The sequence below is a fragment of the Cupressus sempervirens genome, chromosome 9, assembly GCF_028749045.1.
Source record: "Cupressus sempervirens isolate cs-2001-9-10 chromosome 9, ASM2874904v1, whole genome shotgun sequence".
Classification (NCBI taxonomy): Eukaryota; Viridiplantae; Streptophyta; class Pinopsida; order Cupressales; family Cupressaceae; genus Cupressus; species Cupressus sempervirens.
In genome coordinates, this window is record NC_143126.1 from 771,652,817 (window position 1) to 771,796,995 (window position 144,179).

Consider the following 144,179-nt stretch of genomic DNA (forward strand, 5'->3'; position numbering starts at 1 on the left):
ACCAAAGGCAGGTCTACCATCCTTGCACCACTCAGCTACATAGCCATATAGATCAGGGTCCCTTAACCACACAAGCTAGAATTTAAAAGGTGGCTTCTGAGGCAACCGATTGGAGGAGATAACTAACTTAATGGGCCAGTGATCTGGCCCTCTCCAATCTAATATCTCAGACCTGGATGACCATAATCCACCCACCCAAAAATAGGATACCATGAAATGATCTAGTCGTTCCACAATGCAATTATCTCCTATTCTTCTATTATTCCAAGTGAACTGGCCATTACTAGGCTTGATATCTATGAGATTGAGTGCTGAAATGTCATCCCGAAGAAGCATAGAGGAGGGCTCAAGTCTTGCAATACGCCCCCATTTTTCAGAGAGATCTAGAATAGCATTAAAGTCTCCAGCAATAATCCATGGCAAATAAGGAAATAATCCATGAACATAATGAATATTATTCCATGTAAGGATCTTACCTTGGAGCTCAACAGGGGCATAGATATTGGAGAGAAGAATAGAATCTCTTGACTCATAGCATAGAGAGACCAGGGAAACAGATGATCTAAAGCATATCCACCACATAGGCTGGATCTTTCGTGGGTTCCAAAGGCAAGCTACCCCCCCTGAAGATCCCAGAGCTCCAATGCACTGACATTGACCATTCTTCCACAATTTAGGAGCTATACTCATCATACTCTCAACAACAACTTTGGTCTCCTGAAGAAAAAGAACATCAGGAGAATGAATTCTAACCAATTCTCGAACAACTTTTTGTCTAGGGCCACTGTTCAAGCCCCTTGCATTCCATGAAATAATGATCATTTCTGAGGAGTCGGGAAATGAGAATCCAAGGTCTTGATAGCTCCTGACTCCACCAAATTCTCCCCAATCATCTTAATCTTCTCCATGTCCTTCTTACGCCCAATTTTACTACTTTTCTCAAAAATCCCCTTCTTGCCATCCTTCTGAAGAATACCCAAGTGAGGAAAAGACTTGCCACGCTTATCCATATCAAAAACTACACTCCTTGCAAGAAGGACCGCACCCCCTACTTCCTGACCCCGATCAACATTTAACCCCAGAGACACCTGAGCCCCTGCCTGCCCATCAGTGACCATAGGCATAACATGTTCAACCTGTGGAGCAGGAGGAGGGTCAGAAGAGACAATCTCCTGATCAGGCTCCACAACCAATTGAGCCAAGCTACTAGATCCTAGAAAAACTTCTTGCTGCCCCAGTTCATCTAGGACTTCAAATATATTAAAGGTATCCTCCTCCTATCTCTCCATCAAAGTCCTCTTTTGACCTCTATTACGATTGTGAGCCTTGACCTGTACAAAGCCCTCAGCATCCTTTTCCTCTCCTGAATTTGGCTTCTTCCCTTTATCAGCCCCAAGATTGTGATAAGGAGGGAGTGGAGGCCACTGATCAACTGGCTTGGCCTTCAGGCACCTATACAGCAAGTGGCCATATTCATGACAAAGTGGATACCAGAAGGGAAGGGTCTCATAATCGAGTTGCTGCACCCAAGAATGTGGTCCTGCGCATAATTCAACCTCATCTGGCAGTGGTGACCTCAAATCAAGCTCCACACAGATTTGAACAAAAGTCATAACCCTCTTCCTAAGGGTTTGGGTTGAGGACCCAACCGGTTCCCCCAACATCGAAGCGAGCATATGGAAAACATCCTCCCGACAACACTCTATTGGAAATTTGGGTAGTCGAACCCACACTGGGACTCGATTCGAAAGCTCCTCAGAGGGGTTAAATCCTACATGCCATGGCTTAACAAATAGCCCAACCTGGTTGTAAAAATAGGGCCTGCCCTCAAATACCCTATTACGATCTGCCATGTAGGCGAATATAACCATGAAAAAGTTGTTTGCAAACAACGTGACATCCATTTCACCCTCTAGCTCCGAGATTCTTTGAGCCTAGTTTTCTAGAAATTGAAGGGATACTCTTAAAGCTATAAATTTATAATACAACGAATGCTTTGAATAGTATTCCACATCCTTAGCAATCATCTTGTAAGGGATTACCAATTTAGGTCTTTCTTTGCATCGCTCCAGGCACCCATTTATCTTTGTGATCCGAGAACTGCTAGACGGATTTGAAGCTGTAACTCCTGAACTCTAAGAAAAAGGGGCATTATCAAACACCCTCACCCCTTGATTTGGTGGATGCATGTCCTCTACATCATGCAAAATAATGTCAGGTGAGACCCATGACGGCTCACCCCTCGTCATTGTTCCACCGGCCTGGAGTAATCACCGTAGGGGACCATGAACCAGGTGCCGCACGACCCACCATCCCCACTGCCCGCAGACCGACCCAAGAGTAGAGAACAGCCTGCAAAAATGGCGTTATAGACTAGACGCCAACCCTCACGCCGATTGAATCACCTTCCCCTATAGGTGTACGCACAAAAAGCTTAGAATGGAGCTAGGGCATGGCTGCCCTAGCTCCTCGACCTAGCACAGACACCCATCGCAGCGCACAACCCATGAAACCCTTTAGTTGTCCCTTAACCCACATTGTTGTTGTTATTATCAGACTATGATAGACTAGTTTTATGTTGATGGATTAGTGGTATTGTTTTGAGACTATCAGACATTATGTTATGGATTCAGTTAGTATATGATGAGATCATTTAGACTTTACATTTCATGTATGCATGATGATCACTACATTTCTTTCAGTTACTGTTGATGATTAGTTAGATGGTTTATTATTTCATGTGCTTTATTATGGATACTTACCCCATACTTGCATGTGTATGGTGTGCGTGTTTGTTCATATTGTATGGCGTTTTTGATATGGTTAAGGAAGGGAGTCGTAGTCGCCTGCTTAGTCGGGATCTACATGATGCACCACTTCGTGCTATTGCCTGTTTAGCTTAGCATTATATATATTGTATGTACATGCATGGTTTTTCTGCAGGTTGCAGGTACTGAGTATCGACTTCCCTGAATTGCCAAGATGAGCTTACCCTATTATACTATCTAAATGATAAGAGAAGGGAGATAAATTCTCAAGTCCAAATCCCAAACCCTTAAACCATTTGTCCTAGTGAGGTAGGACAAGTATCTGGATACTTTACCCACTGAATGTGTTGGATGACATATTTCATGATTTTTAACCCTTTAGACTGATTTTGTGTGAATTTCTCTATGATGGGTTTTTATATTTTATCTTGGAGGTCTATAGTGAATTTTCAATTAATTAAGTCTTAATAAATGGATTTAATTAATAAATTAATTATTTGAGAAGATTAATATAAAATATCATGGTCTTTGATATTTTGATTATAAATAATTAAATGTGAATTAATTGAGGAAAAAGGATTTAAAAAAATAAAATTAGAAATTAAAATTAATAATAATTATAAATAATAATAAAAGTAATAAATAAATAATAATAATAAAAGTTATAAAAATTAAAATGAAAGTTATAAAAATTTAAATAGAAATTATATAAAAAGTAAAATTGGAGTTATAAGCTTGGCTAGGAGTTAACGCACCTTTCTATTTCTCTTATGTCAACAACATGGAGGTTAGTGCATCAATTAAGCACATGGTGTCTACAACCTTATGATTCATCTAGAAGGTTGGAAAAGACACATGCTTAGTTGGTGACACCTTCTAGCTATTTCTAGAAGCATTTTAGGTGTTTCCTGAAAACTCTTTATATTCAGGCATTCCTAGAAGCTTAGAGATAGCGTTTGGAGAGCATTTGGAGCATTGGAGGACTCGAGAATTCTGAAGAAGGGAGGAGCTTGCTCTGCGGGTTTTCTAAGGAAGAGCGAATTAGCATCAGAGCCTAGGTAGATTCTTGTGATTTTACTTATGCTATTTCTACATCTTGCATTCCCTGTCTTCTTTGTGTCTTCCATATGTCTTCTGAGGATTTTCCTATCTTAATTGTATGCATTTTCAATATGAGTAGTTAAAATTTATTTCAAAATCTTTTATGCATAAATCAGAAAAGAACACAGGGCTAGGTTTAAATTCATAGCCAAATCCATTAGATTAATATTTGGATAAATTTTGAGATTTAAGTTTATAGGAAAATTCTGAAAATTAGAATTTTTAAATAAACTGTTTATATTTTCGAATTTGCACACACACACACACACACACACACACACAATATATATATATATATATATATATATATATATATATATATATATATATATATATATATATATATATATATATATATATATATATATATATACCTATGTATATATACATATATATTTATTTAATTGGAAAAATCGAATATGGAATCGCAACCGATAATGTTTATTAAAGATCTGAATTTCATTCACATCTGTGAAATACGATTTTGAATATGTGAAAAAATAATAATAAAAATTTACATATTGGGTGGGGCGGAATTGCACCCCCCCGTACCCATGCCTTTGAAATGGTTGCTGGGTACCTGCTACACAGCGTACCTGCGACAGTGCCATCAAGGCAACAGTCGCAGGGTACCCGCGGCGGATGTCACATTTGTGACAGTCGTTGATACGACGATGGGTGCTTTTATGATTTGGCTTTGTTTTTTAAAAAGAAAGAACGTAAGCTATGAAATTCAATTTATATTTCATTTTTTATATAAAATGTTATGTTAATATATATATATATATATATATATATATATATATATATATATATATAGATATATATATGTAAGTATGTAAGTATGTTATTAATGAATTTAAATTATTATATATTTGATAAATGATTTATAATAAAGGTTCATCTTTTATAAGGGTGAATTATTTTATAATATTGTAAGTTAACTATTAAGATTTAATCAATTGATTTAATAATATATATAATGAAATATAATTGATAGTTGGTGGGGGTCATTTTCAAAAAAATATTATAATTGGGAGATGGATTTTGGACTTATAAAGGAAAACTTTTATCCATCCAAAACAACACGTGTTAGAAAAACGTACAAAATGTTCCTCCATTCATTCCCCAAACTTGAAAACATAAACTGAGACCTCTACATTTAAATTCAAGTATGTAAATTTAGCAAAACCAAAACATGTGTTTGCATTGTGTATTCTTTATGCTATTGTTTTGGATTTTGAGTTGACTAGTGTTGACCAGTTATAGGACATCTACCAGAGGCTTGTGGGTGATGTGATTGTGATGTCATGATGATGTTTTAATCTCAATCTTTATAAACCCAACCATGGTTATGTGATGGAATGCTCTATGTAATGTTTGTAATTACTGATTGTTATAGTTGAGATTCTTACTTGACTTAACCATTTTTTGTTCATCGATCAGTTATCCTTGGTTTATTTTCTAGTCGCCATGATGGGACTGAAATGTGGATTTATTCTTGATGATGTCATGTTGTGACATGTTTTGACTCAACCATTTTGGAGTCTTCGATCAGTACGAATGAGATATATTTTGGTTATTGAGAACCAATTTATACTTTTGATTATCAGTGATACTTTAGTTGTCAATAGAGAGCTATTGTGATCATGATTTTCTATGGATGCTTGCTCATGGAGATTTGATGCTTTTATGCATATTTGATGATTTTATGGATTATCTTTTGTGATTTTGAGATTTATGATTCTATGAGCTTAGGGTAGGTTATCTGCATGTAGTGTCAGGAAGTGGCTTACAATGGGGGCCGGGGCTCTAAGAGGCTGCCAAGGTAACTCATTGTAAGTTGGATTAATAAGTGAAAACATTCACACCTAATACTAACTAAATGAACCTAAAAAGATAAGTGTTTTGTTCTCGCCCATGCCTTGAGTGTTTGTATAGACTAGGAAGGGAGTAGAGAGAACGCATGGTTGGTATGCCTCGTCAGTATGAGAGGATACTAGTGGCCTCATGAGATCAGTATGGACTCGTGGAGTTTAGCTAACTGCCAGGGTAACTTGTACGTGATAAATGCGATGACACTTTTCCGCTTGCATAGTAGGTTCCTACATGTCTTTTTGGGCCTCTGGGAATTAGATGTTGATTTTGTGTTTGGAACCTTTGAGTTAGTATACTTTTAGGATTCCTAAACTTATAGAGTTTTATGCTATGTGATTTTGGATAGCCTATGTGGGACTTGAGATTATCTCCTCAGCACGGTGGGAGTGGACCACTTAGGTACCACACAGTCAGGTGGTAGTGTTTCTCTACTCTTATCATTTGAGATTCATTGAGACATTGTGGTTGTTGCGTCCTTCATGATGGTGGATATGTATCCTTTCATTGATGATTAACATATGTTAGATGATGTTATCTTATGCTTTTATTTGCATGTTAGATTACTTTCTGCATATGATATAGTATATGTTAGGAGTGACATTCCTACTATGTTAATACCGATGACCTCTTCAGTGATTTTGGAATGTTATACACGGAGGGATACCTAGGGCCCACGATGGTCTAATGATGCTATTAACGGTTGGGAGGAACTGTGCACTTAGTTTATTATGTTTGATTTTTATGATCGATGTATATGTCTTCTATGATGATGTATCATGTGTATCATGTGATTATCTTTACTTTGATGTATCATGGATTAGAATAGGATGATGTATCTTATTTCACATATGTATATTCTTTTAGGCTTTTCATACCCTATGACATGTACAGTGGATGATTGAGCATTTGGAAATGTAATGTATGAACATTGGACTTATCAATATTATTTCATGTGGTTGTTATATTTGATGGAATTCAATAATGTTAGTTGATTTAGATGTAATTCAATGTTAAGGGATCTTTAAAGAATGTAACCAGTTGTGTATGTTATGTTTACTTTTAGATGGACATTGCTATTGCTTTCGTTAATGAGTATAAGTTATATGTGGTATTTATTTTCATATTTAAAAAAAAAAAATGCTACCAAACTTAGTGAAATTCTAGGTTAATTCTTTAGATCCCTTGACGGGGCATTACACAGTTGAATTACTGCAAATGGATTTCATAATCTATATATCTTTGTTTTTGTTTTGGTAGAAAAATCCGGTACTATTTTTTGTTTCGCTGTTTGTGAGAATTGACTGGACATTTTTGAAAGAGAATGAGCTATCCCCAAAACCATGAACTAAAACTATTGTTTCTGCATGACATATAGGTCCCTCATCTCTTACAAGCATTTGATGTACTTCTTCTCGTACCGCACCTTGTACAAGGGTTGTGACATTTGTTCTGATGAAATTAACTTGAGTTTTTTTACAATACATCTTCAGGTTGGAAGGTGCTCTAGCATTGCCATTGTGGAAGCTTGAAATGTGTATGTGACAGTGGCAAAAATGTGTGGACAAGTAGGGGGTTTGGCATTGTCACTTTGGTTGTTGGCTTTAATACACAGATAAATGCATTCTCCTTCTATGCGGGCAGTAAAGGGCTTTATGCTTCTTCATGTACATGCAATGGGAAATCATTCATCAACTATGTTTTCAAGGCTTTCAAACTTCACTTTTCAATTCGACAGTCATGTTTACTAGTTTAAAGAGTTTGGAATTTTATAGTTAAGAGGGAGGATTACCTCTCATTTAATTGAATTATAAATCCAAATCTATGAAGAGAAAAAATGACTTTCCATAACATGTTTGATGAGAATTATTTGGATTTGTCAACCTTTTTAAAATTATTTTGCATTTTGGCATCTTATTGGATGATATTCTTGGAATTGATGTTGAAATTGGTTGCTGCTGATGACTGTCTAGATCTGTTCTAAATTATGGAGATTCCCCTTTCATTAAACTTAAGAGACATCCTTTTCTTTGCGAGACTCATGCACAAAGAATTGATAATTCCCTAAAGCAACTTTCCAGTTTTACAAAGTAGTAAGGTTGTGGTTCCTCAAAATCTAGCATAGACTATCCATCATGATCACAAGGTTCTTAAGGTTCGGTATTCTCTTTTCAAACACGGGCTTGCAGTTAATTTAATAGCACTGCTGGTGGTTCACTAGTCTACAACAGTTTAATTATCCTGTCATCTGTTTATGAAAAGGAGCTGTGTGTTTTTTTTACTTCTCAAATGGTAATCCAAATTGCTGGTTTTTGTTTGGGGAGTATGGTGTTTTTCCCTGGGTTTGGTTGTTCAATTTATGATATTAATAGAAATTTCCATAATCTGCAAACGAATAAACACATAATTGAAAGCAGATCTGATAGTGATAAAGTTATTGACAGTTCAATTCAAGTAGCAAATCAATACGACTTTATAATCAATTGATTCATATGGTTCAATTGTACCACAAGTAGACGTAGTGCCACTTGCAGGTATTAGGTATCATCCATGCTTGCAGGTATGAGGTATCATCCACGACTAGCGAGTGTGGCTGTGAGTTCAGTGTTTGTTCCCTCCCTCCCCTACATTGATAGAATTGCACTGTCTTTAATGTGAGTTTCTTTGTTTAGCATACAGTCATTTATTTATCATATGGGGACTGAATTTTCAACTTTTTAAATCTCATTTCCTTACTTTATTTTTGAACCTACAGTCATTTATTTATTACATGAGGACTGAATTTTCAATTTTTAAAATCTTGTTTCCTTACTTTATTTGTGAACCAATCAAATATTAATTTGAGCAGCTACATATTTTTAATTTTATATAGATTCTAGATGGGAGGGTTTTTCTAATGGAATTTCCCTAATCCCATAACCAATGGAGATTCATTGTGAATTGGTAAATACATTTTCAATGTTGACTGTACTTTGTAGGCAAGATGTAGGTTTGCATTAACGCAAACATTTATTTGACAATAGTAGAGCCAAGCTTTTTTTGTTTGTACAATTAAAATATTATGCTGCATAATCAATTCCATACCAAGAAATCCAAGAGAGTGGTGAAAGGAAGGAATGCAATCAAAAATTTATTTGATTATGCAGTAATGCAATCGAGCATTTATTTCATTTGTTTTTAAGTAAATAAGTGAATTAGAGCTGAATTGGAATCTAAATGTTGGTATTCTATTAATTTTGTACTAATAAAATTAAGGTATACAAAATGCGAATGTCATTTATAAAATAAAAAATTCCATTATTTTCAAGAGTCAAGAAAATTGGTGAAGAAAATATTTGTGATAACTATTCTAAATGCCATCATCAAGTTCTAATCAATTTGTGTTTACTACATTCTTTCTATTTTTTCCATTCTCTTATAAAATGGAAAGAGTTGACATTAGAGCAATATATAATTAATTTTATTATAACATTGAGATATAAGAATATAACTGTCAATATCTATGTTTTACCATATTTATTATTAGTTATTTTATTTTATTATATAGACACAATCAATAAAGTAAAAGAAGCTAAAGCTAATGTAATAGTAATATAACCGTGGAAAATGAATTAGAGCATTCCTATGAAAAATGTTACAATACAATAATTTTTTTTTAGACTGCAAGAATCGAGTACAACACAGCCCCCTTATAACCTGCAGTGTAACCGATAGCGCTGGCACAACACGCCCACCAGTACCATGAGGAAGATTTAGCCAATCGAGCTAGGGCCCCCACCCATTACAATACAATATTTAACAATAAGAAAATTTTGAAATTTGTTACATATAATAAACAATAAACAACCGTGAAACGTCATCCATGAAACCAGTAAACAACTGTGAAACATTATCCATGAAACCAGTTTTGGAAGGACCGTCTTTGGAAGGAGAGTCTTTGGAATCAACAAATCCATACTACCTTGATTGATTGAAAATAAATGCTAAATAACTATGAAACCAGTCTTTGGAGTGACAGTCTTTGGAATCAACTGACCCATACCACCTTGATTGATTGAAAATCTTGCCCTTTCTAATCTGACATAACTCCTACCAAAATCAAATTCTACCATAGTTATGCACTTGGCAGGAACTATGCTGCCCTGCAGTGCTTGTTGAATTTAGTTACACCCCATAAATTGGGCATCCACCCATGATGGCCCATCTGTTAATGTCCACTTTGTGAACAAAAGAGGTTATTTATGCATTTTTTAGTTGTCAATTAATGATTGCTCTTGTCACGATTGTCAGCTCTCTTTCTGTGTAACCCAATACAATATATTGCCAATCCCACTAATGGATGATAAAAAAACCTTTCTTTTGTTCAATTCAATATAATACATTTGATTAAAAACTTTGAATACATCATTCACAATGCCCAAATAAACGATGGTAGTGTAATGCCAAATATAAAAGTTGCACATTGCACGCCCTAGAATTATGAGTTAGTTCAAAAAAACCTAATATGGTTGACAAAGCCATTTTCACTGTATATAATCTCCAAGACATTAGAATGCAGCTCTCAAGATTGAATCAGTTATTCTAAGGCTGATTAGGCTCTTCCAATTTGAAGATGAAAGGAGAAATCATATTTGATAAGCCAATTAGAGATATGTTTCTGATTATTTCTCTAACACTGGTTTATTGGTGTGTTTCTATCTAACTAAGGGAACTTATTGGCCTCTATCTACAGAAACTGAAGCCACACCTCCATATGTAAGTTTAATTCAGATTAACATATCTTTTGTAATAATCTATGGTTTGAATCACACTATTTTCTAACTCAATATTATTTTGGGTTTGTTTTCAGATAGAAGTTACAAGTGATTCAGATGAGTTGGAGATTGCTTTGGCAAAGGCTTCAATGCCAAACAAGACTCTGATCCTCACACCAGTGAATGGGGCATGGATTGACCCAAATAGTTTGATAGATCTTTTTCTTGAGAGTTTTAGGATTGGGGAAGGAACACATGACTTACTTAACCACCTCCTCATTGTGGCCATGGATGCAAAAGCTTTCAACTGCTGCATAGAAATTCATCCTCATTGCTATGAGCTCAGAACTGAAGGAGTTGATTTTACCGAGGAGAAGTCCTTTGGGACAAAGGATTATATAAAGATGATATAGACTAAAATTCTCTTCTTCAAGACTGTGGTTGAGCGAGGATATAATTTTGTGTTTACTGTAAGTTTCCTCACATACCCCACATTGTAGATGTTTACTGTAAAGATCATCAAAAAATTTGACATTGTTATTCTAATAGTTGTAGTTTCATTAGATTGACTCTAGGATATTTGGCTCCGTATTTAAAGAAAGTTTACTAGTCTATGTGGTTGTTTTGGTATATTTGGTGTTTAAGTAGAAGTGATCTTTTTAATTAGCTATTGAGTTAAAAGTTTTGATTAGTCTATAAATATTTCAATTAATGTTTTTTATCTTTAATTTTATTCTAGTTTTCTATATACAAAATTTATAACATTGAAAATCATTCAAAGTTCTACTATTTATCTTTGATGTGGTGAAGTGTGTATATTTCACCTTTAAATGTTCAAATTTTTAACAATAATAATAAATTTGATAAATTTTAAAATTTAAATTCTATTTTATCTAATAAATTAATTAGTATAGAAAATAAACTAATAAGAATATAATTTGAAATAGAATTCCACACAATCTTTCTCTTATTTATCAAAATAAAACAGTTAGAACTCTATATTGTTCATTATTCTAATAGATTAAAATTAAATGATATTTTTTTAGCCAAATCTAATTAGATAGTATTGAATAGTAGAAAATTTCACCAAATCTATTTTTTTTAATACTAAAAATCAAAACAAAAAAAGAAACAAAGCAAAAAGCTCAACAAGAAGCTTTGTCCAATACATGTAATCTCCTAATTTGTCTTTCTACCTTTCTCTGAGACATTTCATGTATTCATCTTCAAATTCGTTGTCTCATACTTTCACACTCTTATAGTTTATCTGTCTTAAAATATTTTACTACTTTTGTTCGAATATTATTTACAGGATGTAGATATAATGAATTTTACTAATTTTGCTTTACAGATGTAGATATAATATATTTTACTAATTTTGTTCGAATATTATTTACAGGATGTAGATATAATGTGGTTACGAAATTCATTGGAGAGGTTCTAGGTTGAGGCAGATTTCCAAGTATCTTGTGATTTATATAAACATAATTCACGCAGTATCTCAAATGATCCAAATACAAATTTTCATTTGTTAAAATGAATGAAAGAACTGCTAAACTCTATGAACTTTGGCATGCATATACTACTATAAATCCTAATAGGCATGATCAAGATGTCTTTAATATGATGAAATATTCCTCAAATTTTACTCAAATTCTCATAGATGTTTTATTCCTTGATACAATTTACTTTAGTGGATTTTGTGAATTGAAGGAAAAATTAGAAGAAGTCTATACTATGCACCCCAATTGTTGTGTAGGTTTAAAGAAGAAGATGACTTATTTGAGAGACACTCTTGATGATTGGATTTTATTCAAATCTTTCAATCTGAATAACACTTTTGAATTAAAAGGAAGGAGAGAGGTGGGTTGGAGAAGTAGAATAGAATGTGGCCCTTTGTAAGTACATTATTGAATATAAGAAAATGCTAGTATAACTAAATTTTAAAGGTGTTATTAATTGGTTGATAGAAATAAAAATTTGGAATTTAATGGTAATTTATTATTATTATATATTTCTTTAAGATTATTATATGTTTATATTCACAATTTTTAAGTTATATGACCTGAATTTAATGTTATGATTTTTTAGAAAGAGGGAGATGTTGTATAAAATTATATTTATAATTATTTAATATTATTATGAGATGTATTTATACTTGAAAGAATTGGATAAAAAAAATAGCAGTAGAAAAATAAAATTACCAAATAACTATATAAATGTTTTTATGTACAAATTTCAATAGATGAAATATTCAATTTTCATAAGTAACATAATTTTTTTTAAAATAAAAAATAAAATCTTATGTCCTACTTCACATGGTGTATTACATGGTTTACAATCACTCATATTGAATTTTTAAAGTACATCAAGAGCATACTTAGTTTGGGAAAGCATGATCCTTCTTTCTTCTTGCCATACTTGCATACCCAAAAAGTAGTGCATTAGTCCTAAATTAGTTATTTCAAAAACCTGTTTGAGTTGATCTTTAGTTTTCTCAATATCATGTGTGTGATCTCCTGTAATAATCAAGTCATTCACATACAATACAATGATAAAAAATTTATCATCACTATGTTTTACATACACGTCTGGATCAACTTTACTTCTTTTAAATCTGACATCTAGAAAGTACTTATTTATTTTTGAGCACCATGCCCTTGGTGCTTGTTTAAGACCATAGAGTGATTTTCTTAATCTACACACCAAATTTTCTTCACCATATTTAATAAATCCTAGTGGTTGTTGCATGTAAATTTCTTCCTTTAAATCACCATGCAAAAATGCACTTTTTACATCCATTTGAAAAACTTTCCAACCAAGCTTTGTAGCTAAAGCAACTATTGTATGAATGGAATTCATCTTAGCTACTCGAGCAGAGGTTTCAATATAGTCTATACCTTCTTCTTGTGAGAAACCTTTAACCACTAACCTTGCTTTATATTTTTCAATAGCTCCATCTGATGTGAACTTGGTTCTATAGGTCCACTTGCAACCAACCACATTTTTTCTTTTTGGAAGTGTTGTTAGTTCCCATGTTCCATTCTTTATCAAAGAATTGTATTCTTCTTGCATAGCTGCCTCCCATTCATCTTTTCCTTTTGCTTCTTTATACGTGCTTGGAGTGTCAACCTGCATCACCTTAGTCATAAGAGCATAGTTAGCAAATATATTTCTAGGACCTTCTTGGTAAATTCCTTGGATTTTCATTATCACTTTCACTTGATTCTTCAACTTGAGTCTCTTCCCATGTAGTAGTTTGTACACCTTGACTTTGACCATTGGTAGAAATAGAATTTTCTTCATCAATCAAAATTGGGAAGAAAGATAATGTTGGAGACTTATCATTCTTAATATCTTCATCAAACCATAAATTTCTTTTAATATAGATTTCATTAGTTCTAGGATTGTATAACCTATATCCTTTTGATTCCTCACTATATCCAACCATTATGCACTTCTTACTCTTCCTTTCAAGTTTGCTCCTTCTTTCATCAAGAATGTGAGCATATGCTTTACAGCCAAAATATTTATATGCTTAATTGCTAATATATATATATATATATATATATATATATATATATATATATATATATATATATATATATATATATATATATATATATATATATATATAAATTGCTAAAATATTTATAATTGGATGTGATTCAACGTTAAGGGATCTTTAAAGAATGTAATCTGTTATGTTATGTTATGTTTACTTTCATTTGAATTGTTGCTATTGCTTCCGCTATCATGTGAATGTTATGAATGGTTTTACTTTCATGTTTTAAACAAAAAATTGTTTGAAAAACTTAGTGATATTCTTTGGATCCCTTGGCGGGGCATTACATTTGGTATTAGAGCAAGGTATCTGCGGGTACCCCACATCGCAAAACGCTTGCGATAGGGGCAGATCCCAAAATTGCCAAATGCATACGTACCTCCGACAACGTCCACATACCCATGCAGGCGTGGTGTACCTACAGTGGGTAGTCAACAACACAGTTTATTAAGCCAGAGCAATCTCATACTGCTCAATAATATGATTCAAATTGCAACATATTTTTATATATTAAAGTCTTATTATTATAAAGTGTTGCTTGTTGGTTTATATATATATATATATATAAAATTTATAATTTAATAAGTGATTTTTAATATTGTAATAAATTATTGATGCGTTATTAATAATAATTTAGATTTAGATTTAAAAATTATTAAGTAATTTATTGTTGATTTATTTAATAAGATTATTATCATAACTTGTTAATATAACTTGTTCATTTACAAGTTATTATTAAATTATTAATTATGGTTGATTAATGTAGTCAAAAGTTAGTTGGCTAAACCAATGGTGAATCGGTGAGAATATTGATAATTTAAATCATTAGTGTTAAAATTATTAATAAGGTTGCTATTTGTTAATAATTGTTAGACTATTAATGGCTAATAGTATAAATTCTTTCTTATAGTTATTGCTTAATTCGATTTAAGTTAATAATATAAGTTATGGAAGGGAAGTGTAATTAAGTTCTGAATCTATTCAAGATATCGAAGTGCATATCTTTAATATTTTAAGCAAATGGGATTTATTTGAGAGCATGATAAGCAGGAAATAATGAAGGGAAGTTAATTCATTTTATCATGATGACGATTGGTAGTTGTTAATGAATGAGTGGTTTAGAATATTTATCTGAGGAGAATATTATAGGGGAAACATTTTATGGAAGGCGATAGGTATCATTCTCATAATTTGAACAATAGAAATCATTTCTTGGAATTAAGGGGGAGTATATTGCTCTTAGTAATGCAATGATTTTATTCGATATTAATGGGAAGTTAGTTATATTATCATGATGCTATCTGTAATAAAACTTGGACCTAAATAATTGAGAGATTATTAATCCTAATGTTAATGAAATGGCATAGAGTTGATTGATAATTAGTTGAATCAAATGATACGGGTATGTTAAGAAAAAAAGTTAGTATTCATTGATAGAGTGACGAGTATGGTCATTATAGATTTATGGATAAGATTTCCAAAATAACTTGCTATTATTATTAGTATTATTGAAATATTAATATTTGTATTGAAGTTGACTTTCTACGTACAACTATTGTAGGTCAATTGATATTCTTTAGGTTGTTGGTATGGTTGTGTAATTGTTAATTAAATCAATTAACTAGAGTTAATTGGATTTAATTAATAATTATGCAATTCTTTTAAACGAGATTGTAAAAAAATATTGATATCAAAGATGATAGGTCTTAATTTGATGACTTGAATAATGACCTTAGATGTTTTAATGGTGAGACGTAGTAATATTGAATTGAAAACTATTAGAATGACAAGAGTCGTGGAATTGTGTACCTATGTTAATTGGTAGATTAAATTGATCATTTTGATAAAGTTATATTCTTCTTATTCAAAGATTGATAATTGATTCTCTTATAAATGAATAATGATCCTTGATTATGTTGAAAAGTTGAAGTAACATTAAAGGAGAGTTAATCAATTAGAATATGGATCATAGTTAATTAAAGAGAACAAGTTAATTAAAGGTCAACGATGATCAGTTTAGTGAGTATTTATCCTTAAGTTATTCTTAGAATGTAATTCTTAATAATGGAAGGATGATGCTATCGGGGAACAATTGGGTTGACTTGTAGGTCAAATGATGAAACTTAAGACACTTGAAGTATACTTGAAATGAAAACTGAAACTCTACACTTAATTCAACTATGTAATATAGCAAAACCAAAACATGTGTTTGCATTGTGTATTCTATATGCTTCTTGTTTTGGGTTTTGGGTTGACTAGTGTTGACCAGTCTTAGGTTGTTACCAGAGGCTTAGGGGTTATGAGATGTGTTGGCATGTTGATCTTATTTGGTCTTGTTCTTTATAAACCCAACCATGGTTATGCGATTGTATGCTCTATGAAATGTTTGCATTTACTGATTGTAATTATTCATCAGTCTTCATGTGTGAAGCTGAGATATATGTATCTGAGACACTTGAGCTAATCATTTTTTATTCATCGATCAGTTATTCTTGGATTATTTTCTAGTTTCCATGATGGGACTAAAATGTTGATTTATTTATGGATGATGTCATGTTGTGACATGTTTGACTCAACCATTTTGGAGTCTTCGATCAGTATGATTTTGAGATATATTTTGGTTATTGAGAACCAATGGATACTTATGATTATAAGTGATGCCTTCAGTTGCCAATAGAGAACTGTTGTGGTCATGATTTTCTATGGATGTTTTTTAGATGCTCATGGAGATTTGATGATTCTTATCTTGGAGATTTGATGATTTTTATTATGGATATTTGATGCTTTTATCATGGATATTTGATGATTCTTTTTATAGATTATCTTTTGGATTTTCTTTACAGTCGGTTGTATAGGACTGTGGTGATTTTATAATTCCATGAGCTTAGGGTAGGTTATCTACTTGTAGTTTCGAGAAGTGGCTTGCAATGGGGGCCGGGGTCCTAAGTGGCTGCCACGGTAACTCATTATAAGTTTGGTTAATAAGTGATAACATTTACACACTAAATGGGGATTAAATGAACTTAAAAAGATAATTATTTTCATTCTTGTCCATGCCTTGAGTGCTTGTATAGGCTAGGATGGGAGTAGTGAGAACGCATGGTTGCAACCGTGCATTCCGTAGTATGCCTCATCAGTATGAGAGGATACTAGTGGCCGCATGAGATCAGTATGGACCTGTGGAGTTTAGCTAACTGCCAGGGTAACTTGTACGTGATAATTGCGATGACACTTTCCTGCTTGCATAGTAGGTTTCCTACGTGTCATTGTTTTGCCTCTAGGAATTAGATGTCAGTTTTGTGTGATGGAACCTTTGTGTTAGTATACTTTTAGGATTCTTGGACTCATAGAGATTTGTGCTATGTGATTTGGATAACCTGTATGGGACTTGAGATTATCTCCTCAGCACGGTGGGAGTGGACCACTTAGGTTCCACGCGGTCGGGTGGTAGTGTATTTCCACTCTTATCATTTGAGATCCGTCCGAAACATTGTGGCTGGAGCTTTCTTGGTTGGTATTTATCTTCATTCTATTCTTGGATCATTATGATAGATGATATACCCTATGATGGATGTATTTACTGGTATGTTTCTTACATTCATGATTTGCATATGTTAGTTGATGAGATATTATGCTTTGCTTTGCATGTTAGTAGGATGTCTTAGGAGTGACATTCCTACTATGTTTATAGCCGATGATCTCTTCGGTGCTTTGGGATTTTATGCACGGAGGGATGGCTAGGATCCACGATGGTCTAATGATGCTATTTATGGTTGGGAGGAATTGTGCACTTAGTTATTTATGTTTGTGATATATGATTATCTTTTATGATGGATGTTTATATCTTTATGATGATGATGTATCATGTATGATATGTGGTTTCATTTACTTTAATTTCATCATGGATTAGTATTGGATGATGATGTTCTTTGTTTACACGGATGTTTATTCTTTTAAGCTTTTCATACCATATGTCATGTACAGTGGATGATTGAGCAATTGAAAATGTAATTTATGAATGCTGAATGTATCATTGCTATTTAATAAGGATGTGATGTTAGATGAATAGTTAATATATATATCATACAACAATATTTATTAATATAAAATCTAATTACACAATCAATTTATTATTGCCAAAGCAAATATAACATAAACTTTCCATTGTCGTACCCTGCACGCTATCAAATTTGGCACTCAAACTTGGCACGGGTACTAGGGACTGTCCACCCTTGTGACCTTTGTACAAACCTATGACTGTGGTCACTATTTCATTAATCATGATGCAGCTTGTCTTGCCTATCACCAGTTGTGGGTACATGGTACTTGCGTCCTCAAATCTTAGGCCTTGGGGGGGTACAAAAATTCATCCCTCCCCAATAACCATATGTTATTTTATTTTTTTAACAAACATTTTCAAAAATGTTTTAGTTATATACGATTTCAATTATTATAAATATTTTAGCAATTAAGTTTTGGAAAATGAAATATAATGAAGATGATCCAACACCATTCTCATGGTGATAGAGATCAATGATTTTAAATTTTAGTACAATTTCCAAATCAGAACTTGTTATGAATTTTACTTACAAACTCCATGTCAATGATACGGCTGGCTGATCGAGCTAGTTCAGAAGTGTAGGGTTCAATGAAGATGCGGTGGCTAGAAACTTGACTCCTTAGGATTCAATTAGCCTTCCAAACTACTGTGCCTTGAACCCTAGCACATGGAATGGTATTGAATTGATGTAGATGATTGACACTCCAAATGTTGATTTTTATTGACTAGCATCTCTCTTTGTCATAAGGATGTTATTGAGAGAATAGCCATGGTTACATAGTGAATCAAAATCATCTAAGGATAGAACCTAAATCGATCATGCCTTTCAGATAATTTGTAACTGAAAAGAAGACAACTAACATTGGGGATATAGTCCATCGGAAACATCTTATCATATTTGCAGATATTAAAAGATGACAAGTAAACCACTAAAGGTGAGGAAACAACCGATCAAAATTACATAGATCATCTAGGTTTTATCAATCATTCTTCAAATGATGACAGTGTCCAATGTAAGAAGGTAAAATGACTTGATTCTGCATTTTGTATTGGGGCCTGACTAGCTACCAAGAATTATCCAAATTTTGATAGAGTTCCCACAGTCATGAAAATGCTCAATACTTTCTAAAACCACTCTCATACCCAAACATCATATAGATTTATAATAGTTGAAATCCACCTTATGGGTATATGTCGAGCTATTCTAAAACCAATTGCCAAGGGATCCGAAGAATTTCACTAAGTTTGCCAAACAAAATTTTTTTTTTAACATGAAAGTAAAACCATTCACAACACTTGCAGAAGCAATAGTAACATCCAACTAAAAGTAAACATAACATAACATAATATATTACATTCTTTAAAGATCCCTTAACGTTGAATTACATCTAACCATAACTATTCGTCTAACAAGTTTAACTATAAATTTGAAATCATCTTTTCTCAATTTGATTCTAATTCGAACCCAAACCCATTTCAGATCTAATTTCTTCCTTAATTGGATCTAGAGTTTTCTATTGTTTTCTTCTCAACCAAATAAAATTTCAAGATTTCAATTCCAAATTGTAGATTCAATCACAAAGAGTATTCAGACACATATAACAGACATGATGAAGAGAGGAAGAGAAATAGTGCAAAGAGAGTATGCGAATATCACAAGTGCACCTGGACACTGATGCTAAATTTACCATGCCTCAGACATCCATAGAAAATCCCTTCCTTCTCCATCATTCACAATTCCTCCAAGATCCAAGCCAATCGAATCCTCCAAGTGACTAGAAGTGCTAGAAGAAGCATAAGAGCATATTGAAGCATAAGAGCATGTAGAGACATATGAGCTTTTCAAATGAATGAAAACTTTGAAGCTTCCATTTTAGGTTGAAGCTTGTAGCTTCCATTAAGCTTTCCGAAACACACTAGGAGAGCCTCTATTTAAAGGCCTCTAAGATGCATCTAGAGTGTCTCTAGAAACAATTAGAAGATAAGCATGACAACCAAGCATGGGTCTTCTCCAACCTTCTAGACGAGTCTTATGGTTGTAGACACCATGTGATCAAATAAAATGCTAACTTCTAAGTGTAGACAACTTGTGCATACTTAGAGTGCAAACCCCTGTGTTGTCTACATGACAACTTTCAAGAATTTGCCAACTCCTATGTGAGCAAATATTAAAATAATGTACAATAATTAATATAATATTTACTTTACTCTTTCCAATTTAATTAATTTATTTATTAAATCTCATGCACTAACTTTAATATCTCCACTTTTCAATCTTAATATATTTATATTTTAATCACATGAAATCTAGAATCTTTTAATAATTTTAAATATATTTTTCACTTTTAAATTTCATTTTCCAAAACTTAATTGCTAAAATATTTATTAGCTTTAATAATAATATTATTTAGTCATTTATTAAAAAATGATCTCCAAATATATTATTATTAAAATAAATGTTGTCACATTCCAACTTTTAAACTTTTAACTTTTTATTTTCAAATTTAATTATTTTATTTAATTAATTTCCTATTTAATTAAATAAAATAAATATTAAAATACCATATTAATTTTCCATTAAATTAAACCATTAATTAAATCTTTTTAATTAGGCTTAATTAATAGAAAATACATCAAAGACTCACAAGGTAAAAATATGAAAACCCGTCATAGCCAAAATACATACAAAATCAAGCCAAGGGTTTATATCACGAATTACGTCATCCAACGTATTCGGAGGGTACTCAACTCAGATACTTGTCCTAATTTTCAATTAGGAAAAATGGCTTAAAGGGTTGGGATTTGGACTTGATAATTTATCTCCCTTCTCTTATCATTGAGATAGTGTGATAGGGTACACTCATCCTAGCAATTCAGGGAAGTCGATACTCGGTACCTGCAACTTGCATAAAATCCATGCATGTACAAGCACAATGTATACTAAACTAAATAGGCAATGGCAGGAAGTGGTGCATCGTGTAGATCTCGACTAGCAAGTGACTACAACTCCCTTCCTTAACCACATCAGACACGCCATACAAAGAAAATACACAAAGTTACATAGTTGGCACTACATAACCTAGCGACATCTCTTCCAAATCTGGCAACCACAACTTTTTTGTTTTTCGTTCGCTGGTTCATTGTATTAAAGAGTGCAAAGTTTTATGTCCACTGCATGTGGGATTAAACTCCCAACAATTGGCAATTGTATTCATGTTCTCGACAACGAATTTCATTTTTTGGGGTAGTTTTTAGTTTCTTTGGTGTTGCAGATTTACCGCCCCCTGCGCGATAGAGGATCTCAGCAGGCGACTGCCTTTTTCGGCACCTTGCAGACCTACCTTTCTGGTAGAGTTCTTCCCGCCCGCATTTTGTTTTGCAGTTTAAAAACTCATGCCCGAATTGAGTATTAAAAACTCCTGGCAATGAAGACTTTTCACCACACGGTGGTTTTTAGTTGCTCTTCCTTACACAAAACTACCACGTGTACACCAGCCAGCTATCACCCTGCCAGAATGACCGCCCTTGCCACGTGGAGCCAAGTAAGCAATAACAGGGACTGTCCCATCACTTGTGGAACCCTCTTTGACACGTCAGCGTACAAAAATTGACACGTGTTATTCCATACAGTACGAAAGGCATAGTCATTTGCCACATCATCCGAGGGTGCGTATTTTTTGCTAACATCAGTAGAACGCTATGTTAAAATTGATGGTCGTTTGATCATCAAAATTAGGCATTTTACAACTGTAATGATGGTTGTTTGACCATCAAATTTAGACTCACAATTTTCCTTCCAAACCCCTCTCCAGATTGCTTTTCAGTTTGGTAGCCTAACTTTGCGAGCCCTTATCTCGGACATTCGAACTCCACTTCAAGTGCAATTTTTTTGAAATCAGGTAGAATTTCTTGAATTTTCAAGTGGTGGTGTTTTTTTTCTAGTTTTGGTGCATAGATTTTGCAAAAATTGAATTTTTTGGTGACTGTACTTGCACAATCTTGCATTTTTGCAACTTCAGAAGCTCAGTACGGGCACATCTGGTCACTTTTTCAAGTTTCATTTTTTTTGAAAGTGTCTATTTTTTTATCTACTTTCTAGATCTGGAGTCAAATTATAGGGTTGTGTGGACCAATTTCTCACTTTCAGAATTAGGTGTTCTTTGGCATTGTAAAGCTTTGATTCTTTTTTCAGAATTGTTGTAAATCTGAGCTAAAGTGCTTAAGTGACAGATTTCAGCCTTATAAGGCAGTTGTAAAAGAAAAATCAGAAAGTCCACTTTGTTCATTTTTGATAAGTGGCCCATTGTAAATGCACTACTTATAAAGTGCCAACAACATCTCTTTTGGGGAGGTCTTTTGATTGAGTGAAAAGGGAGGGTGTGTACTGTGTTTTTGTATCTCTCTATTGTGCTCTTTTCATTTCTGCATCATGGGTTTTAAATGTCCTCCTCTAACTTCACACAACTATTCTACATGGAAAGATATTGCATGGAGTAGATTAATGAAAAAAGGATATCGTCTTTATGTTGATGGTACAATTACCAAACCTACTGATGCTAAAGAACTCATTGATTGGAAAAGACAAGATCGAGAAGCTTTAGGTGTAATTAGGAGTTGTGTCCATGGGGATCTTCTCTTTCACATTAAAAATTGTTCAAAATCTAAGGAAGCTGGGGATAAACTTGAATAGTTGTATGGTAAAGTGGATGAAGAAAAGAGATTTCAGATTGAGGATGATCTACTTCTCTTGGATCCTAAGAATTATGACACAATTCAGGATTATATCATTAAAGTCAATGAGTATAGGGCACTTCTAAAAGATTGTAGAAATCCTGTGAAGGATGACAGGTTGATTCATCACATCCTGAAGAAGCTACCTTCTGAGTACGCCAACTTTGTTTTGAGTTTCAATACTCATAGGTTGACCATGGGATCTTCTTACCAGAATCATTCCTTTGATGGATTCGTAGACATGTTGATTGTTGAACAATCTCACTTGGTGGATTTTGGACTTCTCAAATCATCTAAGACCAAAGCCTTGGTGGCTAGTGATGATCACAAATCTAGTCAAGGGGGGAAAAGCAACAACAAGAAGAAGTAGTGGAAGCAGAAAACACAATCTAAGACACAACAATCCTCCTCTCAACAAAGCGGTTCTTCTTCAAACAAGAAAGGAAGTAATGAAAAGAAGGAAAAACTCTTTTTTGCATATTGCAAAAAGACAAATCATGACGAGCATCATTGTAAGACAAAAAGAATCGATGAGTTAGAAAATCTACTCAAGAAGAACAAGATTCAAGTGCCAGGTACTTCCAAGGATTCTACTCCTACCTCTTCGAAGGGGAAAGGTCAAGCACTTATGTCAAACACAAATTCTTCTTTGGAATGGATACTTGACTCAGGTGCCTCCTACCACATGGGTTCTTCAAGGGAAGACTTTCCTTCATTGAAGCAGTCAAAGGTACCACACATCTTCGTGGGAGATGATACTAAGATGGAAGTTGAAGGGAAAGGACATGTAGAAATGGAAGATAGGGAATTCAAAGATGTTCTCTATGTTCCAAATCTAAGCTCCAATCTCCTATTAGTTTACCAAATCACTCACCTTGGAGATGGTCATAAGGTTGAGTTCCTTCTAGATTCAGTGATGGTGTGAAGTCTCAAAGATGATTCATTGGTAGCAGTTAGGAAAGTCAATGATGACAAGAGGCTTTATTCCTTCTCCCACTTTGTGCCTAAGAGTTCTTCTCAAGCCTTGTTAACTCACTCTACTTCACAAATCAACTTATGGCATGAGCAGTTTTCTCACGTTGACTTCCACTCTCTTCAGCAACTTTTCTCAAAATGCATGGTCAAAGGTGTACCTAATATCAACTTTTTAAAGGGAGAATGTTCATCTTGTTCAGTGGATATGAATCTCAAGGATAAGTATGATAAAGGGAAGTCTTCTGGAGCTTTGATTGTTCTTCAGCTAGTTCACATGGTATTAGCAGGACCCTTTGCAATGACTTCAATCAGCCAAGGCCGCTACATACTCACATTTGTTGATGAATTTTTGAGATTCACTTGGGTCTTCTTGCTTCATCATAAGAATAAAGTTGTTCATAAGCTTCAAGAATTCAAGACTCGTGCTGAACATAAGTCAAGGAAAGCCATCAAAGTACTAAGGGTGGACAATGAGAATAGATATGTTGATAGAAGACTTAAGAATTTTTGCAGAATTAAGGGGATTGATCTTTAGAACTCACCAACATTCAGTCCGGACAAGACAAATGTTGGAGCTATGAGGATTAGGACTCTCAAGACCATGGCAAGTTTCATGATAAAGACCAAGTCTCTCGATCCTACACTTGAAGTTAAAGCCATTAGTAGTGCTACTCACATACTTAATAGGTCTCCTCATCCAACCTTAAATGGAAAGACTCCTTTTGAGGCATGGTGCGGCAGAAAACTGGTTGTGAGTCACTTTAGAGTCTTCGGTTGTCCAGCATGAGCTAACCTTTCTGCCAGGAGTTGCAAGGCACCTACACCTAGGCCTTGTACCTTTATTGGTTATGAAGACAATGTGAAGGCTTATAGACTTATGGATCCAGAGACACATGAGGTTTTTGTGGAGAAGGATGTTCACTTTGAGGAAATTTATCCTAGCTTGTCCTCTACTCCTCTCCGCACTTCATACATAGTGGAAACTGATAGTGACACTAGCGATAGTGCTTCAACAAGTTCAGACATGTGGGGTTCTATCGATAGTTGCAGTGAGAGGTCACATTAGTCTAGTCCACGTGCTTACATTGCCACAATGAAAGGTCCATCACATCATGGTACATCTCGTCTTCTAGCTCCAACTTTAGTTGACTTGGGAGATAGACTTGAGGACTTACATCTTCTCATTGATGATGATTCTTCTACAGTTGTTGTGAGGGCTCACTCTGACCCTCATGTCCATTCTCTACATGATCAATCTTCACAGGTTGGCATGATTGTGGATCCTTATGAATAGAAATTAGTGGAAGTCTCTTTGTCAGTTGAGGAGACAGATGGTTTAGTGGAATAGGTTCAACAGACATCCTTGACAGATCTGCATTCGTTCTTTTCAGCACAGTTGGAAGGGGTGAACTTCAGCATTAGCATAGGGATACTTGAGCAAGTTTTAGGGCCACCATACATCTTTAGGAGTGTACCTTTTCCATTGTCTCTTCCTAAGGGGAGGAACACTATTCTACATTCATGGACCAACTTCTTCATCGGAGCAACTTTCACTTGCTGGCATTCTTCTTTTGGGGGGGCGGGGGGGGGGGGGAGCCTATTCTGTCTCTCTTCCTTCTTTCATTCTCTTATGTATATACTGGATGTATGTCATAATGGAGGGGTCTTGATTACTCCATCCATCGATGCATCCTTCTTTATCTCTCTTTTTGGGGGAGGGTTTTTCCCATGAGGTTTTCCCTCTTTCCCCGCTTTATGGGAGATTGCATTTTCATTATGTACATGGGTACCTAATATGGTCTAGTAGCTGGGACCCATTATGCATTGTCATCCTAGTTTTGTAAGCTTAAGGGCATTCCCCTAAGTTTCACTTAAGGGGGGGTGTTGGTGTAAATAAGTATTTACTTATTACACTTACTTAAGTTACTTAGGTTAATGCATTATTTTATTATTTTTATTTGTGAGACACTTAGTAGTTTGCGCACCTTTGTGAGTTTTCATGTAGACAAAATAGGAGTACACAACTCTATTTAAGCACATGGTGTCTACAACACTATTTTTCATGTCACACCCTTGTAGGCTTATCCTCTTATCACTGCACTTACTTCCATGCTTAATAGAGGATAACCCATATCTGGTGGACATGTGTTTAGTTGTATGACACATCATGGTGCTAATTACGAGACATTCTAGATGTATCTCAGAGGCCATTATATATAGGCACTCCTAGTGTACTCTAATGGACCAGTTATTGAATACATTGTTATTCTAATCATACTTTCTCTCTTTGGTCTACTGTGTGCTTGTGTTTGAGTTCTTAGTTCTTGGGTGAATTTTTCCCTTAGGAAAATTCTTATATGGTTATTATTATTATATAGTAATATTATGATTATTATGATTATTATTATTAAATATAATATAGTAATAAATATGATTATTATTACTAAATATAATATAATAAGATATGATAATAATTATTATTATTATTAAATATATATAGTAATATTATATGGTTATTATTATTTAAAATGATATAGTAATATATATGATTATTATTGTTATATAATATAATAATAATATATTATTATATTAAAATATATAGTATTATATTATTATTAAATATAATATTATCATGAAATGCGTCGAAAGGGTCATAGGTTATCTTATGATGCCTTTTGATGTATTCAAAGCAACCAAGTAGATCCCTAGGGGTCCTAGGACCCCTAGGGACATATGTTGTCTATTGATCTCAGATTGGTTTTGACAAATGAGTGTCTACACACTTAAGTTATTTACTTAGTTAATGTCAAACAAATAGTATATGCCAAGTACAACATGTATATTATAGAGCATGTCAAGTCAACAATGAGTGCCGAGCCACTCCTGTGTCGAGTCACTCAAGTGCCCAGTAGACAATGTATGTTGAGTGATTCAAGAGCCGAGAAGGTAGCACATGCCAAGTGATACAGATGCCAAGTCTCAGTGTAGAAATTAGTATATGTCGGGCATCATAAACTTCAGATGTTGAGTGAGATAGTTTTGTTATAGTTTTTTGTAATGGCACAAACAACCATGTAAGCCATTTTTGAGCTGACTTAAGGATGAATTACGATATTTTGGGGATAAAGATGAATCTTATGTTGAATTCCCAATAAAATTACATGCAACCAATTAGAAAAAAGGGAAGGATTTAAGTGAAAAATGGATGAATCATAGCCATTGATTCATACCTAACCCTATGTCACCTAAGTTTTCTTAAGGAGGACAAACCCTAAACTATCTAGACTATTGAAGGAGAGCATAGAGAAGTTTGCATGTGGAAATAGAGCATTCATGGTGACTAAGGAGTAATGAAGTGAGATTGCATTGTCGAATCAATTAGAGTAGAACTGAGGAAAGAGAAGAGCATACAACAAAGAGACTTTTGATCAAGAAGGATCAAGAATACAATAGTTTAGAAGTGATCTTTCATTAGGCAATCAAGTGCTAACCATAGGATCATCGCTGAATCATTCTAGCAGGTGAATCAGTCAAATCTCTTAACAGAGTAGTCCTAATAGGCTGTATTTAAATCTTTTAATAGGGTGCTTACTTAATTGTGAGTTAAAGTCCTTTACCAAGGCACACTTCTAACAAGGTGTTGAAATCCTTTAACAGGCTAGAACATGTCATGATCAAAACATTGTAACCTTCATTAGATACACTTTATTACTGCAGTAATGAAGATTTGTGGGTGTCATCCCACCCCAATTTTACCTTCTCACTTGGAGGGTTTTTCGGTAATTATATCTGGTGTCATATGTGTGTGAATGCTTTTATGTTTACATGATTTAGATGTATGTGCTTTACATGTTATTTCATTTTACTTAGTAAATGTATGAGATGGATGTGTGGTGAAAGTTTTCATGGGTCCAAGTTCAAACTACTAATTCACCCCTCCCCGTGCTCTAAGAAGTTTACCTTTCCTATTATAATTCCAAAAATTGGTATTAGAGCCTTGTTCTCTAAAAGAGAAGCTTTGCAACTTCGAGGAAAGATCTTGAAATAGGAGTCTACAAGTTGGGAAAGACTATTGAGAATTAGGAGATTGAAATACATCTCATTCTACATCAATTGAATGAAGCAAGAGAAGAACTAAAGAAATACTTGAAGAGAAGGAAGGAAATTGCTATTACGGAGAATGACACACAATACAAAGAGATAGAAACTACAAAGCTATTTGCTAATGGAGACTCCAATAAATTTGATGTGGTAGTTGTAGATCTAATGGACAAGGATAGAGCCCAAACTGAGGAAATCAAAAGTCTCAAGTTAGAGCAAGAATCACAAGCCATACTGCTATGTGAGGTGACTGAGTAGAAGAAGAAAGCCATAGAAGATAAAGCCATGATTGAAGAGGACACAATAATTTTAACCAATAGACTGGAAGAAAAATCATTAGAGCTAACCAAGATTTTCAACATGCAATTGGATACTCTAAGTCAAATGATGAATGCCAACTATGAATTGAATGTCAAGGACATTGAGATAACAACATTTAAACTATAGAATGAGCAATTGTAAAGTGACCTAAGTTTCAATAAGCCTTATGAAGCCATCAAATACTTTGACAAACTATTAAGATAATTAAAACATAATATCTCATTACCATTTTGTTTTTATATGTTGGTCAAGCCCAAATAACCATTGCACTTCAATAGTAATATATATATATATATATATATATATATATATATATATATATATATATATATATATATATATATATTTTAAATATTATTAATCTTAAATTACTAATTATTATCAGAGAAAATACATGATATAACTATTGAATTTGAATATCTCTATAGAGACTCAATTATTATACATAGATAATTATTTCATTATTGTAGTTCTCAAACTATATGTTCAAATTGAGATAGCTAAATCATAAGCTATTGAAATCATATTCTAGTTCATATCAACATTGTCTAGTCATTAATGTCCCCACGAACAAGCAGTCTAATCATTTTGCATTTTATTTCAACCAATTATTATACATCTAGTACTCTCAATTCTAATAATATTTTTGATGTATGCTTGAATTATACACATTTCATCTTAATTACCATGATTTAGCATAAGAAAATATATTTTTATTTTTTCATATTTAATATATAAATAAAATTAGAATATTTGACAATATTTAAAAATATTTATATAATAAATTTGTTAAAGATTTTTTTTTTAACATCCTTAACAATTCTTTATGCATAAGCAAAATATTTTCTAAACAATTTTCTCTGGGATAAAATTTAAGTAGGTCTAGTTAGTTATAATTTTCTAGGTATTACTAAAAAAAACAAGAGATCCAAAGCATCATAGTTCCTATCAATTGTATAATATTGCAATATATTTAGAGTTACAAATATGTAGGGTTACTGAAATAATGAAATTTTTAAAAAGGATTAAAAACATATAGTTGAATTTATTTGTAATAAAATATTATGGTAAGATTTGAGGTCTTATCATCATGAAACAAAATGCATGGAACCATATGAATTCAATGCAATAGGTAAGGGTGTTCATAGTTCATGCCAATTGTATAATAGTGTAGTGTATTTAGAGTTACAAATATATAAAGTTAGTGGAATGATGCAAGTTTAAAATAGATTTAAAAGAATAGTGGAATTTATTTGTAATAAGATATTATGTTAAAATTTGAGTTCTTATCATCATGAAATAAAATGTATGATCATAAGAATTCTATGCGATAATTAAAGGTGCCAAGATTACAATGTAGGAGAAACATTGAAAGACATAGTTCCAATAAACTAAATGTTGACTTTTATATAGCAAGAATGAAAAATATATAAAAAAATGAAACAGAAAATTACTTTTGCAAAATAGCACGCATATAATATTCGTAAAGAATGTAAAATGTTTTTCATAAAAATTCAACCATAATCTTAGTTTTTTTTTAAAAAATCTCTAAGTTAAAACATGGTTTGTTCAATCAAATTTAATATTATATACAAATAACTTTCATAAATCTATTGGATATTGGTCATCATGGAATTCCTCACAAGTTCCTAGCTTAGGTGCTTCTAGGGGCCTTGTTGTATTATGGAATCCTAAGACTATCAAGACTCAACATCTCCATCAAGGAACTAATTGGAAAATATTATCCAATCAACACTATGAACTTTCATTCCATTTGATTAATGTTTATGGCCCTATTCCTACGTCAGATAAACAAAGTTTATGGTTTACTCTTATAGGTTTTATCTAGCAATAAGTAGGTGTCAAATTTATTATTGCTGGTCACTTTAATGCCATTCTTCATCCCAAGGATAAGTATGGAGGGATTATTCCCCCTCCTAGAGCTACCCGGGACTTTAATGACTTTGTTGGCAATAATGCTCTATTTGATGTTCACCCACAAGCTGGATCTTTCACTTGGACTAATAGAAGAGATGGGTTCCACCAGATTGCAGTTAGATTGGATAGATTTTTTTGTTCACAATGTTGGAAATTAGCAAATTATACTATCCAATCAGATATATTACCATATTTAGAATCTAACCATTTCCCTATTCAATTGTCCATTCTTCCATCAAATTCTCCTCTTACTAGTTCTTCTACACCATCTTTTAAGTTTGAAAGTGTATGGTATCATCATCACCACTTTGATGGCCTCTTATAACAATGATGGAAGGATGCTCCACTAGAACCAGGAACAAAAATGTTTCTGTTTCACAAGAAAATGCAGTATGCCAAAGGCCTTAATCAAGATCTAGAATAAACATGGCTTTAAAAATATTTTTGAGGAGAAAAAGGTGGTAGAAAAAAACTAGCTAAGATTAATGAATATATTTTACTCCATGGTTTAAATGTTGATATGCATTCAAGACAGAAGAATTTGCAAGAGGAGTGGTCTAAATTATGTAAGAAAGAAGAAGAGCGTTGGAGATAAAAGTCTAGAGAATTGTGGCTTCAACAAGGGGATTAGAATAGTAAGCTTTTTCATGCATCTACCAAACAAAAGAAAGCTAATAACACAATCTTTACAATTCATGACCATCTAGGAAATTTGATTTCTGATGCTAAGGGCATTCAAATTGAGAATGTAAGGTTCTTCTCTAATCTACTTTCCCCTTCACCATAGGATCCACCCTCTTCTCACCTTGTGGATGAGATCTTGGATTCCATTCCTTCTTTGATTATGCAACAAGACAATCTAATTCTTATAGCCCCATTTACTCTTTTTGAGATATGTGTTGTAGTCTTTTCTATGCCTGTTGATAAGGCATCAGGCCCTGATGGATTCATTGCATTATTTTTTCAAAAAAAATTGGGATGACATTTGTTTTGAATTGCTTGAGGTTCTTGAATAATCCAAGAAAAATGTTTCCATTTTGAAGAACTTAAATACCACCAATATTTCTATCATCCCAAAGGTTAATGATCCCTATTCTTTTGCTGTCCTATTTCTTTATGTAACACTATCTATAAGATTATCACAAAGGCTACTTATTTGCAACTTAAGCCCATTATTCCAAAAATTATATCAACAAAACAAGGGATTTTTGTTCTTGGTCAAGAAACAACGGAGGGGGCTATAATAGCCCATGAGACCTTTCATTCCAACAAAGAACATTATATTGCAGCCTTTGTGATGAAGGCTTATGATAAATTGAATTGGTCTTTTCTTCTTCTAGACCTTCACCAGTTTAGTTTTTCTTCTAGGTGGTGTAAATGGATTAAATCTTGCATTTCAAGTTTACATTTTTCCATTCTCATTAATGGTGCACCAGCAGGTTTATTTGCCTCTTCCCAAGGAGTTCATCAAGGTGACCCTCTTTCTCCATGTTTGTTTATCATTATGGTAGAGGTCTTTAGTAGACTTATTAACTCTTTTAATCAAAAAGAGTTGTGGAAAGATATCAATATTGTAGGTACATCTTTGTCCATAATCCATTTTATTTTTGTTGATGATACTTTACTCTATGGATCATCTAAATATCAAGAAGCATAAAGTATGAAGAAATCCATTGACCTATATACACAATTTTTAGGTTAATGTATCAATGTAACTAAATCTGAATTTATGTTTTTAATACATCCCAATTGGTTACTCAAAGAATAATCCATCTTGTTGGTTTTTCTCGTGATCATTTACCTTCTACTTATCTTCGTGTTCCCTTTTTATGGGATTAAACAAACCCTCTTATTGGAAATCTATGATTGATCATATCAATAGTAGAATTAGTGCTTGGAAGGTTCATTGGTTATCCCTCTCAGGTAGAATTTTTCTTGTCAAAACTATTCTTTCTACCATTCCTAATTATTACTTCTCCATTGTACAAATCTCCAAAGGTATCATCTCTCAAATTGAAACTTTAATCCACACCTTTCTTTGGTTCGATAATATGAATGGTCAGAAGAAAATACCACTAATTTCTATTCATGACATGTCAACCTCTTACAGAATAGGAGGTGTTGGACTTCCCAACATTACCAATAGGAATAAGGCTTTTGATGCTAAACTTGTTTGGTAAATGTATGAAAAATCCTCTGCCAAAAGGTGTCGCCTTTTACAAAAGAAATATTTAGATAACTTGGAACCTTCTAGAGTTCTTACTATGCTAGACCTGCCAAAGGGGTCTGTCATTTTGGATTTCATGATGGCTTCTTGAGAAGTTATTACTTCATTAATATCATGGCAAATGAATAACAAGGATAGTGTCAATTTTTAGTTTGATTCATGGAATGGGTTCCCCTCTGTCCTGCTACTATTGATTCGTTAAAGGATTTCTCAAACATAGTGATTCAAGCTTGGGGGACATCTTTTTCTACTTATGTGTAATGCCCTGCCCGGAGATCCTTGGAAACAAGGATTCAAATCAAGCCAAGATATTGTTTTTTTTTAACAAGTATGAATGCACAAGACAACATCATACAGGGATCACAAAGATCACAATGAAAGACTTCAACACAATCCTGACAACCAACGAATCTCCAAACGCCACTACCAAAAGACAAACATGAAAAAAAGCCAACAACCACTACAAAAAGATGAGGGTTCAAGAACAACCACTCATCAACAAAACACCAAGCTGGGGTAAAATGTAGAATCCTTAAATTTGGCTAAGCTTGAAATCCTGAAGCCCTGAGAATTGGCTAAGTCTGGATTTCTGAAGCCCTGAAATTTCTTAAAATTCATAAATTATCTCCAAGAGGTCTAAAACCTATCTCAAACGATTTGTCGCATATATTAAAATATATCTTAAGTATAAGTTGATGTAAATATACGTTAACTTATACTTAAACGATATATTTTAAACCTCTAGGAAATCTGTTTTGAACCAAGAAGGTGTAAAAACCAAAAGGGTGTTAAAAACCAACTTTCAAACTTTCATCCAACAAGCCTAGATAGCCCCTATTTCTCGCACAAGAAAGAAAACTAGTCTCGAGTTTCGCGCGAGATCTTTCACCGCTTTGTGCGAGAAAGTGCGCACTTCGTGCGAGGACAACTGAGCTTCGTGTGAGGATTCACATTCTCGCACAAGGATTCCCTACGCACCACGCGAAGATTTACATTCTCGCGCGGGAAGTGTATTCTTTCGCGCGAGAAAGAAAACCCCTAGGAAATCTATTTTGAACCAAGAAGGTGTAAAAACCAAAAGGGAGTCCAAAACCAACTTCTGAACTTTCATCCGACAAGCCTAGATAGCCCCTGTTTCTCGCACAAGAAAGAAAACTAGTCTCGAGTTTCGTGCAAGATCTTTCACTGCTTCGTGCGAGAAAGTGCGCACTTCACGCGAGGACAACTGAGCTTCGTGCAAGGATTCACATTCTCGCACAAGGATTCCCTATGCACCGCGCAAAGATTTACATTCTCACATGGGAAGTGTATTCTTTCACGCGAGAAAGAAACAGTCTCGCACGAGGAAGAAACCATCTCACGCGAGGAAAATACAATCTCGTGCGAGGAAACAAATCAGCATGACACAAAACTCAAACAAAAAGCTAAACAAACAAGGAAACCTCCACATCGGGGAGTACCAGATCCACGTAAATCAAGGAATGAACACTCGAGAGCACTAACAACAAGGAAAGAGGAACATCTAACCATCTAAAACATAAAAGCAAAGCACATACTGAAACAAACATCGCAATGAACAAAAATACATTTCAGAGCTAAACAACCAAATAAGTGTGTGGTTCCTCCCAACAGTCAATAGCATCATAAGACCATCGTGGGTCCTAGCCATCCCCTGCGCGTAACATCCCAAGCCACCGATCAAATCGTCGGTACTGTCGTAATAGGGACGTCACTACTAAAAACATGCAACAATATAAGCACAAGGAAATCTAACATGCTAGTGATAATGCATAAGATAATCCTACAGTAGGTAACATCACCTATCACATGCTAAACAATAGTAAGCAACAAGTATACTACTAAAGAAAATCACATCATCTAATCATATGCTAAACATCATACTAAGGGAATGCGCCAAATAAAATAACATCATCTAAACATGATATACAAGCATCCTAATGAAAGCATAAATCACAAGAAAGCATACTCCAGAACCCGAAGTACCAAGTGAAGACATCCAGCAACAGTCACACTAGGACAAAGATCATCTCTGTACACCAATCCCTAGCAGTGGTGAAGGTAGCTATGCCTCCCAACCATGTGGCACCCATAGGTCCACACCTGCCATGTTGATGGAGATAATGATCCAACTGCAAACACACATAAAACACAACATCCATGGCTAACACTCACGCCAGACAGTATGATGGCTGAACCAAGAACCTAAGACAATGCAAGGAGTACAAGTCGTGGTCAGACACTCAAAAGGCTACTAAGTAGGGACTAACATCATGGAGAGTCGCTTGGAATCAAAAAGCCCAAGCTAGGACTTGCGTAGATTCAACATCCCTCAACGAAAAGGCTCTTGCACCCCAAACCTTTTTATTATCTTAAGTTTTATTACCAGTCACACATTTTATTTTATTTTCACTTAATTAAAGCTTCCTTTGCCAACCCTCTGGGCACAATGATCACCAGGGTACGAGGTAGAAGCCCCCTCCATATGCTACCCTACCCTACCCATGCTCATCCTATGACAAGTGCCCGTGGGCATGCATACTCCCATCCCAACCCCAATGATCATAACTTTTGACAAATTCAAGAAAGATCGAGCCTCGCAAGTCACCCAACAAATGTACGCGCACGTACTCGTGTGTGGCACACCACCATCGCGAAGATCATAACACAAGGATAGGAATGAGAACACAATGTAAAACAAACACCCAACCGAAAGCAACTCAAGAGGATAGATTCTACATGAATTCCAAAGCCAATAAAACCATACATCATTAAATCACTCAATCGGCCTCAATCTGAGAGTATGGATTCGACACGAATCCCAATCATGCAACAAGACCAAGCATCATGAACTCACTCAATCGGCCTCAATCCGAGAGTATGGATTCTACACGAATCCTAGCATTTACGAACAAAAGCAAAGGTCCAAAAGAAACCATAACAACAAGTATAAAATCACTCAACCGAACACAATGTCGGGAGTACGGATGCAACACGCATCCCAATGTAACATAAAATTGCAAAAGTGGTCTAACTGATATCCAAATGGATCATCCAAGTCCACGACCCACATTGTGCCAAGAAAACTCGAGAAAACAGGGTGGCACGCAAAACGAGGTAAAAATTTTAAATTTTGGAAAAACTTCAACATTAAAACCCACTTGGCCTTTGGGTTCAAAAACCCCAAAAATCCAAAAATAAATGGAATCGGACACCGTATGCAAAAATAGCCAGCATAACGGTGCAAAACTCCAAACCCTCATCTCGAAAAATAGGGAAATGTTCATACCCGCCCAACCGAGTAGAACTAACATACAGAAACGGAGGGGAACACTAGTTCTTAGCCTCCAAACAAATGGATACCAAAAACAGAAGTAGAAACGAAGCAGAAACAATAAAACAGGAAAGCCCTACCTCACAACCAAAAGGGCAAAACGAGAATCTGAACCATAAAATAAATATCTCGTAGAAGTAGCTGAAAATCACGGCAATCCAAGGTTTCCCCAAGCTGAATCCAACGAGCCCAACCTCGTGATGATCCCATGCCCGTAGCTCCCACAACGAACAAAATAGTAAATCCTCATGAAGAGGATTTTGGGTTTTACTCTCCAACTTTCCAATTCAAAAGTGAGAAGTGAGGAATTAAATTCCTTTTTGGATACTTATTCACTTTTTGGGTGAATAATCAATTAGGGCATTTAACCAGCCAATCTAGTTGAACCTTGAATCGACCCAAACGAAAACAGGCTATTTCTATAAATAGGAATTCATCTATGGCAAAGCTGCCAGAAATTAAAATAAATCAATTAAAAAGCCTGAAAACCCAAAAACACATAAATCTCCTTAATAACTTTTGCGATAATGCAAACCTCTAAATGCACAGACACACTTACTAGTCTAATCACATAATGGAAATGAGTTTGGATTTAATAATCACCAAAAGGTTTAAATTAAAACATTTAATTAAGGATACGTCGACCATACAAAGGCGACATTGGTAAAATATGAATGGCTGAATCACTAACTCAAAGTGCCATTGCCAGGGATATAAATCTTGCACACTAAACAACACGATCAAGTGCAATTGGATATAATAACATAACCGAAGCAATAAATGTATTAAATCACCTAATTTAACCATTTATTTAATTATATTAAAATAATATATTTACATTACTCACGTTCACAAAAGGCATAGCAACGCAAGAATGAAGTAAATAACCATAGCTTTAAATCCATCACATAACAAAATTAGAGGTATGTCCAAATACCAGATAACCAGATAACATCATAAAACACACTGTCATCTCAAAATGGCATCATCATGCAATATGATTAACTGAACATCATAGTAGTCTAATATCTATGATACTGGAATCAAAGAGTAACATCTGACCCTCAAGTCATCTCAAATGTAAACATAACATGAGCAACAAATATCTCTCTAATCATAAATGTAACAAGGTAAATGTCTACAACACATAACCAAATAATCTCACATGAACAATCCATTTAATTACTTACGCATTTAATAAAGATTGATTACTCTGCATTAAAAGGTCACTTAAAACACATAAACAACCATAGTTATAAACATGACTAACCACTGGTACAGGAACCTAGTCCAGTGTAGCATGGTAATAGTACATAGAGCAATCTCTACACACATCTCAAGGTAATCACGGAACAACCTCATGATACCACATCGATCCTGGTAACCACTAACACAAACCTTAGTGAGCCAAAAATTACATCATAATCTCAAAGATCAGTCAAAAACATAATCAATGTCACTAATAAAGAAACATAAATCCAAACACCTCAATGGTGTAGACCACTCAGGGTCACAATCAAGAACCATCACAAAAAAAAGATCATCAAGGTTGCATCCATCAGGACCACTTTCAAGAGTTAAATGGGAGAGGCACTACATTATGTATCAGTTATTCATAGAGTCACAGAGCTAGTCATTTGACAAGACCCCTCAATTCTTCTTATATCCCACAATCAAGCTACCTCTTTCAAACAAGTACTAACTAAAAGGAATGCTTTTATGTCTAATCAACCAGATTGCCTCTTTTGGGTTCTAGCTAAAGATGGTAAATACTTTATTAAACTAGGATACTTAGCTCTCCAACACAACCAATTTAATCATACCACATATCATGCTTTTGAATTCTGCTAGAATAGCTCAATTCTACAAAAAGAAGGATGCTTTGCATGGCTTGCACTAAAGAACCAAATTTTAACTAGTGATCATCTTCATAGTTTGAGCATTTCTAATCACTCTCACTATGTTTTCTATCTACAAGTTATAGAAACAACAGATCACCTCCTCTTAAACTACCCTTTTGCCCAAGATTGTTGGCATTTTGTCCTTAATAAGCTTAATTTCTATATGCCATTACCTAATTCTCTATGGAATTTATTCCAAGCATGGCCAATCTTATACTCTAAATCAATATTTTCATGTCTTTGGAAGTGCATCCCTACATCTGTAGTATGGGCAATTTGGTGGGAAAGAAACAAGAAATTTTTTAGACAGACATCATCTCCAATCCCTCAATTTTTTGAAGGATTAGAGAGATTAATTGTTGAGCTTTTTAATGCTTGAGTAAGTAAATGTAAGGATAAACATGTTTTTTCTCCTTAGGATGGCTATGTTATTCATCAGTGGAAGAGTTTACTTTTTCCTCATCTTTCTACTCCAATGTGTCCATCCAAGATTCCTCTTATCCTAGCACAAACCAAGTGGATTCCTCCAAGTGAGGGTTATTTAAAACTCAATTTTTATGGGACCTCTAGAGGAAATCCAATCAACTTTGGCTATGGCATAGTCATTAGAGATTTTTAAGTTCATGCAATTACAACAAAATCATCTTCTCTCCCTTAGTGTACTAATAACAAAGTTGAGGCCTTGGCCTTGCTTTTTGGTTTGGAACTTGTAAAATCACTTTCTATATCTAAGTTACATGTTGAAGGGGATTCATCCATTATTATTAATGCATGTATTAAATGTCATATATAGAATTGGTCCATACAGTATATATTACATCAAGTATGGTCTCTTCTTGATTCAATCTCTAAATGTTACATCATGCATACTTATAGAGAAGGAAATCTTTTAGTTGATTGTCTAGCTAATTTGGGTATTGACAAGGTTTATATTAACTCCTGGGTAGGTCCAGGATCATGGTGTGCCAAAAAGTGGCGATCTGAAAAATATGTAGTTCTGAAATGCCTCAAAGAATTTCAAAATCTATTCCAAATTTTTTTCCACCCATCCTGATACTAAATGAAAACAATTAATACCTTTATAATTCCTACTATATCTTTCGATACCAACCTTATATGGTCATCTTTAAAACATCACGAAAATGTGTTTTTGGCATGTTCTTATGTGTTTTTTACTTCAAGCATGTAATTGACGACTTTTGCTAAACCAAAAGTTGATGTAATGAAAAGGGTTTCTTAAGAATGTTCTTAGCTTTTCACAAATGTAAGGTTTGTCAAATTACGTGTTCAGTAAGTAATTATTACTTATTTCCTAATGGAGTTAGCTACAAAGTGTTGATTGACATACTGGTTGAAAAATAGTTATAACTTTCAAACCGTATAAGATTTGTGAAATCCAAAAGATGCGTCACATTCTATGCTTCGACTAGTATGAGAAAAATAAAAGAAAAATTTAATTTTGATTTTTTTGAACTAGTTAAGGTGGTCAGACACGGGAGTTTTTTAATTCCAAAAATAGTATAGTAGAAAATTCATAATTAATTATTTCTTTGGAAAAAAAATTCCCAAAAATATGTGTCACATCCAAGCATGAGTCTACTTTTTATATCTAAAATTATATTTAAAAATATTATCATTTGATTATGATTAAGGTGGTCAGACATACACCTACTTTTTATTTTCGCCCCGAAATTTTTGTAGCACTCCATTAAAATCCAAACTTTTGACCAGTCAAATAATTTTTTCTCCAGATAAGGCCTTGTAGTTTAGAAACTAGATTCAATTTCCTACAAATTATTTTCTTACAAGTTTTTGATATAAAGTTTAGTACCACTTTAAAATTATGTGTCAAGCTGACATAATCCTGATTTGCTAGTTTTTCAATGCCACTTAAGGCCATACTTCTGTACACCATGATCCTGCACATACCCTCGTTACTTTCCCTACTTAACTTCCTTGATCTCCCCAACTTGGTTAATATCGTGGCAAAAGAATATGTTTAGAATAATATTGACTCATTCACATATTTTATTTAATAGTAAATCATGACTTCTCTATGATTTCACATGTTTTTTCTTTTAAGGATTTCACTTGTTCTTTTGAGATATTGTATACAAGTCATGGTCTTGGATTGCACTTGCATCAGATGGCTTTCTAATATCATGGTATCAATTGGAGTTTTGGATGTAGATCAGTGATGGCAATGTTTATGATAGTTTTTGGCTGGGCTCTTGGTTTTGTCTCTGGCACCAAACAATGAATTCTATTCATATGAGTTTTGGACTCTTTGTAATCACTATATTATTGATTTGGGAATCTCTACGACAAGATTCATTAGTGTTGATAGATACTCTCTCTTGATGCAGTATTTTTTCTTCTCTATCCTTTTTGTATCAGGCAATGACCAAAGCTTTTCTTTTCTAGTTCTTTTCTCCAAGAGCTATTTTGAACAATTTAGTATTAATATAAATATAATGTTTCACCCAATATACATACATAGATACATACATAAATATATTATTTATTTATTTATTTTTAATTTTTTTCCACCTTCCTTAGGCTTTAGTCCGGAACAATGAATGAGCCTTCAAATTTTAGTTGTAATTGACAAAAATTGTTTCTCCGAACAAGCACATGATTTTATAGGTGATAAATAAACTATATTCTAGAATTTACCTTATGGATTTGGAGTATTTAATTGCATTGAAGATAGCTAGAAATTTATTGAATTTTAAGTTTTAGTAATTCTTTTTTCTTCTTACATTTATGACTCACAACCAATTAAAACATTGATAATTATCATTTTTTGAAATTTATAAATACATGAAATTTATCAAACTTTATAATAATTTAATGAATTTAAAAAATATTTAAAATTAATTGGTCTAAATTTTATAAATAATTGTAGGTAACAAATGCCTGCTATAAAGGAACTAATAAAACTAGTAGTTGCATGTTTTGTACATGCAACAAAAAGCTGATATTTTTTTAAATCAGTAATTGGCCGAAGCCAAGATTAATTATTTCTTTTTTTAATAATTAATTATTTTTATGTGTTAAGTGAATTCGGACCCAAGACCTCTGACATAAGAGGCTCACAAGTTAGCATTGTGTTATAGGCTCTTGCCTAAGATAGAGATTTTATTTTTATCAATAAAAGTTATATGACACATTAATAACAAAATTTTGATGAGAAAAGTTTCAATGATTTCATTTTTTTTTATTAATAGGAGTTAAATATTTAAGAAATATATATTTTATCTAATTTGAAAATCAAATTATTCTTCCCAACTATAAAATGTAGTAATTTTTTTTATTTAATAAAAATGTATATTCTCAAAATTTGTTACATTCTTGTAATTCAAAAATTCCATCACTAATTAAATTCTACTTAATGTATGAAAACTAAAATAATCAATATAGCAATTGTTATTCACATTCCAAATAATTATGGTCATGTTGACTACTCCCAAAATATCTACATATTTGACTCTTATACATGGTTTGCTCTCAATATTGTCCAAAATAGAACAAAAAAAAGAATCATCAATAAAATTAAAAAACATATTCTATCACAATTCTATCATCAGTACACACAAATAACTTGTTTGTGCAATTCTAGATCTTGCCAGAGAAACAAAACTTATAGAAAAATACAAACAAAACATAAAGTCATTGAAAATAATTTTTTATCAACTAGAATTACAACATGTGTGACTTGCAATGAATAAATAAAGGAAGAAGCAAAAATTTGGATGTAATTTCTGAAGAGGTGGAGAAAACAATTAATAGTTCACATTTAACATAAATTTCTCCATAAGTGATGGGAAAAAACCATTGTTGCTAATCTGGAATTAACAGATAATTGTTCCAAATTTAGGATCTAGTTGTTCATTATTTTTTACATCATTAAAAAATAAATGTTTTATTTTGTTCATCTGAAATTTGTAAAATGGAGAGGTCTTAGATAATTGGAATATTCCAAATTTGGGAAAGGAAATTTAACAACTTTCTAATTGTTCATTTTTTTTACATCATTAAAAAAATAAAAGGTCTTTTTTTGTTCATCTGGAAATTGTAAATTTATAAAATTTCTAATTGTTCATTATTTTTTACATCATTAAAAAAATAAAAGGTCTTCTTTTGTTCATCTGGAAATTGTAAATTTTACAACTTTCTAATTGTTCATTATTTTTTACATCATTAAAAAAATAAAAGGTCTTTTTTTGTTCATCTAGGAATTGTAAAATGGAGAGGTCTTACTGCTTAAAAATTTAGGAAAAAAAGATACTTTAAAGTTTTAAATATTATTAGCTTTTATAAATCTTGATCAAGGAATCTAGACTTTTCAAAAGATTCATTTAGAACTGTTCATGTTAAAATTCTTCTCATTTTATGGACAAATGTCTACAAAATAAATTAAGAAATAAAAGATTGATTGCATGGATCATGTCCATTCCAATCATAGATGAAAAATGTGATGCATCCATCATACACTACAACATTCAGATTTCTTCAAAGTCCCCTATACTGCATCATTTATAATTTACTTATTATTAAAATATTAGTATTATTAAGATGATATCAATTGAAACATTGGTCTTGTATAAATAAATGATATAAATAGTATCATTTTCAATTGAAGACTTGTGAAGATTTCTAAATTTCTTAACAATGATTGATAAAAAAAAATTTATGAAGATTTGATTAGAATATTTTTAATTAACACAAGTTATTAAATTTAATGATTTATCATCAAAATAATTTTATTTAAAAAAAATTAATCATACACAAGTTTTAAAATTGAACGAAACAAATTAATTTTTAATAATCTATCATATAAGAATTATATATTTATTAAAATATATTATTAAACAATGAAAATTAAAGAACAATGTTTAGTTTAGAGATTTTTTAGGGATTTCAATTTTTTTATTTAAATTCCATGCATTACCTCTGTGCCACACCAAAACCTGGTAATATTCTAATTTTGAAGTCTAGTGCATAATGGTGACTTTTTTTTATCTTCAATAGCCAAAATGAGTAACCTTTTGTTGTTGAGATAAGGCAAAAAAATTTGGTCATTCTAAATATATATTTAGTAAATATCATATTAAAAGTAGCTTACATTAGTCCCATACATATACGATGGGTATGTAGGTTTATTATATATATTTATATTTTGTAAGTTTATTATATACATCTAATGCTTCAAAGAAAAATTGAATATCCATTGAGATAAAATATTTAGTAGTGTCTCCTTTTTTTTCTTCATTTCTTAATTGCTCTGCCTCTCTTAAAATATTATCAAATGAGAGGCCAAATAAATTTAACCCTAAATTATTGCTCTACTACTTCAAATCTCATCTTAGCCCTAAAACTAAAAATATAAATCAAAAACCAATTTCTTTCTCCTCTATATCTGGAGACCTCGATAAATAGAGAGATGAATTGGGCTCTCTAAAAAGGAACTATAAATTCCAAAAAAAAACATAAGAAAAAAGAATACCCATGCCTTTGGCTTTTCCTTCAAATCTTTTCACATAGATCTCAAAATATGTCAAGGGAAAACAACAAATTGGCATGGCTAAAATTATCACATCTTTCCTGAAAAAAAATGTACAAAACAAATAATTGAACTCCAAAATTTCTTGTAAAAGTGGTAAAATCTCCTCTTTTTTTGTATTTCCTTGGGTCTTTAATGCCCCACAATCACTTCATTGTTTAGTTATGTAAATTCTATTAACAACATTAAAGAGTACACTAATAAGATTAGATCCCAACATCTAGGGGAAGAAAAAAAATCAACATATAGGGGAAGAAAAAAAAAGGTAGCTTAGGGAATATAATTTAAAGCATATGTTCTACCATTTTATAATCCATTCATACTTGCAACTATGGTGTGGAAAATTCTAAGAATAAAAAATCATTTGTTCTACCATTCAAGGAGCCTGCAAATAGTTGAGAATGGTTAATGGTTTTGTAAGCAGAGTCTTGTGTGGCCCCATAAATTTTAACAACCACAAAATATTTTCCACCATAGCTTCTTGTGGATCTTCAAGTCTTTCATCCAAAATATCCTTTATCGAAGCTCACTTCCATTATTAGTTTGAGCTGCATTAAACCAAGCCTCCTTGAACCCTTCTCAGACTGGATGTTTTATGCTTATTGCTTCCAATGCCAACACTCTAAAGCTATACACATCCCATTTCTCCATTGTGCATAAAATTAAAACTCAAATTATAAGTTTGGAAGAATTTTCTATGGAAAGCATTCAAAAAAAGTTTCAAACGATCTAAACATTAAATTAATTTTTTTTTAAAGATTGGAAAGGGGTCTTTGTAGCTTTTGCAATGGATATGCAAGACTATTAGCACATATTAGAAACCTGTCCGTGAAACTAAATATCTTTTAGAAATTTCTAAAAGTCGGTTGACCGGATCAGAAAAATTAAAAATCAACAAGTCTTACAAATTTTCCATTACAAAAACAATTTTGGGGAACAAAGTTCCCACACTAAGCCTATCGGCTTAATTAATAACATAATACAAACGAATATCTTCAATTTAAATACTTTTCATATATGTATTAAAAAATATTTGTGAAAAGTATCGAAATAGCTTTATTGCTATGTGAAATTCTTTTCTTAAAGTGTAATTTACTTGTAGTGAAGTAGGCATGTGCACTAGTTGTTTTAAATTAGTTTATTAATAAAATAATGTATTCTACATTTTTTACGAAAAAAGATGGAATAATACTATGAAAATGAAAAGACGCAAAAAAATAGAGGAATAACAAAGAAGGAAATGGGGGATATCGAAGAGAAGAAGAAGAGGCGAGGGAGAGGAAAAAGGAGAAAGGAAGATGAAGGGATCTGAAAAAAGTTGGATAAAGGTGGATGCCATGAAGAGCTGGAGGGGTAGCTTCCCAATTTCTTGGATATTGCTATGAAAACCGAATGAGGTGGACATGGAAGGCTAGAGAAATTGGAGGAATTAATCCTCTCAGTTTCTTGGATGCTGCAAGGAAAGTAGAGTGCAACAGACAAGAAGGCCCATGAAATCTGCTACTTATAATTACCAAACTGTTTAAAACCAATCACACAGACTGGGGTCTAGCAAATTTTTGAGGTGGAGAACAATTATAATCTACTTGAGTTTTCAACATGGGCAGCAATGAGTACATATTGGATTTGGAAACTGAAATCACCATATGGTAGAGCTCATGGGCCTCCGATGACTCTATTAAATTTGATGTCAGATGTGGGTGTATTGAGATCATCCAGATGAAGGATCTGGCATGGTCAGTTGAAGCCCGACCCATGCCCAATTGCAAAGATTACATTTTCAATATGATTGATGTCAATCCACCTAAATCCCTTCTTCATTTGCAAGCCAAATTTGATCTTCTGCTTGCAGCGCTCCAGAGGTACGTTAGGTGTATGTTCAGGGTGGAGGAATTGCTGGATAAATTGTATGCCTGTTCCTGCTTCTTGTCACGGGCAGAAAATGAGAAGCGGTGGTGGATTCTTGTAGATGCCGAGTGTTAATTATTGTTTGTTGGACAACTATTATTTCTAACTCGAAAATAGCAGTAGTATTTATCGGTAGCTTGGATAGCTGTTCATCCTTATCTATGTATAGAAGCATTAGTCATGGGTAGTTTGGACAACTGTTTGTCCACTTGCTAAGAATTAGTAAATGGTTTTTGCAAGGATAATTATTTACTAATTTTAGTGATTCCCTTTTGGACACCTTGCAACCAATTCTATTATTGGCTGTCAAGTTGTCTTAATCTCAGCCGTTGGTTTGATTTAATCTCAGTCATTGGTTTACCAATAGGAGTAGTATAAAAAGGGGTCATTGGGTCATTTGGAAAGATAAGTTTTGGAGAAATGTTTGCAGTGTTAGCAAACAGCCTTGCAGTGTTAGCAAGGGCGTAGTGTTAGCGTGGGGATAGCAGTGGGGAATATCAGCGGGAGAAATTAGGAGGTTGTCGAAGTTCTGCCAGTAAGAGGCAAGGAATTTTGTATCTCTTGATTTGCTAAAGTTTAATATAATTCCTCATCTGTAGAACTGGTTTTCCCTTACGGGTTTTTCCAGGGACAATTTGTTCGAAAATATTGTGTTTATTGTGTTGCGCATTTCTTTTCGTATTTTACAAGTGAAGTTGTAGTTATGTTAGTTTTCAATATTAGCTAGAAATTTGTTTTCAGTAGTTTAATAATCATTTATGATAGGAGATTAATAATCAGTGACTGCAATAGTTAGATTTTTCACATGGTATCAGAGTATTGTTAAGGGTAGAAGAGTTTTGCCCTAGGAAAGAAATTTTGATCTCTTTAGATTTATTATAGCTGTAAACCCTTGAGATGGCTTCAGCTAGTTTAAGAGATTAGGATAGATTGGATGGTGCCTCAAATTTTGGTGTTTGGAAGGCCAGAATTTCTTTATTGTTGGAAGAGAATGGTATCAAGGATTATGCTACCAGTGGTATACCTGTACCAATGAATGCAACACATTTTGTAGCATATAGGAAGGACGATGCCAAAGCTAGGAGGATTATCCTTGATGGTGTCAAGGATCATATTGTTCCACATATCTTGGAGCTAGATACAACAAAGAATATGTGGGACGCCATTCTAAATCTGCACCAGAATGCTACCACCAACAGGAAGTTGATTCTCAAAGAGAAGCTAAAGAATACCAGGATGAATCAGGGAGAAGATGTCACAAGTTACCTCACCAGGCTCAGACTTGTTAAGGATGAGTTAGCAGCTGTTGGAGATAGCCCTAGTGATGATGAGCTAGTGAGAATAGCCCTAAATGGGTTTACTAAACAATGGAGTGTCTTTGTTCAAGTTGTCAGTGGACGAGATACTTTACCGAGTTGGGATCGACTATGGACTAATTTCACTCAGGAGGAGTTTAGACTAAGTCTTGTCAATGGGGCCAACAAGAGTCAGAAAAATGAGGTGGAACATGAGAACGTTGCCCTAGCAGGTAAAGGGAAAGAAAAGAAGGGATCTAGCAAAGGATCAAATTCACAAAGTGAAAAGAAGAAGAAGGACCTTTCTAAGGTCAAGTGCTTTGGATGTCACGAGTTTGGCCACTATGTCAGTGATTTCCCAGAGAGGAAGAAGGGTAAGAAGCAAGTGGCAGCTTCAGCAAGTGCAGAAGAACTCTCCAGCAGAATGGAAGATGAGTTTGCACTCATAGCTTGTATGGTTAGCTCAACCTCATAGTGTGTTTGATATATAGATAGTGGGGCATCATTTCATATGACAGGATTTAGAGAGTACTTATCCAGTTACAAGGAGGAGGACACCAACATCTAGATTTCTATGGGAAACTTGTTCAAACTCAACCCTGTTGGGAAAGGGACTGTTCAATTTCAGAGGGAGAATGGAAAGATAATTCCTCTTCATGATGTGTTATATGTGCCAGGCTTAGGGGGTATGTACAGGATCATGGTGTGCCAAAAAGTGGCAATGTAAAAAAAAAAGAGTTTGAAGATGCCTAAAAGTGCTTCAAAATCCACTCTGACTTTTTTTTACCTATCTAGGAACCAAACCTGGAAGGTTAAGCCGAGCCTTATTGGATATCTGATATCATATCGGATATTCGATATCATATCGAATATCCGATTTTAAATCCAATATCCGACTAATAATTAAAATCATATAATAGTATGATATATTATTTAATATTATTATTATTGATATAAAATAATAATAATATCAAATAATATATCATACTATTATATTATAATAATAATATTATTATTTAATATTATTATAATAATAATAATTATTATACTATAATATAATAATAATATTATAATTATTATTATACTATAATATAATAATATTATTATTAAAATAATTATTATACTATAATATAATAATATTATAATAACATATTATATTATAATAATATAATATAATATTTCATATATTATAATATATAGTAATGTAATATAATATAATAATAAAAAGTAATATATTATAATATAATATATAATAAAAAAGTATAATATATTATAAATTATAATAATATAGTATAATAATAATATTTTATATTATAATATATAGTAAATTAATATAATAAATATAAAATATAATATAAAAATATATAAAATGTAATATATATGTTATATTATATATATTTTCATATCGGATATCCGATGTTATATCGGATATCTGATACCTGTGCATGGATTAAACACAGAATCACAGACCCGCGACCCTTATTTTCACGCGAATTTGGGCCAGTCAGATCAGATATCAGATACCAAATCGGATATCAGATATCAGGTATGTTTTTCCACCCCCCTGACTCATTTTTAACCTAAATTTAATAGGTTTTAACATGATTTTGTTTGTTTTAGTTGAATCTAGGGTTTTTTTGTCAAAAATGGTTAAAATTTAGATTTTTTTTAAATATATATTACGTTTTGCAATTCAATAGGAATGGCTGATCAAAATGATGACATTGAGGCAGGGAATAATATTCCTTGCAACCCACCACCAAATGATCCAGTATCCACACAAAATTGTCCACCAAATGATCCTCTACCTCCTCAAAACCCTCCTTGAATCGAGGATTTGATAAATGAAAATCTCACTGAGTTGAGAGGTTTGCATATAACATACAATAGTGTACCTGCACTGGCTCCTATGTTATCCACGTTAAACACCGTAGTGGATAACATTGAAACCCTTACAAACCAACAAAATGCCTCTCTTCGTTGGCGTGATGAAATGCACCAGATGTTTGATGATGGTTTGAATTATGATGAGGTCGCGGCCCTCAACATAACCAAAGATGATTTGGCAAGCCTTTTTGCTAACCCAAAATCAAGTATACCAGTTGACCCAAAAAAAACCAAACTATCGATTAAATGGTGCACAAATGACGCCATACGTGCAAATTTTTGGGACTTTTGGAAGATGGTCTTTGATATCCCTCCACATGGAAATTTAGACATACCATTTTATTTCCTTAGAAAATTATATGCAAAATTTGTGTTGAAACTTAAAGCGAACTATTGGAGCATGAAGCCCAACATGGGCTTAGGACTAGGAGCTCCTTAGGATAGACCCTCTTCCCAGTGGAAGAAACTTGGCACTTTTGTCCACCCCCCCTGATATCTCCCCCCCTCCTTGAGTGTAGCATCCATATATTCTGGCAGAGGGTAGCTCTCAAACCATCAGAGCCATTCATAGGCTGAGTAGCCTAATGATATCTCAGGCTAGGTCAGTCCTGCCTCCTCGTGTTGATGATGTTGGTGCCAGTTCATCATCGGCTAGCTCATCACACATTTGTGTGCCTCACACTTGCATTACATGCAAGAATATTTTCCTAGGTCCCATAGGTGATCTTCCTGAGTATCATTTTGTATTAGACAAGGATACACCAGACGCACGTGCAGAGGCTACAGAACCTGATGCGAGAGAGGAGGGGAATGTAGAGGCATGGACTCCTTCAATGTCAGTATGTGTATACATTTTTTTGTTATGACATATGTGATTTAAAGTTAATTTTTATAATAGAGTAATTTTAATTTTTAAGACATACTGACTTTTACATGTATGTGATCTTCATTCATGTTTAGTTGATGACCGAGGAGGAGCTCAGACAGATAGATGATGCTACACTCTCGGCCATTTCATTTGGCCTTGAGACATCTATGGTACATTATGTCGTGTTTGCATTTCTTTTTTCTATTTGATATTGTAGCATATATGGTTGCTAATCTTTCTTTTATCTTGCAAATACCACCTGCCCCGAGGGGACAAAGTGCGGTGGGTGAGCCAGCATGCATTGACAAAGGAAAGGTAATTAGATGTTTTCTAAATGATTAAATATTGATGCATTCTTGTAAAATTTTTGTGGTAATCTCATTTAATTACATTATTTATTGTATATAGAGTGTGGCTACTGGCGATGAGCCTGTATAGATTTGGCATCCTAGATCATCAGGGATTTTCATTCGCACACAGAGCCCCATTGTATGTATAAGTATCATTTATTTTTTATTTTTTTAATTGATGCAGAGGAAAGTATGATTGTTTTTCTATACAATTTCTATGATTTTTTTCATACCAATAATGATTCATGTCTTGCATATGTTCATCACAACTTAAATAGGCTTATATACACCTGTTCAATCGGCCAAGTTGGTTACAAAGGTTTATTTAATCAAACAAATACCAAATTACTACTTTCCCTCAAAAACTAATATGACCGTTTGAATTTGAAATTCAAATTTCAAACTATAGTTTTTATGCATTCCCTAACTTTCTAAACTATTCCATTGACTCAAAATTGGTCATATGGATTTATTAAATGCAACTAAGTAAATTTCCAGAAAATTGAAGTTTTTATTATTTTTTCTCCAAACCACCGTACACTCTAATCTCCCCCTTTCAACTAAGATCACATATGACATATATAAAGGTCTACATGACCGTTGGAACAACCATATAGGCATTCCCAACCATAAAACAAACAAACAACCACTTTTTCCTAATACTGTTTAGACTCTAAATACCCTATTCTAAGGCCTTTTGGTCCCATGGAGTCACTTGGTTTATAACCACACCAAAATTCTTGTGGGCCTTACATGTGCCTTTATTACAAAACATAGACCAAGTTGTAAAATATGGACCAAACCTTTATTCCAACTTCCTAATCTACTTGAATCCTCACTTTCATGGAGTGGCAAGGTGTCGGACAACAGAGATACTTGTTCCCCCCTACCACATAGGTTAGGTGCCCTGCAACACCTTTCCTCTCTCTCATTCTAAACACTAGTCCACCAAGTGAGTGATGTTCCTCTCAGTCTTGATGTTGCTACTTTTACCTTCATATCCACCTCTATGTATTCAAGATCAAAGTAGTTCTCAAGGGCCTCTATCCACCCTAGCACTTCTTCACTATCCATTTTACCCTGGTATATTGGAAAATCAATATGGTTCTTCCCACCATTACCTTGTACTGCCTTAATGATTCTCATAAATCTTCTTTCTTCAGGATCATCTATTGTCTCATGCTCTTGCCTTGCATTACCAACCTCTTCTTCTTCATGGTTCTCTACATGATTTCTTCCTCTAACCTCTTATCCTCTAGGTTCTTGCCTTTCCTTTAATAAGGATTCTATCCTTGCAATAAGCTTCAGCCTCTCTCTTCTCATCTGTCTTTCTTCCCTCACTCTAGATGCTTCAAGTTCTCTCCTCTCTCTTTTCTCTTTTTCCAACTCTTCTCTCAATTCTTCAAGTTCTCTAGCCATTTGATTTTTAGGAGGCATTTTCACAACAAGTTTTCTTCCTTCCCAAGGGCCAACTCACTGATTCTCTTTCTTTTCTCATGAAGAAATCTCTGGACACCACTTATGTACCTTTCAACTCTGGGACACACAAGGAGGAATTAGACACACCAAGGCTTCAACAAAGGGACCAGCACACTAAGGATTTTCAAGATTATAGGTCTTGGTCACACTCCTAAACATCCAAACTTCAAAACCCTCCTTAAAATGGCTTAAAAACCAGGGCCTGATTGTTCAAACCCCAAAACTCAATTCTAGAATGTTTTGACTTGTCTAATGACAAGATATGATCATGACAACCTACATGAACCTATCAAATGACTCATCTACCATATGAAATCCTAAAATCCTATCTCATGCCCAATTACAACTTTCTTCCACATATGAGTCCAACATTATAACTTTGTATGCTTCCATGAGCCATAATTGGTGCAAGGATTGCCCAATTGACTTCAAGAGATGTTCCATGACCTCTGTAATGCTTTGGATCTTCAATTTTCCCCTGATGAGCATGGGATGCTCTTGCATCACTTATCTTCATAAATAAATTCAAAACTAATTTCCATGATATTAACAACTACTATTTTGTATCTCATAGGAGACTCCTAGTGCACATGAGGTTTGACGGGACAGTTATGTAGATTTGATGATGCGGCCACTCACTCCTGAGGAGGAGCCTACAATAGTAAGTTGTAGTTTGAATTCATAATTAAATATGTTATAAATTTAGCATGCTATGAATTATAATGTTATAGTTTAAATTGTAGATTCATTTGACAAAGATATTTGAACATATACAGCCCACAATCACAGAGGTACTAACATTGCCGAGGGCATACGAGAGGACTCCTGACCGGTGCAGGAGGTCGACGAGAGAGGTATTTATTATGAAATTTTGATACTATTAATCTCCAATACGAAAAATATCATTATGCATTTGAGTAATTCAATGTTAGATACGTAGAATCATATAAATTTAGTAGTCTAACTTTGGGATTTCTTTTTTTGTTTATGTAGGAGGCATCCGATCCACTTAGTGCAGCAAAGAGGCTGCATTTTGATCATCCACCAGCACCCTAGGATAGTATAGTTTTCGTAGGATGCATCATGAGACATTTTGAGATGGCATATGCCACATTGTATATAGAAACATTGATATTATACACATTCTGATGGCAGGATCAGCCACATTTTGTATATGGATCTATGTATTTTGATATATATATATATTTGAGTACTTTGTCTATGGATACATGATCTTTGATATATATTTGTGTAAAATTTGTTCTATGTATACATGTATTTTGATATATATTTTTTTCATTTACGTGCACAATGATATACATATTAATTTAGTATCTAGTATTGTTCAATTTATCGTGGATCATGTGTCATGCCCTAAATTTTACTAGTAAAAACACAACAATTTTTTTTTTGTTTTTGTAGCTTATGAAGTCGCATAAGAAATTACATATTGTAAAACAAGGTTATCATTGAATAGGAGTTCAAGATTCATGTGAATAGTGTGAAGGTGTTAACATTTTAGTCATAGGTGGTTTTCAAATAGATTGGATGACAGTCTAGTTCAAGTTAGCGTCACGAGTCAAACGAGCAAGTTCAAGATACAAAACTCATAAATTAGTGAGGTAATTCATATCCTAACAAGCCTCTGATACTAATATTCTATTAGGGTCTATTGGTTGTATCATATGGACTAGGTCATGATTCTAGCATGTAAGGGAAAGGGATCAGAATTACTTATTATCCTCATTACCAATGTACACACATTCATTAATCATTACAATATATATTAATGTGACAATTACTATATTACTATATCCTCATTATCTATCAACATTGCTTCCTCACCAAACTAGCACTCACTACAGTTTTCTAAACACAAAAATTACTATTTCAATACATAAATTGAACTCACTCTAATAAAAGACAATTACTAACTATCTAGCTCATCAACTACTAACTAATCTAGCTACATTGCCATGCTTTCACATTTACTATTTTAATTACTATAATTACTATACTATTACATTTACTTTTTACATTAAATTACATCTAACTATTCACCATAAGCTCACTTTCTCACTATCAATATTATTATTATCAAAGCATGTTAAGATTCAAAGTAGTTTCATAGTACGAATTAGTAAGCACATAAAATGAGGAACTCTTAGTAAGTCTAAGGGCCAATTCAAAGTACTTAACTCAATAATAATTCATGATCTGTATTTAAACACATCTTACTACACCATCGTATTGAGTGTGTCAATTTAAATTTGTTAGATGAATTGTTTATGCAAGGATTAGGTGCAAGCGTATAAATAAGGTTTGTATATAACATACCTTGTCGTTCTGACATATATGTATCAATGTATCAATGTGCTTTATTGACTAGATAAAACTAGATTTGAGTTATTATTTTAATCCACCATGCATCCTTATCCTTGATTCTCCAATCCCATCATCCCGACAACTTACTTCATATTAAAACCCTATTATATGTACATCCAATCAATCTTGGCTTTTATTTTATTTTTGAGTTAAATATTTAAATTTGTCATATTCTTTAACATGCACACTAATATGCCTTTATTTATTTAATTACTAATTTATTATTTGAGTGTTGGATGTGACTTAGAGGTCACAAGATTGTAATGTGTACCATTCTATCACTTAGAAAATATATTAGTCTAGGACACTCATTAGTCTCTATATGCTATTATTATTTTTATTTTTATTGGATAGCAGTCTAGAATCTGGGAATATTCTTTAATATTTTATTGCTCTGTATTAAGGAAGGGATTTATTTGCCTTTACCATACATTTTCTAGAGAGGAAAATGCATGCCTACAACAATGTATCTCATAGATTTTATTATGTCTTCTCTTACAACAAACTTCATTTTGTTATATGATAAAATTAATTTGATAATTTTCTTGCTTAGAATTGCATTAAGCTTGGTAATTAAAATCAATTTTATCCATGCATGTGATATGAACATAAAAATTTTCTTCCAAATTATTGAGTGCACAACAAGATTGTAAGCAATCTACTAAGTTTTAAATTTATACAATCAATGGTATCACATAACATCTATGGATTGTTATTATCAACTAGTCATTTACAATACCACAAGGAGAAAACTTTCTTTCACATTTTCAAATGATAACAATGATGTCAAAGAAAATTTGTGACTCGTACCAATGCTTTCATAACAATATAAACTCCAAATGAAACATGCATATACAACCTTATCAATTATTTCTTCTACACGTACATTAGGTAACAATGATACAATCTCCTTCCATCACAATGGGGAAACATATGGGACTTTTCAAAATCATAAGGAACATGGACATTAAAAGATATGGAAAATGAGTAGCATGAACATTGTCCAACATGATCATTGAAAACATGAACAAGCTGGTGAATCCTCCTTCGCAAATGAGGGCACAATGTCAAGTTTTCTCATCCAACATCAATCTGCAAGATGATCATTCCAAGCCATTTCCATTGCTCCCTTGGACACAAATCTGCATATGCAACACAACAAAATAAAAAGGACCATGGGTGCTTTCCACCCAACCATAGGCCTCAAAGAGACCACCCTCGCGCTAGGGAACAAGGCTCAAACTGGGATACACATACAATCTTTCAATGCATAAACATTACATTTCAAACTTGAAAAATTTCCCCCCAAGACTATTTCACAATGGCTTCACAGATGGAACCATAAACATAGGGTGAAGGTGTGTTCTAAAATGGATACTTGCCATACCAAACCATATTTGCAATAAACAATTTTCATGCCCTCTCGGGGCTATCATAAATGAACCATTTAATGCCCTCTCGGGGCCTCCACATTTCCTCCTCCAAATGCACTACCATCAGCTCTAACTCCTCAAACTTCCTTTCTACACCATACTTTCCTTATCACCCCCAGCAAGATATGAAATGTTATGGCATACAATGGAGCCCATACTCCAAGGTTCTCAATACATTTTTCGAACCCAACTTAAGCCCTTCACCCTGGACTTCTCTTCCCTTCCCACAAGGGTGAGTGTAAGTCCCAATCCCATAACAATACTCAAGCACAAAACAAGAAAACAAAACCAAGTAGAAATAAAACAAGAAATTTTCAAGAGCACATCACATTTTCACAACACAATATCAACACCCATAATACAACAAGGAAATAGACGAAATCCAAACCTCATACTCACAATACTCCACACAATACAACAAGATGCATAATGGTGTCACACTAATCTACATGGAATGAACACCATTGAAGCACTCACATGAATGCTACTCCACAATGCAATGCAATGCATACTCCATTGATAAACTCGACACTTGCATATTTTCTTAACCATGCTAAAAGAAAGAAATGGAAAAGAAGCAAGTTTGAGATACCAACCTTGGTCCAAGCTAGGGTAAGGATAGTTGTAGTAGAGCTCCCCTAATCTCCCTCCAAAACCTACGTGTCTCTAAAATTAGAGAGTGGGAAAACACCCCACTAGTTTGGCCAAGACCCTCTAATAAAGCCTTCCCACTAACTTATTTTAGCAAAAACACTAAACCACTCCATCCTTACGAACTTTTCTCCTCTAACGGTTCATCGATAGCCCTCACGAGCTCTGAGTTATGACCCTCGAAGGATCGACCTCAAAATGCACTTAGAGCACCTTGAAGACTCCTCGGTACGGGGTGGCCACAAATGATGGATGGTCTTCGTGGCCAGAACAAGGGTGTAACTAGGGCTCACCTACCCATCTAGAGTTAATGGTACTGACAATTCGATGCCAAGATCAGCGGTTTCAAAGTTACGCTGTGGTGCACCTATGAACTGAGGCACACTGCGAGTTTTGGCATCGAGCGAGATCGCCATGCTGAATCCAAATGGAATGTGATCTCTCAAAAATGAGATAGGTTATTTTAGGCCTTAGGATCACCGTCTTGTAGCATTTAACAGTTCATCGATAGCCCTCACAAGGTCTGAGTTATGACCCTCAAAGGATCGACCTCAAAATGCACTTAGAGCACCTTGAAAACTCCTCAGTACGAGGTGGCCGCAAATGATGGATGGTCTTCATGGCCAGAAAAAGGGTGCGAATAGGGTTCACCCACCCATCCAGAGCTAATGGCACTGACGATTCGATGCCAAGATTAGCAGTTTCAAAGTTACGCTGTGGTGCACCTATGAACTAAGGCACACTGCGAGTTTTGGCATCGAGCGAGATCGCTGTGCTAAATCCAAACAGAATGTGATATCTCAAAAATGAGATAGGTTATTTTAGGCCTTAGGATCATCATCTTGTAGCATTTGATAGTTCATCAATAGCCCTCACGAGCTCTGAGTTATGACCCTCGAAAGATCAACCTCCAAATGCACTTAGAGAACCTTGGAGACTCCTCGGTACGGGGTGGTCGCAAATGATGGATGGCCTTCATGGCCAAAAAAAGGGTATGACTAGGGTTCACCCGCCCATCTAGAGCTAATGGCACTGATGATTCAATGCCAAGATCAGCGGTTTCAAAGTTACACTGTGGTGCACCTATGAAGTGAGGCACACTGCGAGTTTTGGCATCGAGCAAGATCGCTGTGTTGAATCCAAATGGAATGTGATCTCTCAAAAATGAGATACATTATTTTAGGCCTCAAGATAACTATCTTGTAGCATTTGATAGTTCATTGATAGCTCTCACAAGCTCTAAGTTATGACCCTCGAAGGATCGACCTCAAAATGCACTTAGAGCACCTTGAAGACTCCTCAGTACGGGGTGGTCGCAAATGATGGATGGTCTTCGTGGCCAGAACAAGGGTGTGACTAGGGTTGACTCGGCCATTTGGAGCTAATGGCACTAAGGATTCGATGCCAAGATCAGCGGTTTCAAAGTTACGTTGTGGTGCGCCTATGAACTAAGGCACACTGCGAGTTTTGGCATCGAGTGAGATCGCTATGCTGAATCCAAATAGAATGTGATCTCTCAAAAATGAGATAGGTTATTTTAGGCCTCAGGATCACCATCCTATAGCATTTTACAGTTCATCGATAGCCCTCACGAGCTCTGAGTTATGACCCTCGAAGGATCGACCTCAAACTGCACTTAGAGCACCTTGAAGACTCCTCGGTACGGGGTGGCCACAAATGATGGATGGTCTTCATGGCCAGAACAAGGGTGTGACTAGGGTTCACCCACCCATCCGGAGCTAATGGTATTGATGATTCGATGCCAAGATTAGCGGTTTCAAAGTTACGCTGTGGTGCACCTATGAACTGAGGCACACTACGAATTTTGGCATCGAATGAGATTGCTGTGCTAAATCCAAATGAAATGTGATCTCTCAAAAATGAGATAATTTATTTTAGGCCTTAGGATCACCGTCTTGTAGAATTTGACAGTTCATCGATAGCCCTCACGAGCTGTGAGTTATGACCCTTGAAAGATCGACCTCCAAATGCACTTAGAGCAGCTTGGAGACTCCTTGGTACGGGGTGGCTGCAAATGATGAATGGTCTTCATGGCCAGAAAAAGTGTGTGACTAGGGTTCACCTGGCCATCCAGAGCTAATGGCACTGACGATTCAATGCCAAGATCAGTGGTTTCAAAGTTACGCTGTGGTGCACCTATGAACTGAGGCACACTGCAAGTTTTGGCATCGAGCGAGATCGTTGTGCTGAATCCAAATGAAATGTGATCTCTCAAAAATGAGATAGGTTATTTTAGGCCTTAGTATCACCATCCTATAGCATTTGATAGTTCATCAATAGCCCTCACAAGCTCTAAGTTATGACGCTCGAAAAATCAACCTCCAAATGCACTTAGAGCACCTTGGAGACTCCTCGATACGGGGTGGCCGCAAATGATGGATGATTGTTTGAAGACTACTCCATGTGTCACTATCTTTCTTGGAAAAAAAATTGCTTTTGAACATCAAGCTTGCAATATTATCAATTATTGTCAAACTTTTTCAACCAAGTCAAAACGTCAAATGCAAATATTTGTTTGCATTTTTTGCTAAGGGGAGTTTCATAAATTGACTTTGATTTTCTATGTCTCTAGTGCTTGAACATGCTTAAAATGGCTCTTTGGTCTTAGAGCTATTGGTATTTTCTAACTTCATGGTCTATGATATGCATACTAAGAATTTCTTTCACTAAATGGTTTCCTTGATCTATTGACTACACTTAAATTTGTTCACTTGTCATCTCTCTTTCTATATGTTCAATACAAAGAGCTAGAAGAGACAAATAATCTTTCTTACCTTCATCTCTCTAAGCACATGATAGAAATTAATTCTAAACTTGAGAAAAAGTTAGACGAGAATATTGCATTCTTAAATTAATCTCCCTTAAGACCTTTACATACACACGGGGCATTCTTAAATTAATCTCCATGGAGGAAAATTTTATAAAACTAAAGATTCCATAGTGTTGAAACATAAAATCCAAGATCTCATTTATGATGGGATTGTTGATACCTCTAATGAATCATCCACTAATAGCCTTCATATCCAACTTCATATCATGTCATTATGCATGTGCTATCTTGCTTATTGGCTTTAATTGCTTATCCTACATGCTATCTTCTTTCATGGCTTATCCCAAATGTGCTTCATACAACTTTTCAATATGAAAGTCTTTCAAAACATTATACAATATATTGAATCTTTATGCTTTCAAATGCTATGATTGATTACAAAATGGAAGAAATCAAGTATTCTAATTGTTCATCCATACTTTCTAGATTTTTCTTATTAGATTAGTTTGATAAAAGTAGTTTTAATAATCATAATGTCAGCTTTATGTCAAATAAGGAAAAGACCAAATTTGTAATAAGATATCCGCATGCAATTATCTTTCATATAGTTATAAATGCTCTTAAAATTGTCGTTATAGCCTTGTATCACATGCAAATATGATTTGGAAGAACTTGTTCAATATCTTCCTCTTATAATTCCTTACAAAGAACCTACCAAAATACAAAAACCATATACAAAAAACTACACATTTTACATCATAATACATCATAAATTTTAGAAATTCTCCCCAATACCAACCCCCTTCCAATTCTTCATGATGTACCTACATTCCAATATCATACAAAAATTAGTAACTTGTTGTATTAAACAAGATAATTATCAATTCATTAAATCATTATGAAGAAAATAACATAAGAAGTATATATACCTAGTCGAGTATTCCAATAGGGTCCTCTCTCTATTTTAGGGTCTCCAAGAAGGCTTCATGATCAGCATTAGCAATAGTAAAAAGTTCTTTTACTTTTGGTCTTCCTTGATGCTTCAATAACTTTACATTTGTTGCTATAATAAGATGCGAATATATGAGAATTACTTTGTGCTTCTCATAGTCAACGAATGCAGGAATTCCGTTCCTTCTAAGCATGTATGTCCGCAGCCATGTTCCAACAACAACCACTAAACCAGTAGGATACATGAATCCATCATCATCTGTGATCAGTTCTGCAAGTTTTTGTTTGCCTCTTACACAATGTGCTAACCAATAATCGGATTTCTCATCATTCCCCTGTGGTGCAACCAATGCAAAGACATGTCCTAGCTGAAGTAGATCTGATAGATGATTATGCTCAAGTGAACTTTCCATGTCATCATTTTTGATAGAGGGTATGATAGAAAATGGAGTAAGATAATGTGGAGCCCATGTGTCCACCCACTCACTTGACTCACAGTGATCCCAATCACACTGAAAACAAGTACAACAAAAACAAGCTAGTTGTCGTGTCCAAATGGTCCATGTACTAGAATTAGAGCTCCAAAATGAATGCATTTTTGATGAGTCTCTCACTGTAGCACAATCTGATCTATCACCTATGGACCCTTCCTCAACCAACCAAAAGAACCTGCATACCACTAAATTAAGAGTCCCCCCCTGTGATAATGCTAAACTACACCAATCGACAATGCTACGAGCATCAAGAAACTCTGTTGTTGAAATCTTCAGTTGATCCTTAACTAGAGCTCTCTTCACACATGCCCTTGCTCCATCATGTTCCCCTTTTCCATGGCCAGACTCAAAAAAACTCCAAATATGAGGCACCCCTCTCTCTACGTGCATCCTACACAACCAATAAAATATGTGAGCATTCTTGAATTGACCTATACAATTATCTGACCAAATGATATGTCTATCCATAGCAATTGCATGCTCATGTAAGAAATTAAAAAAATTCTCGAAACAATGTTACACAAACTCTTGAGAGTGAGATCTATCATCACTCATATAAAAATGATACTCTCTAATAATCTTTCGATTATCTTCCGCACTATCAGGGGCATGTCTATATGTTATGTGAACAAAAATTGCAATATGAATAGAGTTCTAATACTGAGATTGTGTTTCATTTTGAGGTTGCAATGTGTATTTCTCAGCAAAATCAACAACTGATATAATAGTGCCAATGGGAAAAGTCTCCTTACACGTTCTAAATTGTTGATCCAACCACTGAGACCTGTGACTAGAAAATTAAATTAATTAAATATAAAGTGATTTTTTAATTTCAATTTATTTAATGACTTTATAAGAAATTAATGTAATAAATTTCTCCTTATTTCTCCACTTAGCCTTCAAAGAAAGTAAATTCTAAGAACTCCACTTATACGCTAATAAGATGGGGACATTACAGTCCACCCTCCCTAAAATTGCTTGTCCTCAAGCAATCCAACAACACAACGAACTCCAACTTCCACCTAGATCCCAAATGAAGTAGTATGTGACATCCCTGTGGACATTAAACCAACTAAAAACTAGCATCATCAGGAGCAACCACATGTCCTACAACCTAGCACCCAAAACTTATGTTGATGATATAGAAGTTAGAATGTTACTAGAAGGCAATTTTGCAGAAGATCTATGAAATGTCTTCTTCCCTATATCCACCCACATAATTTATATTGGACTAGAATCCTAATCATCCCCAACATGCATTCAAAAAAATGTAGCTACAGGAAAACCATATGCATTCATGCCAACTGTATCAATAATAGGTGTAGCCACATCAAAATATATGAACATAGGAACAACACTAACTGCCATAATAGAAAATTGAACCGAATCTGTAGATGATGAAAACTCATAATCATCAACATGTGTTCCATCATTAGAACACACATCAACAACTATATTCATACTGCTAAACTCCTTGTTAGATAGTTCAACTAACACAGAAGTGGCTACTGATATGAAAATATCCAAGTCACATGCTCCTTCTCTCACTATTGTTGCATCGTTATCCCCTGACAAAGCCTCAATTGAGGACTCCTAACTCTACACACATGACTTAGCACCAGGCTATGACTCAGTTATACTAGCGCATAAACCCACATCTACTGACTCTGCTGAAACACCCACATCACCAACATCATAGTTGGGTGACTCTATACGTGCCTTGGTCCCACCTAAGGTAGAAACTACCTCCTGCATTATAGCGACACCATGAGATCTCACATACAAATCTCCAATAATAATCCTGTCCTCAAGAGGGCTGAAAGTATTAGTGGTAACAACTACATCAACTGTCTCTAAACTAATTGTACCAACATCTCTAGGAGCCTCAACCTACTGAAGCTTGGTGCTGCTATCCTATACTAACATTGACACAACTACATTTCCTTGTGAAATATGTCCATCATCAACATTGCATATAGGACTAGCAGGTGCCATATTAAATATAGGTATATCTACATCAAGGACTCCTGTCAAGGAAAACTCAAGCTTCCTTCTTTGCAACCTTGATGTCGACCTTCTAAAGGCGGAAACCATATACTTTTTTGCCCTTTCAATTGTCTCTAGATCTGACAAGCTCTCTGTCAATCTCTATTGATGAAGCTTAAGTTTCTCTATACTCTCCTACAAAGCATTCATCTTCGTGCTAACTTCCTCATTACTCCATTGAGTTCTAGAACTATCAGTCCTCCTATGTCTGTCCATGGCTAGAAAATGCTAGAGTGTTGGTCACTCCAAATGCAATAGCAAATCTAAAAATAATTTATAAATTTCAGAAAACCACTCTGACACAAATGTAATAATCCCAACTAGTTATAACTTCAAAAAATACCAATTTCTTTACTAATTCAATTGTTTGACATTTTGTCAAACACTTCACAAGCAAGCTCTTATACCAATGTAATAACCCCAACCGGTTATAGCTTCAACAAATACTAGATTCTTCTCTAATTTAGTTATTTGACATTTCATCAAACACTTTACAAGAAAGCTCTGATACCAATGTAATAACCCCAATTGGTTATAACTTCAACAAATATGAGATTCTTCTCTAATTCAATTGTTTGACATTTTGTCAAACACTTTGCAAGAAAGCTCTTATACCAATGTAATATCCCTTGCCCAAACTAACTAATTTTAGCTCAAGGAATATTGTCAAACACTTGTATGTTGCCTCTCAATACTGAGAAATTTAGAATGTTCACAAATGATATTACAATGCCTCTTACAATAAAATAATATGCAAGTGCACTTCTTTTAATATTTTTAATGCATATACATGGAAACTAGATATAGAATGCATACCTATAGCCAACTAATATTTTGACAAATAATTGACATACAACTATTATGCTGATCACAAATTCTATTAGATGGACATTTTGTCAAACAAATGGCATGGAACATGCATCTTCTTTATTGAATTTAGTCTCATGTACAATGTTGCTATGAGTTTTCCAAGACAAATGACTTACAATAATGACTATAGTAATGCCAAAATCTTATTTTGAATTATCATAGTAAAATCATATACCTAAAAATTACAATGCTAACTACTAATAGTTGCAAGAGGAACCTAATAATAGTGATGCCCAATAATGGAGATGAATCAAGCATAAATATTGTAGCGTAGTATCATTCTTGCGTAGTGTATCAACCAACAATAAATGTATTCTCCAATTTAAGCATAAATAGAACTCCTGAATTGAAGCTCTCTTGAATACCAAATTCAATGGATATTTCACCACCTCAAATGGTTGTAACACTGAAGATTTGATGTTCTCCAATGGTTGACTGAAATTAGAAACCTTAGTTTCTTCTCCCAAGTTCTTCTCAAATGCAATTCACAATAATTGGATGATAAACAATGAAGCTCTTACCTCTATTTATACTTTCCCTTCACCCTTCTAGAAGGAAATAAAATATTAATTAATTAAATTCTCTAGAAGCTTCCCCTTTTCCAATAATTAATGCAGTCTGTAGAAGCTTGTCCCTTGCCATACAATACTTTATTGTGCTTCTAGAAAATTAAATTACTAGAAGCTTCCCCTTCCAATAATTAATGCACTCTCTAGAAGAGCAAATTAATTAAATATAAAGTCACTTTTTTAATTTTAATTTATTTAATGACTTTATAAGAAAATAATTTAATCAATTTCTCCTTATTTCTCCACTTAGCCTTTAGAGAACATAAAGGCATGGAACTCCATTGATATGCTAAAAAGATGGGGATGTTACAATACAATACAAGTACATAGATAACAATTACCCCTCAAGAGTACTCTCAGTGCAAGACCCCCCAAAGGATCGACACTATGGGACTTTATGATGACATCCAGAGACATTGTAACTAACTACCTATCATGGTAGGTAAATAGTGGCCATCAAGTCAAGTTTAAGAGAGATTCTTGGCATGGCTCCCCTCCTCTTCTCAAACCAGGCCTAATGGATATCTTGATTGTCTCATTGCAAAACTCATTGGGAAAATATCTAATAGATTTTATCTCTATAGTATGTTTATTCTCCAAAAAAGTGATTTGGAAGGACATGGGGGAGTTTCTTATTTCATCCTTTGATGAAGACAGATTTTATCAACTACTCTCAAGTTTAGTGGTTTATCTTTCTAGGTAGGAAGATCAGGTAATCTGGCCCATAGGGAAAAATGGCTCATACTAAATCGAAGAAGGTTACAAGATTCTCTAACAATGGGAAGCTAATAAAACCCCCTCTCATTCATTCTCATTCTACTAGAACCAATTTATTCTCTCAAAGGATGGGTTCTTTAATTGGATTGCTTTGAGAAAAAGAGCCCTTACAAGTGATAGACTTTCTAAATTCCATACATCATAGCCTTTTAATTTCCATATTTATGATCAAGAACTTGAGGATGGACACCATCCCTTTTAGAATTTCCTTTTTGCACAAAAATGGTGGCTATTTGTCCCCAATAAATTACACTACTCCACCCCCCTCCCAAATAAATTGTGAGACCTTTTCCAACCTTGGCTAGAGTTGTATTCCAATTCCTTTTTCTCCAACCTCTAGATCTACACCATGGCTCTAATTTTTTGGGCCCTTTGGTGGAAGCCCAATAAAAGGATTTTTTGCTAGCATCCCTCCACTATTGAAAGTGTTCTTATCAGCATTGAAAAGTCTATATCTAAAGTTGTTAACACTAATCACACTAAACACAAATGCAACCCAGTTTTGTCTAACTGGGACAAAACTATTTTTTGTGATTGGAAAAACATATATGTGCCTATTAGTTGGTGTCAAAATACATATGCTTCCCCTTTAAAAGGAAGAGACAAAATCCATTGGATCCCTCCTGATTCTGGATACATTAAACTCAACTTTGATGGTGCATCAAGGGGAAATCTAGGTAAATTAGGTTTAGGTGCTTGCATTTGAGATCATTATGTTGATGTGCTTGCTATTAAATTTGATCCCCTGCCTCTGAGATCAAACAACATAGCAGAAGCATATGCTCTCTTCCTTGGTCTAGTTTTGGAAAAACAAGGGGGTTTTAGACTAATGCAAGTTGAAGGTGGTTCTATGGTTATCATCAATGCCTAAAAGAGAATCACACAACTGGAAGTTGGCTTAGATCCTTCAACAAATCTAGCACCTCCTAGACACCTTTGAAGAAGTTCTTATTTTACACACTCTTCGTGAAGAGAATGCCCTTGCTAATTATCTTGCAAACCTAGGTTGTTACGGTCATTCATATGATACAATTTATCTAGTACATGCTATTAATAATAATGTAGATTTGCAAAAAACTGATTGCTTACAATAAGAAAACTTGTAGTTGTCAAGAGTGATCCAGGTTGTATTGTCACTAATTCATGACAAAGAGGTTGCTCATTGATGTAGGACACAGATATTGTCATATTATGACACTTTTCTACATCTTGGTTTTGGCGGCCTATCCTTTCATTTCCCACGAATCTGCTAACTACTTCAATTGACATCTAGTGTGAATTCGTTGATGGGATGCTGATTTGTCTAGTTGTGTATGTACAAAGTTATAAGCTCTCTATATCATAATTATCTTTGTCATTAAGATGCACTAAATTTTGGAATCAAAATGGATTTCTCATTCGCAAAGTAACTACAATACATCTCTTGCAATTTGTTTCATGAGGATTTGTTGTTGCAGGTGTAGATTTGGAGGAAGAATTAGTTGTTGATGGAATTTGGAGTTGTGGAGGAATTACAGTCTGAAGTGGAGCTACTTACTTTGGGTTTTTGGACAACATTTCGTATTCTAGTGGTTACCAACTTTAAATGTATATGATTTTATATTTTTGGTTGGGTAAGCGTAAATCGAGGTTCTCCTCTAGTATATGTAATGATAAGGATTCTAGGTTTTATTTCCTAATTCTTTCCTAGATGAGTCTTTGAATCAGAGTAATTATAAATATATATATGTGGTGGATAGCCCACTTTTTCTTAAATAATAATAATTGTAAGCTAAATTTTATTTATAAATCAAAATTTTATTTACTTATATTAGGTTCAAAACTAGATATAGAATTGAACATTTAAATAATTTATTATATCAAATATATTGAACATATAATAAATATTCTATATTTAAAACAAAATTATAACATGTTATAAGTATACAATTACAAGTATACAAGTAAAAATTTATATATAAATTTGGAATGGTGCCAAAGTATAAGGTGAGGTCCAATAAGCTAGACTTATTCATTTTAAGGTCATATTTATTATGATTAGATCATACATGTAACTATGAACTTGCACTTTATTTTCTTGTTCCTTGGGATCTATTTTTAAAAAAATTTGATGACTCCCAAAGATTCAATATCCAAAAACTCGTGTTGCATTCAGTTGCAATATTTTTATTTTTTCACCGGATTAAATATATAGGAAATAATTAAAGATTTTTTTTGAAATAGTTTTAATTGATATAATATTCTTTAGTTTCTTAAAAGAAATGGTCGAAAAATCAAAATATCAAAAATTCAAACTTAGTACTTAGACTTACTCAAAATTTGAATAAACAAAACTAATGAAGTTGCAAGTGTTAAAAAAATTAGAAAATCATAATCAATGAATTTATGATTGTTATAAAACATGAACATCTCAAATGTCTTTTGATTGCAAATACTAAAATTTTGAGAATTTTGATCCCTTATGAAAACTTCATATAACTAAAAAAATTGAACACCAATTTTATCAATATGTTTCCTCAAATTCATTTTCTCTCATGGAGTGCATGTTATATGATTTACAAAAAACGTAATTACTTAGTGTAAATCAAGATTCCACAACCTTAGTCACATGAAAAATATTAGTTTGTGTATGAGAAATAATATAGAGGAATATTGTTACAAATAAGAACTCCCCTAATGCAATTTGAGGTCCATTTTGGTCAACTTTGTACTATGTCCCTAGAACAAGTCTATTTTCCTATAAAGTATCTAGACCCTTTACTGGTGGATAAATGAGTGGGGGGTGAATAAGTTATCTTAGGCCCTTCAACAAATTTAACCTTTAAATATTTTATAAATTAATCTTATTAATAAGATCTAAGAATTCAATAATATTCAATTGACCAACAAAAATGTTCAATTTAACCTACCATGGTAGCATAGATAGCAGTATGCATACATAAATTAGATGTAACCCTATTAGGGGATTGTCACAAAAGATCAACTAGATTAGGCACCCTTCAATGAGTGGCATCGTACTTTTCCTAGGATGGCTCTAGAATTATGAGAATCTAGGTACACATAAAGATTAAGTTCTATATTTGACATAAATGTGGAAGACTATTAAGTATCCTACAATATAACTTGTTCATGCATAAAAATGTCAATGAAAGATGGAAAAGAAGGGATCTTCTCTTCTTAAAACACCTACAAGAAGGCCACATGGTGATCAAACGTGGATCCTTGTCTTTGATTTTATTTCCTTGCTCACAAATACTTACAAGGAAAGCACACACAACCCCTTAAAGACTCAAGCCTACCCAAATTAATATTTTGAATGACATGAAGGACATAAAGCGCTCAAACCAAGAGCATTGATAAAATGGATGATGACCCACTCCAAGATATGCAATGAGGAGACAAGTAGTGGGATGCACATTTCTACTCACATACTTAACAAAAAGAATAAATGGAATATGTTATATTAAAATGATGCTTTAAGAGATGGGAACTTTAGTATTTATAATTAATTCAAGAATTTTCAAAAGGAAATGAAAGCTAGGGAATTGATTCCTAAATCAATTATTAAGAAATAAATGGAGACAACTTGTTTATAGTTGATTTTGACCAATACTTGATGGAAGCTCTAGAACCTAGTACAATATGGATCATGCCTATGGGGTATGAGGTTGATGCACAAATTATTGAAATGTATGTTAAACATCTATTCACTAAACCCATTGATACTATAGAGGAGAGATTTGAAAACTTTCAAGAGAAATATCTAAATTTTTATAATGAGATAAGAAGATCAAATAGAGGGGAATATTATAAGAGAGGTTGAGAATTTAGCAAAGAGCATTGATATTTTGATACAAGAAGTTAGTGAAGAAATTAGGAGATTAAAAAAAGAACTATGTAAGCTATAAAAAGTTGAGGTCATTTGGGCTTCTTGGTTCTCATGTAGGTTTTATAGAGCTTGATGGTGGTAACTTCATGTTTCTGACATGCTCATTTTTTGTGTAGGGTATTCATGTAATTCATTCTAGTTTGAGTATTTGCTTCCCCTTATTGATTTAATGTCATTTTTCTTGTTTGTTGTGTACTTACTCAAATTTCATTTATTGCATAGATCTAATTTTTATATGGTTACCTGGTGTGATAAGGCACCCATTTCTAGTTTTATTTCTTGATGGGAGACTCATTAAATGAAGGTAATAATGGGGACATGGAAATCGATAAAATGGAAGAAAAAAAAAAGTTGAATAAAATAAATTGTAAGAAAATAAAATTGATTGCAAACCATCTTAAAAGGTGATTCTCATAGAAGATTTGGTGGTTGACTGCCCACCTTCCTTGGCTTTATGGATAATTCAATAGAGTTCTTAGAATGGGAAATGGAGGAGATTTGGGGAGATGAACACTTGGAGATGGACTAGAAAGTTGAAGCATCATCCAAATTGATAACTTTGAAGGACAATAAAATAGTAAGTATCCCTCTACTTATTTGAAGATTCTCTCATTCTCTCACAATGAAGATGTGATCAAAGCAATTAAGGGTGAGAAATCTGGATTGGAGAATGTGGCATTTTTTGCATCAACACTAACCAATTGTCTTCTAGGAAATTCTTTGATGATTGGGTCACAATTGTGCGGAGAAAAATATTAGGTATTCAAGTTTCTTTGTTTTGAATAATATAGAGGGGTTTATTTATTGTTTTGTTTAAATCACTTTCCATGCAAGAATAAGTATAATAAAAGGGTACTAGAATGTAAGACAATCTATGCTTAGGGATTTTCCATGGTCACCTAAGGGTGACACAGAAGCTATTGTTTCTAGAGATTCACCTAATTGGATTGAAGTTAAAGGTATTCCAGTGAAACTTTGGCCATTTATCCCATAGATTCTAAAACCCCTTAGGAATATAGTGCAAGTTGAGAGCTCTAGGGTGACATTATCGTACCTTAATGCAAGAGTTTTAATTGTGTTGCAACCAAAATTTGAATTCCCAAATAGAATTTTGATTAATGTTGAAATAGATAAGTATAACCTAGGAATTTCTATTTTAGGGAACTAGAATGCATGTTTCCATTGCAAAAAAATGGATGTGCACCAAAAAATATTTCCTCATATTGAGTAAAATCTCAAGAAAAGCCAACTAAGTTACATAAAATAATGCCTCTACAAGAGACACCTCTCAAAATTCAAAGGAAGTAGATAAAGGGGGTGGTGAAGGGAAACCTCCTTTTTTTCTTGACAATACAGAGGTCCCAAATAATGATTCTATTGAAAATTTTAATACTTCAACCAATACTCTATTTGGATTGGATCTTGATGGGATTCTGAATCCAAAGAGTAGACAAATTCCCTCTTACAAGTCTAAATATTATCCTTCAGTAAACCCTAGCTTTAGGGAGTCTAGTAGTTCTACTCCTAGTAGGAAAAATGCATAATGACTTTCTCTTGAAACTATAATATAGAAAGGGTTGAAATGCTTTAAAACCCCAAGGATACCAATTCCTCTTAACAAGAAAGACCCGGTCAAATTGCTTTTACTTCAATAGTAGTTAAGGATAATGATTCTTTCTTGGTAAGAGAACCCCTAATGGAGAACTAGAATGGGAGTGAGGATCCCTTCATTGAAGTCACTAATAAAAAATAGTTGAAAAAAACAAGGGAAATGATGGATGTGCAAAATCAAGATGTAAATTCTTATAGTATTCCCAAGACAACTAATGATATAGTTGAATGGTTAAATAGACTTTACAAGAATAAGAAATCCTCCCTTATAAAACCTAGTGATAATTCTTGACATTCATAGGTGCAATATTAGAGAGCTAGAAATTCTATGTATAAAATATATAGTCAGAAAGTGGTGTAATGGATTGAAGAATGCATCTTTTGTATGTCTTCAACAAATTAAATTTATGGGGTATCATGCTTTCAGTACATTGAAGTTTATTTGGGATTCTACAACTAATTTCTTCTTGGGTCATGATAAATGTTCGGGAGGGGGGGTACAAGGGGGGTGGAAATTTTATTCACCCAAAATGGGTTGGTAAGATGATAGTTCCTAGGCTATCACCCTAGAAATGGGCTATATGGATCACTCTTGACTTTGGTGACTCATTTATTTGCATTGGTAACTTATATGCCTATAATTATTATAGGAAATGAGCTCACCTATGGATATGGATCTTGGAAAATTTACGTAAGCCTAAATGGATTTTTTTGGAGATTTTAGCATGATTGGATATCTTGAAGAAAAATGTGGTGGATCAAGACATAGCTAGAAAGGTAATCAACTCATCCTCCAGACTAGTTTGAAGAGAAAAATTAGGTTTTTGATCCTCTAGAAATGATAAAATATGATTTCAATTATATTTGGTTCACATGGGATCAACAACCAATCATGGAGGAATCAAGTTTATTGTAGACTAGATAGATTATATGCTGATAATTATTTCTTCTCTTTTTCCTCAATCTATGGATTGGCCCTATTGAGTTGTAGGCCATAAGTATGTCTTTCATTATCCCATCTCTTCTTCATTGACTAAGTTTTATGTTAGTTTCCTAGGTCCTCCAAGTAGATATAGAGGAATTTTCAAGATTAATGTGTCATTGCTCAAAGATAGTGATAACTTAGGAGTTATTAAAGTTATCACTATACTGACTCAATTGAGGAATAAAAATGTCATGCTTATTGAAATGTGGTAACTTACACAAATTCTTGGAGGAAGGTACTTCAAATAATAGGAGGAAAAGAGTCCAAGTCTAGATAGTTAGAGGTAAAGTTTCCACACAAAAAAATTGACTGACATTGAACTCAATATTCAAAGGCAAGATGTACCTTAGAGGTGCTGGAAAAAAGTTGTCCACTACCAAAAATTACCTAAATAAGATTCAAAACTATAAAATTAAAGGGAAAAATATTAGAGAAAAGATAAAGTGGATTAAAGAAGGGGACTAATCAGACCATGGTCCATGATGATCCAAAGGAGGCTGGCAAAAGTAGAAATGGGAAAATATTGAAATCTAAACTTTTGGTATTTTGTAGTAAGTAATTACCATTTTTAGAGGTCTTTGTGGAATTTATGGGCCTTGAAAAATTCCAACAATCTTGGAAATTAAAAATTTGAGATAGCTAATTTTATTATCTTTCCAATGGTGTAAGCGGCACACATTTTTGAGCTATGTGTTGAAAGTCATGGCTTATATTAGTAGACATAAAATTTAAAATAGTTTTTGATAGTTTTCATAGTTTTGATATTTTATTTTATAATAAAAATAATGTGGACTTTTCATTTAATTTATAAGGGATGTTTGTGGCCCTTTAGATTCATCATACTTTATATAAACTTGAATCCTGAATGAAATGAACTACTTTTTTGGCTTGCATAATCTGTTGATCGTAAATTGTTCTATTGGAATTTAAATTAAAAATACCACAAGTATCTACCCAGGTGTTGTAATCTAGAATCATAATTTGGATCACAATCAAAGGATCTAAACATTTTTAAATAACATTCATGTTAAACACAAAAAGGGAACTTATTGAAGCAATCCAAGTGGACAATAGTAAGACAAAAGACATTTCAATTGTCCAAAAAGCTTTCTTTGATTTGTATCACAACTTCTTCACCTTTGAATTTGAGTAGAGAAAGAAGTCGGCCTTGAATGAGAGTCTAAAATTGATTCCAAATAGAGTTGACCTAAATGATATCAAATTATTGGGGTTAGAGATTAATACAAAGGAAATTTCCAAAGTGATCAAATATATGGTTAGTGGAAAGTCCCCGGCATAAATGCATTCCAATAAAATTCTATAAGGAGAATATCAATTGGATTTGTGATATTCTAATTGATCTATATCAAGATGTCTTTATTACTAGATCCCTTGACTAATTAGATTTCTACCCAAAAGTGAGGACAAATCTCTTCTAAAAAATTAGAGGCCCATCACTGTACTAAATATAACATATAAATTCTTTGCAAAGCATTTGGCCAATAGAACTGTACCAATTATGACTGAAATCTACAATAACCTTATCCCTTTTTGAAACTTAGTGAACATATAACATTAACCACAATACTTGTAGGGGATTGGGAGAGGGTGGGATAGGGAGAGATAGATTTTTCACATAGTACATCTACACTATAGTGTGCATGCTCTTTAGAGGGTGTGCACACTATAGTGCATACACATTCTATGAAAACATCAAAAAATGGTCATAATGAAAGTTTGGGTCCCTATTGATCCATATTCTATTTTATGTCTATAGTGTGTCTATTGGTTTGATAGAAAAAATGGGTTTCACACTGTTGGCAGTTAACAAACACCATATTCAATCATTGGATATACTATTTGAAGGATTTTGAACATTCTTTCATTCTATTGGAAGCTAGCAAACACCAAATTCAATCATTGGACACACCATTTGAAGGATTTTTTAATTTCTTTTTAAATATTATTTGTTACTATATAGATACAAATTTGATTATAATTTGACAAGTTCTTTAATATATAGTGAATTCATTGAAATTTGTATGTTTGAATGAATTGTTATTTGGAAATGGTTAGAAATTTGACAAGTTGTTTAACATATATTGTGTTTCATTGAAATAATTGTAATTTGTAGATCTACTTCAATGATTTGTAATTTACAAATTGTAAGTAATTCAGATGTTTGGATAATTTGACATATAGAAATCATCATCATGCCAAGGAATAAACCAAAAATTCAAACAATAGAAGAGAGGGAGAGAGATTTGGAAATTGAAAGAGATAAAATGGAATTACTACCTAAAAAAATAAAATTGCAAAGCAATAATGAAGAATTTTCTTTCCAAGAGGAACAAGAACCACCAATACAAAGAAACAAAGAGGAAGAAGTGGAAAGACAAAGAGAATGAATGAGACTATCACGCTCATGAAGACAATTGAATTGTGAAGCTACACCATCTTCTAATGTTAGAGTCATATAATCATCTCATGTTTGAGATACATTAATTTGTACATCCAATGATGTACACACTCATTCATGTCATGTTGAAGGCAAAACATCAACATATCAAGTAGGTGATATTCCATCTTTTGCATCTTATCTCCAAGGCACTTCATCTTCTGTTCAAGGTATGCAAAACACACAACCTTATGTTGATATTCAAAATGTTGAGGTAATAGAAGAGATTATAGCACCTTCTTGAATTTATTTTAGAAGACCAAAATATTTGATTGATATTGATACTAACATTTTGAAATCAATGCCTAACAAGACTAGCAAGCGTACTTGTCAAAGAAAAGTTAATTGTATGTGGAGATTATTTTTTGAAGAATTAAATATTATAGGTCAATGCCAATTATTTGTTAAAATGATGAGAAATTTGAAATTTAGGCCTATCATGAAGATTCTTGGGCTAAGAACGATGGACGATTCAAATGAAAGAAATATTGTAGAGAATCTAATGAGTGCTTATGACAAAGTGAGTTCTAAATCATGCACCAAAGATAGTAATATCACAAGACAAGTACTCACATCGACAATAGTAAGTAGCCAAATGAAGAAAGCTTGACTCATGAGAAAGACAAGAAAAACATTAAAAATTGGTAAAGGTACCCTAAGGAGAGCCATGCTAAGGCATGAGAGACTAGAAGATCCAACAAAAAATGAGTTATGGGCATTTAGTGGTAGACTACAGTGAAAGGATAAAGAAATTAGTGAATCTTTGAAATCATTGATCGAAGATTTTTGGAAAAATAATACAAGTGTTTCTCCTAATCAAAGAGATGTTGTAAGAAGGAGGATTGGTAGCCGAAAATGCAAGCCACAAGTGAAACATTTTTTGGACTCGAATAAGACACAATTTTTTGCAAAATTTATTGGTATGTATCCTCAAATTCGAATAAGTCAATATTTTTTGAGATGGGTAAACCTTTTTATGTGAAGATAAATCACACACGCACAACTTGTTGTTGTAGGATACATATTGAATTTTCTAACCATTTTGATGTTTTTAGGCATATATGCATAGTTTTGCATTCTCAGTTTGTTTTGCAGGATTGTCACATAAAAGAGCCACCAAGATCTTCAAGAGAATTCATATCCAACATTTTATGTGAAATAGGGAACAACCAAAAATTTTACAAGACATCATTCTTGGATGGTACATGCTTATTTTGTGGTTCTTTGCAACTTTTATCAACTTGTCAACATATGGATAGTACGCATGCAATTGGAAATGAAATAGTAGATTATGGAAAATTCAAGACAGTGACATATGCTCTAAAAGATGGAAAACATGGTAAAAGATGTGATCTAGTCATTGAAAAGATTCCAGTGTATGAGTTCATGAAGATTTTTCATGAAAAGATTATTTACGAGTATGCAAGGCATACCCATAGAGCTCGATAGTTGGATTTGCAATTCAAGTTGTGCAAAGATACGTTTCCATTGGATACCATTGTTTTGGTTGTAGATTTTGTAGAGAACTACACACTACAACCACAAAATGAGGTGCAAGCAAAGTATTATGCATCTCAATAGGTTTCCATATTTGTTCACATAGCATTCATGCATTCACCTACAAGTACAGAGGATGACAAGAAGATTTTGAGGGAGTACCTTTTTTACATCAGTGATGATCAATCACATTCTATAGAGTTCGTACATGGTTGTTTTCAACTATTTTATGGAGATTTGGCTAACAGGGGCATATCATATCGTCATCATATTATTTGGTTAGACAATTGTGCATCTCAATACAAGAATGCACAGATGTTCTATTGGTTGAGTAGGATGCACAGGTTGTGTAGAATTCAATATATGTGGAATTTCACAGAGGCTGGTCATGGTAAGGGAGAGCACAATGGTGCAGGTGCATGCATTAAAAGAGCCTTGGCTCATGAAGAACTAAAGTACAAAGATGGAGCAAAATTGATAGATGCAAAATCCATTGTCCAATGGTGTAACACTACAATGGGTCCAAGCAAGGAAGGTGAGTTTACAGTTCGTAGATTGTTTTGGTTGATAGATAATACTAACATTGCACTATATTACGATTGTTGGACACTAACAGGATCTAGTGAGTTACACTCTTTTAGAAGCTCTGATGCAGGTTCATGGAGTATCCACACACGAAAAATGGCATGCTATTGTCCATCATGTGTAGAGGAAAATTTGGATGAGTGAGAGTCAACTGAATGGGTGGATAAGTGGGATATATGAGTGTTGGACCCAATTGACACCTATCGTTCCTCACAAGTACTGGAAATGGTAGAGATGGATTCATCTATTAAATTTGACCATTTGTCAGATCTAGTGCAACCTAGTAATATATATATATATATATATATATATATATATATATATATATATATATTTATATATCTTTGTAATTTCAATACGTAACTTTATAACTTTTACCCAAGTATTTTTTGAATTAATGATCGCAATTTGTACATTTGTCACTGCAGGCCATGTTTTTGTTGTTATTGCACCTGAAGACAATGAAGAAGGGATATATTATTATTTGTGTCGTTGTGTGGAAGGCAAACAAAAATTGGATCACTCGGTTATAGATAGTGAAGGTTTACAGTACCATGTTGGTGCGGTGGTTGTAATAGGCACATGGCTTAGACAATATCCTATGAAGAATCCTAACTTGTGGTTATTTGAGGATTGACAAGAAGAGAGGAAGATTCTTCATTATTCAAAATTTGTTGTCGCATCAAATGTTGACTTGATAAAATATGGTGGAAAACCACATAATAAGATTCTTTGGAAAGTTCGCGAGTTAGACCATGAGGCAATACTTTATACATTAAAATGTCCAGCAGATCTAGTTGGCTCATTAGATTGAATAGGGAGAGAGGGAGAGAGATGAAAAGTGATCAATTGGATCCAAATACAATGTTACAACCTCTTTCCCAAGAATATCACATGACTAAGGTGGACCGTATTGTTATGATGTGTAAGTGATGAGATTTAATTTTTATTTGTTTAGAATCTAGATACATTATTTGAATTTATAGTAGATTCTTTAATAGGACCCATTTTTTTAATCTTATCTTAGATTTTTTATCGTGCTAATTCTTCATTTGTAGGTCACCAAAGAAGAGGGTTAATAAAGTTGACGCGCAAGCGATAAAGGGTGAGATGCCAAAATCATCTGTGAAATGGTATTATCAATTCACATCCTCAATATTTATTAGTGTTCTTTGTTCAAGTACCTTTTATAGTTCTCTCTAAGGATTCCAATTTGTTGGAATTTGACTCATTATTATGATAAAGTTGGCGTGTTGGAAAGGGTTAATAGTTGATTATGTATATTCATCCCATGTGTGTTCCATGAGTTTAATACTATTGTAACATGATCAGTTTGTTCAAGTGACATATGATGAGGTTGTTTGTACAATGTAATGATTGAGTTGAAGTGATTTATGAAGTAATGGTTGTTTGTACACTATAGTTTTTAGCATAGACTTCCTAGAATAAATTTTTTACTATGCTTTTAATGACAAATAGAAATTTCAATCTGCATTTAATATGATCCTCTAGTTTTGTTATAGCATGTGCATACATTATCCCTCAATATCAAACATGGAAGGCTATTATCTACTATATTTAGAATTGCTCTGGCAGTTCATACACATGTTAATAATAACTTATTTCCAAACCCAATTGAATTCAACTGGAAATATGGTTAAATTACGTCAATACTAAGGTTTGTAGCATTAATTGGTCACATTCCTAATACCAACTATTCCTCATAGGTTTACAACAAAAAATATATTTTAATGGAGATGTATATTAGAAGATTCAACACAATGGTGATGCATTTTTCTCATAGCTTTCATGAAGAGTTTGACATAGTTTAAAATAGTTATAAGTACATACTTCTGAGAAGTCACATTCTAATTACTTGAAACAGATTTACAATGCTCAAAACTTCCATTTGTTTAAAGTAGAGCACAATCAAATAGAACTGGATTCCAATCAATTCCTAGAGATGTCATTCAATTCAGGATAGTCACCTCATAGTCATCTATCTTTTTAGAAAATCATCACTACTTACATGTGATGCTCTATATGGCCTATTGTGTGGTGACCATTCCAAATATAAATTGTTCACCATTTCAAATGAAACTAAACTATCATTAGAACCTAGATGAATTCTTATCATTCACAACTCATCTTGACTCTTATATTGTGCTCTAAAAATTAATAGCATTGGTTTCACTTTTTTTGTTTTCCCCTTATAAAAATTAACATTTATCCTTTAGTCTCTAAGATTAGTTAAACATAAGGATCTAAACCTCTATGTGCTCTAACTTCTTGACCCTCTTCTTAATCTTCCTTTCACCTTGATCATTTAATTTACACTTAATTGATGTGTTCCCTACCCTTCCTATAAACATCCATGTTCCTCTACCTAAACAAAATCTTCCTCCAACTCTATAGCCTCCTCTTTGATAAGAAAAAAAGATTCATTACCCTTGTCATTTCTTCCTTGTCCTATTCCTATATTATTGGTTTTTCTCACCCTTCCTCTGTTTGCATTTCCTCTACCACCTTCTTGTCTCTCTTTCTTCCTATTCACCATATCTTATGCACTTATAGCCAATTGGAAACTATCTCTAAGAATCTTTGGAAAAATCAAGGTAATCCCATTTTTCAAGTTTTATATGAGCCCATTAAGATACCTTGCAACATTTTCATCTTTATGCTTTAATCCACCTCTTATACTCAACTTATGAAATTCCTCTATGTAGGTCATCAAACCCATCTCCTTTTCTTTCAAGTTATTCCTTATCCTCTATTTTTGGATTGTATTATTTGATGGAAGAGGCACATCCTTCACCATTTGGTCATGTTTGTTCCACCCTTACAAAACCTCTTTTCCATTACACTACTTCACCATATCAACCCCAAAACCTCTTCACTATCTATCTTCCCATGAGAGATATGGAAATCAATTATTGTATTTCTTCTATCACATTGAAATATCTTCAACAACCTTATCATCCTTCTTTCTTCAAGATCTAAGTCCCTTCCATCCTCTCCATGAGGATTCTATAGTGCTTAAGCATCACTTTCTTGTTCTTCATGCACATCCCTCGTAGGAATCCTTTCCAAAGTTTCCAAGATTTCCAAGATGGTGTCATTTTACTTGCTTACTTGTCTCAGTTCTCTTTACCTTATTGCATCTTAGTCTCTTTGTTTCCTCAACTCTCTATCCATTATTTTAGTAGCTTATATCAGCTCTTATATCTCCTTCTATATATATTTTTTGGAGGTATCTTCTCAATATAACAATCTACAACACGAGTAACTAATTTTGCACCCCTCAATAGATCTACTAGATCTGATACCAATTATTTGAGGAGTCAAACTAGATCCACAAGAAGTAATAAACATTCAGCAAATGAATTGTTTCAAGAATAGATTCAAACCATTAAACTAAATACCTACCCTTCTCCACAAGGGTCCCTCCAAATGTTCAAATTGGGTTACCAAATTTATTGTCTTGTCCCAACTCTTTCTAAGGTCTTCAAATATCTCAATTAGGTTGTTCCAATAGTCTAAATGCATATCTTTAATAGGTTTATTCAAAACCCCTTACTTGGACATTATAAAGGCTTGATCTTAGTATCGCTATGAATCAGGTAATTCCTTATTTTCACCAATTTCTCCCAAACCCCATACAAGTAAATTATAGTTACAAATACTACTATTGGAGTATGACAACATATAGAAATATCATTTGTAGTTCCTTTGGACCAACTATTTGATCCAACACTATGGATTCAACAAAATAGGTCTAATTACCCTTCAAAACTGGGGCTTTCTCAAAGTGCCTTCTCCAACCACTTCCAAATTCAAACAAAGGTTACTTCACCTTTCATTTAACATACATGACATATTATAAAGGAAAATATCACCTACAAACCAACAATTTCCATTTTGAAGAAAGAAAGCATTTCCCCTTGATCTCTAGTCATCTTAGTTTCTTGCACCAAAATCACATCCTATTTATGCTACCAAATCACATTCTGCAAAATATCCTTCCTATGAGGAGCAATCAATCCTCTAATATTCTATGATATGATATTCTTTTATAACTTTTGTTATGACTCTCCTAGATGGTGAACTGTCTCCCATTTACTATATCAACTTTACTTGACAATTCTCTTATTTCTTTATTGTTCTTCCTACCCAAACAATAATTCTTACCTTCCACATTAGGTTTGTACTTTCTCTTAGTAACTATGTTAAAAAAGGGGCTAGTAGTCGAGAACTTCTTCTTTCTACTATTGACTTCTTCCTAAGTGTCGTAGTTGGGGTGTAGGAAGTCAAAATGTCCTAGGTAGAGTGCAAAATGGCCTAAAAGGCAAGGTATACCTTACCATGGGGTAATTGGTAGCTTAAGTGATGAGTAACTAACTTACGAAAGGGTCTCTAGCATGAAATATCTAAGGGGTGACCTATTTGACAAGTTGGAAGTGTAAAAAGGCATGTAAGCAAGAAAAATTGCAAAAGTTGCTCTATTGCAATTTTGCAATTTAAAAAAAAAATGTTGTCCTTTGCAAGAAATTGGAGTTTTTTACTTTAAAACATAAAGAGGCTGATGAAAAACATTAGGAGGGGAGGAAAAGACCTAGGAGGAAGTATAAATGACTTCCCAAACCCTAAAGTGAGGAAGAAGTTGTCATTTTGAAAAAAACAAGTTCTATAGCATGCATTTTGAGAGCAAAAAGACTGGTTTTTTTCAGTTTTGATGTTTTCCTTTATTGGTTTTGTGTGCTGTACCTGATATAATGTTAGATGTAATGATTTGGAACAATTTTTATTTAGGAATTTTAGCTTGAAAGCATTTTGTTTGGCAGTTATAAAAATCTTTTGTTTTTAGGTAGTTTGTTGTCCAATTTACATCACTTTGTAAAGAAAATGAGATAAATCACTATCCCAATGTAGAAATTGTACAACCTTTTTGGGATAGTGAGTACACTCAATGTAATATATGTAGGAAAAAGTAGGGCCCTTCAAAATTCTGGCAAGAATTTTTAATCTCTTGCCCTAGGCGAGCCAAAGCAAGCCCGGTTATGGAAGAGTTGCATAAATAAGCATTTTACATTGCAAGATTGTGGATTTTGTTATAGGTTGCTGAAGGAGGTTGGAAGAGGAGTGAAAGGAGATTATTTTGGTGAAAGGATAGTGCTCCACCAATCCATTTTTCCAAAAAATAAGAGAGGATAACAGGTTGTCCTTTGATTCCTTGTAGCTCTATTTTGGAGCAATTTGGTGAAATCGGCAATGAAGAATGCTTCAACAACCTATTTTGAAATGATAAAGGAGTAAATTACAAGGGTGTGAGACTCCTTTGATGATACTAGAAATGGTTGGTAAGATTGGTCAAGAAGACCTAGTTTGATTGAAGGTTTTCAATGATCTTCATTGAGAATGGCAGCCTGGCACGTAGCAAGAAGTGAAAACTTATCAAGATAGTGGAGAAGGGTTTAGGATTGGGGGATATTTTCTTGAAAATGATCCTATAAATCCATGCACTGATCTTGGAGGACACCCTAAGTCTTAGAGGTAGACTAGAAACATGAATCAGTGATTGATTCATCCCTTCTCTCCCTATCAGTTGGGTGCAATGCAAATTCATGGAAGGCAAGAGTGGTGAGTGAAGGAAATTAATTCTAGAAGATTAGTCATTTAGAGTCCATTTGAGTGGTGGAAGGAAAAACCCTCTATATTCATGTTCATACAAACAAGAAACCCTTGTAAATAGGCATATTTTTGGGAATCCCTTGTACGGATGACCTGGGTATTGCAGACCTAAAAAATCTTCAAGGGGAGCCAAAAGGGTACCCAAATCATAAATTTTTTTGAGTTCTTCTTAAGGATTTGAGGAGATATAAGCCAAAAATCAGTTTTGGAGGCCTAATTTGTTATTAGTCCTAGTAGCCCTCTTAACTATGCAATCTGCAAATCGATTGGAAACCCAATACTCCAATCCACTAAGTGATCCTAAAAACTATTGAATGAGACCTAATACAAGACTTGGAATTAAATATAGCCAAGAATGCACTCTTGGAAGCTAGTTGTGAAGAATGGTGCAATGAGAGCACTAGGGAGACCCCATGGTGAAATAGAATTTTGAGTTGGTTGGTGAGGATTAGTGTAATAAGGGAATAGAGGAAAGATTCCCTTGGAATAGGGTATAGGATAAATAACCTAAGAGGCTAGGAGAAAGCCTAGAGTGAGTTCTACTAGTTGAGGCTAGAACCTTGTTCAAGATCCTCCCCATCATTTGTCCTCCAACTCCAAACTATTTCCAATACCAAACTGAAATTGATTTCTAGAACAATCAAAACTGACAACAATAGAAGGCTAGATTACCATGCACCATGCACCTAGTACATACCAACTATTATAAAGACTCAAAACTAGCTATTTCAGTCTGCCAACTAGGCCTAGTTTAAGGCCATTTACAAAGCAACTCACAATCCCTTGACTTTTGGAACTCCGATGACCCAAAATAGTCTTAAGAGATGAATCAAATGCAATGATTTTTTTTTTTTTTTTGGTCTCATGATCAACTTTACAATGGTTTTTACAAAACCCTCCTTTCTAGCCCCTTTACCCTAGGGCTTTCTCGGGTGATGCTGACAATCTATCTCACCTTTTGTCATGGGATCGAACTATCTGCTCCATTAGCTCTAATTGGCCGGGTAAACCCTATACTCAACCTCATCCTATCCCCTTTAGTGATTGAACGTTCTCGAGCATGTGAACCAGAATGTCCCTAAGGATCACTAAATCCCACAGGGCTGTGATCTTTGATGGGGAATATCTCAGAGCTTGTGCAAGTTATGGATGTGATTCTAGTTCCTACAGGACCATGTTGCAAAGACCTACAATAACCTCTCTCACTTTTTGAAGATCACATTCCATTTTCATTTTACAATGCCATCTCAGGTGATGCTGAAACTTGTAGTGTTGGCTAGTACAAAGTTGCAAACTGCCAAATCTCTCACCTTTCATCGTGGGATCGAACTGTTTGCTCCATTAGCTTCGGGTGGTCGGGTAAACCCTATCCCCAACCTTTTCCTATTCCCTTCAGTGCTTGAACATTCTCGGGCATGCCAAACTGGAATGTCCCTAAGGGTCACTAAATCCCATAGGGCTACAATCTTGGACAGGCCATATCTCAGAGCTCATGCGAGGTATAGATGCGATTCTAGTTCCTACAAGACCATATTGCAAAGAACTACAATAACCTCTCTCTCTCTTTTTGGAGATCACATTCTGTTTTCATTTTACAATGCCATCTCGAGTGATGTTGAAACTTGCAATGTTGGCTAGTACAAAGTTGCCAACTACCAAATCTCTCTCACCTTTCATCGTGGGATCGAACTGTCTACTCCATTAGCTCTGGGTGCCCGAGTAAACCCTATCCTCAAAATTTTCCTATCACCTTTAGTGCTCGAACATTCTCGAGCACGCCGAACCGAAATGTCTCCAAGGGTCACTAAATCCCATAGGGCTGTGATCTTTGATGGGGCATATCTCAGAGCTCGTGCAAGGTATGGATGTGATTCTAGTTCCTATAGGACCATGTTATAGAGAACTACAATAACCTCTCTCACTTTTTGGAGATCACATTCTATTTTCATTTTACAATGCCATCTCGGGTGATGTTGAAACTTGTAGTGTTAGCTAGTACAAAGTTGTCAACTGCCAAATCTCTCTCACCTTTCATTGTGGGATCAAATTGTCTGCTCCGTTAGCTTTGGGTGGCCGGGTAAACCCTATCCCCAACCTCGTTCTATTCCTATGTGACAATGGATAATCAATGTTGACTAACTTTAAAGATGTTAAGAAAAGGGGAAATTTAGTTAACAACATTGGAAATTTAGTTTAAAACATTGATAAATTGTTAATGAAGATAAAATATTGAATGGATTTATATTAAAGGTAGTGATGTAAAAATAGAATATATGAGTCAAAGGGGGATAAATGAACTATTGGCGAATGCTACTCAGGGAGACAAGTGTTATACTTAAGATATGAGTCAAGAAAAGACATGAAGTAGAGAAGTGTTGCAAGGAGGAGATGAATGGTTTATTAGTTCTATGAGTATTTTCATAAGGGGGAATATATAGTAGAAAAAAAGTGGAAAAATTATTGTGTTTCATCATAATTTGAAGATGATAAATATTGGTGAATAGAGGAGGTCTGAGGCCATGCACCAATTATCTAGTAATTACTTTGAAAACCAAACCTAGTGTGACCTTATTAGGTCTATGTACTTTACATGAGTTAGGTGCTACAAGAATGGAATTGGGAATCTAGGATTTGGAGTCTTAAATAAATTTCCAAAGGGGGTCTGAATCTACCCATAGAATAGTTAGATTTCAACCTAAGAGGAATTTAAGTCCAGAAAATCAGATTAGGAGACCTACAAGGAATTCTATGATAGTCAACATTTTGTACTATATGACAATTGGAGGGTTAAACCAAGAGTTGATTCTCAATTAGTTCAACATAAGGAGGGTGTCCCAATAGAAAATTGGGGTTGGTGAAGCCATTCATGAAGAGTTACCATTATTGGCTTGGAATAGGGCTAGTGTCCCTAAAACAAAAAGGTGCAAGATCTTGATTGGAGAAATACTCACCTTGGAGGAGTTCACAAATGACCCTATCACTTTAGATAGGCCATAAAAAATGATATCCTAAAGGAGTGAGATATTAGGAAGGCCACAAGTTTATTTTGGTAGATTAGGAACAAGAAAGTGCTTAAACCTCACTTCTTGCTCAACATCTCTACATTAGTGAGGGGAAGATGAAGAGGATAGATGGCTACATAGATATGGAAAAAATAGAAATACGAAGAGGAGGGGGGGGAATAAGAGAGAGTGAGATACAAGATAGAGTGAGATACAAGGATAACATGAGCCAAAACTACCAAATTGTAGTGCTTGAATCCTTCATTAGAAAATCAACACCCAAATTTGAATACGATTCTATAAAACAACATGTTCCTTCCACTTTTCATACTCTTTTATTTCCTTTTAAAGATGCTCTATGATTTTCCATAACATGCATTGTAAATTTTATAACAAGTTTAGCTCCCTCTTACAAGTATCTTATGTGTCATCTTAGATTCGTCCCCCTCTCATGTGAGATATCTCTCTTTCTTATGCATCACAACTATTTATTAAACTTTTATTTTTACCTTAATCTAGTTACTATAGAATAATAACAACACATTCCAATCAACTAGTGATTATGTTACAGTCATTAATGTATGAAAAAACATAAAACTATTAGTGATTATGTTACATTTATGCTTTTTAAAATGACTTTTTTTTGCAAATAATCCATCTTTTCTCTACTATTGTATCAAAAATTCAAACTAATTAGGTATTAAACTAAACTTGATAAAAAAAATGATAGAGAAGGAAAACTTTAAACATGAACAAGATCATAAATCATATGAAAATGACATATTGCAAATGATTAACTTATGCTTAAATAATGATAAAGTTTATTGTTAATCAATATTCTATCAAAGTTTTGAATAGATTAGGTATTGAATTTAATTTCATACATGAACAAACATATCATATCATATCTCGTATATGAACAAACATAGTATATATATTAACCAATAATGTCATAAGTCGAATAATGTCATACATCAAATATAGAATGTCATATACATCAAATGTGTATCGAATATGTCCACTGATGCCTATATATACACGTCTAGATCAACTACATCTTTTCCTTCCCATAAGGGGAAGGAAACAAGTCTCTCGACGTCCTCTGTCATCGTGTGGAGGGAGATAGTGGAGATGATGGGGCCCTCCTGACACGCTCACTCAACCTCTTGTTGAGGCTCTTCTCCAGCTCCAACTGATACAAAGAAAGTAGATATGAATAAATATTTATTATATGTTGAAATCAAATATATGTACACACAAAATAAATTATTTTCTTACCGCCAACAAATAGTCACTTTGTAAGTTCACCTCAAATGCTTTTGGACGATCAAGCGTGATGAGACCCTACAACAATTCAATAAATATAATCACTTATAAATACACATATCACCAACAAAAATATTGTACCCAAGTAAATATCACCAAAGTTATCTTACGCCCACCAATTCCAACCCAAGTTTTGATTGTGGGTCCAAGATATTTAGAGCATGTGAAATTTGATCTAACAACTTATTTTTGGGTTTAGAGAGAAAATACATGTCATAAACGGTAAGATAAGATCCAATAAATGGAAGGAATTATTTTATTGAAGGTGAAATAGAGAAGCACACTTATAGATAAGGGTAACCTTGAGTTTTTAAAGAAAATGAATGAATATAGGACTTAAATAATAATTTGAAGGTCCAATGAGTGTTAGGAGAGTGTGAAATCAATGTAGGAACCCATAATCTATATTAAAATGGGGCTAAAATTAATACCAAATAAGTGTTCTTACTTTTTCAAATGATATATGTAATCCCCACTTTATTGGAAGCATGTGTCCACCTCATGAACACAATAAAGTAGAAGAAAAAAAGAGAAAGAGGTAAAGATTTTGGGAAAACTACAAGGAGATTAAATATCACCAAGCTGAAGGAAAAAAGCTCCCAAACCAAGAATATTAACTATTACATTCATTTGCAAGGATACATAAAAGAATAACAAAATCCTAAAGCTTACTAAGATTCCAAGTCAACTAGTTGAAGAAACCTCACTCAAGAAAATGTCTCAATCTCAAGCATCGTGTTGAAAAAACTATAGAAAAAGCTCAAGTGGTCACTTGAGAAAAGAAAGAGTGAAAATAAAAGATAAGAAAATACTCAATTATTTACCCCACTAGCATAGCTATAAGAGTATGAGAAGAAGGGAGAAGGGCCATGAATCCAAAAGTCTAGTAAGTTATCTTATCCAAGTTTATTTTATATGAGAGGAGGAGGAGGACAAGAATGAAACAATGCAGAATTTTGTTATGCTAGTTCCATTCATCCCAAATAAATAGTGAAGGAGAGTTGATGGTGTTGATTCCGAAAACTATAGTCTCTTTGAATCCTAAGAATATGCCTAGTTCTATTATCAAGTTCAACATTTGACTTTGACCTGTGAATAATATTAATTTAAAACACAAATTCTCCTACACTTATGACTCTACTGGACCAAGGTGAGTATATCTAATCACCAATTATATCTTTAAACTTGACTATTATTTATAGAAAACATATAACTTCCATCTTGTAGGTCCTACTCTTAGTTGCAATCAACTTGGAATACAACTAATCTTCTATTCCTATCTTTTCTTTTAATTTCATTATCTCCTACTCTTACCTGGTAAAAGAAGAGATTTGTGTCACCATTTGTGATAAAAAAACCTATTTTGGTCAAATCTCATTTCTCTATCAAAACTTAATTTTTTTCAAAAACTAAAAATACCCTTTTATAGATCTCAGATTCAATATCATCATTATATAAATTTTTGAGTGTTTTGATTAGTTATAATATGTTATAATCTCAAAAATTTATAAGTCGATATTTCAACATTTCAAAAGATGCTCTCTCAAAAAATGAAAAAAAATAGTAAATCATATCAAAAAAAAAAAAAAAAAAAATTATCACTAGAGGAGAGTATCCTCTTCATGAATATGTAATTTTTTTCAAGAAGGTATAGATTTGATAGGGAAGTTTTGACGGGAGGAAAAAATCATTGGATTTTGACAAGGTTGAACTTGAGTACATATAACAAAGAAAATATACATCAAAAATAATTATTTCTTTTTTTGTTCACTAGCTATACATGTCATCTATAAAATATTTTCAAATCAAACCAAAAAAAGATGATTTGCACATACTTGTTTGATGGGAACTACATCCTATATTTTTTACAGTTAAAAAAGGGACTTCAAAATAAAATAAAATGAATAAATTCTTAGACAAAAAAATTATAAAAATTATAGGCATAAAATTCATACAATTCCACACTTTCATCAGTTTACATCATCTTCATATTTTAAACACAAATACAATTTTTTTTGTCATTAATGTTGAATTGTCACATTCTGATATCACGTTTCTTTATAAAAGGTGACACAAGTTTGTGCTTTTACCCCTTAGTCCTCATACCTTTACTTGATTTTCCTACTTCTTCTCTACTTCTAACTTCAATATGCGCTCCTAGTTCTTCTTTATCTAATTCTTTCACTGCCACTTCTACCTTCACTCCTAGTTTTTGAATTAAAAGTAGCCAAAACTAGGGGGCTGACCCTTTAACAACAAACTAACCTACTATTAGTAGATAACCATTAAACAAAACTACCCCTTACCACTTAGTAAAACAAAAACAAGGTTTCGATCCATAATTAAAAGAGTATCAGTACCTGCGTAACATACATATTGCTTGTGTAGAAACCATAAAAGCTATAGTAATATATAAACAAAGGTTAACATTAGAAATATTGAGATTAACTATTATAAACAACAACTAAAATGAAGAAAATTCTTTCATACCTCTGTCAGTGGCTGTGAGCTAGCCACAGCTGTGGCCACTCCACTATCAACAGACTGTCGCAGATGAGGTGTGTTCAACATCATGAGCTACATGTCATACAATACACGTTACATCTAACATGAAACATAAAATAAATATAATCAAATGAATTAAATTAACATGAAACAACTATACTTGTGTGAAGCTTGTATGATGTCTATGCTCCGAGTCTGTGGTAAAGGTTGAGGGTTCTATGGAGAACTGATGCACATGCATAAATTTTTTTGTCAATCCTTAATATTATTACGTAATAAATATATATATATTAATTAAAATGATTAAATTGATACATACCTCATGACTCGTGGAAGGGACAAAAAAGGGCCTGGAGGATCACTGCTGGGCCCAACAACACTCTGGCCCTTAATTTTGAACAATGTCAATAGATGCAAATTAATTAATCATTCACTATACATATGAAATGTGATCAAATTAGTAAATTATAATTGTAATTTACTTGTGTGTCAATGCCAAATGTCTCATTCAGGAACTGATCAGTGACAAGCCCTTCATCCGCACCATCTCCAGAATGAGTGCGAAATGTGCATAGGGATCCGCATGAAGCGCACATGTGACCATGATGCACAAAAGGCTCCCCCTCAACTAATGGGCTCATGTAACGGATGAGGGCCTACGTCAAAGCATTAATGGTCCCTACAGTGCTGGCCTCTACATTTTCCTTCAAACTGAAGGAATAGTCACATGCTCCCATTATGGCTTGACCACAGGTGCCCTAAATACATTAGGGTCATGACATGCTCCCTACCTCTCAAATGATGACCCCCCACCTCTACCCTGGGAGTCTAATATATCAAAATAATTGGGGATCTCCCCAAGGACAAATTCACAATATAATTTCTTCAAAAAATACATGGGGACCTCGTGATTGTTGCAAGGAGGGGCATCAAAAACCATCCACTATCTATCTTAAAAATGTTTTCTAATAGCATCATGTATGCACCAATGGATGGGGAATCATTTAGCACCCTCTCTAATAGTATTTTGCTCACCGGGTTTTCTAAATAATGCACATATACTACCTTTTGGTATTTCATTTTTTTTAACATCTTCAAACGAAAATTTATTTGCATAAAATATTTTTTGCTCATCCCTCTTAACCTGCCAAATATCTAATTGACCACTAATTGAGGCTATCTGGGTGTTAATGGAGTCGAGGGATGATGCCAATTGAGCCATCATTGGATTGGTTTTTCTGGATTCTTTCAACCGAGCAATGAGTCTTTCTAATTTAGTTTTGCCTCTCTCTATTTCATTTATTATATTTTCTTGTGTGCCTGGCGAAGGTCTTGCAATTGGTTTGGGTTGTGAAATTTGTTGTTCTTTTTGAGGAGGGTTTTGGTTTTGAGGGTTTTGAGGCTCTTGTGGATTTTTCGGTTGATTATGGACATTTTTTGATAAAAAAATCAATTGAAATCCAAATAAATAAACAAATCTAAATGAAATTTGTAAAAACCCTACAAAACAATATAAAAAACCTACAAAACAATATGAAAAACATATTAAACAATGCAAAGTTAAATTAATATCACTTACGGCATCATCGTGGGTGTGCTTTTTGTCTTTGATTTCATTGGCGAGGAGGCATATTTGCAAATGAAGGTGAAAACTTGGGTTTTTGACCTATGTACATGTTGTTCTCTATGGGAATAGCAAAAAATGAACATAAAAATGATGGGCTATGGGTCTACAACACATCATATATAACTTTTTGATAACGCAAATAGCGCACACGTGCTATTGAAATTAGGAAAAAAAAAAGCCATGTCACGTTTTTGGCACCACAACTTGGCGCATATGCCCACTAATCCTTTACAATAGAAAATATTTACAAAAAATGGCACATACTTGTATGAGAATATTATATATTATAGAAATCCCACACCGAAGCAGCTGGCTAGTTGCTCAAAAAATAGTAATTGAATGCAAGTGGGATCATAAAGATACCTTAATAAACTAGTATCCCCTTTACTCAAGCAACATCTTGGTCGTCTACTTGATTGAAACATGTTTGGCAACTGACAATCTCCATTTAAACTCAAGTCTCTAGAAGTAATTATAGATGATAGTTGGTCACCTAAATGATAGACAACAGTTCATTAGGATTTCCACTTCTCTTTGATTGGGATACTCCTTGATCATGGACCTCCAAGTAGTTGGTCATTGAAATGACAACCTTCAAATTTATAAGGAACTCCATGAAAGAAATTAGTACCTTGATAAGCTCTTCATTTGTTAGCTGAATTAAAATCTTGGATTATAGATGGTTGGCCTTCATTGTAAAAGGAATGAGTTTTCCTCACCAAAGGTGGCAATATTGTTTTTGTTGTTCTATTAAGATCATTAATATATTTCAATGAGAAATTTGAGGGATCATGCCTAGCTTGAGTATCCTAGCTTCCCAAGTCCTATAAATGCAAGGTCATTGATGAATAGACATTTCTAATTGAAACATATATGGTACTAGAATGAAGTGTGTGACCAAATTCTTTTCCTACTAAAGAGCCAATTTGAGGCTTCACTTCACATTGCTCTATTGATAATTCTATAGCACTTTTTACATCTCTATCTAAAAATTTTGTGTCTGTGCACATGTGCACTCTTTCCCAATAGTTATATGTTTTGTCTCTTCATCCTAAGTAATTGGCATACCCTGGATGGCACCAAGATAACCATATTCTTCGAAAATATCATTTTCTCTTAGATTAATCTCTCTATTAAGAAGGTTTTCTATATCTTCCTCTATATATTTAATATATGTAGCTGCAATTCCTCTTTATATATTCCTATGTATATTAAGCTTTCGTCCATAGGAATGAGAAGGCATGGGTAGTCAAGCCAACTGTTAGTCACTGTATTGAAAAAGTATTTATTGGCCATGCCATTGATGGGAATCATTTTAATCTTATTTTTAGACTCGATACCTCATTTGTCTTGAAATAATAATATATTGTTTTTAATGTCTTTCAAATATGTGTGGCTAGTAGCTAATTTCTTATTCACTTTTTTTTTCTTTCATTACACAAATATCAAGTGACATACATTTCATATCACAATTCATTCTATAGTTACTAAAAATTCATCACCTTTGAATATTCATGGGGAACTAAGGTATTTGGTTACCTAATAGGTCCTATGAATCTTAAGGGTATGTGTAGGATCATGGTCAACCAAACTATGCTCTTAAGTGGGAGCAAAAAAATTAGAAAATCATGGTTATATCAACTTGACGTGCAATTTTCTACTTGTTATTAACTTTATATCAAAAAGTTGAGAGAAAAGAATCTCTAGAAAATTGAATCTAGTTTCTAAACTACTAGGACTTATCTCAAAAAAATAAAAATTGACTGGTCAAAATTTTGAATTTTAATGCTATATTACAAAAAAATTAGATTAAAAATAAGAAGTAGAGGTGTGGCTGACCACCTTAATCAAAATCAAATGATAATATTTTTTAATACTATTCTGGATATAAGTAGTAGACTCATGCCTAGATGTGACACATATTTTTGGGTATTTTTATTCTAAATAAATAATAATTAATTAATTTTTGACTTTATTATATTAGGAATAAAAAACTCTAATGTCCGACCACCTTAACTAATTCAAAACTCTGCAAAATTCAATTTTTCATTTTTTTCCTTATAGAAGAAGAAACATAGAATGTGATGCATCTTTTGGATTTAAAAAATGTTGTACCATTTGAAAGTTATAGTTGTTTTTCAAGTAGTGTGTCAGTTAGCACTCTATATGTAAATTCATTAGAAAATAAGTAATAATTATTGACTAAACTCATAATTTGACAAACCTTACATTTATGAAAAAATAAGTACATTCTTAAGAAACCCTTTTCATTTCATCAAATTTTGGCAAAAAAAAGTTTTCAGCTACATGTTTGAATTAAAAATTACATAAAAATAGACAAAAAGCACATTTTAAGGATTTTTTTTAAGTTCACCATATAATTTTGGTATCAAAAGATATAGTATACCTTATAATGATATTAATTGTGTTCATTCAGTATCAGGGTGGGTGGGAAAAAAGTTGGAATAGATTTTGAAATGGTTTGAGATATTTCAGAACTCCAGATTTTTCAGATCGCCACTTTTTGGAACACCATGATTCTACACATACCCTTAACTAGGGTCCTAGAATAGTCCTAGATAGACTCATTTGACCTAAATATGTAAAGAGAAAAAATTTATCAAAAGCTGTAAAGTTGCTTGATCAACTTTTGCAATTTTTGCAAAAAGTTGCAAATGGAGTTTTGGGAAGTTGTAACTATCCATGCTTGGGTATATGAGCATGGAAAACATATTTTGGAAGGTTAGAAGGTTTCCAGTAAGATTTGCATTTTTAAGCAACTTTTACAACTTTCTCAATTTTGCATAGAAAGTGCAACTTTTGCAAAGTTCACTAGATTTCACTTCTAGGACTTGAAATACATTCCAAACTATTAGAGAAAAACTTAAAACACCTAATCCCAGGCTATCTTGACCAAAAAATCAAAAAAACCCAATTTTTCCTAATTAGAAACTTTTTCTCATATCTTGCACAAAGTAGCCTAGGCATACACTTCTTGCTCATATCTCTCTAAGCATTCGTCATGGGATCAAACTATTTATTTTGTTATCTCCGAGTGGCCAAGTAAACCCTAGTCTCAAGATCTTTCCATCTTGTTGAGTTCTTGAATGTTCCTAGGTAGGTCAAATCGAATTAACCCTAAGGGTCACTAAATGTCATAGGGAAGCGATCTTTGACGATGCATATATCAGAGCTTGTGTGAGGTAAGGATGTGATTCTGGGCACTACAAAATCATGTTTCCAAGACCTACAATAACCTCTCTCTCTTTTTGGAGATTGGATTCCATTTTGATTTTGCAACCCTATCTCGGGTGATGCTAAAATTTGTAGTGTTGGCTAGTATAAAGTTGCCAACTGTTGGATCTCTCTCACCATTCATCTTGGGATTGAACTATCTATTCTATTACCTCTAGATGGCTGGGTAAACCCTAGTCCCAAGATCATCCCATCTTGTTGAGTGCTCAAACATTCTTAGGCATGCCAAACCAAATTGACCCTAAGAGTTGCTAAATGCCACAGGGCAACGATCTTTGATGAGGCAAAGCTTAGAGGTCATGTGAGGTATGGATGCAATTCTAGGTGCTACAAGACCGTGTTGTAGAGAATTACAATAACCTCTCTCACCTTTTGGAGATTAGATTCCATTTGAATTTTTCTGCCCCATCTTGGGTGATGTTGAAACTTGTAGTGTTGGTCAGTATAAAGTTCCTAAGTAGTAAATCTCTCTCACCATTCATCATGGGATCAAACTTTCTATTTTGTTAGCTCAGGGTGGCTAGGCAAACTCTAGTGCCAAGATTGTCTCATCTTGTTGAGCACTTGAATGTTCTCAAGTATGCCAAATTGAATTGACCCTAAGAGTTACCAAATGCCTCAGGGATGCGATCTTTGACATGGCATATCCTAGAGCTCGTGCGATGTATGAAAATCTTCCAATCACCTATCAATACTAAACTATAAACTCTTAAAACTCTCAAAGAGCTCGAACAAATAAACTCCAATACTCCATTACCTTATCAAAACCTTTCCAACTACTGACTTTTGGGCTTGTAGTCATTGAGTAGAAGGAAAAATTTTCAAATGCTTGTCTTCAAATCCTTCCAACACACACACACACAAACTCTAACCAAGCCACCGTCACATTTTCAACTACCTATTCTCTATATGTTTTATGCAATCAAAAGGTATTTATTGGTTCTCATCCATATCCATAATAAGAAGCAAATTTATGGTGTCAACTTATAAGATGGTGATCTAAAAGAACCAATGGAACATTTAAATCTTCCTTTACTTTATATAAAGAAAACATGCATGTATTATGATCATTAACCCGAAGATGCATGCAGCTTATTGCTCAATCTGTGAATACAAAGAAATTTGTGAGATAGTTGAAGAATCTCTTGTAAGGATGGAATAGATGAGAGACTACAGTTTTTGAGATAGTTATCTTATTTAGTAATGAAACCCTCATTGTGACAAGGGTTTGGAGGTTTGTATATCTCCTCAACAATTAGGACTTCAAAAGCTAGAAGTTTGCAAGATCTTGGTAAAGTAAAACTATAAACAAGTTCATTTGTTATTTTTATTTGAAATTTTAATGATTTGGGAGTTAGAAGTTATGTTTTAGGCCTATTTGCCTAGATTTGGGTTTGCAAGTCATATGATTTATTGAATGGTTAGAAGTCTATCATTTTGAAATTTAGTCAAGCTTAGTATTGGATATCTTTTTCCCTCATTGGTTTTGGTATTTTTTTGGAGAGATTTTGATTTCCTACCTTCAAAACCCAAAGTTAGGGCTATAAGAAAGAGCCTCTTTAAGTTTGTTTGTGAGAATTGATGTTTTGAAGTCCACTAAGGTGTATAACACCTTATGAATGTTGAGACCACTTAAATGGCAATGAGTTAAGACTTTTGGAATCTTATTGGGGAATGGTTTTGTGAAAGGTCTTAGAGGGTGTGAGGTGGTGGAGGTGTTGGGTATTGTGCGAGATAGTTGGTTGAGTTTGAAGGGTTAAGTAGAGACATTTAGAATAGGTAGTTTTTCTTAAAAGTGTTATTCTTGGGAATCCACTAGCTTTTGGTGTGAGCACTCTGCATCATTTTGGATGCAAATTATATTAAAATGAAAAACATGAAATCTACTTAAAACATAAACAAAAATAAAAAAGATATATATTATGATAACCAATAATGTCATCAGCTTAATAATGTCATGCATCAAATATATGTCATACATCAAATATAAAATATCATATGTACATTAAATGTATGTCAAATATGTCCACTAATTCCTATACATGTGTGTCTATACCTATATCTTCTCCTTCCCACGAGGGGAAGGAAACAAATTCCTGGAGGTCTTTGATCATTGCATGGAGGGACATGATGGGATCTTCCTCACACGCTCGCTTGTCCTCTTTTTTAGGCTCCTCTCTAGTTGGAGCTGATACAAACAAAGTAGATATGAATCAATAATTATTATAAATTGAAATAAAATATATGTACATAGAAAATTAATTATTTTTTTATTGCCATCAAATAGTCACTTTGTACATCCACCTCAAAGGCTCATGAACGATCAGGTGTAACAAGGCCCTACAAAATTCAATCAATATAGTAAGTTATAAATAACATATGAAATTTCAATACTAACTATTATAAATAATAACTAAAACTAAGAAACTCTTTCATAGCTTGGTCAATGACTCTAAACTATCCATCATGGTAGCAACTCCATGATCGATGGACTGGGAAAGATGAGGAGGAGTCTCAGACATCAACAGTTGCATGTCATTTAATAAAATCTACATGTAACATGAAACATGAAAAATATATAATCAAATGAATTAAATTAACATGAAACAAATGTACCTCTACAAAGCTCATATCATGCCTAGGCTTAGAGCCCCTTGTGAATGTCGATGGTTCAGTAGAGAAATATAACATAATTTTTTTTGTCTATCATGTCCCCTTTTCAAATAATTAAAAAAATAATAATCTTTGCTAAGACAGGCAGGCCCAAGAAAGTGAAGTTTCGGAAAAAGGGAGTTAATCTTTGGAAACCGTTGGACTAATAAATGATAATTATTATTAAAATATGTTTCATTAACCTCTCTTGGACGTGAGTTACAGTTATGCCCTTTTTAAAGAGGTTTGGAGGCATTTTGGGGGGGGATTCCAGACTTGATTTTCGCTCATTCTTTGTTATTCTTCAGAGGCTGCCAAACCTGTGGAGAAGGAGACCCAAGAACGGGAGTTTGTAGGTTTCCAGGGAGACCCAAGAATGGGAGTTTGCAAGTTTCCAGGAAGGCTAAGGATGGGAGTTTGAATCCATTCCATGTGCATGCTCATACGGAGTTTTCCTTTGTGCTGAACAGTGTAGATTTGTGGGTTTTTGGGTGTGTTTTTTGCATGAGTTTGGTGTTTTCAGTTGAGCACTTCATATCAGTTTTGGTTGCTGCTGTATTTCAGAATTTAATATGTTAAAATAGAGTTGAATATATGTATTGGGACGTGATTAAACTTCTGAGATAGTTTATTAGTGTTTTTGTGGTGTTTCTGGGCATTTTGTGTTAATTTCGGGAGCCCGATGAGCATAGTTTTTGTCCTACATTTGTGAGCTGTTGTGTAAAGGCTATATAGATCTGGAAACGTCATTTTGTAGGCCGTTATGCTGCTGAAATTTCTATAAAAATTTCCACTTTCAGATTTACTAATAACAGGTGAAGCTGTGAAGCTTTTTGGCACTATTTTCGGCATACCCGATTTGGGGTTTCTTGAGAAATTTGGTGGATCTTTGTGATAGCAGTTGTTTGATTTTGAAAATCTGATTAGAGGTGTGAAATACCATATCAAATCAGAAAAGGGGACATTTAAGTGGTATCAGAGCCATGATCTTGCCAGCCTGAGGGTTTGTAGAAGTTTGCAGGTCAGTTTTGACAACTACCCAGATCTTGCATTTCAGTTTTGAGAACTACCCAAATCTTGCATGTCATAATTTATGGTTGCATGTTGCTTATAATAAGCTACATGTCAAAATTTATGGTTGCATGCTACTTATAATCATTTTCATGTTAGTTCTTGGTGAATTTGGTGGTTGTAGAAGTTTGCATTTCAGTTTTGACAACTACCCAGATCTTGCATGTCAGTTTTGTCAACTACCCAGATCTTGCATGTCATAATTTGGTGGTTGCATGTTGCTTCTAATCAGTTGCATGTCAAAATATATGGTTGCATGCTACTTCTAATCATTTTCATGTTAGTTCTTGGTGAATTTGGTGGTTGTATAAGTTTGCATGTCAGTTTTGACAACTACCCAGATCTTGCATGTCAGTTTTGACAACTACCCAGATCTTGCATGTCATAATTTGGTGGTTGCATGTTGCTTCTAATCAGTTGCATGTCCAAATCTATGGTTGCATGCTACGTCTAATCATTTGCATGTTAGTTCTTGGTGTTTGAAGAAGTTATATCCTATTGGGGTTACACTCTATTTTATCCAGAATGGACAGGTATAATACAGAGTCTCAGAGGACACGATCTTGGACAATTGATAACCAGAGTCAAAACAGTAGAAAGGATGGTTATTTAGACATTCGAGATAAACTTATGAAAATAAGCCATGACATGTCTGAATAGTTGGTTGAGCACCACCGTATAATGAATGACATGTTATCTGACCCAGCTAAGGTGGATAAGTTGACTAGATTTCTATTTGGCATATTTTCTCACAGGACAGATGACACAATTCTCAAGAAGTTGCATGAGGAGTTTGAGAAATGAGCTGATAGCCAGGTAGAGGTCTCAGATTCTACTCTGCCACAGGAGGTGGTGGAAAAGGATATTACACAGATTGATAGTAACGGTCAACTTGATACTCAAATTGAGACAATTATTTACAGGTTGTCAAAGGGTGATGCCACAGGTATTCAGGATGGTATAGTTACAACAGGCAGTGACTACAGTGTAGTGGGTTCAGATGATGATTATGAGGATGTTGTTGTGCAGGATGGTGAGATACCTGGTAGAGATGAGCAGACATTGAGCATTCATGACTTTGCTGAGAAAGAGTACCAGGCACAGTTAGATGCTTCATCACATGAGGTTGAGGCAGGTAGTACTTCACATGATTTATCCCGCCAGCTGAAGGTGAGTGAAGATAGTATTGTGACTTCATTACCTCATCATGATAGGTATGTGGAGTTAGTTGGTGTTGGTCATATTACTCAGGTGAGGAGTTTGCTTGAGTTACCAGTTGATTCTAGTTTACGGATATGGACTCGAGATTTTTATATTGGTGTTTGGGATTCAGTTGACTGGAGATCTTTAACACTTTTTGGTAGCAGTGTTTGTTTGGGTGCTATCATGGATTTGATTAGCAGATTGCACGGTGTTGTCTTTTCTTGTGCTAGCAGCTTGTCCAATGTTGGTATTAGTTTTTATACACTGATGTTGGGCTTTGTTCATATATCCAGTCGACCATACTTGCTAGAATGTGTTGATGATATTTCATATTTGGCAGTGTGTATAGATGAGTCCCAGGATCATATTGGCATTGATGACATCTAGGAGGATGCAGTGGGCAATTTTGAAGACTTAGTTTCCTTGGGTATAGAGGATTTGGACAGCAATGCTAATGTTTTTGATACTCCGTATGTTGATATGAGTTTTAGATTTGATTCACAGGATATGGATGGTAATACTCTAGAGACTAGTAACTTTGAGGATACTCCTTTAGACAGTGCATCAGAGGAGGTTTGTAGGAGACAGTCAAGCCAGTGCCATCATGTGTCTAATTAGTTGAGAGTTAGTGACCAAGACATTGCTATCACTTGCCAGCATTTCGATGCTGCTCATCAGTTGTTAGCAGTTTATGGATGGGGTTCTCCTACTAGTGATGAGCAGGGAGGCAGTTATCTTTCCTTGACAGAGTTCCACTCTTTATGGGAGGCTATCCAAATTTTGAGACAGGATTATATGTAGTTGGTAGCCGACAGAGATTATCTTATGAAGTGGGGCAGTACAACATATGATGCATTGTTAGCCAAGGAAGATGAGGTGAGTGAGCTTACTGAGCAGCTTGTGGTGACTTCTGAGATTCTTGAGAGTACACAGTTGGCTTTCAAGGAGTCACAATTTCATTTGGCTAAGGTGACCATGGAGTTAGAGCGACTACAATCTTCACCTGATTCTATACAGTCACAAGCAATGGTGTTTGGTGATCTGAGGATGTCCATGGCCGAGATTGTCAGAGATAGTGGAGATGGGGATGCATCCATTCTTGATACTAACATTGGAATATCAGGTTCATTCCCACTAGAGTTAGGTTCAGTGGAGTTGGGTGTTGTAGTAGATTGTTGTATGCCTGACATGGTGGTGGCCTCTAATATTGATGGCACAGAGACTAGAGATTTATCAAAGATCATGTGTGATGTTGGTGAGTCGGCAGTTGGCATGGTTCCTACTAGTAAGACTACTCCCTTGGTGATATCTTCGGAGGTAGTAGTTAGTTCCAACATGGTTAATGATCAATTGCAGTTAGTTTCATCTGGATTACAGTCTAAGCCATTGAATGAGATTGGTGCATTCTATCAGCATTACACTGTAAGGTATGCTTATCAATTTACCTTTGATGACCATGTTGATGAGATAATGATACAGAGATGTACTTTGGTTCCTAGTGCTTATCATCAGTTATGGGACAATTTGATGCCTCAAGATGAGAGTTGTGATGGGCATGACATGGCGATAGGTTCTACAGTTGACAGCTTGATAATACATGACTTAGAGCAGGAGTTTCAGAGTGATGCTTGAGCGGGTGTTGTTATTGATTCTACTCCTTTGGCTATGACATCTCCTGACTTAGCTAGTGATCAGTCACAGTGGGTTGTATCACTTGTTCATGGTGAGCTGTTGACTGAGGTTGGTTTTTTTAATCAACATTATATTGCAGGGTATGTACATCAGTTAACAATTGATCCTTATGCTGAGGAGTTGATGGCAGGAAAATTTGGTTTGGGTTCCATTTCTTGTTGTTTATCTTGTGATGGCTTTTCACCATCAGGGGTGCATGGGAGTTATGGTTATGAGACAGTGGCCAATGATCTACAGAGTTGTGTTGACTGTAGGAGTTGTATAGTGTGCGGATTCTCCATACTTGGTATAGTTTCATTTGAGAGCATTCACCATTGTTGCAGAGTTGGATTGTACATTCCATATAGGCCAGTGGAATGCATTGATAGTATTTACTATGTTGGTAGTCCACTTTACTTGAGTTTTGATATTCTAAGAGTTTGTGTCTCATGGGTTTTTGACTGTGGTAATGGTGATTTTGGAGTTTGGTTGAGCTATAATTGTCAGTTTGATTATGGATTCCTCGTGGTCATATTGCAGAGGATCTTGCAGGAGTCTGTGTTAATTGGTAGTAGTATAGTTCATGACTACATTTGGGATCCAGGAGGATTGATTGGTTTATTGTTCATCCATTGCTTGAGGACAAGCAATGTCTGGGAGGGGAGGACTTGTCATGTCCTCTTTTCAAATAATTAAAAAAATAATAATCTTTGCTAAGACAGGCAGGCCCAAGAAAGTGAAGTTTCGGAAAAAGGGAGTTAATCTTTGGAAACCGTTGGACTAATAAATGATAATTATTATTAAAATATGTTTCATTAACCTCTCTTGGACGTGAGTTACAGTTATGCCCTTTTTAAAGAGGTTTGGAGGCATTTTGGGGGGGGATTCCAGACTTGATTTTCGCTCATTCTTTGTTATTCTTCAAAGGTTGCCAAACCTGTGGAGAAGGAGACCCAAGAATGGGAGTTTGCAGGTTTCCAGAGAGACCTAAGAACGAGATTTTGTAAGTTTCTAGGAAGGCTAAGGACGGGATTTTGAAGTCATTCCATGTGCATGCTCATACAGAGTTTGCCTTTGTGCTGAACAGTGTAGATTTGTGGGTTTTTGGGTGTGTTTTTTGCATGAGTTTGGTGTTTTCAGTTGAGCACTTCATATCAGTTTTGGTTGCTGTTGTATTTCAGAATTTAATCTGTTAAAATAGAGCTGAATATATGTATTGGGATGTGATTAAACTTCTGAGATAGTTTATTAGTGTTTTTGTGGTGTTTCCGGGCATTTTGTGTTAATTTCGGGAGCCCGATGGGCATAGTTTTTGTCCTACATTTGCAAGCTGTTGTGTAAAGGCTATATAGATCTGGAAACATCATTTTGTAGGCTGTTATGTTGCTGAAATTTCTGTAAAAATTCCCACTTTCAGATTTATTAATAACAGGTGAAGCTGTGAAGCTTTTTGGCACTATTTTCGGCATACCCGATTTGGGGTTTCTTGAAAAATTTGGTGGATCTTTGTGATAGCAGTTGTTTGATTTTGAAAATCTGATTAGAGGTGTGAAATACCATATCAAATCAGAAAAGGGGACATTTCATTGTCAATCCTTCATATGATTAATTAACAAATATATGTATTAATTTAAATTATTAAATCGATACATACCTCTCGACTCGTCGATGAGATGTAAAATGGGGTTGGAGAATCTGTACTAGGGCCATCAATGCTCTTACCTTGAATTTTGAACAATGTCAAGACATGCTAACTAATTAGTCATTCACTATACATAAAATATGTGTTCAAATTAATTTATTATAATTGTAATTTACTTGTGTGTTAGTCCAAATATGTCACTCAGGAACTCATTAGTGACTAGCCCATCATCCATAGTGTCTCCAACATGACTGCCAACTATGGATAAGGATTCACATGATGTGCACATGTCACCATGATGTAAAGAAGGTTCCTCCTCAACTAATGGACCGATACAATGAATAAGGGTTTGTGTCAAAGCATTGAAGTCCCTAGAGTACTGGCCTCTACATGTTCCTTCATAACTGAAGGAATAATCACATGCTTACCTTGTGGCTTGACAAGAAGCATCCTAACTACATTAGGGTCATGACATACCCCTAGCCTCTTAAATGATGACCCCTCACATCTTCCCTGAGATTCTAACATATTAAAATAATTGGGGATCTCCCCAAGGACAAATTCACAATACAATTTTTTTAAGAAGTACATTGAAACCTCATGATTATTGCAGGGAGAGGCATCAAAGACCATCCACCACCTATCTCAAAATTTATTTCTAATATCATCATGTATGCACCAATGGATGGGGAACCTTTTAGCTATATGTTCAATAGTGTCTTGTTCTCCAGGCTTTTTAAACAATGCACAAAAGCTACCTTTTTTTGTGTCCTTATTTATTACATCTTTATAGGATAAGTTGTTTACATAATATCTTTTTTTTCTTCTCTCTTAACATGCCAAATATCCAACTAACCAGCAACATAATCTACATAGCTCATAATGGACTCAAGGGAGGATGCCAATTGTGCTCTCATAGGATTGGTTTTTACACAAGATTTTAACCTGCCAATGATTGCTTCTAATTAATTTTTTCATCTTTCTATTTCAGTCATTATGTTATCTTGGCTGCTAGGAGGAGGTCTTTCAATTGGTGGAGGTTGCAGAATTTCTTGCTTTTCTTGTGGAGGGTTTTGATTTTCATCTTGTGGAAGGTTTTGATTTGGATCTTGTGGAGGGTTTTTATTTTGATTTTTTTGATTGGGCTTGGGATTTGGTAGTTGATTAGTCACATTTCCTAATGAGAAACCAATTACATTCCAAATAAATTAACAAATTTAAAGAAAAACTGAAAAACCTACAAAATAATGTAAAAACATATTAAAAATTGCAAAAACAAGAGTAGAAAACATACTACATGATCCCAGTTTTGATCATCGATGACGAGGACACATTTTGAGGAGGCGAGTGAGAAAATTTTCAAGTTTTACAAATTGTGTGCCCACTGTTGAGGAGAAAGAAGGTAGCAGCAAAAAGAAATGAAATGGAATGCAATGGGGCATGGGTTTGTAGCCCATATATAAAAACTTGTAATTTAAAAAAGTCTGCATGTGGTTTGGTTTGGGCTTCACAAGCCTAAGGCTTGTGGAGCCCATGCCCAAGCGTGTGTGCACTATAGCGCATGCGCGCTTTTAGAATTCTAAAAAAATATTTTTTGTGTCATGTTTTTGGCACCACAACTTGTTGCATCAACCCAAATATCAAATTTTAAAGTAGTTTATGATTGTGATAATAAGATTCATGATAGATTTTTCTCTCTCTTTAGACTAAGATATAACTTTTGTAAGATATTATTCTTTAAAAAAATCCATGCCAGTAAAGAAGTGATCCAACCAATACCATTTTTTGATAGCAGTAATACACCTTTGTAAGGTATACATGTTTTCTCTTCTTTGAATTAAATTGATGAAATAATTTTAAAAATATATTCACATAGACAAATCAACTGTTAAAATTATTGCATATGAATAAACCATGTCAAAAAATATATTTGCACAAAGACAATACCACAACATAGCCATAGTTACGAGTGTGTTATTAGGACATGCAATTAAAAACCTTCAAGCTTGAGCTTGTATAGGTTTTAAAGTGTTATCACATTATAACACATTAGTTATTTAAAAAAACCTCTCTATTTTTTTTTTCTATTTTTACAAAGACAATACCATGATATAGCCATAATTGCAAGCGTGTGATCAATAGATGTAATTATGAAAGTTCAAGCTTTGGCTTGTATAAAAGGTGTTAAAGTGTTATCACCTTGAAATTTGTGTACCTTGAATTTTAGTCTATAATTTTGAAATGATTATACGTATGTATATGGAGATTTTTATGTAGTTGCATAAGTTTCACCTCTTAGCATGCTCCTTACAAAAGGATTTATTCATTTATTTTCCAAATAATATGAGAACTTTTTAAAAGTTGCGTATTAATGAATATTATAAATGTTGACAAATTTAGGTTGAAATTGAGTAAGAGTTAAGGATTGAGGGGTATTTGTTTCTAAAATTTGTTAAGGCAAAAATTTAAGCTCATCCTTTATGAAGTTTTTTATAGGTATTATTTGTTGTGATTAATTATCATTATTATTTGTTAAGCTTAAGTAGACTCGAACCCAAGACCTTCTAGATAAGAGGCTCATAATTTACTATTGTATTGTAGGCTCTTGCCTAACTCATCCCTTATGAAGTTAGAACCACACATTACAAATTTAATCTCTCATCCCTTATATTCTAAAAAACATGCATAGAGTAAAATTTCATATCATACTCTAATTCCTTACAATATCAAGATCTTGTATTGAATAAGTTAAAAATAAAAATATTTATTCAAAACTATATTAAATTTTCTTCCAATTATTTTTCTTATATAAATTGAAAAATAATATAATATAATAAATTACACATGCACAATACATAGTAAGAAAAAGGGGGGAATTTGGAACTTGGACATGTCAGTGCCTCAGATCCCCATTTGTGCTCTAAATTTTTCAATTAAATCATTTTCATAATTTAATAGATCATTTTAAAATTATTATAAAATCATTTCTGATTTTTTAATTTAATTGATAAAATGTAATAAAGGTGATTGGGTCAGCTAGTTAGCCACTGGCTTTGTACGCAGCTTCTAAGATTGCATAGTTCTGAGTAAATATTGGCCAACTTAGAACATCATGCATTGGGGAAGAAATTAAGCCAATATAACATGTTTCATTTCACAAAGCCCAAATAAATAAATTATCAACCAGTACTATTAGTAAACCGCTGATTATAGAAGTAGCAAGCAGCTTCCAGTTTCACTTTTTGTGTCAGTTATAGGTTGTTCACATTTTAAAATGTAGTTTGTGTTGTCAGTTTTTATTTAGCATTTTCCAATAATGTCTTCTGCTGCCATGGCTAGTTTCCCATGTTAGAATTGAAACCTCCTCAATTTCTATTTCTATGTATTGAGCGCTGTCCAGGCATGAAGCTGCTCTGTTTTATGAAAAACGGGTCAACATTTACTGACATAGTATTCCTTGATAGAAAAGGGCAGTATATCCTTGAGAAGAAACAGTTTTTCTGTACAAGATCAAATTATAATCTTGTCAAGGCATTAAGGGTAATCTATGTAAAATGTAGCTACAAAGAAACAGATTCTATATACAAGATACATTAATCTTATTTTCATTTAGATTGATTAGATTATTATTATTAAATCTATAAAAATTGTATTATTTGAATCTTATTCTTTATTTAATATTTGTAATAATATGAAAGGACAGTTTAGCAGACCTTGTGTTGCTAAATAATTTTAATATTTGATAAAGTCTAAAATATTAATGCAGGACAGATTGATGTGAAATAATTAGATGGCCTGTAAGATTACGAATCTTCCTTGAAATTAGTATTATTACCTCTCTAAAGTCAATCTAACCATTTGATACAGAATTTATCAAATCTTATCAATAAGATATATTAAGATGACATGTTCTACAATAACGTACTTTTAATACAATACGTATAATTATAATTATATATTAAAATTGTCAATAATAGAATTAATAAATAAAACAATATAATCAACATAAAGTTCTACATTTATTTGTTACTCTAATACATTAAATTAAATGCTGATCTTTGCATCAAATCTAATCATAGATTTCAAAATATTATATCTCCCAATTTCTTTTTCCATTCTTTTCTTCCTATTTTTTTTCATTGCTAAAATTCTCATTCCTATTTTTGTAAGAATAAAGTTTCCTTTAGAATATCTTATAAGTTTTCACTTTTATAATTCATTTTTTTTTACAAGATTTTCCTAATAATTTTCAAGTACTACTTTACAGGATGCATATATAATGTAGTTACGAAAACCATTCAAAAGGCTCTCAATGGGAATAGATTTCCAAATATCTTGCGATGATTGTGATAATAATCCACATAATATCTCAAACTTACCAAATACAGGATTTTCATTTGTGAGGGCTAATGAACGAACTATTAAACTCTATGAACTTTGGCATGCATATACTACTCTAAATTCCCAAAGACATAATCAAGATGTATTTAGTATGAAGAAATATTCATCAAATTTTACTCAAATTGGCCTTGATATCATATTCCTTGATTTTGGATACTTTGGAGGATTTTGTCAGCAGCCAAAGACAAAAGTGGATGAAGTTTGCACCATGCATGCCAATTGTTGCATAGGATTGGAAACTAAACTTATTGATTTGAGAGATGCTCTTGATGATTGGATTTTATTCAGAGCTTGCAACCCACATTCTCCTTTTGAACGACAAGGAAGAAGAGAAATGGATTGAAGAAATAGAGAAGATTGTCGACATTTTGTACACATGTGAGAACCATCACTTACTATTATTTGGTTGGTATATATAAATATTGGATTTTAATGGTAAACCATTTTGTATATTTTTTCTAAATATTTTGTTGTCATATGTTTAATTTTTTATTTTCTACTTGTACAATCTTACGTTATCGTTTCTTGAATCCAAAAGATAAAATATGACTTGTGCTATTTGTAGAATTATTTTATAGAATAATGAGATATGCTGAGTTAAAAGAATTGAAAAATAGCATAAAAATAGCATACTAATAGAAGAAATGGAATTGTCAAAATATTCAAATATAGTCATTTCTTAAATAATATAAATATTCAATATTCTTAAATAATATAAATATGTAACTTTTTTTCAACTAGGATTAAGTAATTTGATATTTCATTTAGATATATAGTTATGTTTAAATATTTTTGACATATAATTATATTTTATATTTTTACTACGAATCTTTCTATAAAATATTATAGGTATTTGAGTAGATATTGATATATAAATTTTACACAGGGTTGAAGTATAAGGTGAGATTCAATCAACATTTTTACATTTTGAAATTATATTTAAAATGATCTACATCATAGGTACAAATATGGTCTTATATTTGTAGATATGATATTGAGTAGATAGTTCAGTTGGATCTATGCTTGATAAGATTCTATATTATAGATAATTATTTGATTAGGGATATAAAATAGATCATCTATAATTCAATAAGACGAGGGCTAAACTTTTTGGTTGCAAACATGTAAAATTAATCATATCTAATATGACGTGCTATAAAATTCTATTGAGAAGTATTTAATTACAATTTAATAATTTTATATACACTTGTTAAATATTTTTAATTAATTATGATTGTGTGTCTATCATTCCTACCATTACATAGTTGATTAAATAAATTAAATTTGTGTTATTAAACTAAAATGTTATATTTCTTGTAACTAATCAAATAATATAATTATTTTGTTAATGAACCTAAGCTCCCAAATCCTAGTCTAATCTATCACAAATCATATAATCATGTCATGTATAAACAATAACATTTAAAAAAAACTCATCTCAAACTAACATTTTATCTTAACCATCAAATAGACTAATCATTTATTTCACTCATTTCAATCCCCAATTACCTTAAGTCTGAAGCTAAACTAGCATTGAATCCTTATCATTAGGTTAATTTTGTGATTAATAACTCACACTGACATGGATTAAGATTTGATTATTTAATTAATTATATCCCAAGTGTAGTTTGTTAAGTTGTTATATCATTTTGTGGGACATGATTGTGAGTTTTCTTCCTACAAATGAAGTGAGGAGGAAGAAATTGTGCTAATTTTCACTTGGGTGTTCAACTTAGGTAAAAAAATTTTTATAAAATTGATGTAGACCAAGACACCTTCCCAAATTAACTAATCTCCCAACCAAAACCTTAATTTAATTTCTTCAAATGATTTAACAAACAAAAAATAAACTTACATTCAACTACAAATTTGACCTATAGTTTATTTGAGTTAGATTGTATTGACCATTATATGTTTTAAAATATTGTTCTTTAATTAAGATACTTATGAGCCTCTATGACCAAATTATAATTGATGGTTTAAAGGTATTTAGTTGGACACTCAAACTAATGAAATGGAAATAAAAATGTTTTAAGATAATTTATAATCTATAATATTTTAAATAATAATTTATAACATTAATAAAGGTACATTGTAGTGCAAATGTGAAGCCTTATTCAAATCATTTTCAAATTGGTTACATTTTGTAGGTTATAGATAAAGGCCAATGGGTCCAAACGTAAAATGTAACTTTTAAATTTCACAATCCAAAGTAAAAAATTATTACTATCAAATTTAAAATTCAAACAAGCTATTGCTAAATACTATAAACTTAAACTATATTTTCCTCATGATCCCAAAAATAATTTATGATAAAAATTATTAAATTCAAATCAACAATGTATTCTAAATCCAATTCAACATGATCTTTTAACTTACTCTTTGCTAACCTAACTCTTCATGGATCTTTAAAGTTCAAAGTAATATTCTAGTTCATTAAACCAATCTATCAATTCTTCTATATGTAAAGAACCAAAAACACATGTAACGTCAATTCTATGACTCTCACCTATTTGTGTAATAGCTTTCAACAATCTTTCTTCTTCAACAAGAATATCCACATTTGATATCTTTACATGTTCAACAACTTCCTCAAATTCATCTTCGATCTCATGGTTCCTCCTTGTCCTAGCCAAAGCATTGTCACTAGTAGAATTTTGGTAAATAAATGACTATGTGACTAAAACTTTTAGTCACATTATTATAAGTGACCAAATTGTAGTAGTTTTTTGCAATTTATAAGTACAAAAAATAAAATAAATGACCAATTTGGTCAGTAGGTAAAATGACAAGGTTGGAAAATATAAGTGGCTAAATTAATGATCAAATAAATGACTAAACAAGTGGTCACTAATAATTAGTCACCTAAAAAAATGACTAAATGAATTTTTTCATTATCATATAAATATCATTTTAAAACTATTTTTTATAATTTTATTACTCATCGATGGATTTATTGTTTTATTAATAATATATCATTATGAGTTAACTTCCTTGAATATCTTCTCAACTAACATTTAACTAGCAATGAAGTTATAATCACCCCAATCTGCACTCAAACTCCTCAAAATCTATCTTTGAACTCTTGAAGAAAAAAAATCTCCATGCACTTAAAAGAAAACTCCAAGTCTATGTCTGCAACAAAAAGTATTAATTATCAACTAAGTATTTTATAATCTTAACATATAATTTCTATTAATCACATTAATATCTTGTAGTAAATTATAATTATCTTTTACAATATAACATTATTTTATTATCATTATATTTAATGTATTTTCATATTTTGTAAATAGTGAGACTCACTATTTGATAAATATTAAATCTTGAGATAAATTAATATAATAATAATATAAAAAAATGATTTGAATTATATTTATTAATAACATTATAATAATATTTATTAATAAACATAATTTAAATACAATTAATGTTCATATTACGCATACAACCCGTAGAGACTTGTTTAGAGAAAAATATCAAAATTTCTAAGGGAAAAAATGCCCATGACAATCAAATACATAGGGCTCTTTTACTTACACCTAATGGTGAAGCTTTAGGCAAGTTTACAATAGATTATCTCAGCAAACATGGTGCCCTCGAATAGATAGTATACTACCATATTATTCCAAAGTATCTAACCAATGAGAGAATGTTCAATGTTGTAAGAAGGCTTGAGAAGAGAAAGTATGATGAGAAAAAGAGGGGTAAAAATTTATTAAGACAGAAAGGAATACAACAAGGAGAGCTCAATAAGGAGCTTGATCCTGAGCAACAAGATCATCAAATTCTTGCACCATCTCAAAGGACAGTTGCCTCCTATCCCTAATATTCCAACCCGAATCATGACTAGAAGCCCATTTGGCTAAACAATCAGCAATTCTATTCCATTCATGAGGAATATACGTGAACCTAATGAACTGAAAAGAGGAAGAGAAGAAAAGAATCTGCTTAACAACAGTGGCCAACTACCAACTAATATCCTCAAGCTCTTGCGAAGAAAGCATGTTCACCACCACCTGTGAATCAGACTCATAGATAATCTTACTCCATCCCCACAAGAAACACTGTTCCACAGCATATAAAATAGCCTGAGCTTCCATAAGATTGTTAGTATAATCACCCTTATGAACTGAGAAGAAAAATTTAACATCCCCAGAACTACAACGAGCCACTTCGCCAATACCAGCCGGACTAGGATTCCCACGGGAAGAACCATCAGTGTTAATAAGAAGAGAAAGTATGATACCCCAAGGTTTCCTCACAATATATATGTTATGGAAGAAGATGAGAAAGACTTGAAGGTACAATGAAGACCTTTCTTGCAAAGGATCTTGGAAGTTTTTTAGAAAACACCTTCAATGTAAGGAAGGGAAGAGGCCACAATGATATGAGGATGAAAAAGCTTAGGATAAGAATGGAATTAGAGCCTCATTTGATTGAGAGCCTTATAAATTTTCTTGTTAGACCACCCATTTAATTTGAAGATGTTGCGAAGATGGAAAAACTTCATCATTAATGTAGTCATCATCACATATATAGTAGTCTCTCATGGTGAGAGATTTGAGAATGCCAATCTTTTAACTAGGTTGGTGATGAGAAGAGGAATGAAAAGAATGATTAGTGTGGGTAGATTTGTGGAACACCCACTGACCAAGAGACCCATCTACTTTTTTGATGAGAAAAATATTAAGGAAAGACAATTGGTTGTTAGACTCAATCTTCTTCATGAACTTAATGTAAGGATCTAAGTTGTCGAGGTGCTCATGGAATTCTTCCAACTTTTTTTTACCATGGAGCCAACAGAGATTGGTGTTATCCACATATCTTTTCCACCACTTTAGCTTGAGTGAGAAAGAATGCAAAGCATTCTCTTCAAAGTGTTCCATGAACAAGTTAGCAATGATCGAGGAGAGTGGGGAGCCCATGGCTACCCCCATCAACATATTCATAAATTACACCTTGAAAGGAGAAGAAGGTTTACCTCAGACATAACGTGATCTCAACATTAGTTTTTAAGATATGTACTTATATATATATTTATGGACATTTATCTTTTATTTTTTATTTTTTAATAAATTTTATTTGTCATTTCTTTGTCCGTCTTAGTTTGGTTTAATTAATTAATTAATTATTTATTTTAATTATGTTGTTTCCCTTTGGACTTCCTTTCCTTTCTCTTGTTGGTTTGACCCTCTCTTCCCTATCTTCTTCTCAATCCTCTTACACCTCCCCTCTTCTCTTCTTATCTTTCTCTTTTTAGATAGTAAGATCTACAAATGATCTTTTTGAGCTTTATTGTTGTTATTGTTATCTTTATGATGGATCATAGAGTGTAATAGAAAATGTTGACTTAAAATACTTGACATAATCAATACCAGGAAACATTATTAAACATTTTGTATTTATAAAGGTTCATATTCATAATCTTTAGGAATGAAGTACTTCAAAAGTTCCATATTAAAAAAATGTGATATTCATCTAATTTGTCATTTTCAAAATTTGAGATATTTAAGTCAAAATTAATACTTTTCTTTAAAAACTTAAATTATTATTTTAATTATCTAAAATAAAAAACTAAAGCATTTTAATAATCTTGAATAAAAAAACAAAAGAAATATGACAAACTCAAAATATATTATTTATTATAATTACTAATTTAATTAAAATCTAAAATTAATTATAATAAACCTCTCTTTTTTTTTCAAACTTACAAATTGACTTTGCCCTTAGCATGCGAATGAGCTTTTGAACTTTGCAATGCCCCATAAATCAAGAAAAATTGGGGTAATAGTTATTCAAAATCTTAGCAGATGATAAAAAAATCATATAGCAGGAATATGCTATGTCAAATTCACAAACCAATTCTATGGCGGTGACATCGCTCTGCTGGATCACTTTCTCTTGCATCAAGATTAATCCCAGAAATATTCACAACAATTTGGGCATCAAAAAATTACTTACAAAACTTGTCTTTCATGCATAGGAGAGGTAAACAGAGCTTCTAACAAAGTACAATGGAGTATTTGCAGCAGTAGCCCCCATTTACATTGTGTTAAATAGGCAGTAATCCATGGAAGGGGAGATTCAAGAGGGGTTTTCCAAATACTATGGACTAGTAGCCAACGCCACCAATTGTGTACAGTTACATTGTTCTGGTGATTGGAAACAGAACTTCTTCTCCAAAGTGGAAAAGAGCATAAATGGTACATACATATTTTTTTTACAATCCCATGCAAAAGGTTGAGTCAAAATAGTATATTCCTTTCCTCATTGGGTTTTGAAGCCTATCCCTAATGGATGTGGTTTTTAATATTTGTCACCCTTTGATTTAAATTTGCAGGATATTATATCAAGTTCCAACAGTGTTGTCCATCGAGAGGGGGCCAAATGGACAACTTTATTATGATTGTGATATTGATATAATTCCATAACCAAATGCACTAAGGTTTACAAGAAAACTACATATTCTTTTTCAGCATCCTTTCATGCTTGTGACAAAATGGGAGCTTTAGGAAAGGTTCCGGACATCCATGGATAAATAATTAAGAGTAGACTTTTGTTAGATATCGATGTTGCAATTGTCCTGATTGTCATGCATTCAAAATGTGAAAGTAATCAAGAAGCGTGTGAACTGTTTGACAAAATGTCCATATAAACGTATTATAATGAATTCAATGATTGCAGGCTATGCAAAATAACCATAGGGTAGATTGATGGGATGTTTGTTAAGGTCTTATTAGTGCCTGCCAGCGCAGGAAACTGTTGGAAAGGCTTCACTGTTAAATTCTTATTAATGTTTTTTTCTACACCCAAACAATGCTCCACTACCTTCAGCTAATGTTCAATTTATATTTTTTCTTTTTTAATTGACCAAGGTGATCGATATTTACAATTTGCAGATAAATTCTTTCACAGATTTCAACGCTAGAGAAGAAGCGAAAAACAAGGTAACAGTTATGAAGTTAGCATTGTTGCGGGCGATTGACATTCCAAAGTCTTGGGCTTCTCGTTCCTTGAGTGAAAAGCAATAGCTGGTAATTAGAGCTACTTTCCCTTCATGCAAGAGGCCTGTATGTCAATATTTTGGTCTATTTCATACTTATCGTCCACGACACCCTTTTCTACAGCTTCAGACCAATCGTTATGCCTGTCTCGTGTATATTTTGGATCAAAACTCCCTTTCAAATAGAAATATTTGCTCAATTGAAAATTTATTGAATTCCAAACCTATATCAATCTATCAAAGCCCTAATTTTCTTTCTGGGCCAATGGAAATAGATAATCCAATTAGTCATTCTGTATTAGCTTCAGGCGAAACTCTTGCAGCTCATAATTTGTCTTCTCTAATTTCCACTTCAATGTCGAGTTTCCCCGATTTGTCTATTGATGTGAAAAATATTGTTGAAGGTTTTGTGAATTTAAATGCTGAATCCATCTTTCAAAACCCTAGTTTTATTTCTAGATCAGTCCAGATTAACAACTCCATCAGTTTCCCTCTATTAGGCTCGGAGGAAAATCTAGCAACAGGGAGAAAATCTTCTTTAATTGCTACACCAATGTAGGGCTCGTCGGCTTTTTCAATTGAGGTAACAAATATAGATTTATATATTAGCAAACTTGCATCCTGGCCCTAGTTTTCCTCCTGGATCAATGAAAATGTGAAACTCCATCAGTCACCTAACTATGGACACAGGGGAAAAATTTGCAACTGGGAATTTGTCTTCTACTATTGCTATTCCCATGCGGACTTCCTCTGATTTTTCAACTCAGGATTCAGAGATGTGAGAAGCTTTAATTTCAAAAGATGTGCTTGTCTCTAAAACCCTCAATATTTGTCCTGCAACAAAGAGAGCAAGTGATTCCATTGACCATGCAATATCAAGCTTGGAGGACACTCTTGTATCTAGGAATCTATATTCTCCGATGGCCACATACATTTACAATGTACCTAAGATGTAGAGAAGCTCGAGCAGCCCTGAGCTGGGTCAGTTATTTTCCTATCCTCCAATTAATCAGACTTTTCAGTATCATCAATCTTCTCCTGCTCATTACCCAATAATGGAAGGAAAACCAAACCTCCAATTCTTTGAATTTTAAGGAATGGGTATGAGGCCTACATCTATGCCAATGAGGCATGTCCACATCATAGGAGACATCAAGGTAAAAAAAATGGTGTGTGCTAAAGTTAAATTTGCATGGTGTGCTTATTATTGAATTATTAAATTAATCTTATTTATGGATTTCATGTTACTGTAGTTTCTGATCCCCTGAGAAGGTCCACCAGGTAGAGGTATTTATCTTGGAATTAAGGAAAATAAAGGAATTATAAATTCCTACCATGGAACTATTGCATTTTTTCCCTAGTTTTTAGGTCCCTGCATATATATAAGTAATAAACGAAATGAGGTTATATCCTATTCTCCAAGTATTTTCTAGAAAATTTTACTTTTGATGCAAGATAGTTTTAGACTCTAGAAATCGTAGCAGAGTTAGTTCATCTTTTCAATTTACAACAAGGAACTTGATTGTAAAATTTGTATACATGTACCAGCTCATGTAACAGATACTCCCATTTAAATCATCTTATGCATGCTGGGCTGCATGGGATTTTTTTGCACTAGCTTTATGGTGGTTGTTTGGAACATTCTAAGGAGTTGCTTTGGTTCCATGAAGTTAGTCCAAGGATCTCCTGAGCTTTTGGAATCCACTAGCTCAATTTCTGAAGATGGGGAATTTAAGATTTGCCAATGCACTATGGAACAACAAAAGGAACGACTCCACAGGTATAGGAAGAAGCATAGCAATAGGAATTTTGGCAAAAAGATCAAGGTAAAATGAGCAACTTTAAGTTCAACATATTTTTAATGTTTCCTACTCAAAATTTCTCATCATGCACTTTTGCTAATATTTTTAATGTAAATTTGACAGTATGCGTGTTGTAAAAGTTTAGCTGACAATCAACCATGGTTCAGAGGAAGGTTCGTACTGAACACCAAGATCATAGGAAAACTACTGCAAAGGTCAATGATTTCCTAGAAGAAGATGAGACTCAAGTGGTATGGATAGCTTTTGTATATATAATTGAGTTCAAGTATTACTGTGAGGCATATGCACCTAGTTGTGGTGCCAAAAAGGTGACAAGAAATTTTTTTTTCCCTATTTTAAAAAGCGCGTGTGCACTATAGCGCGTACGCACTTTTAAAAAATAAAAAGTATATATGATGGGCTGCAAACCCGCAACCCATTATTTTTGTCATCATTTTCTTCTACTCCTACAGTGAGCAGCGTGTACGCGAGTTGAAGACTCAACATTTGCACCACCATTTGCCAAAATGTCTCCTCGTCAATGAAATCCAAGACCACAAGCGCACCGACGACGATGCTGTAAGTGATATAAACCTAAATTTGCATTGTTTGATATATTTTTCATATTGTTTTGTAAGTTTTTTATATTCTTTTGTAGAGTTTTTACAAATTTCATTTAGATTTGTTTATTTATTTGAATTTCAATTGATTTTTTATCAGGAAATGTTCATAATCAACCAGAAAATCCACAAGAACATCAAAACCCTCAAGAACCCCAAAACCAAAACCCTCCTCAAGAAGAAGAACAAATTTCACAACTCGAACCAATTGCAAGACCTCCACTAGGCACACAAGAAAATATAAGAAATGAAATAGAGAGAGGCAAAACTGAATTAGAAGGAATCATTGCTCAGTTGAAAGAATATGGACAAACCAATCCAATGAGGGCTCAATTGGCATCATCCCTCGAATCCATTAACACTCAGATAGCCTCAGTTAGTGGTCAGTTAGATATTTGGCGGGCTAAGAAGGATGAACAAAAAAGATCTTATGCAAATAAATTGTCATATGAAGATGTTAGAAAAAAGGAAATACCAAAAGGTAGTATATGTGCATTATTTAGAAAACCCGATGAGAAAAATACTATTAGAGAGGGTACTAAACGATTCCCCATCCATTAGTGCATACATGATGCTATTAGAAATAATTTTTGGGATAGATGGTGGATGGTTTTTGATGCCCGTCCTTGCAACAATCACGAGGTCCCCATGTATTTTTTGAAGAAATTATATTGTGAGTTTGTCCTTGGGGAGATCCCCAATTATTTTGATATGTTAGACTCCCAGGGTAGAGGTGGGGGGTCATCATTTGAGAGGCCAGGAGCACATCGTGACCCTAATATAGTTAGGGCAGCCGTGGTCCATCCACATCGCGAGCATGTGATTATTCTTTCAGTTGTGAAGGAACATGTAGAGGCCAGCACTCTAGGGACCATTAATGATTTGACGCAGACCCTCATCCATTCCATGAGCCCATTAGTTGAGGGGGAGCCTTCTATACGTCGTGGTCACATGTGCACTTCATGCGAATCCCTATGCACATTTGGCACTCATGTCCGAGATGGTGCAGATGATGGGCTTGTCATCGATCAGTTCCTGAACGAGACATTTGGCATTGACACATAGGTAAATTACTAATTTGATCACATTTCATACGTATAGTGAATGATTAATTAATTAGGATTTATTGACATTGTTCAAAATTTAGGGTCAAAGTGTTCCTGGGCCTAGCAGCGATCCTCCAAGCCCATTTTTTGTCCCTTCGACGAGTCCTGAGGTATGTATCAATTTAATCATTTTAATTAATACATATATTTATTACGTAGTCATATTAAGGATTGACCAAAAAAAATATGCATGTGCATTAGTTCTCCACAGGACCCTCAACCTTTACCACAGACGCAGAGCAGAGACATCATACGAGCTTCACATAGGTACAGTTGTTTCATGTTAATTTAATTCATTTGATTATATTTATTCCATGTTTCATGTTAGATATAACGTGTATTGTATGACATGCAACTCATGAAGTCGGACACACCTCCTCATTTGCGATAGTCTGTTGATAGTGGAGTGGCCTCAGCTGTGGCTAGCTCACAGCCACTGACGGAGGTATGAAAGAATTTTCTTCGTTTTAGTTGTTGTTTATAATATTTAATCTCAAAATTTATAATGTTATTTATAATTGATTATATTTATTGAATTGTTGTAGGGTCTTGTCACGCCTGATCATCCACAAGCATTTGAGGTGGACTTACAGAGTGACTATTTGTTGGCGGTAAGAAAATAATTAATTTTGTGAGTACATATATTTGGTTTCAATGTATAATAAATATTGATTCATATCTACTTTCTTTGTATCAGTTGGACCTGGAGAAGAGCCTCAACAAGAGGTCAAGTGAGCGTGTCAGGAGGGCCCCATCATCTCCACTATCTCCCTCCACACGACGGCAAAGGACCTCGAGAGACTTGTTTCCTTCCCCTCGTGGGAAGGAAAAGATGTAGTTGAGATATTCGATACATATATATAGAGACTTGTTTCCTTCCCCATGTATATATATATAGGCATCTGAGAGACATATTCGGTACACATTTTCAATGTACATATGACATTCTATATTTGATGTATGACATTATTGGTTAATATATGATATGTTTGTTCATATACAACATTATTGGTTATCATAATATATTATGTTTTTGTTAATGTATATGACATTATTGGTTATCATTTTATATTATATGTTTGTTCATGTATGGCGTTAAATTATATATGTTCGTGTATGACATTAAATTAGATATGTGCATGTATGAAATTAAATTCAATTGCTAGAGAGTTGTCATTATGTCTACCAACTAGTAGATGTTCTTTTTTGCTTTATTAGTATTTCTGAAAAACTGCAAAGAAGCTGTTTCTGGTGAATATTTGTAAACAATTGTGATCATCGACTTCATGTACTCATGGCTTTGGCTGTGAACACTTGTAACTTTGGCTATAAGCATCCATGGCTTTGGCTATGTGCACTAGTGGCTTTGGCTGTGAGCATTTATGGCTATGGTTGTAGGCACAATATAGCCTTGGCTGTAGGTTGTCTTTCTTGTTGCATGTTGTAGTTACCTTCAAGAATATCATTAGTCTAAGATCATTACAATTAAAATACTATGACATAATACCTTGGAAATAATAGTCTTTAACCCATTACTTTATTTGTTAAAACATCATGTAGTATCTACTGTAGTCCTACTCAAATATGTTTTCAAAAATACTTAGTATGGCAAAGAAATGTCTATGGAAAGCTTGTCAAATAGGATATTGAAGAACTAAATGTGGATAGTCATTAGTACCCATCAATAAGAACACTAACATCTTTCTCGAGCAAGCCATATGACATTAGCAAGTAATTTATAAATTTCCTTTGCAAATAACTAGAAGATGCTATGAATCTTAATACAGAGTTAATCATGAACTCATTATTCCATCCAAGAAGCATATATCACCCTAAGCCAGTTAACCGACAGGATAAAAATTAATTCAATTTCAACAAAATTTTGAGTATAACAAGCATCTTAGTGATTCTTACAAGAATTAACACGATGTTCACAAGAGCATTACAAGTTCTTGTAATGCTATTTCACATATTGTAATCATATTCAGTTTTGAATGGCCATTTGTGTTACAAGCATAAATGTTCTTTAAGGTCTTTTATTTCTAGACATGAATTTTATTATGAAGCTTTTTTATGACAACCCACTCAATGCATATATTGTTGTTCCACATTATGCTAATTTGACTTTCATTAGTTGATTTGGGTCTAGACATGACGTTATTCACTACCTTTTTTATATATTATTTTTTTGTAGTGAGGTTCTGGCCTGAATGAATGTATTAATCATCGAAGTTGTGAACCTTGGTCGAGATCCTTACAAATATATTTTCAAATTGGACCTCAAATAGTTTTCTCAGTCATCCCCTATACACAAATACTGAAATTGTAGTTAATTACAAAATTAATACTGAATTAACACAAGTTTAATTGAGAAGTATTATGTTCCTTAATAGGCTAGATTATTATTGACCGGGAAGCTTTATCTTAGAGCAGTTGGTTTCCTAAATCTTTAGCGCAATGACAGTCTTATGGAATGTGGAATTAGGTCTGCTAGCTAAGGAACGTTCTTTAAAAGGTAGAGGAAACTCAAGACTCACGTGTTTCCAATCAATATAAATGTTTAAATCGCTTCTCTAATTTTTTCTATTTATGATCTTCTTAAAACTTAACTTTCTAAATGCATTGATGGGGAAATAAAGATCTTCTAGGAACTAAAGGCTAATCATGTTTAATACTTACAATTCTCTATTTTTATCTAATAATTTAAAAAAGATTGTACAAGTGTTTTCAAAGAGCAACACTTGTCACTAACATCATAAGAAGGAATATCCAAGGAGACTTACCACTGATCCCCCACCACCAAATTCAAGAGAAAACAAAATTCCACTACTAAAGAGATAGTAACAATGATCATCCCTAGTCTCTCCCTTATCACAAAATGATTACCATCAAAATTTGCATTTCCAATTGCGTCACGTGCGTTGAAGCGATAGTAACATTTTCACTCTCTTACCTAATGTCTCCCATTTATGAAACTCCTGGGGAAGGGCAAGGCCATCTTCTCAGTACTTCAAAATACAACAATTTCCATTTTTTCACATATTGATAATCGTTGACTTAAAGTATAGTCAAAGTATTGACAGCCCATAGATATGCCCCGTCAAAGATCGCAGCCCTGTGGCATTTAGTTACCCTTAGGGACATTCTAGTTCAGCGTGCCTGAGAATGTTCGAGCACTGAAGGGGATAGGAAGAGGTTGGGGATAGGGTTTACCCAGCCACCCGGAGCTAATGGAGCAGATAGTTTGATCCCACGATGAAAGATGAGAGAGATTTGGCAGTTGGCAACTTTGTACTGGCCAACACTACAAGTTTCAGCATCACCCGAGATGGAATTGTAGAATGAAAATGGAATCTGATCTCCAAAAAGCAAGAGAGGTTATTGTAGGTCTCTACAACACAGTCCTGTTGGAATTATAATATCATCCATATCTCGCACAAGCTCCGAGATATGCCCCGTCAAAGATCGCAGCCCTGTGGCATTTAGTGACCCTTAGGGACATTCTGGTTCGGCGTGCCTGAGAACGTTCGAGCACTGAAGGGGATAAGAAAAGGTTGGGGATAGGGTTTACCCAATCAACTGGAGCTAATGGAGCAGACAGTTTGATCCCACGATGAAAGATGAGATAGATTTGGCAGTTGGCAACTTTGTACTGGCCAACACTACAAGTTTTAGCATCGCCCGAGATGGCATTGTAAAATGAAAATGAAATGTGATCTCCAATAAGAAAGAGAGGTTATTTTAGGTCTATGAAACACGGTCTTGTAGGAACTAGAATCACATCCATACCTTGCATGAGCTCCAAGATATGCCCCATCAAAGATTACAGCCCTATGGCATTTAGTGACCCTTAGGGACATTGTGGTTCAGCATGCCTGAGAATGTTTGAGCACTGAAGGGGATAGGAAGAGGTTGGGGATAGGGTTTACCCAGCCACTCGAAGCTAATGGAGCAGACAGTTTGATCCCATGACAAAAGATGAGAGAGATTTGGCAGTTGGCAACTTTGTACTGGCCAACACTACAAGTTTCAGCATCACCCGAGATGGCATTGTAGAATGAAAAAAGAATGTGATCTCCAAAAAGTGAGAGAGGTTATTGTAGGTCTTCGCAACACGGTCTTGTAGGAATTGTAATCTCATCCATATCTTATACGAGCTCCGAGATATGCCCCGTCAAAGATCGCAACCCTGTGGCATTTAATGACCCTTAGGGACATTCGAGTTCGGCGTGCCTGAGAACATTCAAGCATTGAAGGGGACAAGACAAGGTTGGGGATAGGGTTTACCCGGCCACCCAAAGCTAATGGAGCAGACAGTTTGATCTCACAATGAAAGATGAGAGAGATTTGGCAGTTGGCAACTTTGTACTGGCCAACACTACAAGTTTCAGCATTACTCGAGATGGCATTGTAAAATGAAAAAAAAATGTGATCTCCAAAAAGTGAGAGAGGTTATTGTAGGTCTCCAAAACACGGTCTTGTAGGAACTCGAATCACATCCATACCTTGCACGAGCTCCGAGATATGCCCTGTCAAAGATCGCAGCCCTATGGCATTTAGTGACCCTTGGGGACATTCCGGATTGGCGTGCCTAAGAATGTTTGAGAACTAAAGGGGATAGGATGAGGTTTGGGATAGGGTTTACCCGGCCACCTAGAGCTAACAGAGTAGACAGTTTGATCCCACGATGAAAGGTGAGAGAGATTTGGCAGTTGGCAACTTTGTACTGGCCCACACTGCAAGTTTCAGCATCGCCCGAGATGGCGTTGTAAAACAAAAATGGAGTGTGATCTCCAAAAAGTGAGAGAGGTTATTGTAGGTCTCTACAAAACGGTCTTGTAGGAACAAGAATCACATCCATACCTTGCACAAGCTTCAAGATATGCCCCGTCAAAGATCGCAGCCCTATGGCATTTAGTGACCCTTGGGGACATTCTGGATTGGCGTGCCTGAGAATGTTCGAGCACTGAAGGGGATAGGACGAGGTTGGGGATAGGGTTTACCTGGCCACACAGAGCTAACAAAGTAGACAATTCGATCCCACGAGGAAAGGTGAGAGAGATTTGGCATTTATCAACTTTGTACTAGCCGACATTGCAAGTTTCGGTATCACTCGAGATGGTGTCGTAAAATGAAAACAGAGTGTGATATCCAAAAAGTGAGAGAGGTTATTGTAGGTCTCCAAAAAGAGTGTTTAAAAATGCAAAAACAGCGAGGGGTCATTTGTATGGTTTGGGAGTTTGACCGTTAAAACTAGAAATTGTCCTAGTAGTAAGTGCTGGTAACAGTTTTGAAATTTGATTGTTGAGTGTTGAGAAACCTCAAGTTTGGGATTTTTCTTGTTCATTTCATTCTATAATAACCATTTCCATCTGAAAAGTCAAGTGTTGAAACCATTTAAGAAGTATTTGCATAGTTTTCCCTAAAATTTGAGTGCATAAAAAGGGGTATGTGATTGCTCGCAAGGTGGATTTAGTGTTTTCTCCAAACAAGAGTTGCATTTTATGTTTGAAGCCATCTAATATAACCAAATTGAAGTTGTTTGAACCATTTTTGGGTTCTAGAGACGTTGCAAAGTAAGAGTTCTAGAAAGCCCTAGAGTAAAGGGGCTAGAAAGGAGGGTTTTTAAAAAACCATTGTAAAGTTGATCATGAGACCAAAAAAATAGAAGAATCCTTGCATTTGAGTCGTGTCTTAAGACTTTTTTGGGTCATGGGAGTTCCAAAAGTCAAGGGATTGTGAGTTGCTTTGTAAATGGCCTCAAACTAGGCCTAGCTGGCAGACTGAAATAGCCAGTTTTGAGTGATATTTTACAAAACAAGTTGAGTTGGTTTTGGAGTATATTTTAGAGTGAGGAAAAGGGTATTTTAATCAACCAATAGTTTAGGAAGTTCTATGGAAATTTTTGGAGAAAACAACAAATTAGTGACTGGCAAGGGCTAGTTGGAACAAGCCTAGAAGAGGCAAAATTGAGAAAGTGTAAGAGATGAGTTGCTGAGAGTGTGCAAGGAGTTGGGAAATATTAGATGAGATGTTTTGATATGATCCAAGGTGTTGAGGCCATGATATGATGCCAAGGACGAGTTTTGGTACTTGCATAAGGTGTTCCAACCAAGCTACAAATGCATAGGATAGGACCTTGTAAGGTACTTGCAAATTATGGTTCTAATGCTGACAAAATAGAACTCCCACCAAACTTGGAAATTTACCTTATCTTTAATGTCAAGGACTAAGTTCAATATAAAGGGCCTACATTTGTAGAAGGACAAACAAAATCAAAGGTTGAAGAAGTCACTATCCCATTATAATCTCAGCCAAAAGCTGAAAAGGTTATGGATTCAAGAATCAAGAAGAAGACTTGTCATGGCACCTATATGGAGCATCTTATGAAATGGAAGGATCAACCAGAATATGAAGTAACATGGATAGATGAGAGTGATTTTGGAAAGAAAGGTATTCCTACAAAATTCCTTCAGATTTATCCACCATGAGTTCTTTGTCACATGGGGATAATGGTGCAAGAGCACCTAGTGAGTTTTAAAATTTTGGCCTAATTGGGGCTCTAGACCTAGTAGGTCAAGTAAGAAAGAAAAGGACATCTATGATTTGGGTTGGTGAGTGGAGTCTTGTGATGATTATGAGAGTTTGGAAATATCAAGTTGAGGACCATATAATAACCCTAGATATTGCATTGGGGTTTGTGCCCAATTTTTCCTAGTAGAGAGAAAATGCCTTCATTTGAATATTGGGGTGATTAAAGTTGACATAGTCAATTGGTGTGCATAGATCCTAGGGAAGGGGATAGTTGGGAGATATCCTCTTGGGAATAGGGTCAGGAAGAAACCCTATAGGATCAGAAGAAGTCATTGGTTAGTTTGGGCATAGTAGCCTAAACTAGCAGGGCAGGTCTCCTTACATTACTGTTGGTTAGATAATTCCAATTTTTATTTGTTCAAGGCTAAGAGACATATAAAAAACTACATTTTCAATTATGATCTCAAGGCATGCATGGCAGTCCAAGTACATGGATGGATGATGAAATAATTATTCTTGAATTGGCTAGACCACTTTGTAAGAACAATTCCATGTGGGGTGTTTCTCTCAAAAAGGTGTCTTCTAGTATTTGATGATCATGGAATCCATATGACATGGAAAATAATTGATAAAGAAAAGAAGTTGGGCATAGATTGTGTGTCACTTGTAGCGTATACCATCTATAGGTGTCAATCGTTGGATGTTAGTTTTTTCTCACCATTAAAATCTTACTTAAAACATATTTGGAATGTGTGGTTGGATAGGAACCCTCAAATCAATATTGGTCGTGAGGAGTTAGGAATGTTATCCAGCAAAGCCTCCAATTTGGCACTTACACCCGATAATATAATGAGTGGTTTCCATAGGATAGGGATATGGTCTTTGAATAGGGAGGTTTTAGTGAATGATATAGGCCCAAGAAAGTGCTTCATTGTTGATGAGGATGGAAAATAGGGATCTAAACTACAACCCACAAGTAGTGGATCAGAAGAAACGACTACTGTAGATGTTGCAAATATTGATGAGTTGTAAAGCGAGGGGGAGGAAATCACTATTGAATCCTTCCTAAAAATCAATGGCTTATTAGATGAACCAATTAACACTTTGTTGAGGAGTTATGGACAAAATATGAAGGGACTAGGTACAATTGCACCTAAAAATACCCAACCAGAAAACCTGAACTAGCCAGTGGACTATTATAGGAGATAAAACCTTGAGCATAAAACAAACATTGATATTAGATTAAGCTTGCTAATGCAAGATTCACAACCAAATTGGTTGTAAGAGGTTGTCACAAACCTTGGGTAACCAAATACTTGTGGGGATGAAAATGTTTCCCTTTTAATTCCATCCCCACCAGATGTTGACCCCAAGGACGTCATCTAATGCTTTGCAAATGGTGGCAACCATGATGAAATAAATAGTTAACAATTTTTTGATACCCAGGCCCAAAATGACTATGATGGAGATGTTGATTTTATACGTTACATGCCACTAGACAGAAAACAACATAGTGGTTTACCTAGTAGATTCCTATAGCTACCAAAGAAAAGGATACAAAATTCTAAGGAACAAGAGAGACTAAGAAGTTATTTGAGGCTAATGCACTTTACATGAAGGAAATATTCTGATATACCTTTACATGAAGAAATATTTGAGGCTAATGCCCAACATACCTCTTCTCCCATAGCATAAATCACATTCTGATATGTTCAATGCTCTAATCCCTACATTAGGAAATATTCTTACTTAATAAGTGTAACCCCAAGCATTGTCACCATAGTTGGCAACATATGGTGAGAGTCCCAATCAACTAGTGAAAAAAATGACTAAGTTGATGGAGCTGAATCCTACATTACACACATCTCCTAGTAGTGGATAGGAGGATGTTGGGATTGGGAGCATAACACCTATTCCCTTTCCCAGTTTTATGGACAATTGATGGGAACTCAAGTAGACGGGAGAAATTCCAATTTTTTTGAAGCGATAAAGTTTTGTGATGTATTTAGAATATCTAAGATAGACTTATTTTTTATGTGAACTAAACCATTCTTACATTACTATTTAAATGTATTTGTATTTTTATAATAGTTTGATTGTTGGTCATGGTGTACTACTAGAATACCTAAAATTTTAATTAATTTTTTGGTAAATTAAGTCGAGAGATATCTAATTTAAAATATGTAAAGTTTAGAAATATACATAGTTCATCATAGAGATATTATAGAATTAATTTATTTTAAATAATAGAAATAATCATAACAAATAGATAGAAATAAAAAATAATAATTTTATACAAATTTTTTTAATTTATTTTAAATAATTAAATAATAGAAACATCATAGAATTAATAATTTAGTATAATAATAACAAATAGACACTAAACAATCCCAAATTCAAACATACGAAGGTCCAACTAGAATAATGACTTTAAATAACCAAATACCAAAGCCAAACAAAGGAAATGAGACTTTTACCTTAAATGAATAAATTACATGAAGAAGGGTGGCTGGCTATTTGGAAATCTACTTATTTTTCTTCTCTCCCTCCTATCATCCAAGAGAACATGCAATGAAAGAAAAATATCATCACAATAAGAAAATATGAAAAATATTGTTCTAGCTTTAAAAAAATTGGAGACATCAAAACATAAAATCTAGATTCTAAACAAATCAAAACATAAAATCTATGATTTAAACTAAATCTCATCACTTACGCATCATAACAATACGGTCCACCTTAGTCATGTGGACAGTCTTGGGGAAGAGGTTGCAACAATGTATTTGGATCCAATTGATCACTCTTTCTGTCTCTCCCTCTCTCTGTATTCAATCTAATGAGCCAACTGGATCTGCTCGACATTTTAATGTCTCAAGTATTGCCTCATGGTTTGACTCATGAACTTTCCAAAGATTCTTATTATGTGGTTTTCCACCATATTTTATCAAGTGGACATTTGATGTGACAACAAGATTTGAATAATGAAGAATCTTCCTCTCTGTTTGCCAATCCTTGAATAACCACAAGTTAGGGTTCTTCATAGAATATCGTCTAAGCCATGTGCCAGTTACAACCACCACACCGACATGGTACTCTAAACCTTCACCATCTATAACCGAGTGATCCAATTTTTTTTTGGCTTGAACACAACGAAACAAATAATAATCTGTCCCTTCTTCATTGTCTTCAGGTGCAATAACAGCAAAAACATGGCCTGCAGTGACAAATGTACAAAATGCGGTCATTAATTCAAAAAATACTTGCGTAAAAGTTATAAAGTTACATATTGAAATTACAAAGATATATAAAAATATATATTACCAGGTTGCACTAGATCAGAAAAGCGGTCAAAGTCAATAGACGATTCCATCTGTACCATTTCCAGTGCTTGTGGGGGACGATAGGTGTCAATTGGGTCCAAAACCCGTATATCCCATTTGTCCACCCATTCAGTCGACTCACAGTCATCCCAATTTTCCTCTGCACATGATGGACAATAGCATGCCATTTTTTCGTGTGTGGATACTCCATGAACCTGCATCAGAGCTTCTAAAAGAGTGCAACTCACTGGATCCTGTTAGTGTGGAACAATCCTAATATGGTGCAATGTTAGTATTATCTATCAACCAAAAAAATCTATGAACCATAGACTCACCTTCCTTACCTGGACCCATTGTAGTGTTACACCACTGGATGATGGATTTTGCATCTGTCAATATTGCTCCATCTTTGTACTTTAGTTCTTCATGAGCTAAGGCTCTTTTGATGCATGCACATGCACCATCGTGCTCTCCCTTTCCATGACCAGCCTCTATGAAATTCCACATGTATTGAATTCTACAGAACTTGTGCATCCTGCTCAACCAATAGAACATCCGTGCATTCTTGAATTGAGATGCACAATTGTCTAACCAAATAATGTGTTGACGATATGTGATGCCCCTGTTAGCCAAATCTCCGTAAAATAGTTGAAAACAACCATGTATGAACTCCATAGAATGTGATCGATCATCGCTGATGTAAAAATGGCACTCCCTCAAATCTTCCTATCATCCTCTGTACTTGTAGGTGAATGCATGAATGTTATGTGAACAAATATGGAAACCTGTTGAGAAGTATAATACTTTGCTTGCACATCATTTTGTGGTTGTAGTGTGTAGTTCTCTGCGAAATCTACAACCGAAACAATGGTATCCAGTGGAAACATATCCTTGCACAACTTGAATTGCAAATCCAGCCATCGAGCTCTATGGGTATGCCTTGCATACTCGTAAATAATGTTTTCACAAAAAAATTTCATGAACTCATATACTGGAATCTTTTCAATAACTAAATCACATCTTTTACCATGTTTCCCATCTTTTAGAGCATATGTCACTGTCTTAAATTTTTCGTAATCTACTATTTCATTTCCAATTGCATGTGTACTATCCATATGTTGACAAGTTGATAAAAGTTGCAAAGAACCACAAAATAAGCATGTACCATCCAATCATGATGTCTTCTAAAATTGTTGGCCATCCCTTATTTCACATAAAATGTTGGATATAAATTCCCTTGAAGATCTTGGTGGCTCATTTATGTCACAATCCTACAAAACAAACTGAGAATGCAAAATTACGCATATATGCCTAAAAACATCAAAATGATTAGAAAATTCAATATGTATCCTACAACAACAAGTTGTGCATGTGTGATTTATCTTCACATAAAAAGGTTTACCCATCTCAAAAAATCTTTGACTTATTCAAATTTGAAGATACATACCAATAAATTTTGCAAATAATTGTGTCTGAGTTGTGTCCAAAAAATGTTTCGCATGTGGCTCGCGATTTTGGCTACCAATCCTCCTTCTTACAACATCTCTTTTATTAGGGTAAACATGTGTGTTATTTTTCAAAAAATCTTCGATCAATGATTTCAAGGCTTCACTAATTTTTTTATCCTTTCGTGGTAGTCTACCGCTAAATGTGCATAACTCATTTTTTGTTGGATCTTCCAATCTCTCACGCCTTAGCATGGCTCTCCTTAGAGTACCTCTACCAATTTTTAATGTTTTGCTTGTCTTTCTGATGAGTCGAGCTTTCTTCATTTGGCTACTTACTATTGTCGATGTAAGTACTCATCTTGCGATATTAGTATCTTTGGTGCATGATTTAGAACCCACTTTGTCATAAGCATTCATTAGATTCTTTACAATGTTTTTTTCATTTGAATCATCCATCGTTCTTAGCCCAAGAATCTTCATGATAGGCCTAAATTTTAAATTCCTCATGATTTCAACAAATAATTGGCATTGACCTGTAATATTTAATTCATCAAAAAATAATCTCCACATACGATTAAATTTTCTTTGACAAGTACGCTTGCTAATCTTGTCAGGCATTGATTTCAAAATGTTACTATCAATATCAATCAAATATTTTGGTTTCTAAAACAAATTCTAGAAGGTGTTATAATCTCTTCAATTCTCTCAACATTTTGAACATCAACATAAGGTTGAGTGTATTGCGTACCTTGAACCAAAGATGATGTGCCTTGGCAATAAGATGCAAAAGATGGAATATCACCTACTCGATGTGTTGATGTTGTGCCTTCAACATGACATGATGGAGTGTGTATATCATCAGATCTACAAATCGGTGTCTCTTCAACATGAGAGGACGATATGACTGCAACATTGGAAGATGGTGTAGTGGACAATATGACTCCAACATTAGAAGATGGTGTAGCTTCACAATTCAATTGTCTTCTTGAGCGTAACAACCTCATTCGTTCTCTTTGTCTTTCCAATTCTTCCTCTTTGCTTCTTAGTACCGGTGGTTCTTGATCCTCTTCGAAAGTCAATTCTTCATTATTTCTTTGCAATTTTATTTGCTCACGTAGTAATTTCATTTTATGTCTTTTAATTGCCAAATCTCTCTCCCTATCTTCATTTGTTTGATTTTTTTGTTTCTTCCTTGGCATGATGATGATTTCTACATGTCAAATTATTCAAATACATATAAAAATTATAATTATTTGAATGAATACACAATATATATATAAAATGACTTGTCAAATTTCTAACCATTTCAAAATAACATTTCATTGAAACATACAAATTTCAATGAATTCACTATATATTAACCAACATGTCAAATTATAATCAAATTTGTATCTATATATCAACAAAGAATATTTAAAATAGATTGCACTAACCTTTCTGTACAAGGAATATTCAAAAAGTCTTCAAATTGTGTATCCAATGATTGAATTTGGTGTTTGCTAGCTTCCAAAAGTGTTTGCCACCTTGAAATAGTGTTTGTTAGCTTGAAATAGCGTCTGCCACCTTGAAAGAGTGTTTGTTGTGTTGAAATCCGCAATTTCTATCGGGATAACAGAGTGTAGAACAGAACAAAAGCAGAGAATGAATGAAACGGTGCCCAAAGTTGCTTTTTGACCATTTTTAGGTGATTTCACATAGTTCGTACACTCTATAGCGCATACGCACTATAGCACGTATGCACTATGTGAGAGCACATCACTCTCCACCCTCCCTATTCTCTCTCTCTCTCTCTCTCTCTCCGTACTCTCTCTTTCTTCCTACTCTCTCTCCCCTCTCCCATCCCCTACACTCTCTCTCTCTCCCCTCTCCCATCCTTTACTCTCTCTCGCTCTCCCTCTCCCACCGCCTACTCTCTCTATCTCTCTCACCCTCTCTCCTCTCCCATCCCCTACTCTTTAGATCTCTCACACACACTCCCATCCTCCCTCTCCCACTTCTTACTCTCTCTCTCTCTCTCCCCCATCTCCCTACTCTCTCTCTCACTCTCACATCTGCTACTCTCTCTCTCTCCCATCCCCTAAACTCTCTCTTTTACAGATACACACTCCCATCCCCCTCTCTCTCTCCTCTCCCATCCCCTACTCTCTACTCTCTCTCTCCCATCCCCTACTCTCCCTCACACACTCTCTCCCATCCCCTACTCTCACTATCTCTCTCTCTCTCCCATCCCATTCTCTCTCTTTGCCACCTCCTACTCTCTCTCACACTCTCTCCCATCCCCTACTCTCTCTTACACGCACTCCCATCCGCCCCTCTCTCCCATCCGCTACTCTCTCTCTCTTGGGCTGCTCTCTCTCTCTCTCCCTCTCTACTCTCTCTCTCCCATCCCCTACTCTTACTCTCTCTCTCCAATCCCCAACTCTCTCTCACACTCTCTCCCATCCCCAACTCTCTCTCACATTCTCTCTCATCCTTTCACTCTATCTCTCTCATCTTGTACTCTCTCTCTCTGCCACCTCCTACTCTCTCTCACACTCTTTCCCATCCTTTCACTCTGTCTCTCCCATCTCATACTCTCTCTTTGCCACCCCTTACTCTCTCTCACACTCTCACACTCTCTCCCATCCCCTACTCTCTCTCTTTCATAGAAACACACACACACACACACACTCCCATCCCCCTCTCTCTTCTATCCCATCCCCTACTCTCTAGATTTGTCACATGCACTCCTATCCCCCTCTCTCTATCTCCCTCTCCCTACTCTCTCACACTCTCTCCCATCCCCTACTCTCTCTCTCACACTCTCTCCCATCCCCTACTCTCACTCTCTCTCTCTCCCCCATCCCATTCTCTCCCTCTGCCACCTCCTACTCTCTCTCACACTCTCTCCCATCCCCTACTCTCTCTTACACACACTCCCATCCGCCCCTCTCTCCCATCCCCTACTCTCTCTCTCTCTCTCGGGCTACTCTCTCTCCCCTCTCCCATCCCCTAAACTCTCTCTTTTACAGATACACACTCCCATCCCCCTCTCTCTCTCCCCTCTCCCATCCCTTACTCTCTAGATCGCTCACAAGCACTCCCATCCCTCTCTCTCCTCCTCTCCCACTCCCTCTCCCACCACCTACTATCTCTCTCTCTCCCTCTCTACTCTCTCTCTCTCCCATCCCCTACTCTTACTCTCTCTCTCTCTCTCTCTCTCTCTCTCCAATCCCCAACTCTCTCTCACACTCTCTCCCAACCCCTACTCTCTTTGACACTCTCTCTCATCATTTCACTCTATCTCTCTCATCTCATACTCTCTCTCTCTCTCTCTGCCACCTCCTGCTCTCTCTCACACTCTTTCCCATCCTTTCACTCTGTCTCTCCCATCTCCTACTCTCTCTTGGCCACCCCCTACTCTCTCTCACACTCTCTCCTATCCCCTACTCTCTCTCTTTCACACACACACACACACACACACACACACACACACACACACACAAACACTCACACTCCCATCCCCCCTCTCTCTTCTCTCCCATCCCCTACTCTCTAGATTCGTCACACACACTCCCATCCCTCTCTCTCCTCCTCTCCCACTCCCTCTCCCAGGTCACCTACTATCTCTCTCTCTCAATTTCTCTCTCTCCCTCTCTACTCTCTCTCTCCCATCCCCTACTCTTACTCTCTCTCTCTCCCATTCCCAACTCTCTCTCACACTCTCTCCCATCCCCTACTCTCTCCCATCCTTTCACTCTATCTCACCCATCCCATACTCTCTCTCTCTGCCGCCCCCTACTCTCTCTCTCACTCTCTCCCATCCTTTCACTCTATCTCTCCCATCCTTTCAGTCTGTCTCTCCCATCTCGTACTCTCTCTTTGCCATCCCTTACTCTCTCTCACACTCTCACACTCTCTCCCATCCCCTACTCTCTCTCTTTCACAAACACACACACTCTTATCCCCCCACTCTCTTCTCTCCCATCCCCTACTCTCTACATCTGTCACACACACTCCCATCCCCCCTATCTCTCTCCCTCTCCCTCTCCTAGCGCCTACTAGATCTCTCTCTCTCCCTCTCTACTCTGTCTCTCTCTCTCTCCCATACCATCCCTTACTCTCACTCTCTCTCTCTGTCTCTCTCTCTCTCTCTCTCTCTCCCATCCCCTACTCTCTCTCACACTCTCATCCCCTAATCTCACTCTCTCTCTCCCATCCCGTACGAGCTCTCTCCGCCACCACCTACTCTCTCTCACACTCTCACACTCTCTCCCATCCCCTACTCTGTCTCTCTTAAACACATTCCCATTCCCCCTCTCTCTCTCTCTCCCTCTCCCACTCCCTCTCCCACTACCTACTTTCTCTCCCCCATCCCCTACTCTCTCTCTCTCCCCTCTCCCATCCCTTACTCTCTCTCTTTCATAGACACACACTCCCATCCCCCCCCCTCTCTCTCTCCTCTCCCATCCCCTAATCTCTAGATTTGTCACACACACTCCCATCCCCCCTCTCTCTCCCTCTCCCACTCCCTCCTACACCACCTACTATCTCTCTCTCTCTCTCTCAAGTACTCTCTTTCCCTCTTTACTTTCTCTCTCCCATCCCCTACTCTCACTCTCTCTCTTCCATCCCCTAATCTCTCTCACACTCTCTCCCATCCCCTACTCTCTCTCTCTCTCTCTCTCTCTCTCTCTCTCTCTCTCTCTCTCTCTCTCACACACACACACACACACACACACACACACACACACACACACACCCATCCTGTACAAGCTCTCTCTACCACCCCCTACTCTCTCTCAAACTCTCACACTCTCTCCCATCCCCTACTCTATCTCTCTTATACACATTCTCATTCCCTCCCCCTCTCTCTCTCTCTCACTCCCTCTCCCATTGCCTACTCTCTCCCATCCCCAACTCTATCTCTCTTACACACTTCCATTCCCCCTCTCTCTCTCCCTCCCACTCCCTCTCCCATTTCCTACTATCTCTCTCTCTCTCACTCTATCCCTCCCTCTCCCATCCCCTACTCTCACTCTCTCTCTTCGCCACCCCTACTCTCTCTCACACTCTCTCCCATCCCCTACTTTCTCTCTTACACACACTTCCACCCCCCTCTCTCTCCCTCTCCCACTCCCTCTGCCATTACATAATCTCTTTCTCTTCCATCCACCCTCTCTCTCCCTCTCCCACTCCCTCTGCCATTGCCTACTCTCTTTCTATCCCATCCCCTACTCTCTCTATCTCTCTCTCTCCCCTCTCTCATTCCCTACTCTCTCTCTTTCACACACACCCATCCCGCCTCTCTCGTCTCCCATCCTCTACTTTTTCTCTCACTCGCTCTCCCTCTCCCACTGCCTACTCTCACTCTCTCTCTCTCTCTCTCACACACACACACACTCTCACTCTCTCCCTCTCTACTCTCTCTCTACTACCCCCTACCCTCTCTCACATTTTCACACTCTCTCTAGTTCTCTCTTACACAAATTTCCATCCCCCCCTCTCTCTCCCTCTCCCACTCCCTCTCCCATCGCCTACTCTCTCTTCCATCCCCTACTCTCTCTCAAGCTACTCTATCTTCCCCCTCTCCCATTCCCTACTCTCTCTCTTTCACACACATGCACTCCCATCCTCCTCTCTCTCGCTCTTCCTCTCCCACTCCGTCTCCCACCACCTACACTCTCTCTCCCCCATCCCCTACTCTCAATCTCTCTCTCACACTTCCTCTCTCTCCCATCCCCTACTTTTAATCTCTCTCCCCCATCCCGTACTCTCTCTTTGCCACCTCTACTCTCTCCCTCACACTTCCTCTCTCTTGCATCTTGTACTCACTTTTCCACCCCTACTCTCTCACATTTCCTCTATCTCCCATCCTATACTCTCTCTGCCACCACTACTCTTTCTCACTTCCTCTCTCCGCTCTCCCATCCCCTACTTTCTCTCTATCTCTCTCTCACACACACAAATAGCCATTCCATCGCCCCACCTCCGCTAGCTCTCTCTTGGTTTTGGTTTGCAATTTAGGTCTCAATAGTGCGTGCACACTACCTCGAATTCAATAGCGTTTTAATAGTGCGTGCGCGCTATAGGGCGCACGCACTATTCAAAGCTTTGCATTAAAACCAAGCCTAAGGCTTGGTTTTGCCTTGGAGATCCAACCCAAAGGTTTGGAGTTTATAAATAGGTTTGAGACGTGTTTTCCAGCAAACATACAAAAAATGATTGATTTTTCTTGTGTGCTCCCCTTCAAGATTCCTCGTGGTTGGGTATCGATAAGATCAGGTTACATAACATTATAGGTCTCTGTGTTAGCTATCTAACCATATAATTTATTTTTAATTTGAACTATTTAAGTCTTTCATCTATAATTTCTTTTGATTTTATGTTCATTTTTTGTCAAAAACCACCATGTACTAATTGGGCTGTAGATTTTAGCTCATTCATCAAATTTTGTAACAACTTAGTTTTTTAGAAACTAGACTCCATTCTACACACTTTGAAAAAAAAAGTTTTGATTTTAGATTAGTTTTCAATCATTTCTAGGGGGAGCACACAGATATTTCACATTTTTGGGATGGGTCTAATTAAAAAATTCATTAAAAAAAAAATACACATTATAAAATTACCCGAAAATCTGGGATAAACTACTTAGTGTTAGGTAACTTTTGACTGGAGTGATTAAAGAATTTCAAAAAAAATGTTAAAATTTTAGGGGTGCCACACTTTGTACTATGTTATTTTTTTTGGAATAAACAGTACCACTTTTTGTGGCCCCCTTTTTTGAGGACCTAAAACTAAACCATTTTTAGAAAAAATTAGTAGTTTAGAAACTAGATTCAAATGACTACGACTCTTTTTTTTGTCATATCTTAAAATTTTGAGCGTAACTATCTTCAAATTCTTGTTGAAGTCCAGAATTTGTTGATTTCAACAAAAAGGTGTCCACTTATACCCCCCTTTTGGCACCATAACTTTGTGCACTTACCCAATTTACATGGTCTATTTGAACTTATAAAAACTCATTTATTGGAAGTTGAGACCATAATTATATTTTATTCCTAATTAATAAATAGATGCTAGTTACTCAATAACATTTTTCTTAAAGGATAAATTAAGTTATTGTTAATCATCATCTATCATAATCTAGTTGTAGATGGTGTATATGCTATATTAGTATGTTAGAAACACTAAATCAAGAAATTAAAAGCATTTACAAACTAAAATATCATAACATAAATGAGAGACTAAAGAGGAAATCCCAATTGCAAATGTGAGCCAAATGAATGGACTCTCCCAATAGGATTTAGCTCTTTTCTTGGTAGATGAGTCTAAGGATTGGGATGTATGCTCAAGTGCTCAAAAGTTTCTTCAATAGATGTTGGGGAATGGAAAATTGGTAGCTTTGTGAGCTCTCAATTTGGCATTATAAGGTTAAGATTGGTGGTTTTTGGCTCTCAAAAGGGCATTATAACTTTAGCTCCAAGATTGTGATGAAATGGCTTGGGAGGGGATTCAATTTATAGGCTAAGGGCTTGAGGGATGGAGGGTTAAGATGCAAGGAAAGGAAAAAGATTATGGAGGGCTTGGATTGCATGAGAGGAGAGCACATGGATTGTGCTTCCTTACAGCCAATCAGGGAGTGACAGATGTCACAAGGTGAGTGGATGGAGGCAAGGGGATGGATGAGTCAACAAAGGAGGCTCAAGGGATAATATCTTCATAAAGAACCTCATAAATGACTTGTAAGAGCAATGAATGGGCTTGTAAGAGTCTTTATGACCTTTGTAAGAGCATTGAAGGCTTGGTGGTTGAGATATTTTGGAGGGACTTGAGATTTTTGACTTTTCTTGGCTTAGGAAAGTCTTAAGCTTGCTTAGGGAATGTGACAAGGTTAAGAGGGGGGATTAGAGGTGACTTAGGATTAGATTAGGCTTGTTAGAGATTTGCAAGTGGATGGCATTCATGAGGGTGGGTGAGTTAGTGGCTAAGCTTGGTTAGTATGGGTGGATGGGGTGGATTAGGCTAAAAAGGGGGTTTAGGATAGTTTAGGGGTTATTAGATTTGGGGGTTTTATTTATCGAATAGATTTATTTAATAAATGAGGATTTTGGAATTAGATAGAAGAATAGGATTAATTGATAAATAATAGGTTATTTGATTTATCAATTAGGACTATAAATGATTAATTAAATTAATTAGCTAGGGGATGGAAAATGATTAATTAAATAGGAATTTAATTAATGATGCCTTTAGAGATGGCTAAATAAGATTATTAAAGTGGTGTAATCAAATTTAGGTGTCTATAGATGGTACTAGGCAAACCCATTGTTAATATCAATGTACAGGTGATGGATTCTTAATACCCCAACTTTCCTTTCTGAAATGTTAAAAGTTTGCATCAGACAAACCCATTGAAGATTAATAAGTCCACCTAATTCAATTTTTTAGCATGGGTTAATGAGTTTGATTCAAAAACTATATAGTTAAAATCCTGATAGCAATATCATGATAAAGGTTATAGATGGTAGTCCATATTGAAGAATAATATTAAGCTGCGGGTTCTTTGCAAAGAAAAATGTTAACTATATTTATGGACCTATAAAATGAATATAGAGGTAGCAGTTGTGTATGCTCACACACCATTATTAAATTGTAAGGGTTGTCTTGTCTGTTCTTAAACTAGCGAATTCTACGCATGTAGACCAGTGCTAAACTGTAGGGAACTCTTCAATTTTTACCTCTTGAAACTAAACAAATTTAGAGACCATTTTCGTCTTCTTTCGTAAAATGTTTTTATGGGTTCGCTAGTACAATTATTTTATTTCAGAACAAGAACTGATAGTCACTTGTATTTCTCTCTCCAATTCATTATTCACAAAATGCAAAGATTGTATGATTAACAAAGGCAAAAATTCTTCCAATACCATGAATTTTTTTTTCAATGAAAATGTGTGGGATAATGGGGTAACAGAGTCAAGAAGCATAACAAAGACATCAGGTTATGCTTTGTATGACAGTCTTGATGCTAGCAAGCTTTTGTTCTTTGATGGGTCCACTTTGGACTGGAAAAATTGCTCCATTCTTCTGCAGAGCTGTTGATGAAAGGAAGATTTGAGGACTCTGTATAGGAAAAGTATTGAAAATGCTTTGATAATTGTGTTTAAGAGATTAAGATAGTTTCCTAAGTTGAGGGAAAACTAGTTGGATGATTACATTCTTTTTCTGGAGAAAGACACCGAAACATTCTACCTTTGAAGAGAGTGCTGACAGTTTGTTTCTGAACTAGCAAGTTTGAAGCATAGATATTGATTAGGACCAGATTCACGTGCACCTTGTCTCTCTGAATCTAACAATCCATCCAATTTGTACTAGCTATAAAGAGGCCATTGATATTTCTATGGTTCCACATTATGATTAAGTTTTTGGGAATCCAATCTCTGAATTCGTTTCCTAATAGTTCTAATTCATGGAAGCAGAGGACATCTGTCTCCCAAATCTCGATCTGCTCCTCTATTAAGAGACATTTGGTTGGGAGGAATAGATTGTATATACACAAATGAAACAAAGTACAAAATTTTTTCTCAGTCTCTTTGTATGCAAGTTAATTTTGGTTTAAATAAATTTGATGTGTCATAATAGCTAGGTTATAGTTCAAAAGTTGTACTTTTGGGCATAAAAAAATTGTGCACAGTTCTTTTAAGTAAGAGTATTTATCTGCAGATAGTTTGGCTTCTAAAATCCTAGTGTGAATTGTTTTGAGTCTTTGACCAAACAAGAATAGTAACTTGAATTGATTTTTGTTGGTGACAACAATGATCTTATGAAAAAAGCTATGCAAAATGACCTCTTTGGTGCCATCATGGATGAAACTTTGGAGGGAGAAAATTTTGGTTTAGGAAGGAAAGAACAGAAAAGAAAGGTGTGTTCTAATCTAAATACATCCATTTAAATCTAATGTGCTTCATTTTGTGAATAAAACTGAATCTTTGGGCAAATAAAATCTATTACTTTAAAATAACTTATGAAGCTTTCTGAGTGGACAAATGTTTGAGCATATAGTTTGTGAGGTTTATTCCAATAAGGACTCATATTTCTTTCTTGTTTCACATTTATCAAATTTTCTAATCAAATTCTATGTGTTGCAAAGTAAAAAGAGTGGATGCGAAAGGGGAGAAGGGCCCAAGTTAACTCCTAAAGTGACAAGAAAACTAGGTGAAGCAAATGTTTTTTATGCCATAGGTCATTATGATTAGGTACATATTGGATTCATTGTTCTTTTTAGATCATCCATGTTAGAATATTTATAAACAATAAATATTATATATGGTGGGAAGCTTAGTTTTCTGTCACAAACTTAGTAGCAATGGAAATTAATTAGATTATCATATTTATTCTTTTGTATTTGAGTATTTTATCATTTTATTCTACTTGGATAATATAGATAGCTGTTAGCTCAAATAGAAAAGACATTTTGGAAGGTTTCTAATAGTTTCAGTTTGGCTCGATTTTACATTTTTTGATCAAATGCATGTTAAATCTTATATTCTTAAAATTCATTACTGCAAGTTGCCTTCTTGAAAATTGGAAGAAGTTAATTTTTTTATTTGTGCATTTATGATAGTTTATTCTACCTTTTGAACATCAGAGAATTCAGTGATTTGTTTTCTATTGATGTGTGGGTATTTTCATTGATTAGTTATTAGTTATCAATGCCTATTTCTTGTGGTGATTATTAGTCCCTACCTTATAATGGTAGGTACTAATGTTTTCAATCAGTTATCTGGTATTAATCTTTACTTTGGTAATAGTGTCTCATTCCCAAATTTTTGGCTTCATGCACTGTTAGATTAATTAGTTTTAATTCCCACTAGTTTTGATAAACTGATGTTGTTACCATTTAAATGCATTTTTAAAACCCCTATACCCCAAAGAGAAACTTTCAAACCATTCTATGTGTACAAAGCAATAGAAAAGAGCTATGTTGGTAAACTAGTTTAGAACCATAATTTTATTATTGCAACAAACAAAGCTCTATTGAATATGCGCCATAAAAGAGCTAGTTCACTCATTTTGAACCTTGACCTGCATTTGTTACATGAAACAATTAATGTTCACATAGTATATGACAATCTTTGTCACTTAGATTTAAATAGCAGCAGAATTGAGAGTTTGCATCACCATCCCTGAGAAGTGATTTTGATAGAGATAATCAATTTGTAGATTTAGAAGACCATGGAGTTCTGGAAACACATATAGTGCCAAGGGGAAATCTATGAAAAGATAACATAGAAATGTTGTTGTGCCCTAAGAAAACCGTGGAAATTGAAGGAAATCTATTAAAGAAACAATCCTTCAAACATGTCAACATAGAGATATTGTCAGGAGCAGCTTGGAAAGTGAATAAGGAATTCCTAAATAATTACTTTAGGAGCAATTATATATTGGAGACTCGATAAAATGAATGAATGGGATGATAAAAAGAATACAATATTAAGGAGACGGTGGGTATACCATTCAAACTAAGGAAATAATAATAATTGCACACCTATAATTCAACAATATATCTATTTATTTATATACCAAACTATATATCTATGATATTATCTATTAATCTCTAGTTTGGTTGTGAGAAATACAAGTTATAAGAGAAATGGTTAATTCTCACTTTTGGTTATTTTGAAACTGAAAATGGGCTTTGAAAATAAAATGTTTTACTCTGCTTCTCTTTAGCAACCTGCTTAGTTTCTAGGTTGTAACATCTACAAATTGTAGGCTTTGTAATTTTTGATATTGGTTGTAGATGCTTATTATTGTTGTGGATCTTGAATATCTCTACCATGAGAGCTTACCTTTTGGAGTGCTTCCAATGAAATATCTATTAGATGGTCTTGTAACTCCTTTTTTTTGAATAAAGAAAGGATACCTTGCTTTGAACCTTTTATTTCTTGGTTGTTGATGTTCAAATAGCTTTGAAGAATCTTGATGAATATAAGGAGCATGTCTGTTTTGAAGATTTTTTACAGAGTCTTTCATGGTAGCTATCTAAGATAGGTGGAGGCTATTGATAAATGTGGAAATTCCCATGAAAAATATTTATCTATTTTTGTAGTACTTATGATCAATACTATTTTGTATCTATAGCTCTTGAATGATGAATATGATTTGGATTTTTTTGTGATATATCATTTAAATGCTTATAACTATTTCCCTCCTTTTGGCAGTGAGTATAATTTAAATAGCTATTTCCCTCCTTTTGGCAATGAGTATACATAATGTATTGCAACCTATAATCTCTCATGATAAATCTTTCTATTTCAGCAATGGGACATTGTTTCCTTAATTGAAAATAATTCAGTTATTCATGTAGCATGAACACCTCAAAGAATAAATGATGATGCACTAAGGCTTTATCAAGAAACAAGTGTATGGACAAAGTTTTCATGTTCAAGTGGCTAAGAATAAAATGTTTCTATTATTACTATGGATGCTCAAGCCAAACAATATTTTAGTTGATTTATTGAACCATTAAAGAAATTTTTTAATTTATTTTTATTAACTTTTAATTAATTAGAAAATTTAGAGTGGAAAAAGATGGTGCAATGCATATAGGAGTTCAATTCAAAGCATTGCATTTAAGTTGTTTTAAGGTACTTATTGTTATATAGTCATAAATATGTTTTCCTCTCCTAGAGGAAAATACATTTATGTTATATATTAGATGAAGCTGCACATAAACCAACTCCTATAAGAAACATAAAAATCAAGAACTTGAAACAACAGTAAATTGTCATCCAAAAAAAATTGATGCAGTTTTTTCCTTTGTTTGCACAAATCAATTTCCTTTTTCTTGTTCCACAACTTTATTATAATAAGCGGAACAAGTCACATGAATCAATTTGAAAATGAAAATAATCTCTTGATCTTTATATTATGCATTTAACAATATCGCTATTCTTTAAAGGGTATTAGCTCAATGGAAGAGCATCTGCTTTACAAGTAGGAGGATGGTGGTTCAATTCCATCATGCCCTAATATTGATTAAATTAATGATTAAATAAACTACCAAATAAATTACTAAATAAACTACCAAAAAAATCAAATATACTACTTAATAAACTATCAAATATGCTTCCAAATATACTACCAAATCAAATGCCAAATAAACTATCAAATAAACTACCAAATAAACTACTAGGTAAACACAATAGACAACCAAATCAATGACCAAATCAATCATTAAAATAATTTATTCATAAATTTGGTTATGAGATAAATGTCTGGCAATAAACTACCATTGGTCACGTGATCAAAATTAGTCATATATCTACAATTTTTAATAGTTTATTTAGTCATATATTGTTGTTTTTGTACTAGTGTGTGGATTAGAGTCCTTATCTTGTTTATGAACTTTTGCATCATTTTCTGTAGTCTTCTAAGATTCATTATTCTAAGTGGCATATTTTCCAAGATACCAATATATGATTTCTCATGTTTAATGACTTGATTACATGTTCAAATTATTGCCCAAATCTAATATGACAATCTACCAAATAAACAATCTACCTCTAACGATCAAGTTTGGTTGGTAACCAAAAAACTTAACAACATTACCAACTAGCTAATCTTATTTGTGTAACCACCATAATTGCAGGTTAGATTCTATCTTCTACCACCCCACAACTAGGTTCACAAGTGTAATCTCAATCTTCCAACAACCTAATCCATTTATTTCACCTTGCGCTAATCTTCAATTGATGTAGATTATACTCTTTACTTTTACCACTCTACAATAAAAAGACATGCAAGTCAAGACACAAGATTCTAATTGTTGGCATAGTTCACAACCAACAACCAGTACCACTTCACAAAACCAAGATCAAACAAACCCCAAGGGAAATGTCTAACCTTGTAGTAAGAGTAAGAAATAATAGAAATAAAAAATCTAGAACAAATTACAGATTATGAAAGAGTATCACTATATTATCATCAAGTTGGCCTACCAAAAGTAACTACATTACATCACTAAATTGTCAATATACAATTTCAACATGGGTTGCAATTGATCATCCCTCAAATTTTAAACCTAACATTCTAAAAGCTTCCAAGCTAACTTCAATAATCTATTACTTTTGTCACATGAATCATGCTATCCTTCATATTTCCTTGCAATTCTATCATTACTAAATCTAAAACCCCTACCCTACTTTTATAAAGGATTGCCAACCATAAATAGGCTTATCTGATCAACAATATCTAGGAAAATGAAAATTTATTACAAACATATAGGCTGGGGCCCAATTTATTAACATGGCCCCCATATGAGTGCATTGTACCTTGCAAACATACAAGAGAGTTTTCGAAACATGTTACATCATATAACAAAGTGCCAACACACATCACAAGTTACAAGTCTTCATTGCAAGTTAGATCTCACCAACCTAATTGTTAGAATAGGAAAGCCAAGATAGAACCAGTCCAATCTTAAGGCATATTCATCTGAAAATATCAAATTGTGATGAAAACCTAGACATAAGAAACCCATGATACCTAGATCATGCCATAAGGATCGCATAAAGAAACAAGACAACTAGATTGATGCTAAAATATCAAGAAATTGTCATAATGAACACTAAAATAAATAAATAGAAAGCATATATTTTTGGGTGATGCAAACTTACCAATAATGTAAGGATGCTTTTACATCAATTATGGAGGTTAGAACTCTAATTGGTCCCACCATTCCTTATGTAAAGATTTGTCACTCTTAATTCTATAGCCTAGAATGGATAAAGTTTTTAAAATTGAATCTTAATTAATTTTTAAAGTTACCATTAATAATTATAACTTGATTATTGAATGCCATTATAATGAATATCAAAGTGGGCTATATGAACAATTAAATAATTTTGTTTCCTTTCCTACAAGGAGGATGTCTCTATGCCCTTTACAATATTTTTGAAGATACATTGTACCTTATTTATTAATTTTGCAATTACAAATCACAAAATTATATATATATATATATATATATATGTGTGTGTGTGTGTGTGTGTGTGTGTGTGTGTGTGTGTGTGTGTGTGTGTGTGTGTGATTATTACCTATATATCGTACACTTATTACATATTTTTAATATTATTGTAGTTTACTTAAAATAATCAAGAACATAACATCTCATTACCATTTTGGTTTTATATGTTGGTCAAGCCCAAATAACCATCTCACTTCAATAGTATTATCCTTTTTTTTCCTAAGTGGGGCCCCATAAAATTCTAGGTCATACCTACCTAAAATTATAGGGCTATGGTAGGGTAGGGCACTAGCATACCCCAATATTTCTAAGGCCCCTTACCCTAGAATTTTATAGGTATAGGAAATCACACTTTACTATTCATTCAGTTGGGAGAACCTAAAAGGCTAAGTGAAATGTCCCTTTACTGATTTTAAATTATATTTCATGCCTCTAATCAAATTTTCAAAATCAAACAACTAATATCACAAAGATCCACCAAATTTCTCAAGAAACCCCAAATCGGGTATGCCAAAAATAGTGCCAAAAGCTTCACAGCTTCACCTATTATTAATAAATCTGAAAGTGGACATTTTTACAGGAATTTCAGCAGCATAACAGCCTAAAAAATGAAATTTCAAGATCTGTATAGCCTTTACACAAAATCTCACAAATGTAGGACAAAAACTATGCTTATCGGGCTCTCAAAATTAACACAAAAATGCTCGAAAACACCACAAAAAAACTAATAATCTATCTCAGAAGTTTAATCACGTCCCAATACATATATTCAGCTCTATTTTAACATCTTAAAGTCTGAAATACAGCAACAACCCAAACTGATATGAAATACTCAACTGAAAACACCAAACTCATACCAAAAACACACCTGAAAAGTCACAAATCTGCATTGTTCAGCACAAAGGCAAACTCTGTATGAGCATGCACATGGAATGGCTTCAAACTCCCATCCTTAGCCTTCCTAGAAACCTGCAAACTCCCATTCTTGGGTCTCCCTGGAAACCTGCAAACTCCCATTCTTGGGTCTCCTTCTCCATAGGTTTGGCAACCTCTAAAGAATAACAAAGAAATGAGCAAAAATCAAGTTCTGGAATCAGCCCAAAATGCCTCCAAACCCCTTAAAAGAGGGCATAACCCTAACTCACATCCAAGAGGGGTTAATAAATCATATTTTAATAATAATCTTCATTTATTAGTCCATTAGCTTCGAAAGATTATCCCCTTTTTCCAAAACTTCACCTTTTTGGGCCTGCCTGCCTTTGCAAAGATTATTATTTTTAATTATTTGAAAGGGGACATGACAAGTCCTCCCCTCCAAAACATTGCTTGTCCTCAAGAAATGGCTGAACAATAAACCAATCAATCCACCTGGATCCCAAATGTAGTCATGAACTATACTACTACCAATTAACACAGGCTCCTGCAATATCCTCTCAATATGACCAAGAGGAATCCATAATCAAACTGACAATTATAGCTCAACCAAACTCAAAAATCACAACTTCCATAGTCAGAAACCCATAAGACACAAACTCTTAGAACATCAAAACCCAAGTAAAGTGGACCACCAACATAGTAAATACCATCAATGCATTCCATTGGCCTACACGGAATGTACAATCCAACTCTGCAACAATGGTGAACGCTCCCGAATGAAACTATACCAAGTATGGAGAATCCACACACTATACACCGACCATTGTCTCATAACCATAACTACCATGCACCCCTGATGGTGAAAAGCCATCACAAGATAAACAACAAGAATTGGAACCCAAACCAAATTTTCCATGAACAAGTGATATAGCCAACTGTGACTGACTACCAGCTAAGCTAGGAGATGTCATAGCCAAAGGAGTAGAATCAGTAACAAAAACTGTTGAAGCATCACTCCCAAACTCCTGTTCTAAGTCATGTATTATCAAGCCGTCAACTGCAGAACCTATCACCATGTCATGCCCATCACAACTATCATCCTGAGGTGTCAAACTGTCCCATAACTAATGACAAGCACTAGGAACCAAAGTACATCTTTGTATCATCATCTCATCAACATGGTCATCAAAGGTAAATTGATGAGCGTACCTCACAATGTAATTTCGATAGAATGTACCAATCTCAGTCAGTGGCTCAGACTGCAATCCAGATGTAACTAACTGCAATTGATCACTAACCAAGTTGGAACTGACTACTACCTCTGAAGAAATCACCAAGGGAATAGTATTACTAGCAGGAACCATGCCAACTGTCGGCTCACAAACATCACACATGGTCTT

The 144,179-nt window shown here is 34.4% G+C and overlaps 1 pseudogene; it reads left to right on the plus strand.

Moving 5' to 3' along the window:
* The first annotated feature begins 10,356 nt into the window (after positions 1–10,356).
* Positions 10,357–105,439, plus strand: LOC149540981 (uncharacterized protein At4g15970 pseudogene; annotated as a pseudogene).
* Positions 105,440–144,179: the final 38,740 nt, after the last annotated feature.